Source organism: Ascidiella aspersa, chromosome 7 (genome assembly GCF_963924565.1).
Source record: "Ascidiella aspersa chromosome 7, kaAscAspe10.2, whole genome shotgun sequence".
In the NCBI taxonomy this organism is placed as follows: domain Eukaryota; kingdom Metazoa; phylum Chordata; class Ascidiacea; order Phlebobranchia; family Ascidiidae; genus Ascidiella; species Ascidiella aspersa.
In genome coordinates this window covers 21,854,049-21,998,227 of record NC_139453.1, presented here as the reverse complement: position 1 = coordinate 21,998,227, position 144,179 = coordinate 21,854,049, and the positions used below count along the sequence as shown (strand labels likewise).

The window sequence follows — 144,179 nt, the reverse complement described above, 5'->3', positions numbered from 1 at the left end:
TACGTTTGCGGAATACAAGTGTTAACGGTAAAATTCGTTTGCATTACCAAATCAGTAAACGACATTGAGTCTATCATTTTTCTGCCTACAAGGCTATTCTTAGATGCTAGACGAGTGAATCTTACAACTTACTTTGACATAAGTTTCAACAACGAGTTTCTTATCATCAGCCGTAAAACTTAAACATTGCACAGCAACATCTTTTTCTAAAAAAAGGTACAAGTAGCTTCGGACCTCCTTTTCGTCGTCAGCTGTCAAAATTCTAAAGTAGAAATCCTCCATCTTTAGAAACGGGTAAAACTATAGGAACCTGTCTAGAAGCAAAACATTGAGCTAAACAAACAAGATATTTTCGTAAAAGCTATATAGTGATACATAAACGTTAATGACAAAACAGCCTTTCTATACATGGCTTGTACTTTTTTAACATTGAAAAGAAATAGGAAAATATGTTTCACACCAACGTTAGCCCAGAGTGGCTTTTTTTCTAAATATGAGTCTATTTTTTTAGACTAATCGTAACATAAGTTAAAACCTAATAATGCTCTGGTTGGTGTAGCCATTCGTCGAGTGCATGTAACCTGCACTTAAATCTAACAAAAGCCTAAAATCAGATTGCATTGTTTAATGACAAATTGCATTATAATTCCTTTGACCTGATGAAAGACGTTTGAGCGAACGCTTGTCAAAATTCGAATACAATTTGTCGTTTGACAATGCGATCTGATTTCCAATGTTTGAATTGGATCTCAAACAACATGAACGCTGTAGCTGTACGGAAACGACAGTACGTCTTTAAACCGTTGAACCAGTACATATTCCAGTCACAATTCATATGAAAGGGTCGATGGAACCCCAGTTGCAAAGCCTACAGCATCAAAGGCTAAAATTAACAGAAGCAAAAACGCGTATTTCTATCAATAAAGTCGCTGATCAACTTTATTAAAAAATGAAGTAATACAATATCTGGATTTTCGGTTTTAACTGCTTCGTTTTCTTGTCACTTTTTTAAGTTTTTTCATTTTCTATGTGTTTGACTGTTATTGCGAAAGGTCATTGCGATCAGTGGGCGAACAAACTACAAACTACAATTTTTTTCGTTCTGCTTTGGCTAACCAAAGAGATTTAAACAAATTTATTTGAGTAAACAAGCCATATTTCATCGTACATTAGAAAAACTATGGACACACACTTTAAAACCGTGTTTAAATAATCAACTTGTAAAACTAAAACGTGCACATTGTGCGCATAATGTGGACTAGCGATATATATAACCTGTGTATTGTTCACTGCAGATGTATGTAATTTTTGCGGTTGAAAAGTGTACTGTTCGCGATTTATTTACAGTTTGAACTATTGTTGAGCAAACCTTGAATATTGTTGCCTTGCATTCCTCAAGAAAATATGTTTTCACAGATTTCTTCGTTGCCGCTGTTGGCTGTACGGTTACGGTTTTAAAACTGTTCGCGCTTCACTTAAATAAACCGATTCGTTAGCTTAGAAACAGAGGAAGCGTGTAACGCAACTAGAAACCTAACCACTTCCATAACAGACTACGTTGCATAAAGTAAATGTTGATGAAAAAAATATTGATCCGTGGTTTAATCCCGGTCCACATATTTTGACTTGGTTAGTCGGTGAAAAGGTTTTCACATCTGGTACACACGTTAGAATGGTTCTCTGAGCGAACCCCTGATTTAGCAGTGCGGGTAAGCCATAACTCATGTGAATTAGCTGTAAGTTTTGTCATCGAGGTATAGGCTTTACGACAAAAAAACTAATAAAATTACAACATTATCTGTATCACATATATTTACATTTCGATACGATACAAAAAAACAAACCAGCTATTTAAATGTAAGATTACAAACACACTATTTATCATGTAAAATCATTGAGTATTCTTTCGGCTGCAAGGTTATGCCAAACTGACCATCCATGCAAGGCAGTGTATGATCGGGATTTGGACTGACCGTAAATCTCCTTAAAATTGACACAACGAAAATGAACACTTCGGTCCGAGTCACCTTTTCTCCCATACAGCTGCGAGGTCCAATAGAAAAGTGGAGGATTTTTCCAGAATTCCGAAACACCCCCTTGCTGTCAAGGTGTCTTTCAGGATCGAAATTGTGCGGGTTGTTCCACACATTGGGATCGTGATGCGCGGCCCATATGTTGGCAAGAACTTGAGTTTTTTAGGGAATATATACTTCATGAATTTTACTTTTTCGCTCTTGCGTCGTGGAAGGCCCAGTGGCACAACTGGACGAACACGATATATTTCCTCTATAAATGCTCTTGTGTAATGGAGTTTAAGATTCGCGTTTATTTTGCCATCGGTGCCGATTTTTGATTCTATCTCGTTGTGCATCCTGTTCTGCATTTCAGGATTCAAAATTAGATTAACGGAATACCCAACTCAATGATGTGGTACTTGTTTCTGTGCCGGAAACAAGAAGATCATTTGTCGTTACACACAGTTGCGTTTTACTGAAGGCTGAGTTGCGCATCCTCCTTTTAACAATACACATGTAGATAAAATCCCTTGGGTGGTCGTAACCTAGTGTAGATTCGTGTGACTCTGTACTTTTAAGAAACATTGCGAAGTGTCGATTTCTGGTTTGTTCTATTTCTCGCCAAGCAGAGTTCACTGGAGGAATGAAGCGTTATTGTTTACCATGCCGAATAGGAAATCACGGTACTGTTTGATTTCTAACGATTCGTATTAGTCAGATAAAGCCATTTGACTACATTACAAGCAGATTTTCCAAACTCACTTTTTAGATCAGTCGGCTTACCGACAAGTTTCTTTAAGAAATCAACGAGATCTTCAGATTCATCTAAGATTCTCTGTTCAACGTTGTTAGCTAAAGCTCTCTGCGCAAACTTTCTTTGAGTTTTCCATTTCTCGCTGACGTCTGAAAATATTAGACCGTGCCCATTCCAAGACACAACTTGTTAAAAAATGAATGCGGCCGATTTAAAAACTGACCAACTTGAGCAACAAATGCCTGGTGTATAGCATCGTAACTGTTGAGTATGACGCATTTGTTCCATCCCAATTGAACACTGATAGCAGGCCCATACTTTTTGCCCAAACATTTAAAACTTTTTTCGGCATTTCTTTGAAGAAACGGAAGAATGCCTATTATGGGAAAGCCAATCGGTCCTGGTGGCAAATGAGAAAATAGCCGCTCAAGTATTTTGTGTAGAAGCCACAGCAATGTTAAGCAATAAAACGCTGTAAATATTGTAAAATTCAAAACAATTTCACGAAGTACAACGTTGAAAGTAGAGTTTGTTGTGCCATGGTAAGTTTCCATTGGATAATACGACGATTAAAAGTTTCATATAATCCGCCTGAAAAAAGTGAAAACATTTTTAATGTGTAGGATTTGCCACCAACATCGCACATGGAGTTTATTTAAATAATACAAATTAAAAAGAAAGAGAAGGTATTGAAAAATATTAGCGCAAGTTTTTGTTTCAAGTTATGCCAGTGATTCTCATTCTAGATGCCGCGGCTTTTTAGTAGGGATGTCAAATATAATGAGATCGTAGCCGATGCCCGATGCCAAATGGTTGTATCGGTACTCGGCCCAAACTATTAACAAAAGTTCTGCCCTTTAAACGTATTATTCTAAGTTAATGACTCTGTTTTTAAATAAAAATTTTTCGTATTTCACGAAAATTATGGGTAAGATGCTTTAAAGTAGGTTATATCTCCTACATTTCTTATTAGTATGAAAACCCGACAAAACGTTTTTTCTTATTTTTTTCTCGTTTTTTTAAATGAAATCCTGACATGCCTTATGCGCCATTGTTTCTGACCAAACGGAACTATTTAATTTTACCCCTACCTCGAATTACAGTTTCCTATGATGCTTGATGGAGGCTGTAACAGAAGTGACATAACATCGTAAAAGGATTGTTGTCGGTAACATGGCATCAAAACACACTGTCCCAAAACTGTTTTTTCTTTTTTTTTTTTAAATGAAATCCTGACATCCCTTATGCGCCAGTCGTTTCGGACCAAACGGAACTATTTAATTTTACCTCTACCTCCAATTACAGTTTCCTATGATGCTTGATGGAGGCTGTAACAGAAGTGACATAACATCGTAAAAGGATTGTTGTCGGTAACATGGCATCAAAACACACTGTCCCAAAACTGTTTTTTCTTTTTTTTTTTAAATGAAATCCTGACATCCCTTATGCGCCAGTCGTTTCGGACCAAACGGAACTATTTAATTTTACCTCTACCTCCAATTACAGTTTCCTATGATGCTTGATGGAGGCTGTAACAGAAGTGACATAACATCGTAAAAGGATTGTTGTCGGTAACATGGCATCAAAACACACTGTCCCACTGAAAACATTGTCGGACTATATATGTAACGCACTGACTCGGCAAGACAAACAATGGAAAATTACTTGCCTTTTCGAAAAATTACTTTGTCACACCAACTATAAGTTTATTGTTGTTTTTGTTGAATAAGATATCGATTATATCTATGTTTCGTGCCAAAAAAATGTGGTTGAAAATATGCCGAATATTTGCTTTGATTTTTTTTCAGAATTTTTTTTTGTTTTCCTCAAATATTGCAAAGTCTAATTTTATTAGGACCTCTGAATAACTTTCCAAAGCAGCTTTCATAACAAAAAGGAAACTTTTAACGGCGCTTTAAAAAAAAGGTGTTAAACAGAAGTTAGGAAACAATTTTGTGTTAGGCAATTGAAGCTTATTTCATTTGTTCTTTGTGCAACTTTTTGTATCTACTTCGATCCGATGTTATATTATCGATTTTTCCCAACGTTCATACAGTTATTAACGACCGGCTGCGATTTAATAGCACTTACCATCCTGCATATAAACATTTTTTGGTCAAAAGTATTTTTTAAATCGTTTTCATTCGAAAGATTATAGAAGAGCTGTTTAAACTCTTCATATGTCACGATATATAGGTCAATAAAATACCTTGGCATCTATTTTCGTATTTTAAAGTTTTACTTCGTTAAATGTTTCCTTTTGTAACAGGTTCCTTTCTAAATATGGAGGAATTCTGCTTTAGAGTTTTGACAGCTGACGACAAGAAAGAGGTTCGAAGCCTTTTGTACCTTTAGTTAGAAGCAGAGGTTTCTGTGCAATGTTTAAGTTTTACGCCAGGGGCAAAATACTTTTTTTGAAAACCATTGTCGAAGTTAGTTTTTGAAAATTAAGCAAAAGACTCGTTTACTGATTTCCCATTAGTTACCAAATTTGTTTCTATGATGACCCCAATAGAAATATTTATTGTGGCTCAATTTTACTCCAGAAATAATTGGTGACAGACAAGGGCTGATCCATGCCAGGTGCATAGATTGCTATTGGCAATTTGTTGTAAACGAGCGGTTTTAGAATTTGTTTTCTAATTGTTTGGTTTAAAATCGTTGGAGCCAACTTAAAGTTTTCTACATTTTTACAACAAATTAGTTAACTAAAAAAAATTATAAGTTGAACGCCTATAGTTGAAATATATTTTTTAAAGTGTAACAGTTAACTTCATACACAATTGTAACCTTTTATGAAACGATAGTGATTTTTATTGAGTATCTCAAATAATCTATATAAGAAAAATTAAACACAAAATTCTGAATCATTATATATATATATATATTTATACATATTAAGAATATTCAGAGTAGCCAGCTATTACATGATTTTAACAGTGCGCAAAGAAGGGGGGACTGGATAAATTTATAATCTACCCGTAGGTCCTGATGGGTTGTCATTTTCTTATGCACAACAGTTTCGTCTCATTGGAGCCTAGTATTATCTAACTTTTTTCTAAAATTATGTTTTAAATTATTGCGATGACAACTGTTTAACTAGCAAATTGTTAAATCGGTTATGCTACAACGTGGAAGATCCTGCGCGACAGAGCAAAGTTCACCTACTGTTTGCGGTAGCCAATTTCAATTCCTCGCTCAATATGTCTTTTAAGAAGGGCTTTGTTCCAGTGAAACAAATTTTGTATGCAGACTACAAAGTTCCTTTAACAGGAGAGTTGGTTTTTCACAATGTTGATCCGTTACCACATGCTGGCGCTGTGGTTGTTGTTAAATATATAGGTTGTTCGTTTAACTTGTAATGTCGACCAATAGGGTTACAAACGTATGTCCAAAAGTATGTGAGCAGCTCATCAAACAAAAGCGTTATGTTATTTTGCAGCAAATATCCTAAACTCCTTTTTTGTGTAATTGAAGTGAACCAAATTAATTGCTTTATCTCTTAACTTGCAAGCTTTGTAATTTAACGTTACAAAACATCGGGATTGACTCTGATCTTTCCCCAAAGGCTAAACCTCGTAATTTGCGTCAATAAAAGCCCAGATAAAGTTATTCAAAAGCAACTTGTCGTACTGTACGTTCTGTCTTTTTGGTATTTTGGTTGATATTTTGAGTATATGCGAAACTTCCTGATATGAATATGAGATTTTTGTGCTTAGGTAATACAAGTACTGACTTTTAAAAGATTGGCTGAGTAAATAGCCTTGTAAAAATACCGGGTAAAACATAGATATACCACCAACTATTGAAAAGCATTACAACCAGAAGTTGTATTGTGATATTTTCTCCTATGTAGTTATTTCTGCATCTTAGAATTTAAAATCAAATATCTAAACACAATGATGTGTATCTGACTGAGATTTATATGCGTTCAGCAGTTAACATAATCGAGAGCTGTTAAATGAATTGGAAAGCTTACATACATACTTTCTTTGGATTTTCGCCAAGCTTTTATATTAGCGCCTACTCTACGTATTATACGTCTTGTTGTATGTATATTTAATAGTTTTTGAAATTACAAGTTAGACGATCAACGTGTATCTTCAAAAATACAGCAAAGAGACAGATTATTGTCATCCAACACCTGGTTTAATGCAAAGGGATCTTTAATTCCGAATACAATATTTTTCACTGGAACAACAACTTTTTTTTCTCATTAGAAAGAATAAAAAGCATAATTAGGATATAACAGACCTGAAAAAGTTCAGGTTGCCAAGCAGTTTTGCTCGGCTCGAAAGTCACTATACAAAAACATTTTTTCAGTAAAAGATTTTCGCTTTACTTTTTCCTGTACTCTCACCAGCTTGAACGCATTGATTTTAGTGTTTTTTTCGTAAGACTTACTTTTTAGATTATGTGTATTTCAGATGCTATTTTTAACCCGACCTGTCAAACCGTTTTGTTGTCATGCGCTCGCTGTCAGAAATAATTGCCAGCACCCAAGAAATAAGTTTCGCAGTTTTCCTAAATATAGATGAACAGAAATAAGGCATCCGGCCAAGACCGATCGACTAGTATGATTTAAAAAGTAAATTCATTACAAGCACCAGCCGAAACAAAACTGTAATAGCCTTCTCCAAAACCCAATGAAACATATTTCCAGTTATTGTTTTATTAATAATAAAATTTAAGTTTCTTCTTGATCGTTTGCTTGTTGTGGTAAAACAGAGAGACATTAATATTTATGTGTCGTTCACTAAACTAATAATTTATTTCAAGCTTGTATGATATTGAAAGCCGCATCACAAATCAGCTTTTATAGCTATGTGTCTAGCTTGAGCGTGTAAAGCGATGTGGCAGTTTAAAGTAGGGGTTTAAACCTATTTGCGCCAAATTTATTGAAGATAAAATTCATCGCAATACTTAAAAACGCTGTTTTGTAGAAATTAATATAGAGCGGTTTTGAAATATTAGCTGGATAAATTTGTTTTAAAGTTACAAACCGCAGCAAGCGCAAATAAATATGTACAAAAACTGGTTTAGTCAGAAGTTTACGCTGGATTTAGAACACTGAATCGAAATATTGTAAATGTTACCCTGCTGGTAAGACATAACTCATGTGAATTTGCTGTAAGTTTTGTCATCCAGTTATAGGCTTTACGTTAAAAAAAAAAACACTTTAAAAATGAACCATTATATGAAATATCGTAATTATTTTGGTACGACGACATCAACCAAACCAGCTATTTGAGTTTGAGATTCACAAAGTGTCGTTATAGCTAGACGCCATAAAAAAATTATCCTAAAATCACCTGTTTTTTTAAGCTTATTTGTTCGCAAAATGTATTTGAAATGAAATTCAACCGTACTAAGCTAAAGAAAAATTGCGTTTATAAGGAGAAAATTGTTAGACAAGCTTCAAGTTTAAACGCTAGGTGATGGTATTAAGCACAGAACAGAAATACGCCTATCGTTTGAAATAGCATCACTTTTGTCGGGCTTAACAGAGTTTGCACTTTGTGAAGTTTATGGCCTTTAAGATGAATAAATGTCCCTAGGTGGAAAGTGCGTAGAATGGTCGATCGATTGGTGTTGTTCGTGTTGTAAAGGCGATTGTGGCAAGAAACGACGGTTGCCTAGTGTATGCTACAAAAATACTTGCCCTTACTAGCTTGCATTTATATACTGAGTCCCTTCACTCGGTTTATGTTGCTTATTGAGTATATTGACAGTTAAATCTTAACCCAGCTCCGTGATTTATACCGCTAGTAATAAACCTAATTAATTAGTTTAGCGAAAGGTACAACGAATCGCGAATAGCACAGATCAATCACTTACTTTGGGTGTTGGTCACGCCTCGAAGGAAACCGCTCAAGTGTATTAGAACGACATGTGGGAAGCGCACAGGGTATTAACAAATATACTACCTGCGAATGCCATACTCCTTTCACTTGAATATAAAAAAGAATAATGGAACGATCAACACAAAGGTATGTAGAGTGAATAACAAGACTGAAACGCATTAAAATACAAAATGATATTGGTCTAAGTTTATATTGAATAATCATGGTAAGGATTTTCTAATAGAAATTCGTCGGGTAGAAGTAGTCATGAACACAATATAATAATTTTGTGAACCTCTAACTATTTCTTATCAAAAAAATATATATATATTTCATATTTCATGCATAGCGCCTGCTTCATAATTTACTTTTATTGCGATTATTTTCTATAGTTGGTAGAAATTGTTACAATTACTAATAGCGTTGATGTGCCCAATAAATAATTAATTAACTTCGCAAGTTACATGCCAAAACAAACCTTCCGCGCAACTTGAACTAATACTGTAAACTCTGTTCTTCTACTGTATGTAAACATTGGTACAATCGAAGTTCTTGTACAGGAGTTTTTATCTTTTGCACAGCTCGCTAGGTTATATACGGGTAATTTCTTGTCTGTGAAAACGCCCCTGATAAGCCACCTTATAATCTTTGTTTTAACTAGTAGTTCACATACATAAGTAATAAAACAATTCTGTTATTTTTAGTAAGTGTAAATCCAGCATTTTAAAGCCTTTAACATAATATTAGGGGCGTTTGTTTGTTGGTATAGCACTGATCGTACTTCTTTAAACCTAACCGCTGTGATTTAAGACATCACCTTCTCAAAGTCAATTATAGATCAATTAACGTACAATCGTGTCAAATTACGAACTTGTAAGAAAACGAAATACCGATACTTAAAAAGATAGAAAATATATAGCACGATAAGTTGTTTTCTGAATATATTACTCAGGGATTCTATTAATACAAATTAGAAGAGTGTTTTACCTTCGTTGGGAGGACAAGGCTTTGCTAAATGGGTAATGTAACCTATACCTTTTTTTAATTATAAAGAAATGATTTTGCTGTTGAGCAGCGTTCAAAATGTTTTAGGAAACAATTCAAACAGTAGCTATATCCACTGAACATTTTGGCACGGGAATACTTAAAAAAATTTAAACATTTGGAATCGTTTACACCTTTATGAAATATACGCATATTTCGACCTTTAATATTTTGTACGTGCAAATGTTGAATAAATGCATTTGTATAAATCACCTTAGAACTTATTTGTGTTTTTCAAGGTTTCACTTCGAAACAGGTTCTTAGTTATACATTTCTAAATATGGATGAATTCTGCTTTAGAGTTTTGACAGCTGACGACAAGAAAGAGGTTCGAAGCCTTTTGTACCTTTATTTAGAAGAAGAGGTTTCTGTGCAATGTTTAAGTTTTACACCGGAGGACAAAGCACTTTTTGTGGAAACCTATGCCGTAAGTTTTTTGAAAATTAAGCAAATAATTTGTTTTCTGATATCCCGTTCTTATTTTTTATGATGACAGCAAATTTTGCCGCTTAATTTTGCTTTAAAAACAAAAATAACTATATTGGCAGGATATAGTTATTTAATTCCTGTTTTGTTCGACTGTGAGGCCCTTGAGTGTAGGCCAACTTAAAATATCTCGTTTTTATTTTACGCTTACACCCTGATGGTCCTCAAAATGTTGTAAGGTTGATTTCACTGGCATTTGGTTTGGTGTTTCAAGTCTTGCGTGAATATCTATATTGGAAGTCTAACCAGTTACCATATGTCCCGATTTAGGCTTGGCAGTGCCGATTTGTGCGAAACTTTATAGAAAAACTCAAATTGCATGAAGAAAACCCTAGATTTTGAACAATAAACCTATTGAAAGCCTATTTTTTATTGTATATTCTAAAGTTCTCACGTTTCACCTTCCGATATTGTGAACTAAAAAATGATTGGCCCTACATCAAGGGTCTCAAACACGCGGCCCGCGAGAACATTTTGTGCGCCCGTGTAGAAAATTTGGATTTCCAAGTATTTGACAATATTTAAGTGCCACATATCTTTTTTTATCAGATTTGAAAGTTAAAATTCACTCTAAAATTGCTTCAAAAAACTGAAACTATACTCACCAAACTTCACTGTCATTTCACTTTTAAACGCTACCATTTATGCGGTAAAAGATCTACTATTACGTCACATTGCCTATTCAACTCTGTACAGTTGTCACAATAAAGCTGGAAAGTGCGTCAGTCAGGTGTTCGTGTATTTGGTCATCTCATAATGCAGTGTTTCTTAACCTTTTTTACTTGGGGGCGCACCGAGAGACGTATGAAAACGTGGCGGCGCACCTTACGAGCGACGATTTTTGAAGTGTACTTATATTTGTCTTAAATGGCCTGTATTTTTTATTATATGGGTTTTATAGTTCCATATCTTTAAAGGGACTTCCAGCCTTTGAGACTAAAAACGTTATTTTGTCCATTAAAGTCTTATTCCGATTAGTTTTGGACTTATTTCGACATGGTTTTCCTTTTTCTCGCGGCGCACCTAGCAGCCTTCCATGGCGCACCGGTTGAGAAACGCTGTCATAATGTGTAAATTGATTGTCGAGTTGTAGGATTTGATTATTCTAGCCTAGTATTAAAATAAATTTCTATAGCTTAAAAAGCTAAATAACACTTGTCTTTTGTTTCAAAAATGAGAAAAATCACAGACGAAAGAAAAGTTTTTCAAGATAAGTGGGATGAGTTATAACATGTCACCGCGGTCATAGGTACTAGTATTTGCTGGCAGAAGATCGCTGTTATGATGAAGTATAACAAGGGTTTAAATAATATGCTTACTAGGGCAAAGTAAAAAAATAAAAAGTTAAACCAGCATTTTGCAAAAAAAGAAGTTTCTTAGGCAATATTAGGCAGTCCACATCTGCAAGCAACTCTAAGATTTGTTTCTGCTGACAATTTGAAGCCCAATATCGAGATCCTTGTCCTTGAAAAACGCTGCCAGTAAAGTAGCCAGAACAAATAACTATAGCCTAAAATCAGCCTACATGTGTTTATATTTTATTGTGTTCTTATTTATTGTGAATTGCGGCCCTTGGGCATTTTACACGTCCTCATTGGGCCCTCAGAGCAATTTGAGTTTGAGACCCAGCCCTACATCATTTATTCATTATCACTTGACACTATAGCTTCATACATACATAATTTATATTTATTCATAGCCCTGATAAGCCATAGTTTTAAGATTTCATCATCTAACCATTCACTTTTATATGATTGTAGTTGTATACAAATTATTCGTTAACTAAACGTGTTTACTGGTTTTGCGAAACTAATTTCGGCTCCTTGAAATACTTTCAATGCAGTTTGAACAGCACTATCTTTACTCCAAAAGTATAACACGTGAATATAAAGATAATAGTTGAACAACTAAAAAACTGAACTTATTATAAGTGACCCATTTTGATTCGCTTTAGCTTAAGACGACGCGTGAATTACATTAAAAAAACCCGCAGCTTCGGACGGTGAGTTAAACTCTGATAAAAAACGATAATGGCATTTACAAAAAAAAAGGAGGAGGGGCGGGGCGTGGATACGCCACTGCTTCTTGGTAACCCTGCAACTACCTTCAAAATATAACCATTGGGTGACGGGCTGCATTAATGTTCAGAACAGGGGTTGTTAAACTTTTCGGGTCGCGACCCCATGAGATAATTTATTGAAACTCGCGCTCTCGTATGCGAATAATATGTTCATAGTTGATCTTTCATTAGACAGGCGGTGTTTTTAGATAGGCTAAATTGAAACATAGCTTAGATCAGTGGTTCTCAACCAGTGGGCCATGACTCACTGGTGGGTCATAAGAACATTTGAGGTGGGCCACAGACCTATTTTAAAAGCTAGATTTAGTTTTATTTGGGTCATTATATTTAATTTTACAGGAGTAATGGCTTGGGGGAGGAATTAAAAAGAAATGTAAATTTGTTGTTCAGCCACAAGTATTTCACTAATGCACGGTTGAATTAATAATCTTTTTTTAAATATGTTCTGGTGTGATTTGTTCTAAACCTATTTTAAAGCATTTTCGTTCATAAAAATTCTATTGGGCCACAGAATTTTTTTGCAACGTAAATGGGTCACGAAAAAAAAAAAAGGTTGAGAACCACTGGCTTAGATAGTGATGGGTCACGAAAAAAAAAATACAAGCACGTCTTGCAGACTTGTACCAACATCGGATATTGTCGCCGACAACGAACAGCGAGGAACATCAGCTGCGCCTAACTCAACGTTTTTAGCAAGAAAAAACAAAAACCGCTTTATCTATTGTATTTAATTGTCAAACACACCGAACGAATAACGATTGAGAAAAAAATCCTGCGTTTACGGTCGACCACACAAGAAACGAAAAACGGCGTTTTACGTTTGATTTTAGTTTCGCATTATCTTGAGACGCGTGACCTAATTACATTAAAAACATTGCCGCTTAGGAAAGTGATTAAAACCCTGACAAAAACAACGAAAAACGATAATATCACTAACAAAAAGGGGGGTCCGGACACCTAACCCAACAAGACCACGTAAAAGTACCCGAGTCCCGAGTCCGATATGCGCATATGCACTTGCTCAGTACCAAATTTTAAAACTGATCTTGCCTCCAACTTTATCTTTTAAAGCAGGGGTTCCCAACCTTTTTAAGATCTCGTACCACTTGGACGCTCTCTACGGCCACGCGTACCACTTCTTGCAGAACAACTTATTTGATCGAATCATATTTTTAGCTTACAACTAGTATTATTCAACGCTAAAACAGTACATTATATTAATCAAGAGTAATCATTTGACATAATTAACGCCCAATGTACCACACAGCGTTGTGCGCTTTTCAAATCAACTGTGTTCCTTGTCGACAATTGACATGGCCTGTATTTTAAAGCAGTGCTGCGAAGTCGGTTTAAAAAAACCCGAGTCCGACTCCGGCCAAAAAAATAAACCCGAGTCCGACTCCCGAGTCCCGAGTCCGACTCCGCCAAATGTAAGATTTTGTCGAGTCCCGAGTCTAGCTCTGACTCTACAGTAGGCCTACCATATGTCCTCTTTTAGGAGGATTTGTCCTCTTTCCTCAAGAAAACTGAATGATCCTCCGAGGACGCTCAAAAATGTCCAAATGTCCGCTTTTTTCGCATTTCGAGTTAGTTGCTCATACTTTGTTTTTGCGCTAGCTCTAAGTTAATATTTAATTTTTGCAATGATTCCAATGGCTTCGCTGTGTTGTACAACACTTCTACAGCGCTGTACAAACTCTGTTTTAGCCAACTTAAATATTAAAACGGCAAAACAAATCTTTTCTACTTAGATGTAAACTTTTTTTAGCACAAAGTCTCTTTGAGTGCCATTGCATATTTTCATATCATTGAAGGTATAACGGCCCTATTTAAAATTTTGCTAATTATAGATAAACGATAAAATTCATCCACCGCTCGAACTATTTTTTATCCATGTTTTATTCAATTGGATAACAGGCTAGTAACAGGGGACTCAAAACTTTTTCGCGCGAATCGATAATGTTTTTGCAATATTGCTGCTGTTGTTGTGTGTTATCACATGAAACACGATAACGCAAAGTTTAATTTTTGCGCTTACATTTTTATTTGCGTTGACATCGGGGGGCGCAAGGCATGGGAAAATTACCAAGGGGGACACAACTGAAAAAGATTAAGAACCACTTGTCTATCGCAGGTGGTTCTCAGCAGAAGCTTTCTTTAAATTTAGACAGCAATAAAGCAAAATATAAGCTATACATGATAATGCTGAAAAATAAAACTCTGTTTACTGATGAGCTACGCCAGAGGTATAATTGGAAAAGGACAAGATGTTGGGACTAGTAATTTAATCTTACAACTTTAATATTGTCCTATTTCAGTTTATTACTCACCAACTATGGTCTGTTTTGCAAAAAATGTCTTGCTCACCAAGCGCGGGGCCCGTAGCAGCAGCTGTTAATCTGGCACTACCTATAGGGGAGGCGCGCCTTCCCGGTTAAGAACCACTGCTCTAAAGAACATAACTAGTTAGATACAAGAAGCTAACAGCGTGATTGCGTTGGATTTTGTTTATTAAATCTCACATTGTAAGTAACAATATGAAAATGCCATTACTTTTGCTGAGTTGGCTCTAGTTTTTGAGATATATCTTTTTCTTACATACCATGAAAAATGTATGCTAGTGAGTAACATGAGTTTATAAAAGCTAAAGCCATGTGAAGCAGCTATTTAATTTTGCCATAATGTTGAGATGTCTGGTACAAATGTTTCACTTGGGAGATAAAACAGGCCTTGGATTACCTTCTCTCTACCATAAAGCAGTATAACAAAAGTGAGCTTAAGAATCACCATGATGGTTGATATACCAGTTTTTGAGTTAAATATGTGGAAAAAATAGATTTATGTATAGCAGTACGAAAGCACCTAAATTCGGTAATATCTAAAAAACTAGAGCCAATTTGCAAAAACTAATGGCATTTTCGAGCTCAGCGCCCCTGAAACTCGGTCTTACCTGCCATGCCAATTTTTTTTGTTGGCCAGTGTAATAGATGAAATTGGTAAATAAATGTGTTTCGAGGAATGGCCTGGTGCAATTCCCCCTAACAACACTGTGCAGTGTCTATCTGTACTCTCTATAACAAGTATATTCTGTAATGTTCAGCGCACTAAACCTTAAACTACATCAAAATTTATTATTACTGAGAGGGCTGAGGGTAAAAGATTAAGTGATTCAAATAAAACAATGTGTGTTGGTCACGACTAAAAAATAGTACATAATCACAACTAAAAACTACGCCACCAGTTTAAGAACCCCTGGTTTAGAACGACATTTTTCGCCGTGAAAAGCAATTTTAACTCGAAAAATCAATACAAAGCTATTGTAAAACATTTATTTATTGCAAAATCTAAATTTTTATTGTTTACAAATAACTATAGAAACCTCTAGATCAGTGGTTCTTGAACTGGGGTCCATGGACCCCTTTGGGGTACGTTAAATAGTTTTATGGAGTACATGAAGGCTTAATTAAACTATTAGCGTATATTTAAGCAATCAATTTTTCAATGAAAAAAGTAGGATATATTAAAAATAAACACTTTTTGCACTGAATATATTTATAGACTTAATTTTATTTCACATTTTTAGGACAGAAAACAGCAAATTTCTAAAGTATGTTGGTATTATGACCAGGGCTGGGGAGGTACCGTAAAATAGCATTAGCTCCGGCTCCAGCTCCAGAGCCATCAGGCAATTATTAAATGGGTCCGACTCCAGATCCGGAGTCGTAAAACTCAATCCTTTAGCTCCGGCTCCAGCTCTGGAGCCATCAAACACACACCCAATGACTCCGGCTCCAGCTCCGGTGCCGCCAGCCACTTATTCAATGGCAAGTTTTAAAAATTGCGTTTGGCTAACTAACGTTGGAGATGAGACAAAATATAATTTCTTAGCTTTAGCACCACAAATTAAAAAATGGCTCCAGCTCAAAAAAAATAATAAAAATGGCTCCGGCTCCGGCTACACAAAAATAATAAAAATGGCACCGGCTCCGGCTCCGGCTCCGGCTCCGGCTCCGGCTCCGGCTCCGGCTCCGGCTCCGGCTTCAGCTCCACAAAAATAATAACAATGGCTCCGGCTCCAGAGAAAATGCTTAGCTCCAAAAAAAAAAATTTTAGGGGTCCGCGGTAAAAAAAGTTTAAGAACCGCTGCTCTAGATCAATGGTTCTGAACCTTTTATGGCTTACGGCACCCCTCAGAAATAATAAATAGATTGCGACACCCCTACAAAATTTTTCCCTAGGTAATTCTCTATAAAGTCACAATAAACGGAACTGGAACAACACACATTAATTCTATACAACGTAGGAAGTTATAATTGGATTTATTCCACTCTAATATAACACAAAAAGTTTTAAGGGTTGAGCAAAAATCAGATTCCTAAAAATTCTTAAATATTTCGCGGCACCCTTGAGTATTTCAAATGGCCCCCCACTTGAGAACCACTGCTCTAGATGAATAAAAAAATTAGTTCTAGATGTAAAACCCTAGGGCTGGTACCCCTTGGTTACCTGATTTAAAAATGAAAATAGTTTTATACTCATTGTGAGATAATAGATGATTCTGATGTAGATACTGTTGCTTTATATGGCTTGTTGTGTGTTTCCATAGCCTAGTTACTCTTAGTCTAGTTCTAGTAGGAGGTGATATTGTGTTTGGTAGTGTAGATTTAGTTAGGGTGACCGAGATATAGCCTAAGCGGTATATATATAAACAGTGTGCGAAAAAATAATATTAAGAAAGGATATTCGTTGTAAACCACCGGAAAGCAAGTAGTCTCATTTTTAATTGCACATTCGCTACGCCTTTTTTTGTGCCATGCGCCATGAGTACTATGTTCAACTCGTAATTAAATAAAACTTATTTTTTTAAATTACATTTTTTTAAATAACAAGTATAGACCAGCGTCTCTATCTACCGGTTTGACCATTACCGCTTACAGACCATAGCACGACCAGTAATCAACTTTGTTTTGTAGAATGTTCTTTATCAAGAAATGTCTGTGGGTGCATTTGAATGTTCAACTGGAAAAATGTGCGGATGCAATTTGGTTACTAACGGGCAGTCATCTGTTCTCCCAGAAACTTATGAAAAACACGGCACGGTTTCGGAAAGAATGTCAAAACTAATCAGGGTAACAGTCGTGCTGTTAGTATTTTTTTAAACCTGTTGTCAATTTTTTGTTAAAAAATCCTATCGATAAACTCTTCAAACTGACATTTTGTTATAAAACATTGACTGGTAGTTCGCATTTAAAATTACCACTCAACCCATTTCGTATGTTAAACTGTTTAAACTCTGAAATATAATATAATATAATCTGAAATATAATATAAATTTAGAACAAAAAAAAAACGGTTTCTTGTTCAGTTTGATGAAGTCATGGAAAATAGCATAGAAGAGATAGCGGCGGGTAGGACCTTTTGGCTAGTAGAGCTGGTGATTGTCGATACAAAGCATTTACGAAAAGGATTGGGATGTCGGCTTCTTCTCAGGTTAAAGCCTACCATTGATTTTAAAAGTTTAAATTATAGATATCACGTTTTGTCATGCATATAAATGTGATCAGTTCATTGAGTCACTAGTGCAAACAATTTTGGAACTGAAAAGCGGTTAAATAAAGGTATACAATAGTCAGCGTCAGCGACCACTTTTTTAATTTACCGGTGCAAAATCAACTTTTAAACTCTCTGCGGTACAAAATTTCCATTGACAATTTGTTGTTAAATATTTGGTCCAGAATTTTGTAATAAAAACTGATTAAATGGCAAACTGTTTGATTGGTTATGTTGCAGAATGGAAGATCTTGTACGACAGAGCAACGTTCACCTATTGTTTGCGGTAGCCAATTCCAATTCCTCGCTCAATATGTCTTTGAAGAACGGCTTTGTTCTAGTTAAACAAATTTTGTATGCAGACTACAAAGATCCCTTAACAGGAGAATTGGTTTTTCAAGGTGTTCCATTACCACATACTGGTTCAGTGCTGGTTTTTAAAGATATAAGTTGTTCGTCTAACTTGTAATTCAGACTTACAAAAATAAAAGTATACGTGCTTGTGCTTACGTATGTGCGAAGTTGATTCAATAAAGCAATTAAAACTGGTTATTATTTAATTTCAGTAAATGTCTTAATATCTTAAATCATCTCATTTACAGTATATTAACATTTTACCAATCTTAAGTTGGGGCCAACTATATATCACCATTATACCGATTATTTTTTACTTGGCTAAAAAACAAAAAAAATAGTTGTTAAAATTTACATGATAAGCCAAGTCGTATACGATTGCAAAAAGCACAAAAATCATTGACAAATATACCAAAAACTGCAGTGTGTTTTTGAAATTGTCTTCTAGTTAAAATATCTTTAAATTCCAGTTTTAATTACTCTAGACACTACAACGTCTATTGTATACTCTCCCCGGTCTATGCGCAGAACACTTTATGAGGCTAACTACTCGTAGTGAAACGCGTCTTCTATTTCAGCCACAAAACAATCACTCACAGTTTGAATTTTCAGCTTGTGGCCGTAATCGAAAAAAAGCAAAGATGTTGATACAGTACACGTAGAAGACTTTCTGCACAAAAGGCGATTTGTCAAATACAATTAACTGGTGGTACAATTAGAAATACTATGCTCACCAACTATTTGGGAAACCCGGATAATGTACGTCAGTTACATTTTTAACTCCTCAGTTAAACGATTAAACAAACAAGGCTTCTTTTGAGGCATGCCTCAATTGTGACGTCACAGCTATAAAACTTTTCTTCGTCCAGCTTGAATGTCCGTAGTACGTGTACTATACAAGTAGACTGGCAAACCTACAACTGGTACAGCAAAAACTTTTGATGTTTCATTTCATAAGGAACGGTAGGTCGGTAGCCTTTATGGTTTTGACCGGGGTGGATTATCCATCAGCTGTATACAACGTTCTAGAACAGGGTGGTCCAACTTCTTTTCATCGCGGGCCAAAAACAAGGTTTATTTTGTCTTGCGTGCCAATGTTTTAAAATTTCGATTCTTAGGCTTATTGCTGGAAAATTATACATAGACTATGGCATATATACTAATTTTATGGAATGTATACCTTTGTCCAGTTACGGTAGTTATGAAATAATTTCAACACAAAAAACTAAAAAAAAAAATTGAAGTGATATTGCCAGATTGAACCAAAGCTGACAATCATTTCGCGGGCTAAAAAACTGAACTCGCGGGCCTGCAGTTGGACCACGCTGTTCTAGAATCTAGACAACCAACATTTCTCGAGTAATCGCTAAAAATGTCCGCGTAAGCATTTGCAGCCGCTAACGCCTCTCCCTTCTGTTTCGCCGTCAACTCACTAAACTTGATAGATTGTAGTGCGTGAACTTGATAGATTGTAGTGCGTTATCATGGTTGTGTTATTTTCACTCTCAGCAACACAACCCTGGTGCTGGCGGACAAGTGATGTATTTTGATTGTCTGTGGTAGGCATATAACGACATACTTTTTAAGCATTTTTGTACGGAAACCCGCTTTTTTCCATTTACATCCAGAACATAGTACCACTCATGGGCCCTCGCACGGGGGGGGGGCAAGGGGGGGCATTGCCCCGCCCTGGAATTTCAAAATGCGATTATTAGTATTTTTGTAAGTGTAATATGTATTACTTATACACTATCCTTTGCCCCCCAGTAGTAGCGTATCCAGGGGGGGGTTCTTACCCCCCCCCCCTTTTTGTAAGTGATATTATCGTTTTTTGTTCGTTTTTGTCATGGTTTAACAAACTGTTCGAAGCGGCGTGCTTTCAAGTAATTGGGTCACGCGTATTAATCTGATGCGAAACCAAAATCGAGCGCAAAACGCCGTTTTTCGTCTTTTGTTTGGTCGACCGTAAACGCTGGATACTTTTTCTCTTTCGTTATTTGTTTAGGTTGTCGACTGATTAGCAAGTGTGTATTCGACAATTGACAACGCTAAGTCAAGCCTTCTTTCTTTTTTTCTCGCTAAAAAAGGTCGAATTATACGCATTATGTTCTACGCTGCTCGGTCTCTGCGCTAATACCCGATGTTGGTGTAACATCGACATTTGTTTAACTGAAGCAGATCCTTCTATGACGTCATACAATTACTGTTTTATGACGTCATAATTCATTAACGTCAGACGAAAAATAGGGAAATTCCCTAAGTTGAAAATTCAGGACCCCTTTTTTTGATTTTTAGTTACGCCCCTGATTGCCCCCCGTAGAAAATTTTCTGCGGGCGCCCCTGGTCACACTATCCTCGTTTCTCCACCACGACGAATTGGCCTTTCCACTGGAGAAGCAGCTTTTTGTGGTCGGTTGGTAGCAGCAGTAGCGCTTATCACCGACTTCATCTGTCGTGCTTTGGCCTTCTTATTATAATACCTCTTGTATCTCTCATGTGACTTCATTATCGGGCTCCTCTTTGGCCAGAGTCGGTAGTCCATATCCGTGTCTGCTAGTTTAGTCCACATTTCCTTTAGTATATGGTCATTGCGAAATTTTATACCTCTGGGCTCTAACAATTATTGGCGCTATGTCCGAATTGCTCGCAGCTCGAACGGAATTCGCGCACTTTACATTGACGCATGCCATGGGCTAACTCACAGTTGTGTGCCACCAGGAACTGCTCACACTGGTTGAAGAATCCAAGGACTTTGGTGCCTGCTCTTTTAAATAAGTCGACAATTCTTTATGACACGACTTCAGGTTTTACAATTAGCTGTTGGAAATGTAACTAAGACAAATTCTACGTGAAATACGTAGAACTTTTATTAGAAAAAGAAGTCATTAACTTGCATAATACGTTTAAAGGGCAGAACTTTTGGTAATAGTTTGAAGTGTTGAAGAAGATTAGATTTATAATAGCCTAATACGAAATTTTAATTATTAGGTAAAGTTTAATCTGAAAAAAAAGTACAAGCCATGTATAGAAAGGCTGTTTTGTCATTAAGGCTTATGTATCACTATATAGTTTTTACGAAAATATCTTGTTTGTCTAGCTCAATGTTTTGCTTCTAGACAGGTTCCTATAGTTTTACCCGTTTCTAAAGATGGAGGATTTCTACTTTAGAGTTTTGACAGCTGACGACGAAAAGGAGGTCCGAAGCTACTTGTACCTTTTTTTAGAAAAAGATGTTGCGGTGCAATGTTTGATTTTTACGGATGAGGATAAAAAACTTGTTGTTGAAACTTATGTCAAAGTAAGTTGTAAGACTCACTCGTCTAGCATCTGAGAATGGTCTTTGAGACAGAAAAATTATTGACACAATGTCGTTTACTGAATTGGTAATGCAAACGAATTTTACCGTTAACACTTGTATTCCGCAAACGTATAGGTATTCCAATTTAAACACACTAAACTTAATTAGGATTAGTTTAGTTCGTAGGACAATGTTAGCTTTATAGACGTTTATACTTGCATTTAACAACACCAGTAAAACATTTTAAAAAAAATTATGAAAATCGAAAAATTTTGGACCACTAGCCAACACTTCCCATCATATTATGGTAAATTCAGTTTTACAAATGAACCAAATAAATGCAATTAAAATGCCAAAACAATTTTTTTAATTTATCATGCATATGTTAGCTAAAGTTGGCTTTGTAATATACCAACAAATGTAGAGTATACCATTCTGTGTTTTTTGTTCCATGCGATTTGGCACAGTGGAAAACGTACTCCTCCGACTGCACTTGCAGTTAGTATAACACAATTTGCTTTCTGCAGGATGTTCTTTATGAAGAAATATCACTAGGTGTATTTGAACGACGACGGGTGAAATGTGCGTATGTCTTTTGGTAGAAGACGGACAGTTAACTGTTTACCGCAAAACCTACGCAAAACACGGAGTGGTTTCTGAACGCTTGGCCCAACTCATGAGGGTAGTCGTACCACCAATAAAAGTACTGTTTCATCATAGCTATTATACCTTGCAAACTGCGAAACAATAAGTATACTATTGATTTCGCTCATACGCAAAAAGTGCTTGAAACTCAGCAGTCCACAGTGTATTGGATTTCCGTTCAGGATTTTTTCCCAATGAACTTTCTCATGTAGTTTGAACAAGCTTCGGAAAAGGGTGTGGATGAGACAGTGGCATGCAGAGCGTTTTGGCTCTTATAAGTGATAATTGTCGGTTCCAAGCATTTGCGCAAAGGATTGGCGAGTTAGTTTGTTTCCAGGTAGTCATTATTTTCTTGACAACGTATGTTTTGTTAAACTGGGTTTATTCGTTTGTGTAAAACTATACGTTGATAGTTTCTTGATTTGATGGTATAACTGATTTTCGCCAAATATTATATTAGGTTAATTTATGGTGTATACTATAGCTGTTTACAACTAACCTGAATGCTTTACAACGGTAACAATGTTTTAATCATAGAAAAGACATAGAGTACCGCATGATAAACAACATCTTATATAAAAAAAAATATCTTTTAGTGCTAATTACCAAAATGCGCAAATAAAAAAAACACAATAAATGCCAAATTCAAAGTATTACAATAGGTCAAACCCACAGTTTTAGATCGCCTGACAAATTACACTTCTGCTTCACAGCAAAGGTATAGCCCAGAGGTCGGCAACCTTTTTTGCACTGCGGGCCGGTTTAAAACAAAATTTTTGTCGCGGACCGGACTTAAAAAAAAATTTCAGACAAGAAAATTTATTACAACTTTCAATGAGAACTTTATGCTTGTTTTGCCGCAAAGAGGTTATCCAATTAAGGAATTATTGAACTGACTAAAACCCGCGGGCGGCATCCGGCTTGCCAAACAATTTAGTTTAACCCAGCCCGTGTCTCATTTCAACAAAACTTTTAGGCATCCACGTTTTCTTCTAAAATTACACTTGTACACCATTATACCAATTCCTATATTCTTACCAGCTTATCAAAATAACGACATTTAAAGCATTCTTTCAAAAGAAGTCACACTTTTGTATAACAAATAATAATGTAAGATCCCATTTTTGACCAGGCCCTACAAGACACTTTCAATAGTTAGCCTATTGTAAAAACGAGAAAAAATGAATGGCAATATGAAAAAGCACGAACCACAGACCGACACCTGAAAAGTATAGGATAAACATACGTACAAGGCTTGCTAGAATACATTTTCTGGCACAAAAATCATTTTTTAACGTGGTTGATGTCACAAAAATCATAAGCTTTTTGATTTTTTTTGTCATTTTTATAGAGTCTAAAACAGTGGTTCTCAACCTGTGGTACGCGTACCACTAGTGGTACACGAACTCATTTTTAGTGGTACGCTGTACGCAGTATGTTTTTAAGTAAAATTACAGTTTTACCAAAAGGTTAAGCATTTTTTTTATTGTAATAAACTAAACATTCATCGTAATGATTGTATAGTTAAATATTTTATGCTTTTTTAACGATAAGAACTATAATCTTTCCGGAACATCTATGCAAACTTCTTTTATGACATCATAGCAAAACTACAAAGGATCACAAAACTTGACTCCCAGTATCTTGCAAGTTAAAACAGGGAAACATTTTTAAGAGTAGTGGGCCGCATTTGTTTTGAAATTTCCGGGCTAACTAATTAGCTAATCTACCCCTGTTAATAATCCTTTATACATTTTGAGTAAAGTTGAGTTTTTCGACATTTTGTTGGTACGCAACAAGATCATAGAAGCTCGAGGTGGTACGCAGTGAAAAAAAGGTTGAGAACCACTGGTCTAAAACTATCCAGCAGGGGCGGGCAACGTGCGGCCCGCGGGGGCTACACCGCTACACTAATGCAGTTGTTCAACTCTAATGGGAAGCATCTATCACAAAACAATCTTCATTCATAAAGTTTTACTTGCTTCACGTTGTTACGAGTAACGTTGTTACGATATAGAATTGTTTTGCAACAATTACACTTGTCTGCTACGACTTTTGCCGCCAATATTGACTGAGATGTTATGTTTAACAGCTGGTTTTGAACTATTGCTGTTAAATAGTTTGCGTCTATGCACATCTGGCCTGGAACCAAACATTGACAAGTTGGTTCAAAATATCCAACATCAGCCTTCTCCCTAACTTCTATTTGAACATCCACATGTGTGTCTGCTATGATATTTTATATTCGCTTGTAACTGTTTTTTTTCTAGTAAAAGCTGAAAATATCAATTAGTGTTTATTTGATGTACGGCCCTCCTGTAAGCATTAAATTTCCTAACTGGCCCTTGGGTTAAAAAGGTTGCCCGCCCCTGCTATAGAGGCTAAAACTAACTACTACAAATACGTTTTTTCGAAACCTTTCCTGCCTAAATATCAAAATAATACATTATGCGACATAGTGTATAGCAGGGGTATCCAACAAGCGGCACGCGTGCCAAATGTGGCACGCGACCTAATAAAAAAGGGCACGCAAGCCCTCCAAAAAACACTAAAATTGTTATTTAGCCAATTGCCAAAAAAGCTCAATTTGTTAATCAGCCAATTTTTGAAAAATACTAAGTTTGTTACAGCCAATTGCCATTGTTTGTTCACAATATGGCATTCTCATAATTATATAGCCTGGTGTAAAGAAACAAGCTCACCGAGAGACACTTTGATGCAGTGATGTGCATTTATAATAGACAGTTTTTTTTTCAAGTTTAAATAAACGTTCTTATTTTTGGAGAAAAAGCGCTTTTATGATTAAAAAGAATTGGTTCGGTTACGAAACTTTGGCACGGGAAGTTATAAAGAAGTTATAAGACAAAAATTGGCACGCCGTCATGTTTGAGTTGGACACCCCTGGTGTATAGACTCTGTTTGCATAAAATTCTATTGCACTTCAAGGTGAGAACGCTTAAAAATAAAACACAGGTTATTTTTGCCCGTTTGTCGATATGTTGTAAGTACTAGAAGTTCGATTTTTTAAATTATTTATTTAAAGAAATTATTTTAGAAGAAATGGATACAAATATTTATTGTTTTCCAATTTTTCATGTGGCCTTTTTATTAGTTTTATTTTTTGATTTTTTTGTAATAATCTTTGTTAGAAAACTATTTTAAGGCAAAAAAAGTTTCACTTAGTCATGCATCATAATCATTTTTAAAAAATAACATTTGTATATGCTTTGTTGGTTATGATTAAAGGCCGATCTCTTATTTTAAAATGTGCAGGCTTGGATTTATTTTTTCGCTATAATTTTTACCCTGTATTTCTATGAAATCTGCATACTCACTTTCCCCTCAATTTCTATCAAACTGTTCACGTTCTCGCAAAACTGCGTTACTTTGTCTAGTTGCAAACACACTCAGTTTATTATGCATTGATTGATCCGAAATCTTTCATTTTGACAAGGGGCTTTGTCAACAAAACTATATACCCTTTATTCTTTAGTTGGTATAAAAAATAGAGTAATAAAACTCATCAAGAATAGTTAAGAAAAACTCAAATCGAAGTTTATGTATCCACATCTGGCATACACACAAACAACACCAGACGCCTTACAAAGGGGCAATATTCATTACCAAAAAACACGTGGCCAGCAAACACTAAAGTATGCATGTCATAAAGTATGAGATACCATTCCTGAAAATAATTAAAAAATAAGCTTATAATTGCTTTCAAACGTTCGATAAAACAAACACTTTTAATTTTAAGGAAATACGCTACAACTAACCTGCGTTTCATGTATTATTGTATAAGCAAACACGTGACATTGTTTGTAAATATTTTTGTTGCACGTGGCTGTCGTGACTCTCTTCGGATTGACCGCTGCTTTCAGCAGAAAACGTTTTATTTGATGCACTTAAATCACATAAAAATTTGTTTCACTTACTATGTTTAGCGCTTTCCAAAATCACAGCAACATCCCGAAACGTCGATTATGTAATTTTTTGAGTTGAAGAATACAAAAAACATGACATAATTTGCGTAAAAGCGATATGTAATGTAATCTATAAAGTGGCGATGCCAGCCGAAAATTCTTTTTTTTTGGAGGGGGGGGCAAAGAGTTTGAACTTTTTTGTTGAGCTTTTGCCATTGTATTAACTGCCGTAACGAACACAAATAACAATGCTAGCAAACCGTTTCGAGCAGCAACTGACTTAGTGTTAACGCAATACTCAAAAACCATTCAAAGAGCAAAAACCGACCAAAAGTAGTAAGACTACATTAATGTATAATGACAAATACATCGTTTTTTATATTTTATATATTGTATTGTATATTTTATATTGTGTATTGTATATTTTTAATTTTTATTTATTTTTTTTTTTTTTTATTATATAGTTTACATTTTGTTTTTTATTGGCGGAGAATTTGGGGAATGATCGAAACATATGTTGCACCGATTATTTATCGTTTGTGTGTGTGGTGCTGTTTTTTCAGTTTTATCGTTTGTACGCGTGCTTTCGTTTTCCTCTTTCCTTCTCACTCACGTAAATGATATCGCTTTTTCATCTTTGCACCTCGCCTTTCACGCTTTATTTCTTATCTTGTCACGTTTTCCGTTGGCATCTAATAATTAGTTACATTTGACACACACACCATTTTTTCTCTAGTTGTTGTAGTTGGCATAAACGAAAACCAATGTCGTCGTGTTTTGGGGCTAGCTTGGTATCATTATAAAAACCCTGGGAACTGATGTTGCTGTCACCTTTTAAGACGTTGGCCGCTTTTCGTTGTTCTAGTGTTTTATTATTTTACTTGTCGCTGATTTTAGTGCAATTAAAAGACACGCATTGTAGCGCTTGGCAGTCGACAGGCCGTGAAGTAGAGTTCTGAAATAGTTTAACGTAACAAATTGGCGAGTACGCCAGAACTCCTAAGTCGAGGGGAGAAGTGCTATGCAGCATGCCTTTTACGTTGCCACCACCTTTTTATAGATCAGGCGACAATTTTAAATCGTTTTTACCAGTTTTTGAATCGTATTGTAAGAGCATGGCAGCCAATAAAGATGTTAAAAAACTTTTATTGTTGACATGTCTCGACCATGATTTTTTGTTTGATATAAGTGATAACTAGGGCCCGCAAAAGTCAATAAAGTTAAAATTTTTTAAGGACCTCGTCTGTCCACGAAACAAAGAATAAAGTTGTTTTCAGCACCTAGGGGACTGTTTCTAAGAAGTGTATAGGTCAAAATAAAGTTAAAATTTACAATAAAGTTAAAATTTATTAATAAAGTCAAAATTTGTCAAATTATGGCTTTTGACAAAGTTTTTGTGTTTCTTGAGAGTAGTTTATGTAAATATCGTCGTAGAAGCATTGTAAATCAGGAACTGCGACAAAATTAAACCATATTAACCCGTAAAAGCAGGCAAAATGTCAAAATGCCCACTTGGATCAGCAGTAGCTTTTATCGCAAATTGTCCATTTTTTTATTGGTTGTTGCAAAACACTTCCTCTTCATAAACGTGGTCTTTTCGAAGATCAACAGTTTGAATTTTAGGAATAGCCTACTGACATTCTGTAATACAAAAATGCCTAAGCAAGCCTAATCTATCGCCAAAAAAACGATGCACTTTTTAAAATCCATAATACACCTTGACTTTGCAACAAAATATCGCGTTTGGGTCTAAAATCGACAAAATATTATGTTTGGGCAACTGGCATCAATTCAAGGAAGAACTGTGGCCTCTACAAACAAGCAATTTCGTTAGGTTAAAATAAAGTTAAAATTTGATAAAAATAAAGTTAAATTTTTTTTTAGGTTAAAATAAAAATGGTATCGTCTAGCGCTATAATTGAACGGCGAAAATGTGGCGCTGATAAACGTGACCAGTTGCTAGAAAGGGGTCAAATTGTAACGAAAGCATAAGGGAATACGTTTATAGTCTGTAAACCCTTGACGAACAAGCTTATCCAGACTACGGCGACAAGCTTATAAAAAGTGAGGTTATGTATATGGCTATACTGCGCGGCTTGAGTGACAGAACACTAGCCACTGCAATTAGTAAGGACGCGTCAATAAAGCTCGACTTTACTAAAGCCGCGAAGATGGCTGTCCAGTGTCCACGCCAGCATTGCGTGCCAGCCCTCACAGGATGTAGGCCACATTAGCAGCAATGCTAAACGACGGAGAGTGTCGCTGCAGACCCCGTCTTTGCAGCTTTCCAAATGAAATTCCAACGCCAAATGGGGGATTTCGTGGGAACAATTGACCATCTACGACAAGAGGTAGCCGACCTACGCTCCGGCCAACACCAGCAACTGGACAGGGACGTCAGTAGGTTTGACCTCGGTGATTTAACTAAACAGCCTATCGTACAAATCGCATCTGGTCAAAGGCCCTATGCCTTCATAAATATTAGGACCGAAAACCTGCCAGTGTGCGCCCTTGTTGATACGGATTCAGCAGTTACCATCATTACGAGAAAAATACGGAACTGTTTAAAGGCTAAAGTTAAACGTAACTTGTCGAAGTGTCCCGAGACCCTGTCTTTTGCCAAAAACTAATTACGGATGGTTTACTTCCAGTGCAACTTACAGTAGTTGCTAAAGAATTACGTATGACAGTTTTCGTTTGTGACTCTATTTCATTCGATTGCATTTTCGAGATAAATTTCCGAGAAACGCAGGAGTGCGACAACAACAGCGTCCCTCTGTCGATATGTCATTCAAGCTGGGAAGCCGAGGGGCCTTTCTCGACGATAAAGTCGTGATCCCACCATCCACAGAAATTTGTGTTCCAGCTTATGTATTCACAATTCTGAACGTCGTCCAGTATACCTACCCATTATGTAATTATTGAAAGGAGACCCGAGATAATGAATAAATATGGTGCAATGATCGGGTCATACTTAGCGACAACAGAAGGCTGTTTAGTGCAGCGAATTGACCGACGACGCTATCGAGCTGCCTGAAGGCACTTGTTGCCACACTTTCACCCATTCTAATTTCCGGGGATGTCGCATGTATTCAAAGTGGTACTTGTGTTACAGTCGAGTCGTTAACACACCCATGTTATTGTACTGACCAGGGATGCGTGGACTTTACTTGCCCTACCCAACAAAGCGTCAGCTCCATATACCCAACTGAAGCAAACAGGGATTATACAGACTTGAAATTGTTGGCGGTCTTACAACAAGCGAGATCGGACGGGTACAGGCCTTACTGCAACAGTATCGCAGATCGTTCGCGACCCACTCAACAGAAATAGGACGAACTGATCTCGCCAAACATGTGACACCGGAAATGCTTGCCCAGTACAACCACCCTTTTTGTCGGTTGGCACCACCCGAAAAAAAGAAAGTGGAGGAAATCGTCCACGAGATGAAGATCCAGGGTCTTATACGCCCATCATCATTCCCATGGTCGAGCCCGATTGTACCGCTTAGGAAAAATTCAGGTGAAACTCGTTTTCGCATTGATTATCGTGGCCTTAATGTGATAACAAAGAAAAACAGCTACCCTATACCTCGAGTAGACCCTCGATATTTTGTCCAACTCAATCTATTTTATCACACTCTATTTCAAATCTAGGTATTGGCAAATTTCTATGTATAAGAGTTTCCGCGAAAAGATTTTCGCGACCCATATGGTTCTGTTCGAGTTCAATGTGATGCCAATGGGTCTTTGCAATTCCGCTTCTAGTTTCCAGCGACTAATGCGTATTGTTTTAAATGGTATAGAATGGCAAGGAGTTCTCGCATATTTGGATGACATTATTGTGTGTGGGTGCAACTTACGGGAGCATCTGGAGCGATTGTAGGGCGTGCTACAATGGCTTGCCGACGCGGGCCTGACACTCAAGCCCAAGAAGTGCACTCTTTTCAAGAAAGAAATAAAATTTTTAGGCCACATTGTTTCTGCCGAAGGTGTTTTGTGTGACCACGAAAAACTCGCCTCAGTAAAATCATGGCCGGCGCGGAAGAATACAAAGCAAGTGCGACAGTTCGTTGGTTTAACTTCCTATTACCGCAAGTTCATACGTGATTATGCCAAAATAGCTGCGCCGCTTTACCGTCAACAGAAAAGTCGAGGCCATTGACATGGTCGGACGAGTGTCAAACAAGACTCTGATTTTGCCATTGGATGCGTGTTAGCGCAATAGCACGAGGGAAAAGAACACGTTATAGCCTATGGCAGCAGGACTTTACCTAAAACAGAACGAAATTATTCCACCACTCGCAAAGAATTATTAGCGGTCGTTTATGTCACCAAGTTATTTTGCTTCCACCTCCTGGACCAAGCTTTTACTTTGCGCACTGACTACGCTTCTCTTAAGTGGCTATATCAGTCTAAGGACCTATATGGCCAGTGTGCCCGATGGGTCGAGCACCTTTCACAATACGATTTTAATCTAATACATCGTCCGGGAGTCAAATATAAAAATGCAGACGCTCTTAGTAGAATAGGCGAAGACAAGTCGACAGATGCGCCGAAGGTTGCCACTATCGATGTTCGTGCCCCGCGAGTGGTTTGACAATGGGTAAGGTCGCGCAAGCACAGGAGCAAGATCCAGAAATAGCTCCATCTTTACAATGGTTAAGGCAAGGACATCGACCCCCATATAACGCTGTATGAAAAACATCAGGCACCTATTGAGTTACTTTGGTCAATTGAAACTTAGAGGTTTCATTCATTTCTACGACCAGGATAAAATACTTTTAAGACATGTAACTCCGCGTGAACTAAGGCCCAAAATCCTTGATTTACTTGATGCCAAGCTTGGCGGTGGTCACCTGGGGATTCGCAAAACATACGCCAAGGTCGCTGAACGACACCTCTGGCCAGGCTGGCGCGAGGAGACTGAACGGTATTGCATGGAATGTCGTGAGTGTGAAATCAACAAGAAACCCTGGAAAATACCAAAAGCCCCCTTGGTACTATGTTGCGAAGAAGGTCCTTTAGATAGGCTTTAGTCGACATCATGGGGCCGCTACCTTCAACACGCCACGGGCACAGATATGTCCTTGTGGCTTGTGATGTCTTTACTAAATAAGTCCGAGCTTGGCCCCTGTGTACGCAAACAGCAACCGAAACGGCCGGCGTATTTTACAACGCTGGTTGACTGTTCACGAATTTCCGACATCATCCATTCAGATCGTGGCGGGAATTTTGAAAGCAAGATGTTTAAGGAGTTGCTTCAGCTGATGGATTGTGGTAAGTCACATATGAATAGTTATCATCCCGCCGGCAACGGAGGTTTTGAACGAAACAACAGGACAATAATTTCGATCATTCGAAATTACGTTCAAAAAGAAGAACGCTCCTGGGATGAAGCACTGTCTGCTGTTGTGGCGTCGTACAATGCGAGTACCCACGAAAGTACGGGATTTTCACCACAGGACTTGGTCGGAGCAGACTCAGAAGAGTTGCATTTCATAAACGATAATCAAGAGCCTTCACGACCAACTTGTTCGTGCCGAAGATGTTGTTCGGACTACACTCGTCAAGCAGCGCCAGCAAATGGAGGCGCATTTCAACAGAAACGGAGATGACACCGTATTTCACGTCGCCGACTCGGTTTTACTAAGGGATAACGTATATAGTCCTTGTAGGGAAAAACCGAAAATTTCATTTTCCCTATGCAGGCCCGTACAAGGTCATCCAAGTTCGACCACCGGTGAATTATTTAATAGAAGCAGCCAACGGACGACAACAGAACTTTCATTGAAACCGTTCGAAGCGCAGCCGTGGAACTACACGCAATATGATCAGACTGCAGACGAAGAAGACAACCCTGAAGAACAAACAACGAGCACCCAACCGACATCGGATTTGGCCTCACCATGACTACAACGCCACGTTCAATTGATGCACAACCACAACCAACCACTAAATGTCCCAACCATCAACTCGTGAGTGTTGTGTACCAGAACACAAGCCCCGGTCTGATGCCCGATGGCACCAGCGCTGCCACCAGACCAAGGCGTTCCAGAGAAACGACAGGGGGTTGCACCGATTTTAATTATTTATCGTTTGTGTGTGCGTTATTGTTTTTCAGATTTATCGTTTGTACGCGTTCTTTCGTTTTCCTCTTTCCTTCTCACTCACGTAAATTATATCGCTTTTTCATCTTTGCACCTCACCTTTCACGCTTTATTTCTTATATTATCACGTTTTTCCGTTGGCACCTAATACATTTGACACACACACCATTTTTTCTCTAGTTGTTGTAGTTGGCGTAAACGAAAACCAATGTCGGCCGTCGTGTTTTGGGGCTAGCTTGGTATCATTAAACCCTGGGAACTGATGTTGCTGTCACCTTTTAAGGCGTTTGTTTTATTATTTTACTGATTTTAATACAATTAAAATACACGCATTGTAGCACTTCGCAGGCCGTGAAGTAGATTTCTGGAATAGTTCAAAGTACCACATATATTTGATAAATAAAAATTTACATATAGTTAATGCTTTCGGCCATGTTATTACATTTTGGCCAGCTAATATGTTTAAAATGCCATGCAATATTATCATTCTCCTGAAGACTTAAAATGGTTGAACGCCTATGGTATGCTATACTTTGGCATACTTTTACTCGGTAAATTTTACCATGGCTTGGTCCGATCATTTACTGTCAAATCAGACTGTAAGTCTGTAGTTTCGAGCAATATGTAAAATACTTTTATGTGCCTAATATGCAACCTATTAAATCGAAAGTTTTAGTTGTTTAGGCCTGGTGTGTCCGAAAATAAATTGTCGGCCTTTTTAACTAGACGGGGTTGCGGTTGTTGTATCTTAGGAGGGGGCGGTAAATTTCTAAGGTATAGTATTTATTTTATTTTATTTTGAAATAAAATTTTGCGTTAGTCAGCCGTTATAATTAGCGATAAACCTACCACCAGGTTTACTTTTACATTGATTTCACTTTGGTTTGTGATTTAATATATTCAGTGAATGTTCTGTAGTTTCCTTAACTTCTTTCTAGAAGCAAAAACATATATAGAGACACTTAACTTATGGCTTAGATGCGAAACGTGATCAAATACGGCGAGGTATTTGGGGAATGATCAAAACATATATTTGATAAATAGACTTTACGTATAGATAATGCGTACATCCATGATTTAGATTTTGGCCAGCCAACATGCTTAAAAACCAAATATAATCAATCTCTTAAAATGGTGTAAAGCCTATAGTTTGCTATATTTTGGCAAACTTTTGCTCGATAAATTTTTGCTATGGTTTGGTCCGAGCAATCACTGTTTAAACAGACTTTAAATATTTTGTTTCGAGCAATATGCAAAACTCTTTTATGGGCCCAATACGCCCTCCTTTTAAAAAAATTGCAATTTTAAATTAAAAAACACAGTGTTCTTAAGATTTAAGGTGGCAGCCCACTGGACGCGTCTAGCGTCAAACTTCAAGAACTTGCGTTTCGCGTTACGCGTCAGGGGTGGCCCACATGAAAACAAACGCAAGACGCAAGCGATTTAGACGGTCTATAGCGTCAAGCGTTCGAGTTGGATTTGATTTAACTTTTACGCTAGACGCAAAGCACAATGCGCTGTTTTGGTATAGTATTTACCAAAGCTTACCAATAAACCGTATATAAAATACATATAAATGTTGTTTTTTGTGATTAGTAACCACATACTACTATAGCATTGTGGTTTGTTGTAGCCTAAATTATATAGAGCGTTAAGTGGAGAAGGTCGTGTTTTGTGAGTTAAATGTTAATATATGTAGGCTTTTTATAATTAAGAAATATTTTAAAAATCATGTCATTTAATGGGCTCCTCATTGAAAGTGTGCGCGAATGTCCGTGTTTGTACAATTCCAAACACGAGCATTACAAAAATGTTCTGGTGAAGAACAACAACTGGGCAGCAATAGCCCATCAACTCGGACAGCCAGGTATGATATTTCACTTTTAAATTCAAGTAGAAAACAAGCATAGTTATGGCAAATTAAATTCACTTAAATATATATTTTTTTCACTTCGGATTTTATACCAGAAAAAGCAAGTGTACTCTCAGTGTAGTTTAATTTTATAACAAGTTCACAAAGTAGCTATTTTCTGATTATACTACATACTTTTGGAAGGTTCCATTTACACAAAGTTGTGGGTTTAGCTGGGTTGAGGGTCAATCTGCTGAGGTCAGCTGAGCAAAAGTCATTTACAAAAAAACTTCAATCCAAGTATTTTACATGAAGTCCCAGTCAGTCATTCTTAAGTCAAGCCATTAGTGTTTTCAAGAAGTTTTAAGCAATAAATTTATAGCATTGCAAAATATATTTTATATAATGTTGAGCCAAACCTGCACTGAGCTATAAACCAGTCTAACCATAGCATCACTCTATGTAAACTTAAGTAAGTCACAGTCATGTAATTTGAAAATGCTGACCTGAATGCACGAGGTGTTATTTCAGCTTTGAACAACTAGTTAATGCAAAAAGTATTTGCCAGGAAAGCACATGTTTTGGTTGATAATAGTCAATAAATAGTGTATATATGCTATTTGATTTAGCATTCTAGTTAGTTCATATATTTAGGTTGGAGTAGTGGTGAAAAACAACACACAAAAAATCTATTAGACAAAAGTTATAATAAATAAACTTTCAGCTGAAGTCTGCTGCAAGCGCTGGCGCAGCCTCCGCGACAGATTTGGCAGAGAAAAAACAAGTTGGAAAACAAAACAAGTGGATCAGCTTCAAGTTTAGCCCCTGTGTGGGAACATTTTGAGGAACTGAGGTTTCTGGACCAACATCTTCGGCACAGAATGTACACTTTGTATAATACACACTCACACACATCATATATATATATATATATATATATCACAATAATTTGTGTGTATAGTTTTATACAATGATAAGATTGATATATAATATTATGAGGTTAAGGTGACAGTATTTTCTTACAAACCCAAACATGTTCTAAAAAAGCTGCTCAAAATATTCTAAAATTGTTTATTACTTGTCAGAACCATTTCCAATTTGGATTTAACCAACGATTGCAACGAAGAAGACAAAATGGATTTTGTGATTGAGAGTACGTAATTACATTTTGTCTATTGTTTCCTGACATATATTTATAAATATATTTTAATATAATCGCTTTTTATATATATAATTATATTTTACCAAAAATAAAATACTGTGTATTGTGTATTGCAATAAAAATAGTGGTTAAGGAGTGATTTATATATACACTTACCATCATCCCAAAATTATTTAGATTAACGCCGTTAAAATGCCTTTTCAAGCATTATTGCTATATAATTACAGCAACTTTAGATGGATCAATTGATACTGACGATCAGCCTGAAGTTAACACTTCAACTCCTAAACAACATACACACAGGCAAAGAAGCCAAAACTCTGATATCCAGGTAAACCTAATCATACACCATATTATTACTGTTAAGATCTGACATGGTGAAAACCTATTTTTTCTATTTGCATTATCAAAATTATTAAACCTAACGTAATTCTCAACTCATATAAATAGGTACTTTACTATACTTAGCCAAAGCTTATATGTAAATGTCAAATTCTAATAATAAGCTGCAGAATCAACAAGACAAGGTTTATTACAAAATTACTGAAGAAAGTAATATTTTTTGTATTTAGGAAAAACTGCTTAAGATGCTGGAGTCCAACTCCGAAGCCATTACCGCCGTGGTGGCCGGTGGCAGTACCAAGTCAGCATTTTCCTCCTTTGGTGAAATTGTGGCCAAGCGATTGGACGATATTGGTGGTCGAAAGGCTTATAGGACCATGTCCGAAATTTTATGTCTGTTAAATGATGCAGAAAGTGCATAAGTAAAACTCCCAAAAAACTTTACCTTCTGTTAACTGCGTTTACTTGCCAGGATAAGGAACCAATATCAGATAGAAAGTAATCTTTTAGCTGATCGCGTAAACTAGCGGCAGCCTGTGCATGCATATTTGACCCAATTCTTGTGATATCAGTAAGGTTGTCCGTAGGACCAACCTCCGATCGCCATCTGCCCGCTATTACATTCCCACTGTCGTCCTCAAAATCGACGTCAGAAAGAGTACGGTGTAATGATTTTTGTAGGAAATTATGGAGGCAGCATGTTGCTTTTACTATTGCAGCGGCTTTATTCGCGTCCGCAATGATAGGTCCTTTAAAAATGCGCCATCGCGCAACAAGAATCCCAAACGCATTTTCGATGACTCTCCTTGCTCTAGAGAGGCGATAGTTAAATATTTTTCTATCTTGTGGCAAATTTTTTCCGGGATAAGGACGCATTATTGTCGTCTTTAATGGAAATGCTGCATCTGCAACCATACAGAACGGGAATATTAGTTTAGTGCCAGAAAGATACTCGTCTGGGGGCAGATGAAGAGCATTTTGTGTTAACTTTTTTCCAAATTCGGAATGCGCAAATATGCCCCCGTCACTATGTCTTCCAGAGTCACCAACATCTATTACAGTGAAACAATAATCGGCATCACAAGCAGCCAACAAAACAATACTAAAAAAACCCTTGTAATTGTAAAACTCCGAGCCGGAGTGACTCGGAGCCTGAATCGAAACATGTTTGCCGTCTATAGCCCCGATGCAATGTGGAAAGTTCCACCGGCTTTCAAATTTCGAAGCTATAGAGCGCAATTCTGCAGCTGATGCAGGCATCTTCAAATATTCTGGCATCAGAACCGTCCATATTGCTTCGCAAGTCTCTGAAATAATGCGCCGTACCGTGGTCAATCCAATGCGGTAACTGTAGGACAGCGAGGTTTGCGAATTTCCAGATGCAAGGTATCTGAGTAAAAACGATTAAAATTTCGGCTTAACCTACGGTTTGACATGAATTAAATTCAATCCTATTATAAAGCCTATACCTTATTGTTACAACTAGCCGCTGAGATGCAGGGATAGATTTTCTCCAAGGCGTATCTTGTTTTGTAATAATTGGCCCCACTTTTGATAACAAAATATCAAAAGTGCCAATGTCCATGCGAAAGTAGTTAAAAAAACTCTCTGGGTCATTAATTCTCATCTGCTGCACCAGATTGTACTCCCCTTTTTGTGACCTACTTTGAAATATAGGGCGGACCCACCACCTTAAAATAGGTGAAATTAAAAAATAGTTAAATAGATGGAAAACCATTCTATTTGTACGATAAAACACATATTAGTATTACTCTATGCCACTAATTATAACAATGCAGCTATATTTATATATTCAGGGGTTCCTGTAATGTCTTCCCCACCTTTTGTATTATGCTCAGACCGTCTTACCTTCTTTTTTTTCCAAATCGATTAGGTTTATCAAATAAATCAAAATTTCTTCCCTTTCGAGCAATAGCAATAAAAGTAAGTCGTTCATAGCGAAATATTCCAGTTCTCAAAAAGCAGCAAGCTGTAAAAAAGTGTGACTGCGAGCTCAACCAGTTAGTTTTACGCATAACGCAGCACTACAATGGGTAGTCTGTTGCGTTTTACGTTTGGCGTAGCGTTTCACATAGCGTTAACGCAAGACGACAAACGTGAAGCGTATGACGCTAAACGCGACTAGTGGGCAGATACCTTTACGTTTTGGGCCTTTAATAGCTCTGAAAAAAGTTATTTGGGCCGCGACAAAAAGTTTACCGACTAATGCGTACTAGATATTACTGCGTAATTGGCTGTATTATGACGCTTATGACGTAATACTATGGTTTTATAGATTTTTTTGTTGCGTATTGTACGTTATTGTGTGAACACATAATGGGAATCGTAAGCGTAGGCTACAATCAACAGTGGTAACGCAGCAACCTGTAAAAACATCTTTCTTGCCAAAGCAACACTATATGACTTTACAATGCACAATTCAACTCAAAAACGTGGCAGGAATGCAATGAAATTGTAATATTAGTTCAAACCAGTGCCTAAAATAGGCACTGTTCAAACTGTAACGAAATCACGAATTTAACTAGGTCACTTATATCGTAACTAAGAATTAATAGAAAGGCAACATATTTTAGGAGTTAGTGATAGTTTCAGAAATTAACAGTTAGATATATTTGCCGTAAGTTACAAACCCCTGGTAATCACAATGCATCAGACTTGGATATCTAGAATTCTGAATCAGTAGTTCCCAAAAGGGAGCCACTGAAAAATTTGGGGGAGGAAATTTGTTCCAGGGAGGAATTGCGAAGGAAAAGTAGAAGAAAATGGCCCACTTTTTTATTCAAAATTTAAAGCATATAACTAACTGCACAATGTTTAAATAGGAACGTTACTTACTATACTTAGAGTAGCCTATATATGTGAAGACAATATGCTTCTTTAACTGTGTTAACCAATGTCATAATAAACTCTGTTTGGTTTACAATATCGATTGTTTCGTCACAGTGAGTGAAGTTTACTAGCACCAGGTGTCCATTTTATCCTGTTTGTTTGTTTTAGCATTGTTGTACGTAAAAGTAAAGTAGAGAAAGGGTAGGTATATCTTTTAAATTCTGCAAAATTCCAAAGCAAATGCTCAACAGCGACTTTTACCAATTTATTCATTTAAAAAGCGGCTAATGTGGTTGGATCCACAATTTTGAGCTAAGTATGACAAATTAACGGTACACTACTTCCATTTCCGACTACATATTTATTTGAATGAGGTTTTAGTGCCACTACACATATATTAACCAAAAAAAGGGAACACTTGACAACTGCAAACGCGGAGATCTTCAGGCCAAACTATGCTTTTCTCCTCAATTTTATTGTTTTGTTTAAATATGAAGCTCATAGTTCACATTAACAATGAATAACGCTTTGTAAATACCTTATGTATATTTCGTTCGGTAAAATCGTTCATGGCAATTTTGTATTGTTTTTTAATTATACCCTACTTTTGTAATGTTCACTGTGATCTCTAAGATAAATCATAAAAACGCTTACAATATCCAGTTTTGGCAATGTTCCTTTTGTAGATTTTTCGGGGAGGAATTAACATTGTTCGAGTCTTTAAGGGAGGAATACAAAAAACAAACTTTGAGAACCATAGTTCTAGATAAGTTTAGTTTTTTATTTCATTGAATTAGAGCAAAATGTGGCTAATTTTAATTCTAATATAATTTGTGAATTGCAGTCTAAAAAGCATAAAAAGGGATTGGCACACGCATATTTACCATTCACGTTTTTATAGGAATATATTGCGATTAAATCAAAATGATTGTAAATAATTAAATGTGATTCTTGTTCGATTTCTACTTGAATTTTTTTTTTTTTAAATTCGTTAATTCTAATAAAAATATAAAAGCCATAATATTTGATAAAAGCGACATTTCGCAATTTACAGACGTTTCAGCAATAACTCATGCCATCATCAGTGTAAAAATGAAGTGAAGATAAAAGCGATAAAACGTAAAAAGAAAGGAAAAAAGGACAAAAAATAGCAGCGAAAAAAAGGCGATGTATGGGTCAGTTCATACTGCTAGGTGTTAAAAAGATATAAAGGTGCCGAGGTTGTATCTATGTTGAGTTCTGGTTTATGATGTTGGATCATCAGCGATTCCAGCATAAAAAGGCGATATTTGTCATGCTGCGAACCCAATATTTCCGGTTTGTTGAAATTAACCTTATGTGTAGGATTCGTGAGCAAATGGGCACAAACTTCCGACTTAGGTGACGACTGGTGTTCTTTCGTAGGGGTCTTTAGGTTGCGTTGCGTTTGGCCGATGTATGTCTGGTTGCAGCTGCATCGCAGTCGGTATACCACGTTGGTTTTGTGGAGTAGCGATGGTGAATCTTTTAGGGCAAACCAGGAGGCCAGCTTTGACGTTTCGTGAACAAACCTTAACTTGGCCTTGCCGTGTGTGCTTCGTTGAATAAAACGTTGCAGTTCCCGTCTTATGTGCTGTGAAACAGGTCCGACAAACGGAAGTTTCATTACGCTAAAGGATCTTTCCGAATCCTTTTTGTGGTGGCGAATAATTCTCGTTAATTCTAATTCTAATCTAATTTGAGAAAACTCAAAATGATCTAGTTCTAATTCTAATCTAATTCGGAAAAACTAAAATGCTCTAATTTTAATTCTAATCCAATTTAAAAAAATCTAAAATAAATCTAGTTGTCCAAGTCTGCAATGCAGTTACTAGTAGAAACCGGATTTCGCCTAGTTAAAAAGTTCTTGCTGTTAGGAATATGCAATACATAATCCAATGCGGGCGCTTAAATGTTTGCGGGTTTAGATTTTAAATTGGTTTGGTTTGAATTGGTATACATACATTTAGGCCAACACGCTTTGGTAGGAAAGTAGGTTATGATTTTTTTTTTTTTTTTTTTTAAATATTTTATACGGTCGTTCTTAATTTTATATGTACATTAGTTATTTAAGTGGATTTTTTATAAATACGTATTCAAGTAAAAACCTTGCACGGCCGATGTGACGAACTGCTCATCAAAAACCTCAAAACGCTGTATGTGTAACGACAGTGGTTATTTTTAGATGTTTGATTAATCGTTTTAAGTAATACACGAATGACGAAAACGTGCGCCCTTCTTATTCCGTTGTCTATTTATCAAACCCTTTTTATTCTGTTGTCTATTTATCAAGAATGTCATAATGCATCCTTATCAAAAACATCCTGTTGTATATTTATCAAAAAAAATTGTAATAATGTATCTATTTATCAAAGAGCATTCTGCGTCTAAACTCGAAAATGTAATGTTTGACGAATCGTAAACTGTGTGCATACGGTTGAAATGACTTTGAACTTATATCAAAACTTTTTTTTTTGATAAAATGAAAGATAAATTTCAAAATAACCAAACGACCAATTTCAAAAAGCTGAGTTTAGTTTTTTTTAATTTTGTAAGCAATTTATGTGCAATTTTATTCGATTTTAACTTAAAAAAACTATTGACAAATTTTGACCTAACGTGTAAATTTTGACAAAATTTTCACTTTTTTTGACAAGTCAAAAAATATTCGACCTAGTGATCAGGCTATACAACAAAATCCCAATAACCAGAAACATTTTCAAACTTCTGTTTTTGCCACTTTAAACTACAAAGCAATACAATTTGTTGCGCTCTATACTCGTTGCAGACATTGGTAACACCGCAATTCTTTCTAAAATCCAATTTTTCAAATTAAATAATTTTTTCGCGCTTTGGCAAATCGAAAACAACTTTAGAGCTTTTTTATGTAAATTTTGTATTGTAAATAACAATTCTCCAACCTAAAATATACTGAATTAAACCTTGTAGGCCTATGTAATTTCTGTTTTATTGTTTACTGTTATTGATGTTTTTATTGTTATTTACTTTGAATGATTTGTTTGAAACGAAATTCAATTTCCAGACGCAAAAAAAATATTTGTACGTCGAATTATTTCAAATTGTTTCGTTTATTAGACCTTTGCGCACACTAACAAGTAGCTTCTTAATAAATGATTAACCTAGTAGAGCATTAAACAAATCAAACATGGGTGGCGACTTCGCTTAGTTGTTGGCTATTTCATCGCAGCTCTGTTAAGATATATATTGCTCTAACGAATCACTTTATTTAAGTGAAGCGCGAACAGTTTTAAAACCGCAGCCTAAATGTACAGCCGACAGCGGCAACGAAGCAAGCTGTGAAAACATAATTCTTGTTAACACAAAGCAACAGTATGACGTCACAATGCACAATTTGATTAAAAAAAACTGTGGCAGGAATGCAAGGCAACAATATTCAAGGTTTGCTCAACAATAGTTCAAACTGTAAATAAATCGCGAATTCAGTTTAATTAAGCCATTTATATGGTAACCAAGAATAAATAAAAAGGCAACATATCATAGCGTGTTACCGACAGTTACAGGCATTAACAGTTCGATAGATTTACAGTACACTACAAAAATTGCATACATCTGCAGTAAACAATACACAGGTTATATATATCGCTAGTCCACATTATGCGCACAATGTGCACGTTTTAGTTTTACAAGTTGATTATTTAAACACGGTTTTAAAGTGTGCGTCCATAGTTTTCTATTGTACGATGAAATATGGCTTTTTTACTCAAATAAATTTGTTTAAATCTCTCTGGTTAGCTAAAGCAGAACGAAAAAAATTGCGCAAATGATTTAAAAAAATGCGCAAATGAGTTTACTGATAAGCAATTTTTAAAGAACAATAAAAAAAAGTTTGTTCGCAAGTATAATAAGAATTAAAATACTATTTGAAATTATTAAAACACACCAAAGTAAAACAGTAGTGCTAAACGGAATGCTGCTATACCTATATAGAATACCTAGTGAGACCAAAAAAACGTTTAGCTTAAGAAATGTAGGTAAATGTACGAAGTGCAAAAAAGGTAGGTAAATGTACGAAGTGCAAAAATGTAGGTAAATGTACGAAGTGCAAATATTGTGCTTTGTATTGTTTTCCAAGTCGGATAGTGTTACCGTTGACGATTAAATGGCTCTTTGGAAATCTGTTATAGATTGGCGAAAACAGCAAAAAATGTGTCAACCGTATAGAATGTTTGGCAGGAGTTGCATTCTGTACGTGTGGCTAAATTCACACAGCCGCAGCGTTATTCTGTGAAAAAGCGTGACAATATTACGAAACGTGACACAATTTCCTGACGCCTTTGGGCTATAGGCCACATTGTGCCCTCAATCGTTCCACATCGCTTTCCCACACTGAACGTAGAACACCAAGACTAGCAGTTGGAGCCTGATATCTGACTGGCCTGCAATATAAACCCTGCGTGCCCTTAGAGCAGTTTTAAAAGTCAAGTGACAGCAGGTTGTGCACCATTGCTTTATAGAAGAAAAAACATTGAATCGCAACTGTTGTATTGTTAACTTCTGAGCCTCTTATTTATTTAACCTTGATGGTTTATTGACAATTTAATTGATTTCAGACGGCGAAAGCTGAATCATTTTAAAATCGGGTGACTGTTTGAAACGTTATCAAAATCGATTTACCTATAGTAAATAATTAACTTGGTGAAATATTGGCCAAACAAACTTTTCGCGCTAACTTGGCTTCTTAACATTGCGTATTGTGATGTATTAGTAATTCACGTTAGAACCAACGATTTACTTTTTAGCATGTTTTGTCAGGCGTACAGTTGTATACTTTGTACAGCTCTGCTATGATAATTGGTAGACTATTTGTGTTTGAAATGGCATAGTTTCTTGGACCATTGATCAATCTACTGTTTTAGATCTATCCTCAAATACATTATGCAGTAACAAACAAAGAATAAAAAATGTGAAACCGAATTTAAAAATACAAGAACACAATGCAGTTGATAGCTTAAATACAGATAAGTACTCCGATTTTTTTCTGAATTAGGTTTATCAGGGATTTTATTGATATAAATAAGCATTTTTTTACTTCTGTTGACTTTTGCCTCTGTTGCTGAAGGCTTTGCAACTGGGGTTCCATCGACCCCTTCATGTGTATTGTGACTGGATTTGCAATGGGCCAAAGTTTAAAAGAGTTCATGTTGTTAATGGGCCAATTATAACTTTCAGATCCTCTGTCAAACGACAAATCCGATACAATTTTGACAGGCTTTCGCCCAACCGTTTGCCTTAGGTCAAAGGAACCACAATGTTAAATAACGACATGTGATTTAATTAATTAAACAATGACGGTTATCAATAACAAAATTGACATTTCGCTCCTTGTTTGTCTGCCAAGCAGCATTTCTGGTGTGTTTTGCTTTTGTTATTAATTACTTATGAAGTGTTTAGAATTATGATTTTTACTCGTATCTTCCAAGGCTTAAAGAGTTGATTGGATTGGTTTGGCGATCAAGAACGAAACTTGGCGAGAGCCACTGCAGTGAAGAGAAAAAACAGTTCTAAAGTGTTATTTGCATTTAAGTGCAGGTACATACATTTGACAAATGACACCAGTAGGGGTATTATTAGGTTTTATATTGTGCTACGACTTGTCTAAAATAAAAAAATAGACTCACATTTTATACATGCATATTATGGCAGTTATGGCACGTAAACAAATTAAAACATAGTGCGCTTGTTAGAATGCATTTTTGAGCATATTGTTAAAACAAAAAGCCATGTTTGTGTAATTCAATGTTTTGCTTTCTAAAGATGGAGGATTTCAACTTTAGAGTTTTGACAGCTGACGACGAAAAGGAGGTCCGAAGCTACTTGTACCTTTTCTTAGAGAAAGATGTTGCAGTGCAATGTTTAAGTTTTACGGCTGATGATAAAAAACTCGTTGTTGAAACTTATGTCAAAGTAAGTTGTAAGCCTCAGTCGTTTAGCATTTGAGAATAGCCTTTTGTATAGGCAGCAAAATGATTAACATAATGTAGTTTACTCTCAATGGTAATGCAAACGAATTTTGTCGTAAACCCTTGCATTCCACAAACGTAAAAGTCTTCCTATTTAAACACACTGAACATAATTAGTTTTAATTACTTGCTTCCATAGACGTTTACACTTGCATTTGACAACACCAGTTTATTATTCGCCTAATTTTACAAAAGTTTTTTAAGAAAATCGTTTAAAAAAGTTTTTTAAAAGCCAACAATTAAGGCAACACCTTCAATCATAATATGGCAAGTTTTTCAATTATGACTGCAATTAAAGTGCCAAAACAATTGTTTGGATTTATCACGCAGATGTTAGCTAAAGTTAGCCCAATATTTACCAAGAAATGTCAAGTATATAGTTGTTTTATTGTTCCATGCGAATTGGCACAGCGAAAAACAAACTTGTACGACTGCAATTGCAGTTAGCAACAAAATTTGCTTGTTGCAGAATGTTCTTTATGAAGAAATATCTGTAGGTGTATTTGAACGTGCGACAGGTGAAATGTGCGGATGTCTTTTGGTAGAAGACGGACAGTCAACTGTTTTCCGCGAAACCTACACAAAACACGGAGTGGTTTCTGAACGCTTGGCAAAACTCATGAGGGTAGTTCTATCATAAATCAAAATATTGTTTCATCATAGCTATTACACCTTGTAAACTGTGACAAAATAAGTATAGTACTGGTTCCGCTCATACGCAAAAAGTGCTTGGAACTCAACAGTCGACAGTGTATTGGTTAAACTTTTTTTTTCTAATTGATTTTTTTTTATGTAGTTTGACCAAGCTTTGGAGAAAGGTGTTGACGAGACAGCGACCGGCAGAACTTTTTGGACACTAGAAGTGTTGATTGTCGGTTCCAAGCACTTACGAAAAGGATTGGCGAGTTGCCTTGTTTCAAGGTAGTCATTAGTATCTTAACAACGTATGTTTTGTTAAACTCAGTCATGTATGTAGATCTTTCATGCAAAACTATACTTTTTTTCTTGCTGTGATAGTATACCAGTGGCCGGCAAACTTTTTTTGTCGCGGCCCAAAATATCCTTTCATAAGCTATTAAAAAAATTTTGTTTGGTGGGACATTAAATTTGAAAATATTACGTCACATTGTTATGTCATATCGTGATGCCACAAAACCATTAACGTTTTTGGGCAAATATAGAACCTAAAGCCGCACGAAGCGCTAAAAATTGTGTTTATTGTTTTCAATTGACAAAAAATTCAAAAGCATTATAGACACCTAAAAAAATGGAATATTGCCCAAAATAACGCCATTTATGGTGATTTTTACCAGAAATTGTGCTTTGTTAAGTTTGTGATTCACACAGCATAACAGGCAGTACCATGCGAAAATATTCGTATACCTTAGTTACATTTAGCTAAAATGATAGTTTGGGAGGCCATGGCCTGGTGGCACTGTGATACAACATTAAGCCAAAGTAAAAACTCCTAGCAAAGTTAACTTACAGTACAATGATTATACGGCTACCAAGCGAACTACAATTACATGACAAACGACTACTGATTTACACTATTTTTACAGGGTTGAAGATCTAGCACTCAAACACAACATTGACCTTTTGTTTGGGGCAGCCACTTCCAATATCTCTCTTAGGGTTTTTTTGAAAAACAGATTTGTTCCTGTAAAAGAAATGTTGTATGCGGACTACAAAGATCCCCTAACAGAAGAGTGTATTTTTAAAGATGTGCAACCACCTCATACTGGATCGGTGCTTACATTTAAAGAAATGAGACAAATCGTTTAACTAATAGCAATGACTTCAAACAAACAAAGTTGAATTAGACCTTTGGATACCCAAACTCAAAAGTATAGTTGTAATATAGAGAGGGGCCGAAACCCCAGTTTTGAAAGCCATATTGTTTTTTTCACAAATATACGGTAGGCCTGGTATGGCTTCTACGTTTTTCTAATTGCTTATAACATTTTTGTGATAAAACATATGTGTGATTATTTTTGCTTTAGTAAATAGGCAATTCCTTTGTCTAAAAATAATAGGAATATGCGGTTTCTTTTAATATGAGATGTGTCAAAAACAACTGAACTGAAAATCACTCAAATATCCGATGTTACCCGGATACATCGGGGAACAACTTGCTTGCGACGTAAAACACTTCTGTTTGTCTACCAAAATACCAAATCAGAAACGAAATTTACAAATAGCCACTAATTTCAGACATGTACCGGTTGATTTATCTCACGTTGGGGTAGTCGAAAATGACAGGCGCTGTCCAGGCTATACAGGATGTTCACTAACCCATATATCTATCAATTAAATTAGACGTAATTTAATTCTCCTCAAATCGGACTTCTGGTTTATGCTTGGGTTGTAAAGTATGTTAACCGCTTTTAGCCATGAATTGCTTTATCGTAGTAATTGTTTTGTGAAAGGAAGTAATAGAATTGTTTGCAATTGTACGTTCGAGTAGTTTTTCTTAGTTAGGCCTATAGGCTAAATCTTATATTTTATGACGGAATAGGTTGGATTGTAACAAATTCGAAAGGAAGCTACATTTTACACGTTTTTAAACTAATTAAATATGATGGTGAAACATTTGATAACATTAAACCATGAGGGTATTTGGCTGTAAATTCCAATACGGCAATTACTACACAATTCATCATCTTCGATTGCGTGGTTTAATAAATGCTATCTTATTGCGCAGCGTGTTGTTTTGGAAAATTATTGGGACATCTCAATTGCAAAATAAAATAAACTGGCCAACCATAGAATCACATATTAAAATATTTTGAAAAATTTTCCAGATAATATTTTAAAGAAAATGTTCAAATATAGCCAATATATTTAACACCATTCGGCAATCTTAAATTTTAATGGTGTTTTGCCTGTACCGTACTGTTGAGTCATTCTGTCACGTCATTAGGTTTAACAATTTAGCGAAGTATTAATATATAATTTAATGTTAGATTAGGTCGGAAATCAAGAACGTTTTGAGGAAAGAATGATCTTTAAAATAGGAACAAATTATTTAAGACACAGAGATTTGTAGACATTGAACAAAACCTAGAAAAGATTACAACGGTGTTAAGATAAAATGTCCTATTTTACTCATTCGAACTGTTTTGGCATTTTATTGATATGCATCATTTTGGTCGCTTTTTTTGCGAAACACAAAAGCATAGCTGTGGTAAGCCTAGTGGATCGCATAAGAAACATAACACTTTGATACATATATTTGAAATTTAGGGTTATTTCTCTATGGAATATTTGGGTAAATAAATAAGATATTACATATAAGAAATATGAAAAAGTCGAAAAATAAATGAAGGGTGTATATTAAATCCAGGACACTTGAAAGTGTTTGTGATGATGTTACTAAAGGCTTGTTCGTTATATATGTATTTTTTCTAATTAAGCATTAGCAAAATGATATCGAAAAAGTTGCTGGGAGTAGGCAACCAAAGAAGATTTGGCAAAAGCTCTCCTGGTAACCATCACTAACATCGCTGGAGACATGGTCAGGGATTGTGTTTTGCGCGAGGCGAGTATACTTGTGGTTCGATTATTTCAGTTACTCCAATTTACCGTGTAGCGAGCTATGACAACTATTATTCTCATAAACTTCTACAACGTTTAATTATACCTATAATTTCGACAAATAACTTATGTTTGAATGGTTTGTTTTCAGCGCGTACGGACGGTTGTGTTTGTTGGAAGCTTTCTTCGTGGCAACCCAATATCAATGCGCCTGCTCGCCTGCAAAATGGACCAGTACGGCAGTAAGGCCGTTTTTATGGAACATCAGGGATATTTTGGCGCCTTAGGGGCACATGGTGGACTCCGTCTAATAGAAACAGAGATATTTAAACGCCACCACTAATGGATATATTGACCTTTCTGTTTAGTTCACTGGAAAGTTCATACGAACATTCGGATTTATTCAGGTATACTCGACTTGGCAAGTCACGACTATCACTAAGTATTTATTCCTGGAGAACCCGGAAAAGGATTTATCACCTTTCCCTGGCGCTTGTTTAACATAAATAAATCGGTCTAAACTTAAGTCGACATTTATTTCAGCATTTTCGTTTGGCTTGTTTATATTTTATTAAATTAAAGGACAAACCTTTTTGTATAATTTTTGCTTATCACTATATTGACTTACGTCTATTAGATGCACCTTTATTATAGGAATCAGTCGGCGCTGTCCAGGCTATACAGGATGTTCACTAACCCATATACCTATCAATTTAATTAGACGTAATTTAATTTTCCTTAAATCAGACTTCTGGTTTTTCCTTGCGTTGGAAAGTGTGATAACCGTTTTTATCTATGAATTGCTTTACCGTAGTAATTGTTTTGTGAAAGGAAGTAATAAAATTGTTTGCAATTGTTCGCTCGAGGAGTCTTTCTTATGTAGACTAGATCTTATATTGGCTAGATCTTATATTTTATGGCGGAATAGGTTGGATCGTAACAAATTCTAAATGAAGCAACTTTTCATACGTTTTCAAACTAATTGAAGATACAGGTGAAACATTTGATAACATTATACCAGAGGGTATTTGTCTGCAAATTTCAACAAGGCTATTACTACAATCCATAAATTTCAATTGCGTGGTTTAACAAATGCTATCTTATTGCGCAGCGTGTTGTTTTGGAAAATTATTGGGACATCCCAATTGCAAAATAAAATAAACTGGCCAACCATAGAATCACATATTAAAATATTTTGATAAATTTTGTAGATATTATTTTAAAGAAAATGATCAAATATAGCCAATATATTTAACACCATTCGGCAATCTTAAATTTAATTACCTACTTAATTGCCTGTACTGACTTAGCGAAGAATATGTATATATGTAATGTCATATTAAGTCGGGAAACAAGGACGCTTTGGGGAAGAACGACCCTACAAATAGTACTAAATTATGTAAGAAGACGATTATATGCAAGCTAAGCAAATACTAAGATCACGTTAATAGCGTTTTAGACTTTTGCAATGACAAGAATTTGTAAAGGATGCATACGGTGTGGCTATTTTAATTGGCAGCGATTTTACACCTATTAACCTATGTTGCGAACGCACCCCTCTACTGTCGTATTGTCCGTTCTGATTACGTCACTCGTTAGTACGTCATATTACGAAAACACATATAGCTTTTTAAGAAAAAAAAAAAACGAAAGACAAATAAGTAAAGCCCCCCTAACGGATCGGCAATGAGGCTTAATAAAGAATGTCAACGCCAAATAGGTCAAGTAAATTGGCACCATCTTGAAAAGAAGTTCCGATACGAACTTATATCATCATGAGGTAATGTGAATGAAATATATCCAAACTTCACTTGTAAAATGTGGAACACAATTATATTTTTCCGACACATTAGCTGACGATGATACAAGATTCCGTGAGAACTTTGTTTTGTTGCTTATCATCTTTTCCTGTTCTTGCAACATTAGCCTCTTTACCAGCACGAGGTCATGAAGTTTTTTGCTCTATGGCAGCATTATACAGAAAGAACCTCTGCTTGTAACAACTGGACAACCTTGCGGGACTCGTAGCGCAAATGGGCTGGGGGTGATGGTCCCCCTGGCCTGGGAAATCCCTTGACTGTCCCATAACTTGTGCACAAAAAACTTGCGCATGAATCTAACCACCTGACTGGACATTTAAGGTGGAGGTGGGCGGCATTTGTTAGACACATGGATTAAACAAAAAATTAAAAAAATGCTAGTTTATTCATTTCATTGAGATCGTACAATGGGCGTCGTAGACCGTGGATTTGTTCGAGAAGTAACAGTGTTCCTAACACTTATCGCTTGAAAGGACGTGGTTAGAAATGTTGCGATCTGGCAATAGCTGCACTCCTAATATATCCAAATAAGTAAACAAAACTTATCGAAATTTTATATTTATAACTCTTATTTACACCGTGTTCACTAAACAGGCACAAAGTTTTGAATGGAGGATGGTTAGTAACATTGGAAAACAGCCAATACTTAATAACAGTATAAACATTGGGAAAGTCCGATAACATCGAATTAAAGTCGATACCCGAAGTAAAAGTACCAGTATCTGCCAAGGTTAAGGTGGTATCGTGTCAAGCCAATACAAATGTATATTTGCGTTTTACAAATGGTCTGCGAATTCACGCTCGTAATATTTTTAGAAGTTGTACATAAAAAACAATTTTCCGGAAACCCAAGTCAATTTTCATTGTATTTCGGAGTCAGTGCATTACGAATAGTCCGACACTGTTGTCAGATGTAACCGTGCGTTTTTCATATCCTGTTAACGCCAGAAATCCTTTTACGGTGTTATGTCCCTTCTATTAGAACCTCAATCAAGCATCAATAATAGGAAACTGTAATTCCAAGTATAGGAGGTAAATTAAATAGTTCCGTTTGATCAGAAACGACTGGCGCCTGTGTGATGTAAATAGGAAATGTCAGGATTATATTTAAACAACATGTAAAAATATTTGTTGGGTTTTCATATTTATAAGAACTGTAGCAGATGTAACCTACTTTAGAGGACCTTACCCTTACAATTTTCCAAGTTAAAATTAGCTGTTGGAAATGTAACTAAACAAATTCTACGTGAAATACGTAGAACTTTTATTAGAAAAGAAGTCATTAACTTAGCATAATACGTTTAAAGGGAAGAACTTTTAGCAATAGTTTGAAGTGTTAAAGAAAATTATATTTATAATAGCCTAATACGAATTTTTAATTATTAAGCTAAGTTTAATCTGTTTTTATACTTTGTACTTTGTATACATCGCCCAAAAAGATAATGATGCATAGTCTATAATAGGGTTATAAACAATACCCCGTACTGCTTTTGCAAAGTGATAATATATATTTTAAAAAAACACAAATGTTTTTTCCAAAATTACAAAAAGTTTTCCGGCAAACTTGAGAATTTTTCTATACACTGCTAAGTAGGGATCTCCTTTTCTTGATATTTTATTCCGATATCGATACCCGATATTTTTAAGGAAAAGTATAGCGACCGATCCGGTGCTAATATCGATACCACTCTATAGTATCGGCCGAGTACCGATACAACCATTTGGAATCGGGCATCGGCTACGATCTGATTATATTGGAAATCCCTACTAAAAAGCCATGGCATCTAGAATGAGAATCACTGGCATAACTTGAAACAAAAACTTCCTCTAATATTTTTTAATACCTTATCTTTCTTTTTAATTTGTATTATTTAAATAAACTCCATGTGCGATGTTGGTGGCAAATCCTACACATTTAAAATGTTTTCACTTTTTTCAGGCGGATTATATGAAACTTTTAACCGTCGTATTATCCAATGGAAACTTACCATGGCACAACAAACTCTACTTTCAACGTTGTACTTCGTGAACTTGTTTTGAATTTTACAATATTAACAGCGTTTTATTGCTTAACATTGCTGTGGATTCTACAAAAAATACTTGAGCGGCTGTTTTTACAATTGCCACCAGGACCGATTGGCTTTCCCATAATAGGCATTCTTCCGTTTCTTCAAAGAAATGCCGAAAAAAGTTTTGAACGTTGGGGCAAAAAGTATGGGCCTGTTATCAGTGTTCAATTGGGATGGAACAAATGCGTCATACTCAACAGTTACGATGCTATACACCAGGCATTTGTTGCTCAAGGTGGTCAGTTTTTAAATCGGCCGCAGTCATTTTTTAACAAGTTTGTGTCTTGGAATGGGCACGGTATAATAATTTCAGACGTCGGCGAGAAATGGAAAACTCAAAGAAAGTTTGCGCAGAGAGCTTTAGCTAACAACATTGAACAGAGAATCTTAGATGAATCTGAAGATCTCGTTGATTTCTTAAAGAAACTTGTCGGTAAGCCGACTGATCTAAAAAGTGAGTTTGGAAAACCTGCTTTTAATGTAGTGCGTCAAATGGCTTTATATGACTAATACGAATCGTTAGAAATCAAACAGTATTGTGATTTCCTATTCGGCATGGTAAACAATAACGCTTCATTCCTCCAGTGAACTCTGCTTGGCGAGAAATAGAACAAACCAGAAATCGACACTTCGCAATGTTTCTTAAAAGTATAGAGTCACACGAATCGACACTAGATTACGACCACCCAAGGGATTTTATCGACATGTGTATTGTTAAAAGGAGGATGCGCAACTCGGCCTTCAGTAAAACGCAACTATGTAACGACAAATGATCTTCTAGTTTCCGGCACAGAAACAAGTACCACATCATTGACTTGGGTATTCCGATATCTAATTTTGAATCCTGAAATGCAGAACAGGATACACAACGAGATAGAATCACAAATCGGCACCGATGGCAAAATAAACGCGGATCTCAAACTCCACTACACAAGAGCATTTATAGAGGAAATATATCGTGTTCGTCCAGTTGTGCCACTGGGCCTTCCACGACGCACGAGCGGAAAAGTAAAATTCATGAAGTATAAAATCCCTAAAAAAACTCAAGTTCTTGCCAACATATGGGCCGCGCATCACGATCCCAATGTGTGGAACAACCCGCACAATTTCGATCCTGAAAGACACCTTGACAGCAACGGGGTGTTTCGGAAGTCTGGAAGAATCCTACACTTTTCTATTGGACCTCGTAACTGTATGGGCGAAAAGGTGGCTCGGACCGAAGTGTTCATTTTCGTTGTGTCAATTTTAAGGAGATTTACGGTCAGTCCAAATCCCGATCACACGTTGCCTTGCATGGATGGTCAGTTTGGCATAACCTTGGAGCCGAAAGAATACTCAATGATTTTACATGATAAATAGTGTATTTTAATCTTCGATTCAAATAGCTGGGTTTTTTTTTTCAGTGTATCTAAATATATGTGATAGGCTACTGATGATTGTGCAATTTTAATAGATTTTTGTAACGTAAAGCCTATACCTTGATGACAAAAAGTTATGGCTTACCCGCACTGCTAACTTTTGCAATATTTTAAATCAGGGGTTCGCTCAGAGAACCATTCTAACGTGTGTACCAGATGTGGAAAACCTTTTCACCGACTAACCAAGGCAGAATATGTAGCCGGGGTTAAACCACGGATCAATATTTGTTTCATCAACATTTACTTTATGCAACGTAGACTGTTATGGAAGTGGTTAGGTTTGTGCACGTTTTAGTTTTACAAGTTGATTTAAACACGGTTTTAAAGTGTGTGCCCATAGTTTTTCTATTGTACGATGAAATATGGATTGTTTACTCAAATAAATTTGTTTAAAACTCTTTGGTTAGCCAAAGCATAACGAAAAAAATTGTAGTTTGTAGTTTGTTCGACCACTGATCGCAATGACCTTTCGCAGTAACAGTCAAACACATAGAAAATTAAAAACTTAAAAAAGTGACGAGAAAACAAAGCAGTTAAAACCGAAAAAATTCATATGAAAGGGTCGATGAAACCCCAGTTGCAAAGCCTACAGCATCAAAGGCTAAAATTTACAGAAGCAAAAAACGCGTATTTCTATCAATAAAGTCGCTGATAAACTTTATTAAAAAATGAAGTAATACAATATCTGGATTTTCGGTTTTAACTGCTTCGTTTTCTTGTCACTTTTTTAAGTTTTTTCATTTTTTATGTTTGACTATGTGCCATTTCCAACACAAATAGTCTACGGATTAGTAGCGTTGTAAACATGTCGTTTCAAGTCATTTTAAAAAGTTCAAGTCAAGTATTTTGCAAAAACAACCTGCCTAGTCCCAGTCCAAGTCATCGGTTGCCAAGTCAAGTCATTATGAGAGTAAAAGTCATTTTCAAGTCATATTATTGACATAAAAGTAAACTGTTTTATTAAAATTGGTAAACTCGTTCGATTATAAGCGACATTTTAACTAAAATATAGCACAAACGCAATATGCAGCAATACAAGTGTTTAATGTGCAAAACTTGACATGAATTTTAACGAAAAACACTTTAATTATTCCCAAGTTATTTGACAAAATGACTTAAGTCAAAGTCAAGTCATTTGACCAAAACACGTCAGTATTCTGATTATCTGGCCTTATAAATATATTAATGTTAAGGAAATTGTTATTTTAGAAAAAACGCATTCAAATATTTATTGTCACCCAATTTTTTATGTGGACTTTTTTGATATTGATTTTTTTATATTTTTTAAATTTTGTTTAATATTCTTTGTTTGAAACCTATTTTAATGAAGCAAAAGACAGCAGTTAGTCATGCATCAATAAATAATTATAAAAATCAACTGTTTTGTATGTGCTTTTCATTGATGATGTGCAGGCTTAGATTTATTTTTTCGCTATTATTACTCTCTATTTCCATGAAAACTGTACACTCACTTCTACCCTCTATTTCTATAAAACTGTTCACCTTCTCTAAACTGCGTCACTTTGTCTAGTTGCACTCAAAACAGTTTATTTGCTAACAAAACTATATACCCTTTATCTCTGGGTTGGTATGCAAAATAGAGTAATAAAACTCATCACAAATAGTTCAGCAAAACTCGAATTAAATTGGCCAAGTTTATGTATTTGTTTAATTAATCCAAAGCTATTACCAGATATTTTTTTAACGTATTTTATTACCACATCTGACATGCACACACACCACCAGACGCCTTGCAAGTTGCAACGGGGCAATATTTACCAAAAATGTAAACGACACGTGGTCAGCAAACACTGAGGTATGCATGTAATAAACTATGGGATAGCATTCCTGAAATATTAAAAAATCAAACTTAATTGGTTTCAAACGTTGGATGAAACAAACACTTTAACGAAAATACGCTACTTGAAACCAGGGCTGCGGAGTCGGAGTCGGACTCGATACTCGGGACTCGACGAAGTCGGTTTGTTTTGCCGGAGTCGGACTCGGGACTCTGGACTCGAGTAAGACCACGTAAAACTACCCGAGTCCCGAGTCCGACGTGCGCATGAGCGGTATTAAATTTTAAAACTGTTAACGCGGCAAAATGTAAGTTGTAAAAGTGTAATAGCAAATGGTGAAATATTTTTAAACCATGTAATGCGCGCGGGTGGATCAATTATGACATCAATATGAGTGGAATGCAAAAAATCCACCTTAATTTAGTTGCGTAAATGGTTAAAATACAGTGTAGACTCAGAGCTGGACTTGGGACTCGACAAAATCTTACATTTGGCTGGAGTCGGACTCGGGACTCGGGAGTCGGACTCGGGTTTGTTTTTTTGGCCGGAGTCGGACTTATTTTTTTTTTAACCGACTCCGCAGCCCTGCTTGAAACTAACCTGTGTTTCATGTAATATTGTGTATGCAAACACGTGACATCGTTTGTTACCAACTTGATTGCACGAGGCTGTCTTTGGTCTCTTCGGATTGACAGCCGCTTTCAGCTCAACTGACCCTTTCCATCAGAAACTTAATATATTAAATTACCTGCCTGATTGCCTGAAACGTGTTTTCCTACCTTGTGACTATTTCGCTGTTGCGCATTGTGGTTTAGGTAATTCGTATAACGTTTGGTTGTTCATTGTTTCATTTTTCGCCAATTAAATCCCGATATTTAGTAAAATAAATCACACAACCGGCAATTTAATCACCAGGAAACTTTTTATTTGATGTACTTCAATCACATAAAAAATATTTCTACACTGCCTTGCAGTGTTCCCTCTAAGAAAATTTTCTACTGCGCAAATATTTTTTGAAGTGCGCAAGAATATTTTAAGGCTGCGTTGGCAGGGGCTCACGGCAGATCAATGTTTTTTGTATTGGGGCGAGGAGTAAAACTTTTAAAGATAACGTCACAAAGCGTGACGACATGAAACAAGGATATGGAAAACAATGCGATTGCGCGAAAAAAAAATCGAAAATTTGGGTTAAATTGACAAAATGTTTAATTTTACAAATATAATGCGTGATGCCTTTCGCGCACAATAAAAAATCATCAACTATCCGCTCATTTGCATTTATCAAGATGATTTTGTCACTTTGTGAAGGCGCCATTATTGACCCCGCAGCTGTATCTGCACCTAAATCGTGTAAAAACTGTAATTGTGGTAATAAATTTACTTCCTTAAAATAAATTTCGGTATCATGACCCCGAATTATCAAACACTCCACTGCTATGTTCGATCTCTCGATTTTCCTGAGTAGACATTTAATTCTACGTGAGATAAAAAAACATACACAGCATGGAAGATAAAACTGATTAGACAAAGTAATTTATTACGTCACAATCGTCAATGCGAATTTGAGTTATTTACTTTTCGCTACAAACATCAATGAAAAAATGGCCAATGCGAAATGCTCAAACTTTGTGGCAAAAAAGTGAAAATTTTGGGTTTTAGTTTGAGAATGATTTAAGTGCGCAAACGCAAATTTTACTGCGCAATTTGTCTGATGTGGCTGCGCAATTGCGCAGTTGCGCACCTTAGAGGAAACACTGCTGCCTTGTTAGCGCTTTCCAAAATCACAGCAACATCCCGAAACCCCGATTAAGTTAATTTTTTTTAGTTAAAGAACACCTAAAACATGAAACGGCTGGCTAGTGGTGTAGCCAGCCGAAAATTTTTGGGTGGGGGGGACAAAAAGTTTGAACTTTTTTGTTTAGCTTTTGTCATTGTATAAACTGCCGCAACGAATACAAATAACAATGCTAACAAACCGTTTTGAGCGGCAACTGACTTAGTGTTAACACAATACTCAAAAACCATTCAAAGAGTAAAAACTTTTGTAAAAGTAGTAAAACTACAATAATGTATAACAAACGTAGTAATAACTACGTCGTTTGTGACGTAACAGTGCATGACAATTGAAGGTGTGGCATGCCTGTAATCGTCTGTCGTGGTTATGTTCATAGATGCAGCAAAACAAATTACAAGGGCAATTATTGTTTTTTAAAACAGGGAAATTTTAAACTCGAAAAAATGCTTCAAGTCTTCCTGACCATTGTGACGTAATATTCCTATTGTGCTGTATCATCGTGCAACCAGTTGACCTGTAGCAATCTGTTGTTTTGACGTGACTTGGTGACAAGGCTTGGCGGCAGGTTGGCGAGTTTTTTCTACATAAACGACGTTAAACGAAACATTTAAAGTTTTCGCTGTACCAGCCGTAGTTTTGCTACCACATTTATGGATTGTAGTACTAGCCTTGTTGAAATTTGCAGACAAATACCCTCTGGTATAATGTTATCAAATGTTTCACCTGTATCTTCAATTAGTTTAAAAACGTATAAAAAGTTGCTTCATTTAGAATTTGTTACAATCCCACTTATTCCGCCATAAAATATAAGACTTAGCCTATAGGCCTACATAAGAAAGACTCCTCGAGCGAACAATTGCATACAATTTTATTACTTCCTTTCACAAAACAATTGCTACGGTAAAGCAATTCATAGATAAAAGCGGTCAACATACTTTACAACGCATGCAAAAACCAGAAGTCTGATTTAAGGAAAATTAAATTACAAAAAATTAAATTGATAGGTATATGGGTTAGTGAACATCCTGTATAGCCTGGACAGCGCCGACTGTTTCCTATAATAAAGGTGCATCTAATAGACGTAAGTCAATATAGTGATAAGCAAAAATTATACAAAAAGGTTTGTCCTTTAATTTAAAAAATATATAAACAAGCCAAACGAAAATGCTGAAATAAATGTCGACTTAAGTTTAGACCGATTTATTTATGTTAAACAAGCGCCAGGAAAGGTGATAAATCCTTTTCCGAGTTCTCCTTGAATAAATACGCGATAGTGATACTCGTGACTTACCAAGTCGAGTTATACCTGAAAAAATCCGAATGTTCTGGTGAACTTTAAAGTAAAATAAACAGAAATGTCAATATATACATTAGTGGTGGATTCTAAATATCACTGTTTCTATTAGACGGAGTCCACCATGTGCCCCTAAGGCGCCAAAATATCCCTGATGTTCCATAAAAACGGCCTTACTGCCGTACTGGTCCATTTTGCAGGCGAGCAGGCGCATTGATATTGGGTTACCACGAAGAAAGTTTCCAACAAACACAACCGTCCGTACGCACTAAAAACAAACCATTCAAACATAAGTTATTTGTCGAAATGATAGGTATAATTAAACGTTGTAGAAGTTTATGAGAATAATGGTTGTCATAGCTCGCTACACGGTAAACTGGAGTAACTAAAATAATCGAATCACAAGTATACTCGCCTCGCGCAAAACACAATCCCTGACCATGTCTCCAGTGATGTTAGTGATGGTTACCAGGAGAGCTTTTGCCAAATCTTCTTTGGTTGCCTGCTCCCGGCACTTTTCGATATCATTTTGCCGAAGCTTAATTACAAAAAAACACATACGAACAAGCCTTTAGCGACATCTCACAAACACACTTTGAAGTGTCCTGTGTTTTATGTACACCCTTCGTTGATGTGTCAACTTTGTCATTTTTAGTTAAAATATTATATTAAATTACCTAAATATATCATAGCGAGATACTCTAAATTTGTAATTGATGTACAAAAGTGTTATGATTGTTATGCATTAGAAGGCTTACCCAAGCTGTAGTTTGTGTTTTGAGAAAAACGACCGAAATAATGCATAGGCTACCTATGAAGTGCCAAAAAAATTAGAATCAGTGATAAACCTTAGTCACAAACTTGCCATTTAAACCAAAAAAACGCAAAAAATAATTGAAAAAAATTGACGCAGAGAGCGGTTAGGCTAACACCGAGTGGATATAGGAAAGATTGAAATTTCATTTGGGCATATTTTCAACCTATATATTTTAATCCAACTCAGATTTGAAAAAAATGTTCGAGGTAATCCCTTGAAAATGTCTTATTTATTACAGATGAACCGCATTCAACTGTTAAAGAATAGTTTCACTGACAGGAAACTGATAGAGCATTGTTTCTTAACCTTTTCTAGTTGGGGCGCACCTAGATAAGTATAAAAACATGGCGGCGCACCTTGTGAGCGCGAATTTTTTTAGGTTTACCGGTATTTCTCTTAAATTGCATGCAATTTGTTTTTATCATATAGGTTTTATAGTTGCATATCTTTAAAGGGACCCAGCCTTTAAGACTAAAAACGTTATTTTGTCCTTTTAAGTCTTATTCCGATTAATTTTGGACTTAAATTTCGACATGTTTAGGTCTTATCTAGACTATTTTAGATCTTATTCTGTCGTGGTTATTACTGCGAATTTGACGTTATTTTGTCGGTGGTCTTATAGGCCTACTATGGTAGCTTATTATAGATTAATTATCCGATATAAATATTGTTGCTTTGTAGGTCTCATTGTGTTTCTACTTGAAACGCTTGTGGAATTAATGAGCTAAGCCAAATAGGAAAGTAAAAATAGATATTTCATATAATAAGACCTACAATTTTTTCATTTGCTCGCGGCGCACCTGGCAGCCTTCTATGGCGCACCAGTTGAGAAACGCTGTAATAGAGTGTTACCAAAATTTTCATGGGCGACCGAAATGAGATTTGTTTTGGAATGTAATTAACAGAAGAATACAAAGAAAGCACTTTAACTGGCCATATATAACCTGTTTACCTGGACGCCACAACCCATCCGGGCACGCCTAATTGGGAATAACCAGCGAATCCGTAAATGTCTGACATGAGTTTATCGATTTTGCTGCTTTCTCCACGAGATGCCAACTCCATTGCTTCCTCAAAAGTCTCACATCCGACCAGAAGACAGCAGATGCCCAGAAAAGTTCCCCCACCGACACACGTTCCTTTTAAGACATATATAATATCATCAAGCCTATAGGTCTCCATTAGGGTCGTATAGGTCATTCACTGTTGAAATCCTTTGTATTTGGTTCTATTCAATGTCTAAAAATCTCTGTAATTACTTGCCTGAAATCAGTGACTGTTGATCGGGTGACTTCAAAAGCGAAATTGAAACACCACTGCCCATGTTAACAACAATATAAGGGTAAGGGTTTCTGAAATCGAAGGGCTCTTTGACGATTGGTGCATCCACCCGAAGGTTTTGTATCGAGAAAGCCTCACCATGGCCACTGACTTCGCTATTGTTTAAGAATTAAATACCTAAAGACATGCATGATTTAGGACTTAGGCCTATTTGCATAACAGATATTTTATACTTATTTTAGTAAGTTTTGACATACATTAGCTTTATAATTATGGTTCTGGCATATAACCAACTTTATTTGAACGCCTTTAAAATGTTTAAAACACTATGTAAAAGTCAAACGGTAATGAAAGGTGTATGTTTTGTATCTACCATGTAATAGACATTGCATTTCATCCAAATTATTAAACCCAATGTTGGCCTCTTCGAAGATCTCTTTGAATTTAAAGCCACTCCCTCCGGTTGCATTAATAGATTTTATAGTCTTCGTTTTTCCAGCGTCATTTGCCAACATTTCCATTCTTTCCAGCGAAAATTGAATAAAGTGCATGTTTCCGATATAATTGTTTATTTTGACGTTCTTTAAAAACAAAAAGGTAGAAGTGTGTCTAAATGTTTGCAAGGGTAGAAGTTTAAGACGGTATAGCATATTATTTTTTCAAAAAAAACAATAGTGCGAGCGAAATTTTGATATTGCAAACATATAAGCCCTAAAAAGTTAGTGCAACCCCAAATGCGCACAAATTTCATCAGGTTCTCCTTTTTGAGAAAATGCGTACACACAGCAAAATAGTGGATGAGAGTTTGCCGTTTTACACACAATTTTCTAAGATTTCGTTTTAGTTTTTTTTTTTTAGTTTTTTTGTGTTGCTTACTAATTTTGCGGTATCCTGTATGTAGAAGCTGCTTCATGCCTTAAAACCTATATGGCCCTGTGAAAATAGGTCGCAATTAACATCTTACCTTTAGTTCAAGGTGAGAATCTTTCACTCCAATTGATCCGACAGTTTTCTCCGAAGTTAAACTGTCCAGGATGGTTTTCAGCGAGTCATTTTCGACTTTCTCCTTGTCAGATGTTCCGTAGGCTCAAAATAAACGAGTTTTGCCAGACTACCGCCAATATCGATTCCAAGCCAAGGAAAGGAAAAACTCTTTTCAGTCCCTTTTGTTAAGCTCTTGTTGATAGGTAACGGATAAATACTACTTGGAACTTTAGTGATGGGCGCATCGTTTGAGCTTGGATTTGACATTGTTAATAGCGGTTATCTCAAAAAGTTAGGCTACTATTTTATAATTCAGCTTGTACAAATCTGTCGCGTTGGTAAAAAACGGAAGGTAGTTTAACAATAAAGGTAATGTCAACGCTTGCAAAACTAAACAACTTACATTTTTAATTTATTTGTTTTCTTGTTGACAAAAAACGCTAAGCAGACCAAATGCTCCTCGTAAACCTGGTTTCATTTTTGGTATTTGTATAAAAAAGTGAAATAATTCTCTGCCTTTAAATCTCGTTTTAGAATATCATTGAACCACAGTCAGCACAACTACATAACAATTTATTATCTTCCTAATTTGCTTTCTTATATAGATCAGACTGTCTTATCATCACTCAAAATATATTACAGTCGTAATTTGCTTGATCGAGACATGGTTTAAGGGTGGCACCTGTTTTTAGATATACTATGAACATATATAAACTGCTGCTACCATCGGTCATAGTAATATTGGTGAAGAATTACAATTACCGTAAGGAGCTGTTTTTTTTATTAATAATACTATGAACATGATCCTGTTTAATGTCTGATAGAACTAATGTATTTTTGATATATAAAAATTGTCTACCACGTTAGTATATCTTCAGTTTTCTTATTTTATTTGTTTCAACAGACACCACGCGGTCAGACCTCTTTAGTCCCGCATATAGGTGTCTTAATTAATTGTGCGGAACAAATCATCCAGCGCTTTTGAAGAATTTTGACTCCGGCTTTTTACGCAAGATTTCGACAAACCTTTGACACAAAAAAATCTCGTTGTCACTTTCTGCACGCATTTCTTGAAGTAATGTGCATCTCAGAAAATGATTGTATTTTGCATTATGACATTTGCAAAAATTACAAGAAGTATACAATTTATTTGAATAAACGCTTCTGTGAAACTGATTTGGGACTATTAGTGAAACAAAATTAAGGATCGAACCCAGCTTAAAAGATCCGTCGTGATAGTCAATTTTATATGAGATTAGAATTAACTAAAATATCTCATTAAATTAAAAACTAAGGTAAACAACTACCGCTCAGCGAGTTAATTAATGTTTTTATGTTAATCATGTTGGTATGTAGTACAAATACAATGACAGGCCCAAGTCTTGGGAATCGTGGCCGACGAAGTTAATTCTTACTTGCTTTGGCAAGCACTTACATTACCTCTGTTTTTTTTCTAATAATACATACGATGATGGAATTTCTTGTGTCGGGATATTACAATATTAGATTAACTGCCGCTGGAAACATTTTACATGTAAAAAAGATCCACCTTAAAATAGTAGCTTTTTTAAGTTTAAATTACAGTCGTAATTAGCTTGATCCGGACAAGAGATAAATGTGGCAGCTGTTTTTGAAAACATAGAAAAAAGATAATAAATCACGTTTCTTTACAAAACACAACTAAAAAAAAACTTTTCAAAGTGCATAACGACCCTATGTTTACTAAATAATGAGTGGTGTGCTGAATACGGTTAACTGCATTTAGGTTTTGTATCGCGAAGGCGTGAACCCCGTTGTTCAGCGATTTCTGCTCATTTAAATCTATGATTGGAGGTGAGCAAAGTTTTTTTACCAATCGAATCCCCCGCCAGACTTCTGTTGGTTGACAAACAGCTGGTCTGGACATAAACACGGCCGGCGTTCCGGCTCCGACCCGCCAAGCAATTTAATCCGTTCAGTGGCTTATTTTTCTTCAAACAGTTTTTTATTGGTATTGTCTACTACAAGTTGGCATCGCATCTTTAACTCGCATTTTACCAAAACACAATAAAATAGCCCGAGATGACGTCACAAAGTACCGTTAAAACGGACGCATGATCTTAGGATACCTGAAGTTCATCGTTCGACGTAGTGCACAATTATAAAACTAAAATCTTTCGTTAAATTCATATCTATGTTTGGGTGGCTTGGGGAAAAAATGGACATTATACCTGATAAAAAAAATAACAACAATTTATTATCAGTATGGCGTACCTGCAAAAAATCATTTCATCGGAACGTCGTTCCGGATTGTTTCAGCTTACTTTACCACTGTTGTGAAGTCAGTAAAGCCAAAATAAGCGCGACTTTCTAGATGTTTAGTTTAACATATTCATAGCCTATAATCTTACTAATGACTGATCCAAGCATGCCGCCCCAAACTCTATTTGTTGTCTCGCGAATCTCTTTTTTCTAGTAAGGTTTATTTCTAACCTTTTTCAAGTTCAGCTTTTATGACACATTTGTGCTCTCAACGTAATAACCTCAATCCAAACGTTATAATGTACGTTTACTAAAAACAGTTTCTTTAACCTTACTTGCTTTTTCGCGCCATAGTATGACGTCGGACTTCAGTCATAAGACAGAGATTAGAACAATACCAACGTCAGAATAAAACACAATTCGAAATTAGGTGAAAATAGGACTAATAATGGTATTCATACCGTCTAAATCAGAATAAGTCCTAGATCCGTCGGAATAAGACCTAAAACGTCAAAATCAGGGCTAAACAACACTTTAACTAACCCCAAACCCTACCACTAAGTACATCATTAATTCCCCTAATAATTTTAACACTAACCCATTTTCTAACCCCACTCACTACCCACCAATAACCCCCCAAAAATCCGGTACCAAAACAGCGGCGTCCTGACGGCGCCGGTCAGACTAGGGCGTCCAAACTTGGTCACCAAAACGGCCGATGCCAGACCGATGGCCCCCGATCGTCACATACCCTCTACCCACCGGTTCGGGCGTTATTTTGGCTATTTTTACCTTCTTCCGATCAATTTAGGCCTTATTCCGATGAATTTAGACCTTATTCCGACAAAGTTAGGTCTTATTCCGACAGATTTCGGACTTTTTTAGACGATCTTGATCTTATACTGTACTGGATATTACTGGTTACTGCGTATTTGGCTGCATTATGTCGTTGGTCTTAATAGTGTAGTTTTATAGATTTTCATGTTTAGGTTGTGTTGCTTTTTAGGTCTTGTTGTGTGTCCCTATGACGTCGTATTGTGTGTATATATAAGATTATATTTTTGACCCGGTACATTAAATATAAAACATCTTATGTTTCCCATGTGGCTAATTTTAAATAATTGCCCCCCCCCCCCCGCGCTGATTTTGGTAGCCCACGGTTAATATAATAAATTAATAATTTTTGCCGATACCATTACCCGACATGTTAGATAAGTTTCGCGAGTCGACACGATTTCAAATAATGTTAAACAAAGTAGGCCCAAAGTAAATGGACTTGAAACATTACACGGTAGTTTTTCAAGGTTATTAGGTCGAAATTTGCTTTAGCGTCCAGTTGTTGAACTAAAACAGTATTTTCCAACTTGGGATGCACCGCCACTTGTGGGCATTAAAGAGTTACAAGTGGCGAGTCTTTTCTTCAATAGAGGGTGCCTATCCCAGATTATCAAGGGCGTTTAAAAAAATAATTTCATTTTCCAAATTATACTATGTAATACACGTTATTGGCTATTTGTTTGTTTACTAAACGACACAAATATTTTATAAATTCTACTGTTTAAGCTTGTATAACGCGGTAGCCAACCAGTAAGACACCAAGAACTTTATTTCCCCATTAATTGTTTTTTTTTTTGCCAAGAACCATGATTAAGGCAAAGCTACATGTGGCTAGCGATTCACACTTGTCTAAGCCTGTAGCCCTGTGCAATATATTTTTCATGACTGATGCTCACTTATCTTAATATGTTGTTGCGTGGCCACTGCAATATCGTTTTATGAACTCGTAAAATTGCGCACTACAGCCCTTTTATATTAAAGTGTTGCTGTGTGCGGCATAGACAAGTAATTGAGGTGTGTGGTTACAAGTAAAATTTAGTATTTTTGTGCCACAAACAAAAGATCCGATCGTAAAATAGATAAATCAGAGAACCGTGTATTGATAATACTACACGCTGAAGTACTGTTACAGCTTTTTGTGTTACAATTGCATAAAAAGAGACAAAGCAATTATCAAAATACTTAGTACTAACTCCTTGCATTTCGGTTGCAAAAATGTCAAACTCTAGAAATTAACAATTAACAACAACTACAAAGGTGGCTATACGACTTAGGTATACTTGAACTTAAGACTTGTAAAACGTATACTTAAATTTCTACAGGATTCGTTTTAATTGCTGTAGTATTACCTTTAATTTTTTTACCTTGTTTTGTTAATTGAATTATAACCCATAATCATCATCAACACTAAATTACAGTCAAAATGTCCTAACACTTAAAAATAAGAATAACTTGTAAATCGTACTAAGATCTAAACCTGTCGGAATGAGACGTAAATAGCCAGAATAAGAACAACCTTACCCTGAACCCACCACTTACTTTATTACTAAGTGCCCTAATAATTTCAACCATAACCCAAGTTCTCACCCATTGCCCCCAACTCCAAGCAGGGACAAACAAGACAATGCCAAAATTAGGCGCCTAAATATTGATACTAATATGGCTAATGCCGACCGCTGGCGTCCAATCGTCCCATGCCCCTTCCTACGGTTTTAGGCGTTATTCATGTATTTTTAGATGTATTTCGATAATTTTAGGACTTAGTCCGACAGGTTTAGGTCGTATTCAGTCGGTATTAGATCTTGATCCGTCGTGGATGTTTTTGCGTATTTTGCTTTAGTATGTTGTTTTTATTAAGTTAATACAATATGGTAACATAGGTTATTCTGCTTGTCATATTGTTTGAATAACGTCACAAAGTTACAACATAACAGGACTTAAAACAACTAACCTTAAGAACCTGAGGTTATCGTTGTATGTCGTGTACAAATATGCAACCGAAATACTAGACTTAATACTTTTAAGAAGATGGTGGAACGCACTAGGAAAAAACAACATATTTTTAACGGAACGGCGTGCCTGCAAAAAATGTTTTACCGGTACACCGTTCCGGCTTGTTTTTGCCACTGGTTTAAACCATTTATCTTTTTATACTAATAACTTTGACTTGACATACTATAGCAATGACTTTGACATTTGGACTGGTACTTTCATTTAATAAGTGATGATTTCGACAGACGTGGGCTTTTTTTCTTGTTAAAAATGATTCGCTTTGGACATTTAGTAGTTTGTAAAGGACTTGATTGTGACCTGGGGACGAAAGTATTTAAATAGACTGGTTTAGAACACTGGAAAGTTCTGCATAAAAATAAACTAAGTTTTCAACCTATCAAAAATAGGACAGTTGTTTTAGGAATTCGGGGCTACTTAAAATAAACTTTTGGTTAGTGTTTACAACCATTTACAAACATGTGCGACATACGTTATGATATTATAGTTGTGTTTGCAATAATGATTTTCAACGTTATCAATTATTAAGTCCTAACGCTAGGATTAGACATTTTGAAAATAAGTCAATGTAGGCTGTCCTAATGAAATAAAGTTGTTAAAGTTTTACAGTATTTTAAAATAAGTCAATGCAGGCTGTCCTAATGAAATAAAGTAGGTAAACTTCTACACTATTTCTGCCTTTTAGTTTGCTTTGCAAATCCATGAAGGATTGCAGACTTCCGATATACGATCGTTTCTCCACACAATCGCGCCAGTCATGCTTTTTGCTGTAAACAAACGCCAGTGAAACAGGCCAATAAAAATCGTGTAAAACGAGCAGTTCCCTTTTGCACGCATCAGCGCTCACAGTCACGTGGCGCTCTCCAAATATGGTAAAGCGTGACAAATCCTTCAGTCACGTGGTTGCGTAGAAGAAAAAATGGCCAGCGCATTACGGCGACAACGACCTTCAGGACAGAGAACTCGCGTTGTCTAGCTTGATGGCGTGCTTGTAGTAAATAACATAAGCAGCAGTTGGCATTATTTGTAAACAAAGAAATGTGGTAACGAAGATTCGTTATATTGTGTCCTAGTGTACAATTTTTAGGTCAGCTGGCAGCTGTAACTAGTAAGTTTTAAGAGCTGTAAGATTGTAATTATTTATTGTCATGCACCTTTCATAGGGTGAATGTCCTGATACCCTACCCGCTCCGCGAAGTTTGTCGAAGTTTTTTTTCAAGTAGTTTAATAGGAAATAATAAATGAAAACTCATTTTAGGCTTTGTGATAATGTGAAGTAATTTACCCAAAACTGCATAGGAAGGTTAGACTGTGCTGTCAGCTACTAGCAGATTGCCTTGATACTTTCAACCGGCGGAATGGACCTGCATACACTTTTGGCTGCGGCAAACTTTATCGAATACGAAAACAAGGATCTGGACAGCGCCCTAAAGGCTAACATTTCCGAACCTGTTGGGGCAACTGCACATATCAAGTCAGATAAAATCAACAATAATGGCCTCAATGTTGACGAGACAACTTATTTAGCCGAGAGGCACAACAACCAACATAGTTTCTCGGATAACACAGGTTCGTCTTTATGTACCCTCTTCGTTTGAGAAACCAAAAATTGTATAAAATGTAGTTGGAACGACCATACAATACTTTACTGATATACTACTTTTAATAACTAATATTTTTTTGTCTGTTTGTAATGGATTTTAAAACTAAATTGTCATTTTCAATTACAAAACAGATTTCGTATTGTAATATTTATTCGTGTTGACGAGCCCTAGTCGTAAAGAACTGCGACACTGTACGTGATTGAAAAGGCGTCAAAAAACATCTTCAACGGACCGAGATTTCTCCATAACGTGGCAAGTCGAAATCGGCCATTTGCGCGTGCGAGAGGAAAAAGTGTGTGCGTGCGATATGCGTACGCGCGCGCACGTGTGTGTACTTTGGTGTTAGTGGACGACATTACGACACTCTCAACCAGGGCAACTTTCCAACTGCGCTGGGAAAAAGAAAAAGAAACGGGGGGAAAAGAGAGCAGGGCGCGCGGGCTCTCCCAAAAAATCAACGCTACTTGACATCTCCCGTTCACAAATAACCGAACGTAACCCGAAGGCAATGCGAGCGGACTGAGCTCACTGCGATGGCGCCCGCCTACTGGCGAAATGACTCGACGTAGCGGGTGCGACAACCACGTGACCAGCGGCCGCGCGCGCTGCACGTGTTTGCCTGTACACGTGCAGCGTTACGCGTGTAGCCGACCGTCCCCGTCGCACGGCCGTTTGTTTGCGTTCTCTCCTCGCTCGCGCGTGCTGTTTTGGGTGTGCGAACTGTTGTCTGTGGCGCTGGCTCGCCGAGCGCAGCGATTGGTCGGATTTGCTTGGTCGGCTACGCATTTCGACTAGATGGTACGACTATCTGTGTGCTGTTTATAGCGTTTGTCACTTGCGTTGCGTAATATCGCATCATCGGTACATACATTTAAATAGGTGAGGCTACTGTCTTTGCTCGAGCGCTTGGCGGCCACGAAGTATTTTCATAACCGTCTGTGGACATTTTATTGCTTTTCTCAGCAGACAACATGTACGATAACGATTAAGCCTTTAAAGGTCGGCAATTTAGCCCAGTCGTTTTCGATCCAACTGTATATTCTCTTGAAGTTAATTTTGTAATTCGATGTGTATGACCTTTTGTTTTTCAAAAAAACAAACGAAACGATTAATTTGGTGATCAGGAGCATTTTAATTGTTAGTCGTTTCTTCTATCATTAAGCCATTGTTAGAAAGCCCCTTTCGCTAACTTTTCTACAAATAAACGAAACTTAAATGAAATAATTTATAGGAATCATTCGATTCTGTAATTCTAGAGCTAGTAAACAAAGCAAAGATATTCATTTGTCCTCCTTTGAAGTTAGCAATGTACTTGCCTGCGTGTTGTTCATCCGAGTTTATTTTACTGTTCCCAAAACTACCTTGTGTTGTTTAACATTGCAGTGTTTAGTAGTTCACGCCTTTTGTGTGGTAATCGTAAAAAGCCCGTGCCGCTTTGTGTGGTGCTCTTTCAGGGAAAACTCGTAAAAAATTCAAACCGCTCGATTGCCCAGTTAACCGTTAAAAGACAACCCGACAATCCCAGTGCTTTCCATAAGTTGCGAAACCCTCCCGAGCTTTTTACAGACTGCAAATGTGTTGCGCTTTCGATAGTGCAAGTTTCGATTGAGCTAAAAGTCTCTTCTCTCCGTGCACAGTTTAAAAGTAATGCTGGCTTCACTGTTTTTTTGGTGTTGTTACTAGGGATGTCCGATGCCCGATGCCAAGTGGTAGTATCTTCACTCGTCTGATACTGGGGTGGTGTCGGTGTCAACCTGTTGTAGCATATTAATTACGTCATTGGTATCATTTCGGGTCACGATTCTTTTTGTGTAAAATATCTGGTATTTGTATCGGATTAAAATGTCAAGTAGAGTTGTAACGATATTCTGGGCTGTAAACGCTCGTTCTGGATTGAATGCAATGTTCGCGAAACAACAACCTTTCACATAAGTCGTAAAATCACTTGTATTTACACCGGGGTAACCATGTTCGTAGTTAAATTGTTAAGGTTGGTTACCAAAGCTAATTCTTGACATACATAAAGTGTTATTGAAAAAGGAGATAAATCGAATATTACCACTAGGGTATTTTTACATTTTTTTTCTTGGCTGAAATGTAATTAGGCGCGGCGCCGAAAAAATATTATGGCTTCTGATTATTTGCAGTTTCGGGATGCAATATTGTAGGATTAGAAGTGTGATAAACCACGCATGTACAGGGAGCTTATTATTTAATTAAGAGAAACGCGGACTCGCACAAATAATAAAACCTCTTGTTTGCTGTTCCCTAATGTTTACTTGCAAAACCGAAAAACTAAAACTGGATTTTCTGACAAATTTTAGACAACGCAGTGTCTCAATTATTTGCAATTTCTAATACTCCAGTTGGTAAACGTCGTTTTGTTATTTGTTTGTTCAAGATTTTGCGAGTCGCACTTAAAAGATTAGTGGTATATGCAGCATTAGGTGAAAACACCACGTTCCGCGATCAAACCGTGTTCCCACCAATTTCTATCTCTCGGATGTAGCAACCTTTCTGCGCTATGCGAACTCACAGTGGTGCGCGAACGGCTTCAGAAGTCTGTGGTCGTATTTTGACACCGCTCAAACCTCTTTCCAAGGGTGTTCGCAACGGGCCTGTTTTCTGCAATTCTGCATATATGGGCCAAACTGGCTTCGTTCAATAAACCCGAACTGCTGGTGACAGGTAAAGTTTGGTTTAAAATCTCTTTAAACGTGTTTGGAATCTAGTTGTCGAATGGTCGATGTTAGATGTAAAGCAACTTAAATAATGGTTCTACCTCTATACACAAGCTAAATTTCGATAAAAATAACAATATTTGTTGCCAAATTATTCGATATCCTCTAAAAGCCACTGATGACTAATACATCACGGCAAGTTATTGGATAGTTTTCGGTCTAGAAACGCGGCCAGTAATTGTAGCCCTATCTTTCTCGAATTAATTACGACCCTAGATTTTAATTACCTTTCTCAACTATGCCTGAAATTTGAATTTCCTCTGCGAAAATGCGCTTGCTTGACGCACGCCCTCGAATTCGACCGATGGAAACCATTCCAGTTTGTTTATACGACTCGTAAAACCTCCAACCAATTGTGCTCCAATGATTTTTTTTAGTTCTGTTGTTTTATTCATTGTTTTTGTTGTAGCTTTTCGTGAAATTCACTTCTACCATATCCCTTTAAAACAGGGGTTCTTAAACTGGGTCCATGGACCCCTTGGGGGTACGTGAACTAGTTTTAGGGGGTCCATGAAGAACTCATTGAAATATTTGTGTATATTTGGAAAAGTAATCAATTTTTCAAAGAAAATAATTTAATTAAAAATAAAACGTTTTCGCCCTGAATGTATTTCTGATTTGATTCACTTTGGATTGGAAAATGCAGATTTCTGACGTCTATTGGTAGTGTGACGTCGATTTATGACGTAATCTCTAAAATGTCTTGCTTAAAAAAATTGGTGGGGATCTGCGGTAATAAAAGTTTAAGAACCACTGCTTTAAAACATCTTCAACTTTATCTTGCCTTCTAACAATTGTTTACAAATATCTAGACGTTTCACAAATTGGAAGCTGTCCGGAAAGTATCTTGTATTGTCGCCAGTTTGAAATCTTAACCAAATACTGACAGGATTATTCCATACACTAGTTGCGTTTGAAGTTTAAAATCTACTTCCAAGCAGGTTATCGAATTCCTAGCACGTTTCCCATCTTAAAGTCGACCAGTAAAGGTGTTTGTGTGGAATGAGGTATGCGATCTACGCTTTAGCCAGTTTCCCTGTCTATTGATAAAAAGTGTTTGTGTGGCATGAGGTAGACTTGAAGGTCACCCCACCTAGACTCAAAGGTCACCACCCCATTGATACAGGGCCACCACTAAGCCGAGTGTATTCGCTACACACTGTAAAGCTCTACGCCACGGCGATGTTTATTGAATTGGATTTGCGCACGTGACGCATTGCACTTTCCAGGGCTCGGTTGTTGGTTGTGACGTCACAACATTCTTCGTTGTTGTTACGAACTCCGGCCACGTTGCTAATCGCATTGACTTTGGCATAGTGAAGGCTATACGTCAAATCTCGTTCGATATGTCAATTCGGAGCTTCGTTTCTGTTATGGAAGAAACGTCAATAAAATTGTCGAATATTATGATTACAATTTCTGACAGTTTTACCGCACAAATCGAAATATGGAACCGATCAGTTATTGTCTACCAATCTTACTGCATGTTTGGTTTTGTCATATAATTTTCTCGTTTTCTGCACCATATGCTTATTCGCCACTTTGAGACTATTTTTTTCCTATAAACATTTTTGGGTTGCTCATCGACACCGTTACGCCATTCAAGCAATTCCAATAACAATTGTTGGTAACAATTTAGTAAGTGATTAAACTTTTGCCCTGCCACAATAGTAATCTCGCTTTTACCATGTCTAACGTTTTAAAACCACAGTCCATTGAAAAAACTTTATGGCACGATTCTACGTAATTGGCATCCTGAGAGTACGATCAATAGCACACCAAGTCAACTACAAGGTTCGTTAGACAGCATCGATTTTTTTTCTTAATTTTGATGTTTTGTGGAAACCGATCGTTTAAAGCGGGGCTGCGGAGTCGGAGTCGGAGTCGGGACTCTGGACTCCAGTAAGACCACGTGAAACTGCCCGAGTCCGACATGCGCATGCACATGCACAGTACCAAATTTTAAAACTGATATGGCCGCCAACTGGAAATTGTGAAGGCGGGATAGCATATGGTGGTATTTTCCAAGCTTGTACTGTGATTAAATGAATTATATGACCCCTATAAGTGAATTGCTGAATATCCACGTTATTTTAGTTACGTAAATTGGCGGACTCGGGTTATTTTTAACCAATACCGCAGCCCTGGTTTAACGTGAACAGGCCGCGAAAAAGCAAAAAGACCGGTCAAAGCAGCTACGAACAAACTTTCGTTAGGTGAAGACCCTCGCGAACTGCGCCCCGAGGCTTAACACGTGTTCGCTAAAAGCCGAGCCGGGCTGCGGTTTCGCCTGACGTCTAATTACGCACCGTCGAGCGTCGCGCGAATCTCCCGGGCGCATTAATTCATATGCGCGATGCCGTTTCGCCTTTGAGCCAGAGCCAGTGGCATTTAGACAACCGGCGATCATCGCAGAGGCGAACGCCACACGCCGATTGAACGCACTTAACCGTAGCTAATGTGTTTTGCTGCACCGTCGTGCGTCGAATGTTGTTTTCTGCCAGTGAGCGTATACTATACGTGTTTGAATACAAAAACATCACTGAACAGTTTCTGAACAATTACTATCCGTATTTTAACAACGTTTTTTTTTCTTACTGCTGTCCATCTTCGAATGAAAAATTACAAATTGAGCAATTCTCAGTAACGCATTTTTTATTCAAAATGACATGGTCAAATGTTTAAATCTCTATATTTCTTTGCCATTACACAAAGGTATTGCATGTTCTGTATGTGAGCTTTTTAAACTTTTTTGCTTACGGCTATTTAGATTTAGAAATTTAAAAAATATATATTTGAAAATAAGTTTTATGTTTCTGAAAAAACAACTAAAGCCGCCAAACAGAGTGTTTGAAAGATAAAAATTCCTGAACGGCTCGCTAAAGAATTCCACATTTAAGATGGAAGTGCAAAATGTTGACTATACTTTAAAACGGAACCCCGTTTTTGTCTGACGTAGATCACTCGGCGTGGGCAAATAAGGCGGGCAAATAACTTTCCCTTAAACAAATGAATTACCTTTAACAACCCAGTACCACGCAGATTTGTGCAAACAGAGGACCGTTTTAATTTTTTAACATAGAGAGTGTGCCGCTGGTGCACCTCTAAAGTAAAGGTGCAACTTTATTTAACTTTGTGGCCGGTATTTTGAAGTTATGTTTAGAATGCAAAAGGTGCCTTGTCTCTCTCTTTCATATCAAGTGTTTAATTTCCTACAGATATGATACATCATACGCACTGTCGCACTGCTTTAGGAATATGTGAGGTTTTTGGCGCTGTGTTAACTCGTAACCGTGCCGTAGTTCACAAGTGACAAATGGATGTTGGTATGTTAGTCACTCCTTGCTAGAATAGACCGATGGTGCTAGGACTTGGGTTCACATACCGCTTCCCATAGTGTACTGCAAGCGTATCGCACAAGTAACTCCAGCACAAGTGTCGCCTGTTCGCCAGACATGTCTTTCGTATTAATTTGGTGTGTCAAGTCTGCAAACTTTCTAAAGGGCATATCTGTGATGCGGCTAGGGTAACCAATGTAATGTTTTGCTTGCAAGCGTTTAACGCACAAAGTCTGCCAAATGAAAAGTAAAAAATCATTTTTTTATTGTAAAATGTTAAACATTTTTTTCAACTTTGTTATATTATACCCTTCATTGAGTAAGAAAATTGTAAAGTTTGTTTTCTCAAAAGTTGTAGGTCAAATAAACTAAACACCCAATCTAGTATCTCTGCTTAAGACTTTGGTAGTGCACAGGGGCCACAGCTCATCAGAGATTTTGTACAATGTTCTGCACACAATAATAATTTTATTCCGGCCTAACTGCTGATAAATTTATTTCTGCCTAGTGGTTAACGTTCAGCAAAGATTTATCGAAAGTCTAATCTAGTCTCTTTCCCCCTTTAGGACACCCCGAGTTTCAAGTCTCCTCTCACGGAATGAGAAGTGGCTTGGGCGGTACGCCTTCGAAAAAACCACAAGAAAGCGAAAGCAACGCGTACAGCAGCCTGCCTACTGTGAGCGTCACGTCTGCCGAAAGCTTGCCTGCTCAGCAATACGTAAGGGGATTGTTTGTATGTACGAGATCCTTTTGCAAAACGAACGGCGCACGATTTTTAAAACCGCGAGCATGTCTAGTTTTTGTCCATATTTCTACTTGGCGCACGTGCGTTACTCTACTTTCGTCACGTACTATTTTAAATCACTTCACACCCGTGCTGTGACAACTCTCCCACTTATCAGAAATTGACGTTACTATTCTATTAATTTATTCACTCAGTATTATTTTTACAGCAGTTTTCAAATTACAAATTTCCATGTGTTTTCTTATTAAGGTCAGCCGCGTTACGACTTCCGAAAGCAGTGCGAGTTACGACGACTATCCCGACTCCCCAAAACCGCTGCAAATTGTTGACGTTACTGCCCCTAGCATGGACGTGCTTGTTGCCAGGGCCAGAATGGCCATCGTTTCCACCACAGTCGACTCTGGTGGGTGTTTGTTTGTTGGTTTTCATTTGGCACAGGGAGCTTTTGGATACAACTTTCAAATGGGTGCTAAAGATAAAATTTGACCTTACTTTTTACTTGCAAAACAGAAAAACACTGCACAGAAGGAATTTTTTTTCACTTCATGCAACAATACATTGTTCAAAATCAATGTATTCCTAACAGGTCAAAATTTTTAAACAAGTTTTATTTTTGGGTCAAACGTTCTCATTTTTTAGGTCAAAAATTAATAATCGCCGTAGTAATAATATATGGATATACTATTTTAACATTTGTTTATAAGGCAATATTTAAGATTAACAACAAACAAGAAGATTGCTTACAGTTAAATACTAAAGTTCTACAACACAGTACACATCGCGCATTAAATCAATTCAGTCTCCAAGTCGGCAGGTGGCCCGATCTTAAACACCTTTTTTGCGGCAAACTTATCAATCGAATAACCACAACTTACTAAGCTTTTAAAATCCTTTCGATTAAATTAATTCTAAATTTTGTGTGACATAACAATAGATGAAACATTGTTTTTTCAATGTAGCGTGAAGTAACTTTTTTCCCCCGATTGGATTAGCTACGCATAATATTGTCCTGTTTGAACAGTTGTAACTTTCAAGCTTCAAGCGTATTTTAATTTTTCGCCATTTGCTAAACCTCTTAACTAACTAAATGATGATTAATGTAAGCAAAGGAAATTGTTAATTATTGGGCTGGCCGCCGCTGATGTAAGCTGTGTATCCTGCTCATTGAAATATTTATTAACAGCATTACAATCCGGTAATATTGCCAATAGCCGAACTATAGTAATATAAACCGTCGGTATGACCTGTTGGGGATACGCGATTTCGATTAATTACCTTTATTATTGCATATAATAAGATTCGAAACTGGTGTGAAATGACGTAAAAACAGACTTTTATAAATTCAGTAACGACAAATACAAAATATAAAATAACTGTTGAACACATCATATTCGTAAGGCCAGCTATAATTTGTAATTCACCATATAGCTTAAGGATAATTTTGTTAGAGTAAAACATGGTGAAAAGTTTTTGGCAACTTTTTCAATAAACCTTAAAATCTCGTTTAAACTAAAGCCAACGATTTTTACAACAATTTTTTTATCCCAGACCAAACCCGAAATTCACCATCGGCCACCAATCGCTACACACCCACCAAAGACAACGCTCGATCGGATGTTGTCCAGTCCACGGTAAACACCGAGCAAGCACGAAAGTCTCCCCAGGGCGTGGGTCGGCGTGTTCGGGAAACGGGGGCGCATTCGACCCCGGTGAACCCGTTGACCCCTTTGAACCCGAGCGGCAAAAAGGAGAATGGCCAGAACGTCAATACACTATTGCCTTCGTTGATCCAGACCAGCGAAGATGAGAAAGTGTACGCCGCCTTACAGTTCAAGTAAGCGCGTGCAAATAACATAATACCATTGATGTATATTGGAAAGGTGTTATTTCCAATTTTGTGACACCGCAGAAAGACTTAATTTACTTGATGTATTTAAACAAGACATCTCCTCCTTCTTGCAAGTGACTGACAGTTGTTTACTGCAACTTCCGAGGGGCTAGATCACAGATGTTATTAAACACATATGTTTGTGTGTGTCTTTCATTGTTTACTCTTATGTTGGAATAAAAGTCAGTCATTTTATAAAAAGTAAACATAAATATGTTAATGACTGCCTTTGATTACGACTTAAAATTTTAAACTATACAGGACCATTTATAAAACAGCAATTATAACTTACATTTCTCTGAGTAGAATTAAAAAATATTTAGTTCCCACTGAAAGTAAAAAAATAATTTTATTTTTATTTTTAGGCAAATGAAAAGGAATGTCACGTTGACGCACAACCAGCTAGAAAAAAATAGGTATGAATTTTGTGCTTGTTCGCAGTTTGTTAATTTTATTTCTAAAGAAGAAAAACAATAATAAAATTCGCAAACAAGGCAAACGTAATTCAAATTTTTATTAAAATTTTCCAAATTCCGCTCATTCTTTGACTTCCAAAAATTCAAACGTCCAATTACCCAAGTGTTGACAATAGCTTTAGATTAAATGTATCGACAAGCAAGGACACAAAAAGTTATTCTAACCTCCCTCAGGAACCCCTTTAAAAATTTATGAAGCATTCCGAAAAAGTGGAGCAGTGGTAACGTAACGACTGGGTTTTAGAAATTTAAAAACTTTAGAATTTAAAAATAAAAAAACTTTAGAATTTAAAATATTTTTATTAAACGCCCTGTTGATTAAAGTATCCTAAATAACCAAGTTATGCAATAATGTGGTTTAGATACAAATGCGAATTACATACTTCGCTTGGTTTGCTAAGAAAAAAATACGTTTTAGTGCACGTCAATCCCTAAAACGAACTCCGTATAACTAAGAAACCAATTAACCGAACGTTGCTTTCTAAAAAATCGCAAACCAAAAACTTTAAAACAAACAGTAAATATAGTGCCAAAATAGTATCATTCCACGGTTTAATTTGTTACAGCAAAATCGAAAATCGTGTCGAACGTGCCAAGATATCCCGAAATCTGATTGCAGTAAATAACAACCTGGTTGTTTTTGCGCAACTTGCGACAAACAATACGTGCAAAGTTGCACTATCTCATTAATAATGCACTCGGCGGCGGCGTCTAAACAAGGAATTAAAAATGCATGCTCTCCCTCGCCTCGCTAATCAGTCGACGGGATTTTCTTCGTCTCGGCTAAACCTGTCGCCAGTAAAAGTGTTTGCGACTGAGTAGCCAGGCCACTCTGGTCGCAGTCCACCTTTCCGGCTTTAGAGCGGCTGAAATATCCCTTTCGCACTAGCTTTGTCGCAAAGTGAGTGACCCTAGGCGAAGTTAAGTTTAGCTCAAAAACAGTCGGGTGAAAAGAGTATGTCGGCCGAAGTATGGAAACGGCCGAGGTAGAGCTTAAAGAGCTGGGTGCGATGGTTAGGTTTGTTGCTGGAGTCGGTCGATGCCAAGGCCAGCTGATGATCGAAGACTCGGCCAAGAGTTTTATGCTGCTGTGGTTTGTAGTGGCGAGAGTATTCCGTTGTGTTAAGTGGACGCTAAATAGTAAAACAAACGGCAGTCATTTTCGAGTATGAGATTATGCCCTTGTTTTTGTTGTTAATGAAAAAGGGAATATTTTTATTAAGTGTTCATGTACACTTAAAAAGAAACCGTAAATTAATTTGTCAGCTTAACAGTTAGAAATCAGTATTAAAGTTTTTTTGTGTTTTTGAATGGCTCTACCGGCCCGCAAAAAACACTTTATTGAGATTGGCGGCCGCTGTTTTTATAAAAACATGCTAAATTCTGAGAAAATCTATATACTAACAAAAAAGTCCGTAAAAAATTGCTTATTTCGCCAAATCCAAAATATTGATCTGTCATTGCCAAAACGCTTTGAGCTAACCGTACAACGTTATATACACGTGACTGTCGAATGGTTCCCAAACCAAACTTGGACAACTAAATAATTATAGTACAAAGAGAGTGGCCCGAATAATAGATAAAAGATTCATTCTTTTATTAGCAAACGTTTCGGCAATTTCTTTTGCCATCATCAGTGCAGTAACAACAGATCCGTGTTTAGTGTTCCTAAATAATTATAGTTTTCCAAGTAAATAAATCAAAGCAAACTTCGGCCATTTCCAATCTAGTTTGTGAATTGCCTGTATGATCTAATCCTACTTCTAATCTAATTCGGATTTTACAAAACGTTATAATTTGTCCAACGGCATTTTTACTCTCTCAGTCGAAACAAAGAGTTTGAATGACTTTTTCAATCAGAAAAGAATGGGCTATGCTAAAACAAATTAGCACACAAATATTTACCATTCACGTTTTTTATAAGAATAAATTGCGATTTAAATTAGGTTGATGGGAATAATTAAATGTAGTTGCAGTTCTCTTTTAAATCTTGGTTTTGTAGAATTTGGCAATTCTAATTCTAATATAATTCGAGAAATCGAAAATGATCTATATCCAATTTGGAAAATCCCAAATGCTCTAATTCTAATCTAATTTTAAAAAGCGAAAATTAATCTAGTTGCCAAAGTCTGCCCCAAAGAAACAAGCCGGGACTGAAAGAAAGATAAGGTCGCAGGACAAAGTATAGTGTTTACGAGCGAACGCGTCCAATGTCCAATTGCGCGTGCATATGTTATTGTGGGATTTACGACAGGCGTCCGGTTGTTGTTCTTGTCACAAGCCGAACGGCCATGCGAAGCGGTTGTTTTTTGTGCAGGCGAGCTCACCTCAAGGAGAGATTCGAGGCGCTCAAGTCCTGCATTCCACGCCTGGGGATGCGACGCTCCTCCAATCTCACCATCCTGAAAGCAGCTCTACGTCACATCGAGGTAATTGTCAACCGCAAACTATCAATGCGGTTTTCTTGATAAGCAACGTTTGCAGCAAAGGTACTAAAAGAGCAGTAGGCGTACTTAAAAAAAAATTCTGTCGGCAATCACTTGTTTTACGCGGATACTCACTGTCACACAATTCATGCAAAACTTTATCGCTGTTGTTGGCAGCTGGTGGGTGATTGCGTAAAACTTTTTACTAGGTCACTTACTTCTTTGTTTTGATTTTAGTTAAGACGAAGCAATTGTCATTCACTTATAACGAACCACGTATCACGCTCTGCGCAGCGTGCTTTTCGATTAGGTGGATTTTCGGACGTGCGTACTTCTTTTCAAACCAGCTAAAACAGCATATGGGTCGCGTGGCGTTTGTTCCCGCAATTGTAAGGTGAAAAATGTGCACACTGTTAATATGCGAGGTCTTTACTTTGGCGTGTACCTTGTTAAACTGTTGGCTTGAATAGGATATCAAATTGCCTATTTATGTCATGCTACATATAACAACAAACAAACACTAATCTAAACTGATACCCATGTTCACCTACCAAAGTTGTTACATTTGCTTTTGTATCATCAGTAGTTATTTTTCTTGTTTTTTCGATTACAAAAGAACTGTTCTAATTTAAAATAACACACCAAGGTTTAATCCGTGTCAATTATGGGTTTGCCACGCAATTATTTCATGCTAACTGGGTCGTGTTGCGTAACTGCGCCAAAATAGGCCTTTCGGTTTCGCCCTTGCAGCTCTCGCTAACATTTCGAGAAGCATTAGGGTGAAAATGTGTCACGAGTTTGTGTCATTTTTTATCTTATTAGGTTTGTAGTTTTGGGCTTGTGCACATAGCACGTCAAAAAATCACAACGGCATATTTGCATTCATTGGAAAATATTGCAAACCTCAAGCATACAACCTTTTTTCAATGGTATGATAAATATTAATGTAAAGTTGCTAATTAACACTTTTAACGATTAAAAACTAAGAACGATAAAATTACTTGACAAAAACAAGACGCTTGTCATAGTTTTACAATATTCGCAGCAAACAGCATTAACAACATTAGCGGTATCAGCATCAGCAGAACGGCAGCAGTCGTCGATTTGTTGTGTTTTACGCGCCACCGTATCCCCGGCCCATTCACGATTATCGCTGGCATCCTGTCACGTTACCATAGTGTTCCGGGACGGCAGGCACGCGGTTACCGCTGTTCCATAACAAACCGTCGCGGCAGTTATTAAAAATCGCCCGCAAAGCGTGGTTTTAAAGGGCCGCTGCATACTAGCCGGCTCCAGTTATTGTCTTTGCGGTTTGAGCCATCCGTGCGCCCGCCGTGGTGGTGAAAAACAGTAATACTGTGTGTTTTGAGCAACTGTGTTAACAGACTTGGATTATTATGTTTTCAATCTTTACCAAACCTATTAAAATCAAATCCCACACAGAAGTTTTTAGTTAATATTTTAAACGTTTCGGATTTATCACTAATATGTTAATAATGTTATTAACCATGTTATTGCTGAAAATGAGTAAAGCGATATTCGAAACGTTTAAAATGCTACATACTTCTGTATGGGCCTTTTATATTCTTGTTACGTCTTAGTACAACATTCAACTATTATGTTCCAAACATTAAAATTCAATTTGGAGTTTTCTGAAATAAGTTGGGATTAGAATGAACTCGCGGAAGCTAAAATATAAACCAGAATCCTATTTAAAACCAGTGTATAACAATAGTTTATATAAAATCTCAATTTTAGAACTTTATAGTGTTAATCAAAAGTACGTATGATAAGATAACATATTTCAGTCTGTAGAACTAGCCTGCAGACTTGTTCATTCTGAGAGACTAAAAAAAAAAAAAACAATATATTTCGTTTTCGATGAAATCAAGAAAAAAAATGTAGGTAGTAATATTTGAACAGTTTGATAATAGTTTAAAAGTAGAATTAGCAGCATATCGCACCAACTCGTCAAATTCGACAACTGGAATTATATTATAAGTCTGTGTGAAAGCTACTCAGTATATGGGTGGAAACAGGCACAGGGGTTGTTTAAAATCGAGGCCCGAAGATTTTGCGACAGTGGTCGTGTAAATTGGCGGAACACGCGCAAACATCAGCTATCGGCTGCCGGGAATTCTTATATGCGAAAGCGGGGCGTTTTACAGGCGCCCTTGGTTCCAATTGGCCCGAGCCTCGACCTTTCGGGCCTCCCACCCCCTCGACCGTCTCGCAAATTCTTCGAAACCGGACGAAAACGGAAGCTTGGCCATACGCTTTATTTCCCACCTGCCTCGATTGTTTTCAAAGCGTCCGTGAATCAAACGACTCCCATGCAATCATTTCTGCTTAAAAACGTTTACCTGTAAACAAGGGACCGGGCCTTTTTCACTTTAAAACTTTAATCCATATTGCCGGCGAAAGCACCGCTTTCGCCATTGTATGTTTTTTGTGGATTGTGTTAAACCGAAAGAGTTGAAGGATTCGCTTTGTCCATCTGGACAGTCCCGTTTACGTTACCAAAGAAATGCCTTGTCAGCTTGATGTAAAAACGCTAGAACGCTTTTCTGCTTTGCGCCATTTCGCAACATTAAAGTAACGACATTCTAAAGTAACGATATAGCTCGTACGAAAACATTCTTTCGAACGCCTATGGGTGAACTGTGTGTACAGTTATTAAGTTAGGATTTTCGATAATAGCGAATGATGGCCGAATTCTGGTTCTAAGAAATCGAATCGATGCTTATTCGACTGGTATTGGTGCCGATCCAATGACAAATTGGTTTGCGCATTTCGTCAACAGTTTACGATCCGATTGACCGATTGCTACCTATAATAGAAAACAACATAGAAAATAGTTAATTACAAGTCGAACGTCACCTATGGACTTTTAACGTCAAGGCAAATTTTCATGAACGAGAAAAATCTCTTTACGTGTTCAAAATTTTCAGGCGTAGCACATATTTATTGTCGCATTTTCTTCAGCCCTAATGATCTCTCAAAATGACCTGGTTAAAGTCAGGATTTTGCGAATATTAAGTGGTCCCAGGCCGACGCCATCGATGCAATGTCGACTGTGTTATTTTTCGCTTTGGCAAATCGATGAAGACGCGAAGTACAAATGAATAATTGATCACGGTGAATTGCCAAATCCAACTTTTCGTCGTCGATAGTTTTTGGCAATGGTTAAGACGCTTGACTATTCTATGCACGTGACGGGGTGAAACAAACCAGTCACGAACACCCGATGCATGATCATAAGTGTGTTGAAAGTTTTAATGTGATTCTAAATACCATTTTAAAATCTACCGACAGGCCTAATAAAACTTTTGCTGTGATCACGGAAAGTTATTCAAAACTTTTTTTTAATTGAATGTGGTTGAATTTTCATTAAAAAATGTAATCACACAGCAACATATTTTATTTAATTTAAACTTGGATCCGGATTTTCTGATTAATTTAAAATCAATTTTCGCTGCACTATTTAAAAAAAACTTTTTATAACGATTCGCTAGCAACCAATACTAATGTACGCCAAGCTTTTTTAAGAGAATAGCAAATCCATCAAGACAAACGTCAAAGCCAGCGACGCCGAAGGCGCTTTACAACGCCAACGGGCACAGTGCCAAGTCATACCACCACAATGACCGCGATGAGCTAGCATTGCAGCGTTGCACAACTGGCTGTTCGTCTGCAAAACGGCGTTGTCTCCATTGTCACATTCCACTTTAGGTCACGTGCCCTCTTTTTCTCTCTCGTTCTGTGTGTCACGTGACAATAGCAGCTCCGGCACGAAAAAAAGAGAAGAGTTGTTCTCTCTCCGTCTTTTTCTCTTCGCGTTTTCTCTCTGCCTTCTCTCGCCCCTCGATTGCCCAACCTTTGCTTTCTTCTTTTTGAGCGCGTGTTCTGTGCGTTGTAATGCCACCAGAGCGCCGCTCGTATTCATCCGCCAGCCAGACGAAAAGGGCGTCTGCGGTGCGTTTTCCCTGCGCCCACGCGATTGTGGCCACGCACGAGTGACTGCTGGGCGTCTCTTGCGCAATAATAAATTGTCACACCGAAAAGGGGCGCCGCAGCGCCGCTGGCGGAAAAAATGTCTGAATGAATTGCGCAACCTTGTTTACAACGCGAGTGTGGTTCCGCTTTACGTATTGTGTGCTCTAAAGCGGGCCGCGTGCAGATTTGCTTTTTGAGCAAATACGGATTGCGATATACTTCTTCCTTGTATGAAATCTCCACAGAGCCCCCATGTAGGAATAGTTTGTTACACTGTGTATGCGACAGTGTTGACTGAAAAATCATTTAAGATTTTTGTTTTAGGGATTGCTTGGCGTACTGTTTTCCGAGTGTCTTTAACGGGCCAGTTTCTCTTTCGTTCTGACTTGCCACTACATGACTAACCAACTTTTGGACGCATGTAAAGCTGCCCCAAATTCCAAGAAATGTTTATCGCCTATTTCTTTGGACTGACAAACAACACTTTTTATGCGTGGTCCACACAAAGCGATGTCACGCTTCCGTGACCAGTTAGGAAAGCAAAACCTTACTTTTTAACAATTTGTTCGCTCACTTGTTTGCTCAATCCATTTACGCAGGGATTACCGAAACTTACCACAAAATTTACGATCAAGCGTGTTGAACTAAAATGTTCTATTGTATTTCGTGGCACCACCTAAAACTTTTCGCACAATTGAGTTACTAATTACCAACAATGAGTTTTGTTGAACCCCCTTTGTTAGCAGCAATAAACTTACATTGGTTTATTTGATCAGTTTAATGCAGCCCCTTAGAGCTTAGGCTGTACATAGAAATTGTCGAGTAGCACGGATTTGATAAAGGTTTCTAACGACTCCTGGGGGCTTTTGGCAGGCTTTCAACTATTCGCACGCTTAAAAGTTGTTGTGACGCGAATTTCCCCTGATCGGCCGGCCGCGAACTTCATTGATCTCTTAAGTGACTGTGACGTATTTGTCGCAAACAAGAAGGCGTTCTCGGGGTTACTCCGGTTCACCTGAGGATGTTATAGTATCGCCAAGTTATGTGTGCGCGACAAGTTTCTACATGGCTATTATTTTGCTGAGTGATGCTTAACTAAGTGGTTCACGTTGTAACTATCTCGGTTCAATCTTATTTTTTTATTTGTATTACGTTTATATTCTTCAGATATTTTAACTGTGTTTTATATTAAGTAGTTCTGAAGCTTTTTCGCACCCTGAAGAAATAGTAAAATATCGTGGTTCACTTCAAGTTGTTTTCAAAATTTATTTTGTATTTGCAAAGTTTAATGCGCGTGTTTGTGGCCATAAATATGCTTAAAACGACTTTCCGTCGTTGGCGAGCATAACGGCAGTTTGTCGCCAATATGAAGGAGTTATTGGATTTTTTACAGAGCCATCGAAGATGCAAATAAAAAGCTCCTGTTGATGTTTTCGACACCGATTGTTGAATATGATATCGAAGCATAGTGTGCATTAAAGTCTCGTGTGGACGATTATTATTTTATGAATAAATGTTTTTAAAAATACTAAAATTCTGCGGCCCATTTAAGAATCGATAACACTTAAATAAACAGTTTGAAATCCCGTGCGTAGAACTTTTCACGTTTGTTTTAGATCAAGTCATAACTATAATACCTCTCTTCAATCGTTGAACACGTAGGCGTTCTTAAGGTTCAGTGCGATCACTCGCTTTTACGCGCTTAAACCTTCGACCTACAAAAGCTTCCGGATCTCTACTGTTACATTCATCATTCGCTGGCGTCAACCTTGTTCTCGTGTTTTGCAGACGCTCAAGAAAAAGGCCAGCGAGCACCAGCAATCGCTCGAGGCGCTGAAAAGCGAAAAGCAAGAAAAGTTTGACCGCCTGGTGGCGCTGAAGAACGAGCTGCTTGAACAGGCCAGCAGCAAAATCATCGACAGCTATCTGGAAGAATCTTTGAGCAACGGTAGTTTTATTTTGGCCTGATCTTGTGTAGTGTTGCAATGAAGTAGAGATATATATTTATGCTTTATTTTGCTATGGTTTCTAAAGCGACATCATGTCATTAAAACAAATCTAAACTCTAGTAAAACCAAAAATATAATGATTGGTGTAATACTATATGCCTCTCTTTTTGGTCTTAACTGACTGTTTTGTTTTATTTGAGAGGTTTTTTTTTAATTGAGAAGTGTGCAATGTTAAACTGTGTCAGCCAATATAGTTACGTCCAGAGTGTAATTCTTTGCTGTTTACGGAAAACAATAAAATTCAAATGAGATCATACCTTTTTAAATGTTTGTGTTTTTTCGCATGGACTTTGTTAAATCGATACATTTTTTCGTTCAGGTGGTGGCGATTGTACAGAAGACACGGCTTCTATCGCTTCAGTGCAGACCGCTGGGGAATTAGAAGACGATCAGCAGTCGACCTCCACTGCGTCAGGTATACGCCTCCGTCAGTTTGATTTTTAAATGGTAAAAAAATTCTTTGCAGATAAAGTTGTCCGCACACGTCATTAGTCGAAATACGACTAGCGTTTCCCAGTTTTATTTTTGTGCCGAGTGGAAACAAAAAAATCTAATATCGCTTTTATGAAATTTTAACGTAAATCAGTGGTTCTCAACCGGGGTGCCGGGGCACTTTATTGTGCCATTTTAAACGTTTAGGAGTGCCAAAAGGTATTTTAAATTCTTTAGGATTTCATTTTTTCCTTAATTCGTAAGTTCTTGACACAACTTTTTTGTGTACGATAAAAGTGCCAGTAATAATTTAGAAAGATTTTTTCAACCTTGTTGCACAGTTAATGTGCTGTTTTAATCTCGTTTATTTTAACGTTCAGTTAACCACTTAGCAAGATACGAGCAAGGGTGCCGCGAACTATTTATAATTTCCTTTGGGGTTACTCAAGCCCCCCAAAAAATTGCAAAACATTGATATACATTATATCAAATCATATCTTATGGAGGTGGTAGAAACTATTGCATCAACCGCCAACCAGAACCTGACAATCACTGGTCGTCGTTTTTATTTTAATTCTTCAATTTTTACTACCTCCTTCATAAGATATGATTTAATTTAATTTAGGTCGGTGTTTCGCAACGTTTTTTGGCTTACGGCATAAATTTTGTTAACTCTTAAATTTTCCCGCATGCAGAAGCGGAAGAAGAAGAAATAAAAGCGGCCGCCAATCGCGGTCGCGCTCACCAGTTCCGCTCCCCCGACTTCTCTCGCGACATCGTCATCTACCCACCTCCCACCCATGCCGGCCGACCCCAGCCCCAACCGGCCCCCGTGATGCGCCCGCCCTCCGCCAGCTCCAACCCCGCCATCAAGCAACAGCAGCATCAGTTTCAGCAAGACAAGCCGCAGCCGCCGCCATACACCGAAGCCAAGCGCGTTTACGTAAACGGCTCGCAAAAGTCGCCGGTGAAATTGTACGGGACCCCGTCTGGCCGCTCGGCCACCCCCTCGCCCCCTTCCAACTGCGTGTCGTTCTTTCCGCGCTTCAACATCGGCAGCGGCGGCAGCCCGCCCCTGCACTCGTCCAACGACATTCTGTCCGGCGCCAAGCCCCCGCAACCGACCGTCTTCGCTTCGCAGAAGTTCGCGTCCGTTCGGAAGGGCTCGGAACCTCAAGCAGCACCAGCGGTCGCTCCAGTCACTGCTGGCGTGCTGAACCCGGTATATCAGGTGCTGAGCAGCTACGCTATGGCTCAACCTGGCGTTGCGGCAAAAGCAAACATGAACACGAAAACCGACACCGAAGTTATCCCCACCAAATTAGTGCCAGCTACTGACACCCATCAGGTTTGTGAGGAGAAGCAAGCGGCCACGCCCACATCATGCCCCACTGCCAGCAGCACCACTGTGGTTGTGGGCGCCGACGGCCGGGTGGTTTCCCTTCCCACCTTCTCGGGTTATCAGGTCAAGGTCAAGTACGTGACCCCCTCCATAATGGTGGCGTCGCAGTCGCCTACGAGCAGCGGCTCCGGCACCACAAGCACAAGCCAAGCGCACATCCCGATGAAAAAACGTCACTATGACGTCAGCACTTTCGCGACGCCCAGCAGTAAGCCCAAGGCAAAAGCGCTGAGCGACAGCGTGCCCAAGATGACGTCACTCTACGTGGGGGCGTCGGCCGCTGTTCTAGGCCTGTCTAATTCCGAGTCGGGCCTCTCGACGTCGGACACCGAGAGCGAACGCGATTCTCCGATGTTTCCTGAACACGCGCGAACGGGCGCAAAGTTGCGCCACCATCACCAATGGAGACGGAGCACCGCAAAGGAGTGGACAGAGTACCGGGGAAGAGGCCCAGAAGCCGCTAAGCGGAACAACTTCATCAGCTACGATCCACCCAAACCTTCTCCTTGCTCATCAACCGCCTCTTCTTCTCTGTCGTCTGCACAAAACCCCAAGCAATCCGGCGAATCACGACCCAAAGCCACCTTTAGCTTGTGGGATCGAAAGCACCACGCAAGTAGGCGCTTCTGCAGTTGGATTTCGTTTTCTTTTTGATAAAATCTTTCGGAAACTCTACTAAAATGTAACTATTAAAAAGTAAAAATATATATTACTTTTTCAATGTTACTCTTTTAACTTTAGATTAGGGGTTCTTAAACTTTTTTACCGTAGACCCAAAAAAATTTTGTTTTGCGTGGACCAGTGTAGGCAAGGAATTTTAGAGATGACGTCATAAATTGATGTCACAATACAAATAGACTTCAAAAATCTGATATTTCAATTAGGGTTTCATGGACCCCTAAAACTAGTTTACTTACTCCAAGGGGTTCATGTACACCCCAATTTACGAATCCCTTATCTAGGTAAACTGTTAACTACTTTTCCAACGTGTTGAACTTCGATAATTTTCCATTATACATCAAGTTTTTAACATTCCATAACTGCTATTGATAACGCATTACAAATAAATTCAACCATATGTATCTCCATTCTTACTGAGGAACGATAATAATCAGAATAATAAATAATTATGCTGGCGAACGAATAGAGCTTTAATTGTCGTCATCCTTTGTTGCAGTTACCATGACGACGGCCACGAACTGGCGCGGCAAGCAGCAGCAGCAACTTCTGACGTCAAAAAGCAAGAGCAGCCCCCCTTCGCCCCAGATGTCGAACCCCACCTCACAGCAACCATCCTCGACTCAGGTGATTGCGATGTTTTGTTGAACAAAACGAGATTTTCGAAGCGCTTTGGATTGCTGTTAGCCAGCTGCGATTTTCGTTTTTACTCCTTCGATTTTGATCTGCATTGTAAATAAAACAATGTATTGCCTGAACTGTTTTAATTCAAAAATAATCGTAAAAACTTTGTGTATCAATTGTAAAATTGCTCTTCCGGCAAAATTTTATTAAAGTGCCAACGTTTCGATGACCTATTCTTTCAAGGGCACTACAATTGCAACTATATGTTTATTTTTCCTATAGTTGCAAATTTTATTGCCCTGAAAAAGATTGCCTGAGTAGGTAGTCGAAACGTTGGCACTTTAACAAAATATTGCCTAAGGCACAATTTTACAATTGAAACAAAGCCTGGCAGCAGTAGCATATTCAACTTTGTGTATGCCTTATCGTAATTTTAAAAGAGTTAATCCATTTATAAAATATTTACCCCATCCAAATCAGAAAACCTTCATTCTAACCAGGTTTTACGGCCTTCAGCGTGTTTTTGATATGTAGAGGTATTTGAAAACTTACTCCGGTGTGTTTGTGCAGGTGTGCTACACAACCCTGCGAGAGCCATCCAAGCCGACCGTGCCGACCACCCTAGTGGTTGGAAGCCAGGCGTCGCAGTCGCCGCAAGCTGTCGCCACGGAGTACCAACTTGCCACCTCGTCTCCCTACGAATTTGCCGCGAAGGGTAAGCTCTAAACTCTACCACGAACGGGATACGTGCTTCCCTCTAACTCAGCGGTTGTTAAACTGGGGTCCATGGACCCTTGTGGGTACGAGAACAAGTTTATGGGGTCCATGAAGGCCTGACTGTAATATTGGTGTATATTTGAAGAGTAATAAGTTTGTCAAAGAAAATAGTTTAATTAAAATTAAAAGGTTTTTGCCCTGAATGTTTTTATACTCTGTTTCACTTTCACATTTTTTGCCTGGAAACCGCAGATTTCTGACGTCTATTTGCAATGTAACATTAATTTATGACGTCATCTCTAAAATTTCAAGCCTACCCTGGTCCACGCGAAGCAATAAAATACTTTTAGGAGTACGCAGTTATACTATACTAACTTGTTTTTCGTTGTTTTTTCTCAGCTACGACTCCGCAACCCGCTAAAATTCACCAAAGCCAAGTCGAAATCGGCACGGTCATCCGTCCAGCTGACCCGCCGCGTTCATCAGTCGCACTTCAGCAACTCGCCCAGCTGACCGCCTCGAGAAACGTGACGACCAGGACGCACTTCGTACAATCAGCAGCGAAAGTTCATGTCACCGCTGCCACCGCGACCTTTCCGTCGGTGCCTGGAAGTTTTCCCCAAGGCCAAGCCGCGCTACAAGCCGTCCCTGTCTCGCTGCCCAGCAACCACGTCGCCTACCAGATCGTGCCGCCCAACTTCATGACGCAGGGCGTTGTGATATCGGACAGCGGGTCTAGGCAGCACGCACCCCCTGGCGTTAACGCCCATGCGATGGGCTACTTGCTGCCCGCCCAGCCACATCAAGAACAGAAAGCACTGTCGCAGTCACACTCCACCGGCGACCGCGCGACTTCAGCCAACATTGTGGCGGCGCCAGCGGGCAATATGCCATTCATGATCCCGGTCGGCTACGTGATGTACCCCGGTAACATGCCCGTGGCCCAGCACGGCGTACAGCTGGCCAGCATCCAGCCTCCCAGCGCCAAGGTGCTGACCGCCGCGCAGCCAGAGCTCATGCCCGTGTCCTGCGCGCAGATCGTCTACCAAACGATGCCCTCGGGCGCCGTCAAGCGCTCGGCCACGCCCGTGCTTGTCACCGAGCGGGGGCGCACGAGAGTCGGCTCGGCGGACAGCGCCGGCAGCTCGACGATCTCGGCCGATTCCATCGACACTGACAAACGCGAAGCGCCCAAGCGACAGAGAATGAGTCCCAAGGACCAACCGACGCTGCCCGTCGCCCCTGCCCTTCCGCCCGGCCAACTTCTGGCGCCCTCTCACGGCGGCGCCCAGCTCATGTTCCCGGGAAATCCCCGTTTCGTTGTGGCCAACAACGGCGCGGCGATTCCGATCAACTTGCTCGGCTATCCGTTCGCCTCGCACCACTACGAAAGCGGTTCCATGCAAACTGTGCAGATGGCATCCGCGGCACAAGGCGCTTCCGGGCAGGTGAGATACGATTGCTTTGTTTCTTCTCTTTTTTGAAAAAGGTTCCATATTTTACATTTGTCATGTCTACCGTCTGTCAAGGTTTCTTCCAATATAAATTAGCTTAATGTACTCAAACTGCAAAACATTTGCATTTCTTCTGTTGTCTGTCGAGTTTTGTTTGCAATTTCGACAGCACCTGTTGAAACATACTAGCTTGACTTACTCTAATTTTCAGCAGCTAACCCAGATACAATCTATGTTCGCTTCTCTGTTGGAAAAACACAACAGGAAAAAGAGTTTAAAACCTGTCGATTCTTCCGATGTTTACATCATCAACCCTGTACTGTAAAGAAGGGCTGGTCAATTCTTTTCAACAGCTGGTCGCATGTAAAGCACAAAATAGTGTGGCGGACCGGATCAAAACACGATCTCCAATACACCCAAAATGACGTCCTAATTTGACGCTATAAAACAAATCAGCTTAAGAAAGGCGTTTTTACGCTAGGAGTGGTTCGCTGATATGCAAGTAAAAGCGAATAAAAAGAAAAAGTGCACGTGAAACGCGAACGATTTGAGGCTAGTCGGTTCCAAATGCATATTTTCGCAAAATCGTAAAATAAAATCATAAAAGGATTTAAAAACTGGCAAAAATAGAGTTTGAGGCGGCATGTCTGTGTGACCGAGGAATACTTAGGAGTGTCGCAAAAAGTAAATTTTAATAAGTAACCTAATCCATTACAAATAGGCATGTAGGAAAGCAAGCAAAACCTGAATGTACACCACAGCACTCGTTATGTAGTTAATTTACCATATCATGATATTTACCTCTTGTCTTATAGTAAGGGTGTTTGTAATATATTAAGGTTGTTTGTAAAGTTATAACTGTATTGAATGAAATAGTATATGACGCGATTTTATTTTTATTACTTAGTGTTCGACAAGCTGGAAAGTTTAGGGTCTACTGCTGTTTATAGGCGTCAGTATAGTTTATACCTGACTTACTCTAAACCCTTGAGTTACTCTAATTTTCAGCAGCTAACCAAGATACAAGTATAGTTTAAACCTAAAGGGTACAACATTCTATTAAATACTGCAATATCGCAGTGACTCAACATTAAATACTAATTAGCTTGTTTTTCTATTCTGATCTGTTTTTATACTTCTGTTTGTTCAGCCTTTACAACAAGTTTCAAAATTTACATGCGTTAAGCGTTGTCTCTAGTATTTTTTAAACGTAACGTACAAAACGTTAACATTGTATTCTCATGTTATTCTATTTCGAATGTTCCAAATTCCAATAAATAATCGATATTGGCTCGACACATTTCATTCCAATTTTCAGACGTCAAAAAAAATTAAAATCCTATTTTTCTTTATCTAAGGTTTGGTCGATCAATCAGGGCATGGGGTTCCAGCTGGCCCCGGCCGCCGGCCACACGCAACAGTCCATGACGTCACCCGTCACGCTTCAGTTGATGCCAACCGCTCAGCCGGCAAAGACGAGCTAGCGACGGATTGCCACCAGTTACGCCACTGCATCTTGTGAAAAATACTGCTGAAGAAATTTGCAACATTGCCAATTGCCACTCAAACCCATCCCTCTTATATAAGTTTTATAGAATGGAGTTTCTTTTTGAAATCCGACACCATTGAAAGTACGTCTCTGCTTGTCGATAACTGCTCCGTTGACGCATATATAAACAAGTAAAACTCAAAGTTATGAAACCTGAATGCAATAGAGCAGTGGTTCTCAGCCGCCGGTCCGCGTCAACTCTCCTGCCGGTCCGCCAAATGTATTACAATTTTAAATCTAAATTGCAAAACTCAAGATGTTGAAGGCTTATCCATCAAATTAAGAAGTTCGCTAGCTCCGTAATTTGCAGCATTGTCACGTAACTTATATGAGTTAAAACTGTTAAAGGTCTACTTTGGACTTCATTGTATCGTCACAATGCTGCAAGTGTTTTGGCCAACTGTTTAAAAGTAGGCTACAACTCGTTAAAGTCTTTAACTTTAAGACCAGTTGTATGTGAAAGTAAAAAAAGTGTTTTAGTAAAAAAATTTGGGTTGATTTTTATTTTTGAAGGTCCACCGGTCCGCAAAACTGGTTTTGAAACTTTACCGGTCCCGTAAGCTAAAAAGGTTGATAACCACTGCAATAGAGGGCCAAACATTTGTTTTAGGAATATACATTTGCCTCGCGGAGTTTAATTCTTATTCAAGTAGAATCCCATCTGTAAACCAAGCGTCTAATCCTGGACATTACTCAAGTTTTAAACGAGTATTATTTGCTTCTTTAAATTGTCATTTCCTGTGTTTCCCAAAGGCATTAAGTGTCATGCCCCCAGTCTGCCGCGAGGTTTAGCGAAGTCCATTCGATCCAGACCTTTCGCCACCTGTGCGTTTTCGGTTCGAAATATTTCAACACGAATCAATACGCGGTTTAGTATGACCTTTGTTTATCTATGGTGGATCGTATTCGCTGCCTTGCCGACCCGTTGCGTTACCGCAGCTTTTATGCATTTTACTGTTGTCGTAAAGATATTTTACCGTTTGATTTTAGAAGAAAAAATGTTTTATTAATCAAATTTTTTTCTACAGCTAACCCGTTATTTTGCGCTAATCAAATTCACATTTTTTTCACGACTTAAGTCTGAGTAAACAAGTTGTGAAAGTTATTTAAAATTTAACGCTAATAACTGTTCTTCACGCTACCTGGGAAGCTTTCCTCTATATAACCCACGTTTTGCTTTCTCCGTCTTATCGTTTTTGTTTGTATTTAACTGCAGTACCTGCTATACATCGGAAGCTATTAAAATTTACCACATCAGTTCCTGAAGTTATATGCGGTCGATTTATTTTCCGGTGCTTGTTTTTTTTGCGTTTGCCCATCGCACCTGCCTCAAAGCGACGCCTAGTATTATACCAGCGAATATGTGTAGTTTTGTTCAACCTCAAAAAGCCTATTTTTATATTTTCGCTTTTTCCCGTGCTTATTTTATTCCAAACTTTCACGATGCCCGTAAAATAAAAGCATATAACTGACATGTGGTTTTTATTTTAACCATGGCGGGGTTTTATAACTAAAATTTTGTTAACCGATTTTTTTATCTGTTAATGAAATACAGTTCAATCGGAACAGCCTCTGCTTTAGAGGTCCAATTTAAATTGCCATATGGAAATAAGTGACCCCTGAAATGTGTATGTTGCAACTTGAGCTGTTCGACATCTGTTGTATCATAAATAGATAAACGATTGTCAGTAACCCAATACTTTCTACATATGCAGATTACGGAAAACTAAACTAACTCTGCAAATCGCTGACAGTTAAAAGGTCGTGGTATAGGAAAGTGTTTACACTTCGTACTAAATAGATCGCGCAAAAGAGCAATAGGGAGACAAAGACAAAGTTTTCAACAATGTATAAAAACGTTTGATTACCCAGTTCAATTATGCGTTTTTTAAGTACTGCCACTACTACAAGAGAAGTTTTGTGATAGAATGGAGTTGATCATAGGATAACATCCATCTCTTTACTTCAGGTATAATAAGAACAGAGAAGGGCAATGAAAAAGTAAACAAACAAACAAAAAAAAATGTCAAAGTAGGCTTTAAAAAAATTAGGCAATGTCTATTCTCGTGTATCTAAGGGAATAATTGTCTTTAAGGTAAAACGAGTTGACTAGGTTGACAGAAACACTTGCGATTAACATTAGACAAACGTATTATATATAGGTATATGTGGACAATTGGTTGTAATGGTTTGCGTTTTCCCTAATCTTTACAGCCTTAGCTTTCATCTTTACAGCCTTAACATGGTTTGTTACAAAGGAATGATTGCCAACAGCGTTTTCGCGATCCTGACAATGACGCAACTCGTGTGTGGAATGCATTACGCCGTGTTGCACAGAGCAACCAGGATAGATTACCTGCAGTTAATGACTTCGTTTCTATCACTGCTGATGCAAGCTTGGACAGTGCTTTTTGCGTTTTGGGATGAAGTAACCTCTTACTACTGCAATATATTCGGCATAGTGTGGCAGCTTTACACGCATTTGTTGCCGCTCGTGACTTTTTTAACGCTCTGGGGCCACTTCGACTGTCGATTAAAAAAAATAGGAATGAAAATGAAAGAGCGGATCATCATTTCCCTGCTGTCGCGGATCTTTTGCATCGCAAGCGTGTGGCTGAGGATCGGTTTCGCAATTTACTACAGCTTGAGAGCGCGAACGTTCTCCCACGAAAGTCCCTGCTACCAAATTAAGGACTTTAACCAGTGGGTCGTGAACGTGGCGGTCGTCGGAATCTATTTCACTTCGTTTTCCCTGCTGGCACTCGCGTGTCACGTGGCTTATTTTGCGCATCGCCCCTTTATGAGCTTTGTCCAGGTGGAAGCGCTGCAGCAAGTCAGGAGATTGCGCATTTTCGTGGCGCTTTTTCTCTTGCTGGACACTTTCATGAACTGCTGGCCACTGAATGCCGCGCCAATGCACTTTATGCGCAATGTCACCTTGCTAAACGGTGGTCTGTTGGCGCTTCTTTGCATTATGATTGGTTCAGCGACCAATTGGCGAGGACACTTTTGGTGTTAGATCAATGGAATGGATTAAGACGATTAACATGAGACGCTGAGAAATTTATTTTACGTAAAAAATAAACACAAATTTAGTTTATTGTATTGCACACGTACAACAAGGCGTTATACTGAAAAGCTGTATACAGTATATACAATTTTTAGAATTTAGAAGTAAAATCTTTCCAAAAAAATACTAGATAGAGTTGGCCTTTGTAGATTATTTAGACTTTTTGGTTTTCTAACCCAACTGACCAACTCCGCTTGCCTATAAAAGCAAAATTTGATAATAAAGTGTTTTTTTCTTCTATTTCTGTTGCTTTGTTAATATTTTTTTTGCAACTTCAACATTTTTGTCGCGTATACAACATTATGTTACACAACTGATAAATGTATAATGAAAATATAGGTATCTTGCTAAAAATGACGTTCAACCGAAAATAAACGTTGGTACTGTTAAATTGCGGTAACCTAACGATGCTTACGGCGACAGAAAATGGACTGGAATGATTCCCCAGAAATGAAATAAAACATAAGTAGGCTTATATTTAAAAAAAGTTGCATCACACATAAAAAACTTCAACACCAATTTTTTTACTAATGTAGGGAAACATCGGTTCGCGCAAAGCACAATAAAACATATAAAGTGCGTTTGCCGCAGAATTTAAATTTTTCTCGAAGCCTCAAGCTGTTCGATGAAAAACTCAATATGGACAATTCTTCAACTTGGTTGTGAAACACACTAAAGAGTAAAAAGTCAGAAAATTTAATATTAAAATAGCAGGTGTTGTAAACAGGTCATTTGTGAAATAACTCAACGCCAAATCAAGTCATTTAAAATAAATGACAAGTCAAGTCTGAGTCCAATTTATCAGTTGCCCAAGTCAATCCTATTCAGAGCAAGTGAACTCCAAGACCTTGTCTACAAATAAAACGTCAAATCAACTCGTCGGATTATGAGCATTAATTGAATAACAAAAACGCAACATATAGCAAGAAAATGGATTTACAAATATTGAGATAAATACCCCGATTTTAATGAAAATTGCGAATTGAAAGTCGCTTATTTTGACCCAAGTCATTTGTTAAAAAAACTTGAGTTAAGTCAATGCATCACAACACTGGGTATTACTATATTCCACAGATCTTTCCCCAGATTGGTTTATGCGTTTATATCCCCTCACTCCAGACGTAAGTGGGGTATAGGTTAATGATTAAAAATTGTAACGTTAGCCTACCTTCAATCGCAAAAAGTTTTATTTCGGAAATATATTTAAAACAAATCCAGCTCCCAGGCCATTGGCGCGTCTCAACTATACCGATACAGCAATATTTTCCCATATTTTGTACGAAAGCGGATCCGTGAAACATTATCCATAAGCCTACGATTACTATGTAAAATAATAAGCATATTAGTAATGAAATATTTTTATCTTGATAAGTGCTGCATAAATTTATGTTTTTCGGTGTTTCTAATTCAATTTGAACTTTAAAATACAAAATAGTACATTGTTTAAGTGAAATTTCATTCTCAAAATAAGTATGTGGCCCGCGATGTGCTTTGGTTTTTGGCCGCACCATTAAACATTCAGAACTTTAACTCTATGTAAACGCAAATTTTTCGCGCTTCGCGCGTATATTCTTTTTAATATAATGTTTTATATTATAGCATGGCAGTGTTTTGGCCATTAAGCGCCGTAAAATATTTCACCTTAAAACCAAATATCCCCCTGAATCCGCCACTGTTTTCGTAGTGGTTTTACGCAGTGGGCCTTTAGGTACTAGCTCTGAAAAGACTACTTTGGGCGGCAACAAAAGTTTGCCGACCAGTGCACTAATAGGTAGACGACGAGATATGCAAGTGGCCCGTGGTCTAAATCCGTTACGCAATTATGCTAAGGGTCAACCAACCGAAACAGCTGCCAAGACTTTGAGCAGCTTGTTTCAGGACATTAGGGCCCAAGATTGGAAGAGAAGGAAAATGATGGGCCCACATTAAAATTTTGCGCTTTCGGCGAATATTAACAGTCACGTTCGCCATCGGCTGCGCAGGATATTATATCCTGTATTTATCGTCATTTTAGATATATTTGTGTAGGGGTGGGTGCTGCCGAGGAATATAAACCATGTTGGTTTGCCGCACGTAGCAAAAGGTTGAGGATCAACACTGATCAAGTCCCAGACCAGTCAAAGTCATCAGTTGCGCAAGTTATGTCCCAGTCAAGCATAATTATATTCGTTCACATGCATACCACACCTTTAAATGTCATGCAGTGTTATGTAGTTATTATTACGTTTGCTATAGGCCTACTTATTTAATTGTTACTTTTTAGTCATTTTGTTTTTGTTCTTTGAATGTTTTTCGCGGTGAGTTACTGCTCGAAACGGTTTGCTAGCATATTTATTTGTGTTTCACCAGTTAATACAAAGTCGATTTGTTCTGTGAGGTAGCAGCTTCAGTGGCGATTTATTGAATTATAGTTGGCCTACTCAGCGTGTCTTGTCTCTTTCTGCATCGATAGTCGGTGTCCCAAACCAAGTATTCTCACTCCCAAAAGTCCGTATTTTTTGTAAAAAGTCCTGGCCTATATATTAAGAGTGGCCTAGTTTACTAATTCCTATTTCACTCAAACCAACGACATAGAAACAATTTTTTTTTTATATGTCGTTGCTCAAACTGAGCATTGATCAAATATACGAAAACTCATAAAATCACTTAGAATTGCTGTGACGTCATAGATAATATCGAATCGCATGACGTCATATTTGTGTCGCATGTCGCTGTAATAATAAATATTGGCGAACAAAACTAATGTTAAAGACAAGCAAAAGAAAATAAACCTTACACCTCCTGTACATTATATTATAGAGTTTTATAGCATACTTATGAAATGTGTATTAAATACACAAATATACATAACAGAATTTATGCATTCCAATGTACATTGTTGTCAGAAGTATAACATTTTAATCAGGGAGTCGACCCGGAACCGAACCGGAACTTTATGAACCGGTTTTGGGTTAATTCTTTCCGAACCGTAACCGAACCTGAACCGGTTTTTATAAGATTTTAAGGAGCCGAACCGGAACTGAACCGAATAATTTGAAAGTATCTGAACCTTAAGGCCCGTTTACACTACAGCTGTACTGAGCTGAGCAAAGCGTAAGTTGCATTAAATTCTATTGTGGCGAGCGTTTCACGCTTTGCTAAACTCAAGCCCCGTGCAGCTGGAAAAAAATACGCTTTGGAGCGATTTTCACGCTTTGCTAAACTCAAGCCCAGTGCAGCTATAGAAAAACATTAGCTGTAGTGTAAACGGGCCTTAACCGAACCCGAACCTGTAAACAAAAGCGGTTCGCTCCAGCATGACGTCACAACTTCTATTTTACAGAGTCAAGTTACGCCATGTTCGAAATTTTATGAAAAAATATGAATATTGAATAAAAATATCGTTCATTTTTTATTTTTTATTATTTGGATATTTCAATATTGAGTTGCTGTTTTTTAATAAGTCACGGAACTTAGATTAAATGACTTACAATTCAAAGATTATTCTCTACATTTATGGACCCATATTTTTAGATTTAACGCAAACATATTGAACCGGAACGTTATGAACCGGTTTTGAAATAACGATGGTCGAACCGGAGCTGAACCGGAACTTTTAAATTGCTCAAAACCGAAACCGGAACTGAACCGAATTCCGAAAAAATCCTCGAACCCGAACCGAACCTGAACCGGAAAATTCAAACGGTTCGACTCCCTGATTTTAATGCATTTGGTTCGTTGCAATATCATCTTAATCATCGTTTTTGTGCGTTATAAATTTATAGCGATCCAGCAACAGAAGTCAGTAATAAGCAAAAGAGAAATACGTGTTTATAGCAGGGAGTCGAACCTGAACCGAAGCGGAAATTTATGAACTTGTTTTGGGTCAATTTTATCCGAACCGAAACCGAACCTGAACCGTTTTTTTTGTAAGATTTTAAGGAGCCGAACCGGAACTGAACCGAATAAGTTGAAAGAACATAAACCGAGCGGGGCGAACCGGAACCTAACCGGGACTTTATGAACTGGTTTTGGGCTAAATTTTTCCGAACTGTAACCGAACCTGAACCGCTTTCTGTAAGATTTTAAGGAGCCGAACCGGAACTGAATGGGATATTTTAAAGAACCTGAACCTTAACCGAACCCGAACCTGTCAAGAAAAGCGGTTCACTCCAGCATTACATCGTAACTTGTATTTTGCAAAGTAAAGTTATGCCATGTTCGAAGTGTTATGCAAAAAATGAATATTGATTAAATAAAACGTTGATATTTTACTTTTTAGATATTTCAATTATCACCTGCTCGTTTTTTAATACGTCACATAACTTAAATTTAATACGAGTTGCAATTCAATATTATTCCTTACATTTGTTGACCCACATTCTTAGATTTAACGCAACCAATATTGTATCCAAACCGGAACTTTATAAACCGGTTTTGAAAATAAATTTAATCGAACCGAAGCTGAACGGAACTTTAAAATTGCTTCGAACAGAAACCGGAACTGAATCAAATTCCAAAAAAATCCATGAACCCAAACCGTTAAAATAATTTTGTCAAATTTAATCGCCCTAGTTATTATATGTCGATGTGAACTACCTTGGTGTCCAGGTAAATAACCTCTCCGTTTTAAAGCATCAATCCCATGACATGAGTATGATGTGTTTAAAAAACATAATATATGTGACTGATAGTTAACATATATACATATATTTAGGGGACTTGAAACTATTAAAATTAGTTTATTAGATTTTGACATGTGCAGAAACAACATGCGTTTCTTCTATTTGCATAAAACTATATTTCGTTGTTGGGTCTGTAATACCGGCAGCCCAGGGACCCAAAGGTTGACAGAATTTAATAAATTTAAACAGTTTAAAGTTCATCGAAAAATCTCCTTTAGAGGTGTTACATTAATGAGGTACGAGAGTTTGAAAGTTGTCTAACGATTCAAGGGCACCTATTTAAAATTAGTAGCGTGTGCCTAAATGGTAAATACTTGTAATTGTAACTGTGAAAAATTGTTTAGTAATGTTATGGTTGGCCTACTATAAGATAATATAAGGAAAAATTCAGGATTTATATTTATTTACAATTGTACATGCCAGTTAGGCAAGTGGGGTTAATCACCACTCACCCAGAGTAAATAATGTGCAAGTGCAAAAAGCCTTGCTTCATAAATTAAAGCATTATTAGTAAATTACTTATTTTTTGGTAAATGTTCAAAACAAAGCATTTATTCTAAGCATGAGTGACGCAGAAGATAAAAAAGTTGCACAAAGTGGGGACCTGACATTAAAAAAAACTAAAAGCAGGAAAAAGAAGAAGAAAAGTAATACCCTAACTTAAAAAATAAATACATTATGACTATTCAATTGAAATTAAATGCAAACTTTACTAACCTATTGTGTACAGTACATTTAATAGAACCAAATGTATTGTATTAAAACGCAATGTATATTTTAAAGTTTATTTTTTGTATAGGTGTGTTTATTTTTAGAAGGGGCAAACTTACCACCGGATGTTGAAAATATCAAGTCTTTGGAAGTATCAAGAAAATCTATAAGGCCAAACTATTTTATTGGTGCTAGATTTACTAATCCGGAAATATTAGGTTGGAAGTATTACTAGTTACTAATATTATTTTTATCCTTTAATTTATTATAGTTGGTACACCTATATTAAATCTAACAGTTTTTGTTTTAAAAAGAAACATGTTTTTTGAAAAGAAACATGGTTAGTAAAATCAATTATTCATAGCAACAGCGAAAAAACTAAATTATATGTTCCATTCAACTCTGTTTGTTGATCAGGAAAAATCCTTGCTGTTCAGGAGTCAATAAAAGAGACTGAGCCCAGGCTTGCAAAAGCATGTGTTCCAATAAAAACAACCCACATTACACTGGGAGTAATGTACCTTGAAGATGAGAACGCTGTACACAGGTTACTGAATAAAACTTCTAACCATAGTCTATTCATATGCATTTAATTATATTCTGTTTAATATAGGCACTTAAAGTTTCAGCCTTGATTGCAACCTCTTCATAGCACACTACAATTTTAACTTTTCTTCTGGCAGAGCTTGTGATATTTTACAACAAAATTCTGGGAAATTAAGTGATGCTTTAAGTGGTAAAGAAGGTGATGAACTCAACTTGTCTGTACAAGGAATTGGTCATTTTCGGAATGATGTTGTGTTTGCAAAACTTGTGGATGACGAGAACACTGTCAAGTTGAAATCAACGTCGGGTAATTAATGTTGAATGGTGTTTTTTAAAGCTGAAAAAGTTGTTAATGTTTAATTTTGTGTGGCCTGTTAGATATTCTTCATGACATTTTTCATGAATTTATTGGAGGCCAAAAGGACTTCAAACCACATTTAACAATAATGAAGCTTTCAAAATTAAACCATCAAAGAAAAATGAAGGTATAATTTTATGATGTTAACAGTTTACATTGCTATTCAAGCTACATTGGTTAACAGTAAAATGACATTCAATAAAGTTATTAAGATTTACCAAAATTAAATGAACCAGATTTTTTTTTCATTAATGAATAGAATCTAAAATAGTGAATTTTCAAAAGTTGCTATCTGTAAGGCTAAAATGCGAGGCAAACACACAAATTAATTAAGGAAAGAAACTTGAAATGGTTTTTGAAAAAAGGGACAATAGCAGTTGTTTCATGACCCAGATTTCTACATTGTGGCCCATTATTAGGACATCCCTGCACCTATCACTAATATGGGTGTCTAATATTCTCGGATTTGAGCCGATACTCAATGCCAATTGCCAAGTGTTGGTATCGCTACTCATTTGATCCCAAATGAAAATGAGAATTTCAGCCATAATTTGCCATTCAACATAGTGATTGAAAATTAAATTTGTTAAAATATTGTTGAATAACAAGAAATGCACTTAGAAAACAAAATTTACAGTTTTCAACATACCTAATTACTAATATATATCATGTAAAAGTTATAAAAATACTCTGTGTTTTTTTAGGTGAAAAAGATAAAACCAGGTCTTTACCAACCTTTTATAAACCTAAACTTTGGAAAACAAGCAATTTTTGAAATTGAACTACTCTCAATGTTGAAACAAAAGAATGAGGATGGCTACTACTTTAGCGAAACAGCAATTCATATAGGCAAGTCAGGTATTTGAAACCAAAATTTTGTATCACATTTGAACGTTTTATCCTTGATTAGTTTGCAACTTTTATAAACAAGGTTTTTGTAGGCCTAGACATGTATATTGCAATCATTGTAAACCTATTATTTTGTTTTCAGGAGAAACCCAGGGTAGTGACTACAATTTCCTTGAGGCTTGGCCTGAATGTCTTGCTATCTCATGCATTACCAGAGCTCTCACAGAATGCCACTTACAGGAAAACGTAGATGAATATGCTGGAAGATTGGCCCAAAATATTATTGAAAACTGCCTAAAGAGATCTTTAAGTAAACATTGTAACTTGTTTGCTACATTAAAGGACATATTAGAAACACATTTTATTATGTTATATGACAGTGTTTCCCAACCTATGGGTTGCAACCGAAAATGGGCCGCTGTTTACCTTGTTTGGGTGGCCGAATGTATTAGTTTTATGTGGTTAAAATTATGGAGATTGATTCGTAGAAAAATTTCTCCACTGGTTGATGACCCTTTATAAATTGATTCAAACTTTAATTATGTTACTGTTTTATTTGTGTGTTGACCACTCTAATCTTACAAACAGTTCAGTCATGAAAATTGGGTTGCTGAATGCTGAAACTTATCTGTTATAGCTAGGCTAAGAATTTAGGTCAAAAAGTTGGGAAACACTGTTATATGCAAATAACACTTTGTATGTACAATGTATGTTGTATGTAGAATCGGCACAGTCTATTGTCCAAAACTATATTACAAGGTGTGCCTTGTTTGGATATATTTTACAATTTATTAATGTGTTGATATTTATTGAGTATATTTGTTGTTGTTTTGGTTTTACCCGATTAAAACGTCATTTAGATTTTTACAAAAATTTTCGCTGTAAGTTTTTTTTATCTTTCGTCAAAACCCTAAATTGCTTCGCCCTATAAAAGGTTACAAAGAACTCTAGGTAAAGTTTCATCTTGCATTTATGCACTCTCAGAAAAGGTTGAAAATCAACATTAATAGCAATTGTGTGACAAAACATATTTGTGTTTTATAGGCACAAAAGATCTGGACGAACGGCTGAAAAAGTTCAAAGGGGCAATGAACAACAGTGAAACGGTCTTACGAATACGCAAAGAACTAGCGGTGCCTAGCAGTAAAGGCCTTGTCACACCCTAGAAATTAGCAATCGTCATGAGATGAAAAGTCATTAGCTAGTTGCTTAATTGCTGTGTGGGCTGGTGCTGTGATACCCAGAAGAGCTGGATTAGGTTGTTTCTCTGAGCGAAGCAAAATTGGCTAACGCGGTGTCATACCAAGGCGTCGATTTGGGGACTTGTACCAATTCCGGTGGAGTGATCATCACTTGTGTATGCCAGATGATTGTCGGTGTCGATCCGAACTGAATATGCATTCGAATCCTTTATTTAAACTAAACGTTTTCTTATTGCAAAAAATAAATCGGAGCTCCTTGTGATGTTTAGACTGTACACAGCGGCAGATGTACACAGGGATAATTAGGACGTTCCTTTTGACAGAAAAAAGAATTGGTATTCCAAAAGTCAAATAAAAAAAACAAAGGTAAAGATGATTGAACAAATGCCCATATACTAGTGTCACTTTGCGTCAATTACGTGGAAATTATTCTGTTTTGTGGAAGCCGCCAACACTTTGTTTCGAATCGTACGTGCATCGCAAGTTTTCGGGCCGTCACGCTATTTTTTGTTTCAACTTAGTTAATTAGAAGCTTTGTGTATCCATTATCTAACCTAGTCCCTGGTAGTCTTTTTATTGTTGTAGCTATATACAACTGCGATACAGATTAGTGGTGCTTGTACATTTTGTACTTCACATACATTTGCTTTCCCCGAATAAAACTTCTATTTCAGAAGTGGTATAGTCTCGTTTCACATTGAACGATTTTTGTCGTAGAGAGAATAAATAAATATGGTTTGTATGTTAATTAAAAATAACAATTACGGGATCCGTTTTTCTGTAAAAACTAAATCCGTTTTTCTGTTAAAAAAGGTTTTGTGGTTTAATATTCAGGGCAAAATATAAAATGTTAGCTATAAAACATGTCGATTTCGTAAAAGTGTTGTAGCCTATTATACTTTATCTGTCAGCAATATTGTTAACAAAATAAAGCCTAAAACTGTTTTGAAATTTGTTTTGGTAGTATCAGTACTCGTCCGATATACTTATGGGTGATATCAGATCATCCGCTGTTAAATTGTTGCGGAAATTTTCAGCATAACTTGTTTAGCAAATGGGAATTATAGTTACGGGTAAATAGACGCTTGCTCTTAAGACGAACGCCGATGGCTGTTTCACTCGCTTAAACGTTTCTTATAGGTATCTGACTCCAAAAGAGCAGGCCACCAAAATACCTGTCCTTAACTTCTTAGAGTTAGACTCTGTACAGAGTCACTTCACTCAGTTGATATTGCTCGTTGAGTAACCTATATATTCACAAATCTCAGTACACGCGATAAAAGAACGCAGGGATTCTAGCCGCTATATTCAATAAGACCCATAAAGTGGAATGAATTGCCAAACGCCAATAATGCTGTTCGGCTATTGCTCACGAGTCGGTAGACGCGGTCACGCATAGTGACGTCAAATTGAGTAAAGCAGAGTAATGATGGCTACATTGGCCCCACAAGTTGGAAAAATCTGCATTTTATCTAGTTTAATAATATAAATGACACCATTGGGATCTAAACGCCATACTTTATATAGGCCTATCCGGTATCGGAATAAAATGTCAAGCATCGAACATCCCTATTATGACTACGTAAGTTGACACTTCTCTAACTGGTATATAGTTATTTTATAACATATTTGCACCTGTGTGAACTTAACTTTGTTAAGACAGTGCAAGTCGCTTAATAATTGAGAAAAGGTTAAAACGTACCGCGAAAAATCTGTAAAGAGTTTGTTGTAAGTTTAGTATTTACACGCTATATGTTGTGGGTGTTTGCACCACAAGTAACTTGTATTTGAATTAGCTTTGACCGAACACACGTAAACCCATAGAATGTAAAAGACATCAACAAACAACGTTTGTTGAAAAGCTAAGTGATATACATGGTTCTAAAACCTAAGGTGAGAATGAGTAGGCTTTCACGGTCAATCGAAAACCCATGTTTTCACTTGACTTTTTGGGAGAATCTCTCTTGCTCGCCCTATTTACCGTTTGCTCAGTGCGTTGGTTATGTTTGCGTTTGGCCGAATTCATATGAATGACGCATTGATTTAACTTCGTTCATGTAAGCAAACAAGTAAAGCAATACAGTTTTACTCTTGCTGGTATATAGTCAAGCGACTTTGAGCAGTCAAACTGTAATTTTGCTATACCTATGGCCTAAAGAGAAACCTAACTGATTGTGAACTAAAAAAAAGCTTCTATAGTAGCAATACAATTAATCTGTAATAATGAGCCGCTATGAGGAACAAGTTTTAGTTGAGAAACTGCTTAAAACGGACATTAACAACCGTAAGTAGAAGTAATGAACTTCTTGGTATTTTGTTTCGAATCAATCCCTAAATAAATCTATAGCCTAGCCCTAAAAGGTATACATTAAACTGGATATAGTTAATTGAGATTAAAGGATTGTTAATACATTAGGCACATGCGTTTGTCAAAACATCGTTTTTTTTCGTTAAGGATATGTATATGTTTAAGTTATACTTTACAGTAAAAAGTTTTTGATTCTACTTCTAGGTCTGTTAAAATATTTGTTTAAAGGGGCTTTTTAATCTTGCATACTTGTTTGTCATACAGAGATGTACACCTGGAATGCAGTGCTGTCGGCAGTAGCCTTGCTCCTGTTTGTCGTCGGAATCGTGTTTACAATGTAAGTGAGAAAATGACAAGAGTTTGACCAATATAGATGTTTTCTGGCAATATGTTGTTTGGACGTCGGTGGCAACTATCTTTTAACAACATAAAGTATAAACCAATTTAAAGAAACTATTGAAAAAAAAACAAAAACTTATATTGTTTGTAGAGTATATGAGAAAATGTATCGACGACCGAAAGACAAAAAGGCAGATCTCTCCGAATATTCTGACAGCACATCCAATTCCGAAGAATCCATCGCGTAGAACAGGGCTCGGCATCCTACGAACCGCGGGCTGATCTACCGATGTAATTCTTCCGGCCCGCCGCCTCTTTGACAAATTAGAGTCTATATTTGACATACTTTTTGACTATTTTAACTACGTAATTGCGAAAAAAATTCGCGCTTCGCTTGAATGTTCGTTAAACGTCCGGTTTGTTTACGTAGTGATGGTGCCTTTTCAACTAGATCAGCGATTCTTTACCGTTGCGCCGTGGAAGGCTGCCGAGTAAGTGCGTTTCGCAAAATGGGAAAAAGTATTAAAAAATATTGGATATATATTTTTTAACATTTTTCTATTTTCGGCAATGTAATAAAAACTTGCAAAAAATTTACAAGAAATACTACCAGTAAACCAAAAAAAAAATCCGCTCGCTTCGCTCGCCAGGTGCGCCTTGACTTGAAACAGTTCACAAACACTGAGATAGATTAACTTTAAATGTTATCGCGTCCCTCAAAATAGTTTTATTACACTTTTCATCCGCTTTGCGTCAACACATTGTTGCCTCTGTAAATGAAATTAAACACGTTTTAAGTGCAAAAAATATCCTAGGCCTGCCTGATTCACAATACTTCTAACATTTTAATAACACAATTCTTAGTTATCATTTTGTGCGGCCCGCAGAGACCTTTTTAAGTTTGGTTTTGGCCCGCGACTAGAAAAAGGTTGCCGACCCCTGGCGTAGAACGTCAATCTACCTTAATTTGGGTTATTTTTGCACCCTATATTAGTTTTGAATAAAAGCTATGACATTGATAGACTACCTTAACCTTTGTTACGTTTCTAGGCGTTATTGAATGTTTTTTTTACGTTTATTTGTTGTTACTCATTGTCAAGAGTTATTTAGTCTTAATATTAGTAATTTAATAGTCATATACCTGCATTTCTATGAATATTACTAATTACTTGGTTGTTCGCATTCTTAAATTTTCTTCTAATTTATTTTTGTTAGCTATATTGCAATATGTCTTGTCCAAAATAAAACAAAATAAAAACAAGTGTGCGTCTGGTGAGAATGAATAGTGGGCCACTTATTAGGAATTTCGTTATGAGGTACGTGACATCTTTTCAATTGGCCTGACAAATTTGACTGACGATTAAATATTTTGATTTGTTGCTGTTTTACTTAGCCTTATGTAACTTTATTGTGGGTTTTCGCATCTTAATTGTATATAAATGGGAATAAGTTATTAATTCAACGGAATACGCCCTAAATGGCCAAAATAACGCTTGAAACTGCAAGGAGAGGGTATATGTGACAATCGGGGGGAATTGGTCTGGCATCGGCCGTTGTTTTGGCACCGGATTATCTGGCTATGTTTGAGTTTAGTGGTGGGTAAATGTAGTGGATAAAAAATGGAATAGGGTTGAAATTTCTAGGGGAGTTAGGTTTGGGTTTGGGGTTAGGTAAAATGTTGCGTAGGCGTGATTCTGGCCTTAACGTGTTATTCCGGAGTATTTAGGACTTATTCCGATTTATATCCTACGTTATATGACCATAAGGCAGTGATTCTCAACCTTTTTTAGAGCAAGAGCCGCATTTCAAACCTAATGTGTGCAAGGAGCCGCATAAAAAACAACAGTAGGCATATAATTAAAAAATATTAAGAAAGCAACAAGAAAACATGAAATGTACATTACGCTAGCCAGGCTAACTAATTAACACTGTTTGCCATAGCTTGTCGATCAGGACTAAATATATTGTGACGTAACAAATCACAAAATTATTTTAAAGAGCCGGATGGAAGTACCCGGTAACATTAGTACTTCGTACTCGGTATCCTTGCTGATACAATTCATTAATTCTTCATTTCTCTTACTTACTTTGTTGCAATTCTGCTACTTCTAACTAATTTTTCACTCGGTTAGAGAGCCGCAAAATGTACAGTTGAGAGCCGCATGCGGCTCTGAGAGCCGCGGTTGAGAATCACTGCTATAAGGTGTTAGTCCTTTTTCGCAAATGAACGGTAAACGTAGCAATCAGATTGTCGGATAGTTGGTTTTAGGATTAGAACAGTATTGAAATTCGGACTTTTTAGGCCTAATCATAACTAAAACATGTCCTTAGTGCGTGGCAAATAGAAAGCAATCGGTTTATTATTTACAGCAGGGTTTCCCAAACATTTTTGGACCACGGACCACTATTTGTAAATCAGTTTTTTCGCGGACCGCTATACAAAGCAAAAGCTAAATAAAGCTAAATTTTATATATTTACAAAACTGACAACATCAATGGGAAGGATGGAATTGCTTCCCTCTGCTTAAATCATCAATTCACCATAAATTCGAGAAAAAGGACTCGTGTCTAGTTTGTCAAAAAGGCTGCGGGTCGGATAAATTACATTCGCAGGCCGGATCCGGCCCGCGGGCCGTAGTTTGTCGACCCCTGCGGTACAAAGTATATGTGTAACTTTTTCTTGTCATATCGCCACGGACCACCTGTGCAGTCGTCCGCGGACCACCAATGGTCCGCGGACCACAGTTTGGGAAACCCTGATTTACAGTATAGTGCAATGATAATTGAGTAAAACAATTCACTGGCGCGATTTTAGGCAACCATTTCACGCCAATCATCTTTGGCGGAAATGCACTAGAAAGCAAGTCGGGACATGTAGAGTTTTCGGCAATTGGTATATGTTCTTAGGCTAGCCTACTTATGAGGACAAAACATAGTTTCCGCAAAGCATCTCTTGGTCGCGTGTTGCATCAAGCTGTTAAAATACCGCACAAGGTGTTTGATTGAATTGCTTCGTTCGCAGAATTTCCTGCCCGTATTCTTAGTCTTCCGTTGTCAAAGCGTATCGCAACGAATGAATAATCTATATCTGTTTCCTATTGTACACCTATGAGGCTGAATCCCCACCGGTTAGACAAAAACGCTTTAAAGCAGCACTCGTGTTGCCATATAAACCGCTTGTTACGTTTCCAAATCCATATTTCTCCCAAAGTTTCCACTTCATTTGCCTCCACCATGACTACTACTGAATTATATCGCCTAGCTTTGACCAGTTCAAGTTTCGCGCGCTTTGTCGACGCTTTCACACAGGACGCGACAAGTCAGACATGTTTCGTCGCGTCGTGTCTGAAGTCCGGTGGGGATTCAGCCTAAGCTTGCGCATCTATATATATATTTCGAATTAGGTGTTATATTTGCACTATTTGGCATTTTCACAGTATAACAAATTCGTCTACAGAGCAAAGAAATAAAAATCAATATGTTTTCCGTTTCCCGGCAGTGGCGTAGCCAGCCGAAAATTTTTTTTGGGGGGTGGGCCAAAAAGTTGGAATTTTTTTAGTTTAGCTTTTGTCATTGTATTAATAACTGCCGTAACGAACACAAATAACAATGCTAGCAAACCATTTACGTATCTCAATTAAGGTGGATTTTCAACAATCCCCTCATAGGGGTGTCATATATCTCATCCAACCACAATACATTGCTGGAAAATATCCACCATATGTTATTTCGCCTTTTTAATTTGCATTTGGCGGGATTATTAGTTTTAAAATTGGTACTGCGCACGTCAGACTCGGGACTCCATTAGTCCGATTTCAGCAAAATAAATCGATTACGGTACGCCGAGTCTCAAATATGACTCCCGGCTCCACAGACCTGCTATAAAATACGATGTGCTCAATAGGACATGCCTAAAGAAAATAAATGAAATAGGCCTTTCATGTTGTAAATTATGAAAACACACGGTATGTTAGTTAAAGTTTGACGGAAACACAGAATAAGCCCCAAGAGCAACAACATCTAACTCGGAATAAATCAAAAATGTAACGGAAAAAAACCTAAATGGACAAAATTACGCCCAAAATTGTAAAAAAACATGGTATGGGACGATTAAAGGACATATTCTTGGCATCGGCCTTTTGGTGTCGTCGTTTGGGTGCCATAGTGTTTTGGCACAGGATTGTTTGCCTCTGGGGTTAGGCGCGAGTAATGGGTAGAATTAGAATTTGGGTTATGGTAAAAATTATTAGGGGAGTTTGTGTTGAAGTTATGGGTGGGGTTTGGGGTTAAGTAAAAGGTAGCAAAGGCCTTATTCTTGCCATTTAGACCTTCTTCGGACGAATTTTGGTCTTATTTTGATTTAAACGCTATTACGAATATTAGGTATTAGTCCTATTTTGGTCTTAATCCGAACTGTTTTTTATGCCGGAGTTGCTGTTGTTTTAATTGTGGTCTTATGGCGGAAGCCCCACTAGATTGCAATAGTTCCTCTTTCTTTGTTAGCGAAGAGCCAACATCAACCATTGGGACTTCAATCAGGGCTACGAATCCAGTCATATTGCTCAGTGTTTATTCACAGAAAATAGTGACTAGAGTTTATTCTAAAATTATTCGCAAATTCTACAAATAGGCCTAATACAGAATTTTTGTAACATTTTGTCCCCATTTTCTCGCGGTGCACCTGGCCACCTTTCACGGCGCACCAGTGCGCCGCGGCGCACCCGTTGAGAAACGCTGCACTAATGTATATTAAATGTTATATTAACTAAATCGTTTGTGACGTAACAAGGCATGACAATTTAAGGTGTGGCATGCCTGTGATCAAATGTTGTGGTACTGCTCATAAATGCTACAAAACAAATTATTAAGAGTAAAATATTTATAATTTTGGGGGTCCATGGCCCCTCAGGCCCCTCAGGCCCCCCTGGCTACGCCTATGTTTCCCGGCCTACCTTTTGGCCAATGGGAAGAAGAAGCCAATACACCTTCACCAAAAAAAATGAAAGAAAAAAAGCTATCAATATATTTCAACCAAAGTCAAGAAAAAAAGTCACCTGCCAGGATTAAACTAAAAACAAGTAAAAAAGGGATGAAATCGCTCTTGTTAAAAACTATTTTGACACTGGGTGGCAGAAAATAACACACAAACATTTAGACTAGTTTCGTAATTTCAATTTATGAACGGTGATAAATGCGCACGGGATCATCTTTTACCGAGTGTGCAGCAAACGCAATGTCTCGTGACTGTTAATTCGTTGCCGACTTGGATACACTCGTAGAAATCGTTTTTAAAACTAGATTAGCAATATCGGCGCAGCGGCGTTGGTCTCCTATCACAACGCACATTGTTTGGGTTAGGGTGGGATGGTTTATGCCAGAGATGGCGACCCACTGTTTTTTAATAACCCACTTGTATCTCTAGAAATACCGAAATGGTATTAATCATTGCCATAAAAGAAGAAATGTCAAAAAAAACATTTCTTCGTTAGATAGCAGTTTGCACTATACTGTATAAATCAGGGATGCCCAATCTGTGGGTCATGCAAAAGTGTTTTGGGGGTGACAAGTAGGCCTACTTAGATGTAACCTACTTCAAATGCGAACAGAAAGGCAGACAACTAAAAGCATTTTGTTCATGGCTGTAAAACGTAAAGGGTGGCGATTTTTTTTAAGAAAATTAAGAGTTCACAACGCACAGACTAAAAATTCTGAAAACCCTGGTTAAACCATACTGAAAAGCTTTTTACTGAGCTCCCATAATCCCATAAAAAAATGCTGCAACATTTGTTAACTATTTAGCTTCCTAATTTAAGCCAGACAATGACACTTGAAACCATGCAGCAGCAAAATTTGGCGCTCTTTCACTTATGTACGTGAAAAGTCATGCAAAAAACAAAACAAAATAATACAGCATACCACAACGCATTGTTTGGGTTAGGGTGCGGGTTAGCGTTTGGGTGAGGGTGGGTCAAGTAATATTATGTTTATTATTAATAATAACTTGACCCACCCTCAACCAAATGCTAACCCTAACCCAAACAATATGCGTTGTGGTATGCGGTATTTGAAGAAAGTTTTTTTTTTATTAATTTTTACGTACAATAGTGAAAGAGCGCCCAAAATTTAGCATATAATTAATATATGACCCATGTGCATTTTGTACGGATTAAGGTTGTGTTTGTGACCCGCGCAATGAAAGGGTTCGCCATCCCTATTCCCTGGGTTATGCAGTACTATTAAATAATGTAATAAAAAAATCAATAATACAAGACCCACCCATCCCAAAACGCTAACTCTCACCCTAACCCAGATATTGTGTGTTGATTCAATAACTGTGGTGGGATTCTAGACGGCGCCTGATTGCTTATTTATATAATACAGCTTTTTGTATTTTTTTACTTTATTAATGTGGTTTTGATGAATGTCTTCCGTATGGCTAACTGCTCTCCTCAACAATTAAGTTTTTGGATAGTTTTCTATAACATTCTATAGATTGTATGTTTTTTAAAACAAAACTTGTTTTCATGTAGTCATATTTTGTTTTAATATTTGTCTTTCGTCATTAGGGTAATCCTAAATAATTTTCTTGATAATGACTAATTAATTTATTTTCGGATATTTTGGTGATTTTATGGCATTTTTGTTTTTTGTTTATATATTCTTTGAAAACCCCAACAGGTTATAAATACTTTTTACTTAATCTTTTTTTACAAAAATATCATTTTAAAAACATTTATGTTTTGCAGACATCCTAATCACAGTGTTTTTAGCCCGAGTAGATTGGCGGGATTTAAAACGACTAACATGCCGAGGGTAGTTGCTGACCAACGCTCCACATACGAATCAAACGAATTGTTCCGTCGACTTAGCCGTGAAACAGAAATCAAATATACAGGATACAGAGATCGTAATGCAGAGGAGCGACAACTTCATTTCCAGAACAGCTGCCGCAGTGGAAGAGCCGAAATCGCTTTTGTGAGTTCTGGAACTAATTTAACCTTGCAGTTTTATCCGTGGAACGTAGACAACATTCAGGGCATCAGTCCACCCAAGGACTATGTCAACTTCGACCGTGAGCCGGGAAAGGTGTTCTTAAAGGCCCCCTTTATCTTAAATGGAGTTTGTGTATGCTGGAAAGGCTGGATGAATCTGCATCGTCTCGACGGAATGGGTTTCATTGAATATGATGAGGCCCGTGCTCAAATCGAAGCACAGCAAAGTGGCAACATACAGCCATCGATGCAAGGTGTTTCTGGACAGAAACAACTTAAACATTCTTCGTCGGGTGGTGGCAGTAGAAGCCCCATGGATAAGCGACCCAGACTGCATTAGAAAGACAGCACAACCACATTTGCTTTGGATCGCTGTGACCACTGGTGCTCACTAATTCCATGCTTGCATTGTTGCTGTTCAATGTAACACAAATCAAAAAAGGTGCTTGCCGAATTTTAAGCTGTATAGTTATCTTCCTGTTTCCTAAAAAGTTTTCACTTGAATCAAGACCATGTTGGTACTCAAAGCTGTGCATTTTTTATCTATCTAAGAACCTTACAAGTTCCAAATCTGTAGCAATGCTCTACCATCTGTTTCTGTTTTTACCTACTTTTATGGTTTGCCTTTCAAATTCTTCAGACTTAATTTGTAATTTGTTCAGATTATATATCACATTATGTAGGTTGGGTTTACTTTAGTTAGTAAATACCAGCAATGTCATATTAAGGTATTGTATCTTACAGATATGTTTGTAATAATACCTATATCAGTCTAGGTGTATATCATAAAATATATATCACTTTTGAAGTTTGTAGACATTTTAACAGTGTGGTAAATTCATAATAAATTCAACGGTTAGATTAATAAATGTGTCTATAAATTCTGATTAACAACAACCAAATTTTTTAGTTGCTTTATTTAACATCTTCATGTTGTGGGCATTTAAAAAATAAACGCTTTGATACCTTACTAACATATTTAATTAATACATGTAATTCTAAATCTGCAATATTATCAGTATGCCACTGCTTAAGGTGTTATGTTATCTCTCTTTTCTATAGTTTTCTTTGTTAATCATAATTTTTTCGGTTATTCATAGTCTGTTCTTTATTAATGTTTTATCTGGCTACAAATCCAAACAAACAGTTGTTCTGTTTTATCAATTTGTATCATGGCGTCTGTATGCGGATTTAATGTGTCTTGTTTATCAATGTTTATACGTATTTTTGACTGGTGCCATTCTGGATTTTTTTATGTACTGTGTAACAGTAATCATGCTTTGCTTGCTTAAACAGAATATGTTTAGGACTAGGATGTATTAAGGGCCAAGTATCATGTCCATAGCTAACAATTCTGTTGAGCCTGCTACAAGGCTTCGAAACCTTTTCGAAATGGGCCAGATTGATGTAAACAGAAGTGTTCCAATCAGAAGGTACTATCGATCATGTCAAGAAATAATGAGAATGGTTGGTATGAATCCACTTTTTTTCATTTATCTAAACTTTTGTATTTATGTTTACTTATTATTAACAATTTTCCCCAGTATAATCACATGTTTTGTAAAACTATGATAAACTATTAGTCCAAGGAAAAATGTTGTAACTTTTAAAATGAAGAAAATTTCAAATCCATAATAATGTACAACAGCAAATTGTTGAATTAGTAATTTTTATAGATATAGAGGGATATATCGAGTTTTTAACTGATATTTTTACTGTTAAGTTTTTTGCTAAAAACTAAAGTTTTCTATTTTTTAACCTGCAAATTTCTCGTAGCTTTGTACTTTATGTAATTTAGTTTGCAGCAGTTATAGCATCATGCAAAGTTAATATGCAAAACTGGATTTGCGTTGGATTTTATTTTAAATAAATTATTACCATATCCTAGGTATTTATAGAAAAACATTGATATAGGTCAGGGGTAAGCAACCTTTTGTTCGTAGTGTTCCAGTTTATGAATAATGTTAAAATATTAACGACTTGCATGCCAAACATTTTTCTGTGATTTGTTTGGCACTGGCAACCAGGACTGTGGAGTTGGTAAAAAACAAAAAAACAACCCGAGTCCCGAGTCCGGCCAAATGTTCAATCCCGACTCTACAGCCTGTATGTTATCCATTTACGTAACCAAAATATGATGAATATTAAGTAATCCACTCATAGGCATGATGGAAAATATGCCACTATATACTATTCCACGTAAACAATTTACAGTTTGCTGCCTTATCAGTTTCAAAATTTGCATGCGCTCTTCGGGTGGTTTTACCTAGTATTACTCAAATTCTGAGTCCCACTCCGCAGCCCGACTATGATCTGCTAATTTACGGAAGTTCTGACCATAGGCATAGCCAGGGGGCCACACGGGCCATGCCCCTCCAAATTGGTAAATATTGTACTCCTACCAGGGGTTGCCGACCCCTGATATAGGTTATGGATTTGAAAAAACTTAAAAAGATGGGTATTGGCATCAGCTGCATTGAATATTCCAATGTAGCTTACGGCTTAAAATTGTGCTTTCAACCAAAAAAATATGCGTGTTAGTGACAGTAGGCTAACCTTCATTTATACTTTTCCAGGCTGGTATCTATCTTGATGAAAAGAGTTATGAAAACTCCTATGTTCTTTACGCAAAATTTATTATGTAAGTACGTATTGTTTATTATTATAACCTTTCATATGCTTGCATTAGAACATATTCATTTGTTTTTTTTCAACTTAGGGAATTTCCCGTTTTTTCCGTCTGATACATAAAATAGTGATTGTAATGATGTCATAACCGTCATTAACGTCCAGCCAAAGCGAAACTTTAGATGCAAATCGCACACGTGCGTCGTCGACAATCCTGCCAGGCGCCAGCTGCGAAACAGCGTGCAGTTGTTAACTTTAGGCGAGAAACTAAACCAAGGCCGTGAAATATGTGTGATTGATTTTGTATGGGAGTTCGCTAAATTAAAAGCACGTCTCTCGCCAACTGCAATACCAAACAAAGATCATTTTCCCCGGTTTTATTCGATTAGAGCAGGGGTGTCCAACTTCTTCCGTGCCAAAGTTTGTTAAATTTTTTTTCTAATATTAAAAGGTTTATTAGCACATGAAAGCAATATTTACAGAGCGATTGAAGACCCACTACGTAAAACTGAGAAAACAGTATCGGAATCAAGATATTTGTTTTTAAGGTGAAGTATTAAACGGCGCCTTGATGGCCATAACACTGCCATAGCATGATGTAACACAAACTATAAAACGAAGCATATACGCGGGAAACACGAAAAAATTTGCGTATACATATAGTTTAAGTTGGCAAAAAATATAGTTTGACGGGTAGGCTGCTCAGGTCCACATTTGGCATGTGGGTCTGAACCACGCTGAGACTCCCCCCCTAGATACGCCACTGCATTGACTATTTATAAACGACTTCTGTTAAACAATCCCCCAAAAATCGTTGTTTTCTTATGTGCATGGTAGTAAAGTTTGTCAGATGAAAATACAAAAATAGGTACATTCCTCTTGTGGAACACATAATGGCACACGTTAAGCATTAGCATAAAAACTAATTTCTTCCCTCAGCAGATTTCTGTAATGACCCCAAGATATAGTTACTAATACTTGCTTAGCAAAATTTTGTAGTTTGCAAGACTAAGCTAAATTCTGTTGAAATTTTCAACTAAACAACAATTTTAGTAAGCTTAGATTTTATATTTTCTTTGTTTATTTCATTAAGTCAAACAAGGTAAACAAAATTTTATGTCCACCCTGCAATCTCCAATTTTCACAGTTATCTGGCCTGTGTCAGTTTGTCCTTTAGTCGGCATGTTATGAAAAAAGTTTGGTGATCTGTAGTGTATAATCCAAGAAAATGTATTTCAGTTAGACCAGTTGTCGGCAAAGTTTTTTGTTGTGTCCCAAAGCACTCTTTTCAGAGCTGTTGAAGGCCCACTACGAAAACAGTGGCAGATTCAGGATATTTGATTTTGAGATAAAATATTAAATGGCGCCTTGAAAACTTACTATAAAAGTATATAGCGAAAAATTTTGTGTTTAATTTAAGTTGGCAAAAATATAGTTTGACAGGCTCTCAGGACCACATTTGGCATGTGGGTCTAAACCAGTGTTTCTTAAACAGGTGAAGGGTTCACCCCAGGGTGAATAAAATTTGGCAGGGTGAACCAACCAAAAGGGGTGAATAAGGGTGAACCGTCAGAAATGGATGATAGCTTGCGAACAGGGCGGATATTCCGGGTGCTGTTATATATAGACCAGATAGTTTTATCATACCATAAGACAACAGGTTGAATGAAATCTGGAGATAGATGCTAGGGGTGAGCCAAACTAAAAAAGTTTAAGAAAGGCTGGTCTTAACCATGCTGAGACAATATAAAAATCCTTAGCCACACAAACTTTTAAAATAAAGTGCAATAAATGTACAGCCATAACACGGCCCACAACTACATGATAAAACTAAGCTATTCAAAAGTCAGTCGCAGCCAACTTAAAATGGCTCTTTGGGCCACAGTTTGCTGACCACTGAGTTAGACCACAGTTTGCCCTGCCAGCCTCCACAGCTGTAGCTAAAATGCAACTCTTTTTAAAACTGACTGACAATTTATTGCATCGTGCAAGCATATTGATTGCAAAATTTTTTTTATTAGAATATTCTAATACCCATGGGCCATGGTTTGTGTGCAATAGAAGCAATTTTTATGCTTAATCACAGCTTGAATCTTTTTGCACAGCTGTGGTGCTGATGTTTTTAAAGGCATAACAATGTCCAGAAAAAATCTTTGCTTTTATGTCAGGTGGAGAAAGGCGTGTTTGTAATTTGGTTAACCATAAAAAGCAATACAGATGGACCAAAATAAATATCACACTGTTTCTTCCTCACATATAAACATTGTATTTACCTCTGTTGAGCTAGGTTCATTATATGTATATGCTAACATTATTGGGTGTAGGTTCTATTAGATTGTATTATTCCAATGCAGGACTCAAACAAATGCCATCAAACTGTCAAAGTTTCTAAAAAGTGTTGACTTGGCCTTACAAAAATAAATAGAGTATGATCAAGGTTGAATCCCGTAATTTTGTTTGATTGGGCATGGCAAAATGTAAAGGCATTAAAAAGTCTTCAAGCATAAAACATTTTAGGGTAGGATGACAAAAGCCTTGCCCCTTAGACATTATTGAACTGTTTTGAGACGCAGCATTGCATGTTTACGTTGACAAGATTTGTCAAAATGGGAATTTCAGATATTACAAGAGGTTTTATGGCGAGGCGCGCAATTAATTAAAAGAGGAAAGACATTAAACACACGACAATAGGCACTTGACATCCTAAAAAAATCAAAAACAGTTTAAATTTAAAGCCACATAAAATTGTTGTGTCCACATAAAAAAATGCCTGCGGTTTGTGAGCCGTAGTTTGGCCACCTATGCAAAAGACAAAAACTCAGAGCAAGTGTAAACACTTTGAAATATATATTATTTTTACTATAATGATTATTTTTAGATTGTCACTTGAAAAGTTAAAGACGCATCCCCAGTTCAGCAGTGTGCCTGCGGGGGAGAAATCTGCAAACAAAAAAGCTCTTAAAATTGCTTTCAAGCAGGCTGAGCACCTAAAAAAAGTACTAAGAGAAAGATACGAGCAAGAATACAAGTTGTATCAGCAAGAACAGGTACAATACATGATTTATAGATAGACTAATTGATGGAATAGCAATACTAACAGCCAACATTTCAGTGTAACCTATTTGTATGTATATTAGTATCCATAGATGAGCGGTGAGCCAATATATATATATTTGATGTTATTTTCTAGAAAATTATTAAAGTTCTTTCTTAAAAACAAATAGCTTTTTCTAAAACTTTGAAAGTTTTTAAACTTGCTAATATGTCATTTGCTTTTATTTTTGTCTCTTGCTGATTTAATACAGTATTTTGTTTGTTATCTTCAGCATCATGCAAAGCACGCAAAATATGATTTGCATTATTAAGTAGGTTTATTTTTTAATTGATAATTATCAGTTTCGGTAAACAAGTTATGTAGGTTAATCTGAAGTCATAATGCCACATTTGAAAACTGTAGTTTTTTTCTTATGTCTGTTTTGTATGCATCCAATTGTACCAGCATTAAAATATAACAGAGAATGTAAAGTTACAGTAGGGCCTTAAAGGGCCAACCGATAGTCCTTATCAAAGTCTTGACCTGTCTGCATGTTATTGTTGGTTGTTCCTGTGTAACCCTATCTGTTTCTGCAGGAGAAGATTGCAGAGCTAGCAAGACAAGAGGAAGAAAAACGTAAACTTGAAGAAGAAAGGAGGAGAAAAGAACTCAAAGATGCTCAGAAGCTCCTCGAGAAACAACAGATGGATGCCTTTGAGAGGGAGCAGAGGAAAAAGGAGTTAGAAGAAGAACGACTTGCAATCGAAGCACAGTGGGTCATCAGTTATTATTGTGAACACACATATATATAAATCGCATACTAATTTAACTGCATCAATTTTTATGTGTGAGGTTAAAATGATTGCAATATTTTTATTTAAAAACATGAACATTAATGAATTATGACAAGAAGCTTAAACCAGAATTATTGGATTGCTTAGATATGAATCCCCTTAAAATTCCTATAAAAGTAATTGGACATTACTCTGTCATTTCCATGATAAAATGTGCAAGTTTTACTCAACATTATTTTGGATTAAGATTTGCTGAGAAAGTAAAGATATCAGACAGCGGCGGACCTTTGATCCCTACTGATTTTGCACCACCCCCTGTTGCACCCCCTCAACATGACCCTTATTCGCTACCAACGAACTACACCTCTCAGACAACCGTTTTACCAACAGCTCCATCAGTTCCATGTATGTTTAAATATTTTATATTTCTAACATTTGCAAATTTTACCTGGAACAGAGTTGCAAATTTGTAAAGAAGATAGTTATGTGAAATTAATAACGAAGTGTTTTATTAGAAATCCCCAACCTATTTTTAGTTTCTAAATGCATGGATTTGTAAGTTACAGAGCATAAATAGTTTCAAAAAACAGAAAGCTTGAAATAGGTAAAAGTTTGATATAAATGTTTTACATGTCATGTGTGTTACGTTGAAAATATCAATATTAACATTTCCAACTTGATGGAATAATCTAATTTTCCGCTAAATATGTAGGGCAGTGGTTCTCAAACTGGGCTTGTTGGACACCTTTTTTTGATATCTAGTATTTTTATTGATGGAGAAGTTATATCCACCTTTTCATTGAATTTTATTTATTAAAAATCACTTAAATGCTTGTGTATATTAAATAAAAGGTTTACACGACGGGTGAAAAACTTTAAAAAACCCTGGTTTAAAATTTATTGGTTAAAATACTAAATCATATTTATCTGCGGTTATTATGATTTTCTTTGGTCTACAGGTTTTTTTGCCAAACCGGGGCTGAAATATTTAGTAACTAAAATAATTTTCAAGTTTTTTATTCTATTGGTGTATACGAAATATTTTGTTAATGAGGTGTTTTAACGTTATTGATAGTAACCTTGTATAATTCAAAATTCTTATATGTGTAAATTGACTTTTAAACGCTGTTTGTTTTTAACAATTCAGCTCAACCATCATTCGACCGGTCTCTAAAGCCAGTCACCCTTGGATCTCAAGTGACGAATGGCCCAAATAGTATTCCAAGTCAGGTGCAAGACAACAACGACCCCTCGGCACATGCCTTTGCTGCGTAAGTCCCTTTACTTTACACTTTGACCTGTTAAATACGCTTTCCAAGCCCGTCTTTTTGTTGTGCACATAAATTAAATTAGTCATAAGCCGTCGACAGACATAACACACTTCGGGCTACACATATTACATGCTCCAAAATCCCAAACAGATGGCATTTAAGTTAAAACGCTTTTTTATTTTGCTTTTTAAAAAACTTCCAGTCCAAAACTAGATATTATAATTAAAAATTATGAACAAAAATAATGCACTTTGATAGCATAACATTTGGATTTCTATTATGGCAATTTAAGTTCACTTTGGCTATTGTAATGTAAGAAGTATGTTTTAAAGATGTATCGTTCTTTCGCTTTCTTCAATTTGCTAACAATATATTAATTGGTTAAGAATTACTTGTAAATGCGTGTGGCAATATTTTCGTACCAACTTTTCTTACCAGGATATTTAGAACAAATATTTTACTATCACCCGGCGACAACACCAAAATATATATTCAGATTTTTGGAAAGTAAAACGTGGCGCCTGTCGCTCGTTATTTTCGTATACATTTTACCCCGCGCCTTTGAATCTATGGTAAATCAAAATACTGTATTACACATAAATGACCATAAGCCCTTCATTGCATCTACAGATAACCGTCTGCTCGTATATTGTATTCATTGAAGTGAGCGTGAAGACTAAATTGGAAATATTCAGTTTCGCTTATATGCCGATAAGTGGGTTGGTAAAAGCTAGGGATGCTTAAAGCGGGATAAAAGGCTATTCTCGAATCTAGATATCACAATCCTATAGTATCTTTTTTATTAACAATTATTTAACCTTGATATTTTGATGTAGAGGACTAACCTATAACAACAAACCCTTTAGTGACAGAAATTAATCACCAAAACAATTGGCTGACGTATTATGTTTATTCTAATCAAAAAATTGACTTATGAATGGTTAAAATTATAAACCACGGTAATTTTAAGCAGTTGTTTAAACAGTGATTTACTACAGAAAAAACGTGATAAAAAAACAAGGTTGTTGCAAACACGTAATTTTTCCCATATTTTGAGAGCGGGATTCGAATCCCAAAGATCTGATATTCTTCTATGAACATACCCACGTTTATACTTCAAGTGCTATTTTGTATATCGTGACTATGGATGTCCAAAGTAGAATATCGAATCCTTAGTTTCGAATCCAAATTGGATTCCTATCCAATTTTACCGCTTATGTCGGGTAATTCGAACAGGTAATAATTTTTCAAATTACTGTGAAGGGTTGCGCCAAAATGCTCTATGGGGTTACTCGAGGACAACCTTAGGCCAATATTGACCTTTTTAAGGCCAACTTTAGGCCAATACCTGCTTCAAATGACAGTTGTTAAGAATGTTAAGCATTATGAAGGTTATTGTTTTGTTCAATAATACATATGTAAGCAAAGTGTTTTCCATTAGATTGCAGTGTATATTATAAACTCCCGATTTTACGTTGCCAGCTCGCTGACGCACACCAAGAACAAGTACGGCCTGCGCACGATTTTGTCGCCCGCTAACCTGCCCAGGGACTTCATGAAATATGCAAAGGCAAACACCGACCGCAACGTGGAGACCTGCGGCGTGTTGTTTGGCAAGCTGGTGAGTATGTTGATGCGACGCACATTAAGCCGAGTGTTCGTACTCAAGAGATACACTACTCGCATGCGTTATACAGGATGAAAGTCACTGTAATTGTTAGGTTGCGTCTAAAAACCCCATAAACCAAATCTGAGCACGCTTGGTTCAGTATTAACCGTGCTACGTCAATTTGAAAATTCAGATTTGGGCTAAAATTAAAAAATAAAATAAATTATCCTCCCCCTAAAAAAAAAATTTTTCTTCTTTTTTTGCATTGCTTCGCAATTGAATAGCCATAAACCTGTTTTGCAGTAAAAAAGTGAGTAGTCATGGTACAAATGTCACATTTTAACAACATTTGTGTTTTTGTACGAAAAATGGCTTAAATTTTAAAAATAAAGTACATGCAGCACACATGACATCAAATCAATAAAATAGTGCATTTAGTCTTCACACGATTATATCAATTACTTATCTAAAGTTACTTATCTAGCCTTGAAAATAATGAGTCATAATTTAAATTAGAATTAAAATTAGCTACTCTTTTTTCATGCAGAAATGGAAGCCCACTGTATTGTAGCGGTGCTAAGACTACAAAAAAATCAGCTAAAATAGGAAACTTACTTATGGTGTTATCGATTTTATTTGTGATCGTAAAAAATCAAAAAAAATCAAAAGCTGCTTAAAAATTCCGTAACGACTCATGGCAATGCTTTACATTAAATAATAAATGCCCAATATTTGCAAAAATCGATTTTTAGATTGTTCTGTCCCAAAAAACCTATAAAACCTCAATATATTTTTACTTAAAACTTTATTGCTGCACAACTGCGTTCACATTACGAAGACATGAAAAAACGAACGACAAACACTTTACAGTACGGCAACAATTTCCCAAAACGTTGCATTAAATAGCTTATTTTAGCCCTTTGTAGCTTTTATTGGTTATCCGACGTCTTGTCGATTTTCGCAGGCGAACGAGGTTTTCGTCATCACGCACGTGCTGCTTCCCCACCAGACGGGGGCGCCAGATAGCTGCGACACGACGAGGGAGGAAGACATGTGGGACTTCCAGGACCAATACGACGGCATCTGCCTCGGCTGGATTCACGTAAGCAACAGCTCGAAACCTCTTACGAACAGAAAGAGGATGTTGCCACTTGCCAGTAAAACACTTTAAGAGAAAGCCCTGCGCTACCTTTATCATTAGCTTCACGCGTTCAGCTAAAAGTCGTACGCCGGGTTCGTTGCGACTTTAAATCAACTTACAATATAAAAGGGTTTGTCCTTTGAAGCTAGTTGGCTTAGAATTTCGGGGTACGTTGTTTGTTTATTCAACATTGTTGTTGGGTTGTTAAAAAATACCAGTTTTAACTGACTAACAAGGTGACTCAAACAACAGGATTGAAAGTTTGCCAATTGGGAAGTTGTATCTATACGCTCTAAAATGGTTTACTTCTTAGTCAATCTTCTGTTTTCTACTCAATTGTTGGAATAAAAAAAACATTTCTGTGTACATTAGTTACAAGCACAAGAAACTAAATTCCCATACACGAGTAGCAATTCTTTAGCGCTTGACTCTTATAGTGTTGCCCAGTGTTGTAAACAAGTCATTTTAAAACGACTTGATAAGTATTTGTCAAAAAATCACCTCAAGTTAAGTCCCCCTCAATTCATAATTGTAGTAAGTCAATTCGTCGAAGCTCTCGTCATAAAAAGTAAATGATAAATTACTATAATTGGTAAACTAGCTCGATCACGAACAATAACTCAACTAAATAATAACAAGGAACGCAACCTATAGCAAGCAAATTGTTTTATTTCAAAAAATAAGATATATAATCGAATTTTATAAAAAAAAAAAAAAAAAAAATGCCTAATGAAACACCTCGTTTTAACCAAAGTCATTTGTTCGAAAGACTTAAGTCAAGTCAAATCAATTCACTTGCCCAATGGCTTAAGATAAGTCAAGTCGTTTTGTCCAAAAGACTTAAGTCAACTTTAGTCATTTGAAAACAGTGACTTACGTTAAGTGCACTTAACTCAGTCATTGACGTAAGTCATGACAACACAGGACCAACGGTGTTTCCTATAGTATAGGTTTCCAAAATTCCTGTATTTTTTTTAATCCCGGGCTCTCTAAGACCTATTTTTAGGCACAGGAGGTTGCTAATTGTTTTCACGTGCAGACGCACCCGAGCCAAACGGCGTTTCTGTCGAGCGTCGACCTTCACACGCACTACCCCTACCAGTGCCTCATGTCCGAATCCGTCGCCATCGTCTGCTCGGGCAAATTCAACGAGGTGAATAGACCTGTGTTTTAGGTTTTGTAATGCTGTAAAAAAATGCGTTTGTTTCCTTTGCATGTTATACACTGATATATCACAGTTGGAGAGTTGTGGGTTGTTATTCAACAATTAAATTAAACGACGTTCAATATAAACTTAAGGGCAATTTATACTTCATTCGTCTTACAATAAATAAACAAAGTAATCGGACACAAAAATTTATATTCGGCCATCACTGTGAACCCTCATTGTTATCCGACAAATTGAATAAAACAGTTGGGTGACAATTGTTGGAAAGTAATAATGATCCGTTTTTTTCAAGTGCTTATTGCAACTTGACTAAAATTTTTAGCAGCGCTACTTATCGTGTCCAATGGAACAAACATGCAAGTATCATATGAACTAAAAATCAGCTTTTTTGGATTGACGTTCACAGATTGGCTATTTTATGCTCACGCCCAACCACGGAATGGACGTAATCGGAAAATGCAGTCAGCCTGGATTTCACCCCCATAACAAAAATCCGCCGCTTTTTGAGGTAAAAAGTCTTCAAGTCGTTTAAAGTCAATAAAATCCTGCTTGAATTGTCTGAAACTATATTTGCTACCTCGTTAATTTTCTCAACTGGTGTCGCCTTTTTTTCAGAGTTGTGATCATGTGAAGACAACCACCAGCAGTGCGGCACAAATCATTGATTGGAGAAACAAATAGCTTCCTCGACATGTGTGAAGCAAATGGTGGAAAAGGCGGATTGCACGACCCGAAAGTGCAATATTTTTTCTTCAGCTTTTTTTTTATCACAGTCCAAATGCAGTGCTAGCGACGTGCTACCGGGACTTAACAGCTCACGAAACGACAGTTTAAAGCTGAGGAAATCTCCGCCATCTACCTTTTCCAAAACATTCAATTGACACGCGCGCAAGGGGTAGAAGGTATTGGTGCTTGCTCCTCTTAGAATCCTATTTTTTCGTCCCCGTTTAAACGAATTTTCTTGACGGAAACTTATGGAATTCTCCATACAATAACCTTTTTCCACAACTGTATTACAACAATTAAAAGCCGGAGAAGTTTATTGACATGTTTTGAAAGACCTCATTACCCAAATAGTTGAAATTATGTTTAAGTGTTTTTAGTTATTCTGCATGCTAAAATATCTTTATTTTGTGTTTAAGTAAATTGTACATTGTATATCTTCAAACTGCTTTTCGTGACGTTTCCGTAATGTGATTTACTTGACACCTACTCGCACTTACACATCGCGCGTATTGTTGTTTGGTATTGCGCATGTCGTACTCGGGAATCGGGTAGTTTAACGTCGTCTTTCTCGAGTCCCGAGTACGACTCCGCAGCTCCGACTTATTTTGGGGCTTTTGTGTGTAAAATGTCCCGCAACACTATTAAACAATAAAAGTTCAAATAAATATTTCTTGTATTTTCGAATAAATATTTCTTTGTATACTTGTATTGCATATTAAGGAGGGATTCTGGTGTTTTTCGAGATAGCAATTGAACCGTACACCTTAGTTCAGAAATCTGGGCCTCTACGGCATTCAATAACTTGTCCAAAATAACTGTTTAATAGGCTATTTTGCAGTAATTATATTCCTAACCCGGTAAGGTTTTTGATTTAAATATTTTTTTAATTGGGTCCTCTATGGAAGGTATTAAAAACTGTACATTGTGAAGTATTTATAAACGTTAGCAGTAGTATTTATAAACGGTAGTAGCAAGAATTATTTATTATCTAATTATATGGTTAGTGTCGACTGTAAGAATGTGTGTTTAAATTATAATAAAAACTATGAAAAATCTATATATTGCTTCCTAACTGTCGATAGAAACCCGATATTGTCGATATTAATAGTTAAAACAAGAATTTTTTTTTTAATTTCGAAAAGAATATTTTTAGAAAGAAAATTCAGAAGAATATTCTGAAATTTTCATGGTTTTGTTAACGCACTAAAACCCCAATTATGGGCCGAATGATTCAAAGTTGAATCATGCTATGTTCCGAAACATTCATGACCATGCACTCATAGTTTCGTATCAGTAGCGTCAAAGAAAGTCCCGTTTGAAAATTCATTCTGAACTTTTCGGTATAGATCCTTTGCCATGGCAACGTTAAAAAATTGAGTTTATTTGATATTTAAATAAGTTATAAAAACCCACCTTTCGAATTTGACTCTTTTATTTCATACCCAAAAAACGGCCTAAATGTTTCTTGCTTGCACAATTTAATGTTTCATACACTACCAACCTATGTGGTCAGCGCCATGCATCAGATGCAACTGTACATAAACTTGACAATAATGATTTTTTATATCCTAATGGAACGAGGTTATTTTCCCGTGCGTCAACAGGATTAAAAACGCCGGTCTAAAAGTTATTTTCTATTTCTAAATGCTATAAATAATTGATATAAAAAAGTGTTTAAACTATATCGCCATTCGTCATAATAATTATTTTAACCCTAAATTGTTAAAAAATATTGTTTTTAGGCAGGTACAACTATATGTTAAAACGTTTGTGATTGTAAGGCTCCAATAGTTTTTAGCAAGGCTGCGGCATTGGAATCGGGACTCGAGTAAGATTACGTAACACTAAGGCCGCAAACTGTAAATTGTAAGTTTAAATAACAAATTAGTTAAATACTTTCGTACTGTGTATTGCGGGCGGTGACTGCATCGCGGGCCACAATATTTCTTGCACATTCTTTGCGGGCCACATAACGTATATGCGCGATTTTCGTTTGGTCGGTGCATGAAATGTTTGAGCAGACGACACAAGGCATCGTCAAAGACATATAAGCTTCAGAAACTTGCGGCTATCGTCCAACTTGTGCGCATTAGGAATCGAGTGTTATAAGACTGGTGAAACTAGTGCGCGCGAAGCGCGTAAAATTTGCGTGTTAGACAAAACCTTTAATTTGGAAGACCCGCATTTTATAAGCGTAGAATGTTCGCGGAAACCGTGCACGTATCTTACCAAAATTTTAAGAGAGATGTTACATAGGCCTACTATACACAATCGCTAAATTACAAAGACGTTATAGTTTCCCGCAAAAATGTTTTGTTAATCAGATCAATTTGGCAGAAATTGCATCTTGAAAAGGGCCTGGACGTTTAGGCTAAAGTCACAGTGAAAAACAATCCTTTCAAGCATCACGATATATTTTATCGTACATTTACTGTAAAACGCAAATATAACTCATAAGTTCGCAAACCAGCATTTTAGAAAGTTCCTAGGGCGCACTGTGGCTTCTCTCAAACCGGTCTAACACATACCAAAATCAGGCGTTCTTTGGCCACCTCCTGAATCCGAATTCGGTGATCGATAGGAAACTGGTTTATTTCATGGTATAACCGGAAAAATGTAATCTTAACCAAGCAATTGCAGTACGCTTACTGTTCGTTGGTCACTAAGATTTATTTGATTAAACGCTCAACTTTACGAATTGCAATAATTCAACAGTGCTTCGCGGGCCACGAACAATGATGTGGCGGGCCTGGGTTTGGACCACCCTGAGTTATATAATACCTCCATGCAGTGCCGGATTAACTAAGTGCAGGGCCTGTAGCAGATTGATTTTATGTACAAATAATGATCGGAAAGTAGGCTCATAGTTTTTAATCAACTTCAATTTTGATAATGATCTTGCCATCATACTGTAGATAGACAAATCCGTAACAAAATGTCCATGTTAAGAAACGTGGACTAACCGTTCGTATTGCGTTACAATGCCTCAAAAATGGCGTGATGTTGTAACTATTTTAGTTTAGCAACTCAAGATGTGCGATAACACAGCAATAGGTATAAGATATATGTAGTCCAGCCATTGACAGATTTAGACAAACACGTCGTTAACATGCACCAGTTGTTAAACCTCTGGAAGATGTTTTCCGCTTCGGATTCCGCCCAAAATGGTAACTGCAGCATAAATCGGAATAATAGAGCGTTCGATAGAAAAAAGTTGCGAGGTCAACACGAGTGTTTTTGTCGTGCGACTGGGAAACCAAGCTGAAACCGAAACTAATAGTTATCACTTCTGGGTATACAGGCTGAAAAGCGTCGAAGTATTTCCAAAGTAGCGGGCACATAATTGTGCTTGCGACAGCACTCGATCAAGCCAGTAGCCTCCAGCGGAAACTAATATTTTTTTAAGTTTACAATAATATTAGAAGGGACAAGATGTCGGGACTAGTAACTTAATCTTACACCCATAAGATTCTCATATGCCATTCCGGTTTGCAAGCCAAAAAATACTAACCAACTATGTTGCAAAAAAATGTTTTGCTGACCCAGCGCGGGGTCCGTAGCAGCTGCTTCATCTGCTACTACGTTAATCCGGCCCTGCTTCCATGAATGGATTGCTTTATGTCAAACTTGTTTTAGTTGTACGTGTTCGGGTGAAATGCAGGCTATAGAGTCCGAGCATCGGAACTCGACGGAATTGAAAAATTGGCGGAAGTCGGACCAAGTTCATTGTTTGTTTATTTGTCCGACTCAGGTTGTTTTTAACCGACTATACGCGGCCCTGGTTGTAAATAGCTTTTTTTAAGGCTATTTGATTAAAGTTAGAAAATGGTAAATTGGTTATTAAAGAACCCTATTTAATTGGAAATAGCGTTCGGACGTATTACAGAAAAAACAAATATGACTACCGGTACCCTATTCATCGCTAACCCAAAATATCCCTTGTTTAACAGATTAGTATGCTGCTTTGCTAAAAAATATTTTGATAATATTAGCCTCATTTAGCATGTATTTAGTTTAGTAGGACAGGTTAAAACTTAAGTTACGGGCTCTGTTCTCCGCAGAATTTTTTGCAGTTTTTGAAATTGTTCATTGTTTGCTAAATAAAACAGGCACTTACTTGTTATACGACAAAAGCACTTGTACTGACTATCAATCCTGTTAGGACAGGCGCGTATCACACCAATATAAACATTTAACTGGATGCAAATACCAACAACTGATGACATGTAATTAAAGTCGGGGGAAATCAAAGTTGATGTAATAATTAATTAACTTATCCAATCTGATTTGCATATCACCTAAACACGCAACCTAATTATTAGTTGAAGCTAACAGACATCTAATCGAGCGCAGGCTTCAGATCGACACGTCTAACAGATAGTCAACTTGACGAAAATAACAGACTTTAATGAACGCTACTAATGGAAAACTTAAATAGCTTCGCAGTAGTGATGGTGATTCTATTTGTAAACGCAGCTCCCATTTTGCCATTTAAAAAGAATGATTATACCTATTTAAATTGTCGTGTAGTGTACAAGCTTGGTAATGCAAACCATGTAGCTGATAAGGCTCTCCTAATGGGCAGAGTTGACAAAACATCGCATTCCTGCAACCAGGAATCTTTATGTCCCTTATTAGTTTTTTCGTCTGTATTTTGCATCGGGCATACAAGTGACTTTTATTGCAAAATTGTAAAACCGGATATTATTTTTTGTACGTCATGTTATTACGCAAAAATGCTAACGAGTCACTTACTTATGGCGTCTATGTCGTGTTCTTACGGACTTTTCAATAACCTCGATGTTTAGTGTACTTCCTGTGACGTTTGACTCAGTCACGCAACGCGCAAGCAACGGCCCGACAAGCAATTTAATCAGGCCAGCGTCTTATTTTCCATAAAACAATGGAAAATATGCTTTTAAGTTTTTTATCGTACATTTTATATATGGCATTCAATAAATTACTATAAGGCAACCCACTTTCTCCTTCACACACCAGCTTATGAAAATGCAAAATATTTATTGGATTGCTGTCGGCGTTTATGGCAAAATATTATTTTCGATTCAATTAGAATTATGAAACGCTAATCCATTTATCTAATGTATAAAATCATCCTATAACAAGTGGATTCAAGAGGCAGAGGTACGCTTGATAACAAGGGCGTCTTGGAAAAAATTATATAAAAAATTCAAATTCAAATTGTTACTTATTGATTACTTAACTGTGGAACCACAATAAAAATCAACATTTTTTAACCTATAGTATTTCAGCGCTTTGTATCTTGACTTATTATGTGGCTATACAACTATATTCTCGTTAAACGCTATATATCCTCTTTATCATTTTGTTGAAAATATTTTTTATTTTTCGTCACTAATATCGTTCTAGGTTTTCTTAAAATTTTGTTTCGTAGTTCGCCTTAACTTTTTAGTTTACCAAAATCTGTTCTGAAAAAGCCTAGTTTCCGCAACGGAACGTGTGTTGCGTCGACCGAACAAAAGGTTATTAGGCACATCGCGCAAAAAGTGAAATGACTCCAGTTTCAGAGTGAAGACGCTAAACGCAAAATCACGAGACAATGAAACCCGGTAATGAGTCTGACAGGCAAGGCTACTGAGGTAACAAACTTTATATTCGTTGGTCGGCTGAAATAAATCTAGTTTACATATTTTTGGTTTGCTAGGGGTTTTCAATATTTCAAGGGCTCGGGTATAAAAATGGTTAGCTGAGAGTTTTTGATTTTTATTTCAATATACTTCGCGTAAATTTTTGTCGATTTTAATTTAGCTTGCTGGGCGAGAAATATTGATTGTTATTAGGACACAATTTGAGGACACAAGTATTTTAAATGTAATTTTTTTGTAATAATAAATATAAGCAAGATTTGAAACAAAAAAATTAAAAAGGCTGCCCTGCAGGCTTGATATATAAATCAACAAAAATTTAAGCGAAGTATAATGAAATCAAAATCAAAAACTCTCAGCTAACCATTTTATACCCGAGCCCTCGAAACTTTGCATTACAGGCTTGATATATAAAAATTATTGAAATATAACTTAAAAAGCCTAACGATTTGACACAATGAATATGTTTGTATCTGTATAGCTATATATACAATTGTTTGATTTAGAATTTATGCATCTTTATCAACTTTGCTGATTGCAAATCTTATCGTAACTTTAGTCAGCTGTGCACACCCTAGAGACAAAAATGGCGTTTCGTGGAATCCTCCAGTTTTGCCTGCTCTTGGCAGCAACGGTTCTCCCAGCTCTGGCTGTCAGGTGTCACGTCGGCTACACAATACAGTCGCAAATCGATCAAGAAGGCTGGGAAGTCAAAGATTGCTCGGCGGGAGAAAGATGCGCTCGACTGCACACTACCGGCAAGTTGTTAGTGTATTCGTTCACAGTCGATGCCACGTTGCAGGTGGGAAGCTGTGAAACGGCGACCAGTTGCTACACGTCCTGTACTGTTTTGGCGCGACGCATGATCGCCAACTACCAGAGTGTGTTGGACGACAAGAAAGCTAAAGTAAAGAGCATGGAGTAAGGACTTTTTTTCCTACTAATGTCTGTATAGTTTTGCACATTTGTAAAATTCCAAACAGATCTGATGATACCCGTGACCGGGGGATCTTGTAGCCTAAAGTAATGTACGTTACGTAACAATACTGCAAAAAAAGCAACACTAAATAACATGTAACAATTTTGTTTAGAGCTGTACGGTCTTGCCTTATCGGTACAAAGATTTTATATGTTGGCCCTGTTAAAGTTTTATCAAAACAGGTGTGGTTATATTAAAAAGTAACAAAAGGTTGTTTAGGATTTTTCATGTTGCAAATGACGCTACATTTCATAAACAATTGTTTAGAGGCACGCAAACTATTGTGCCCTCAGTGATGTATACAACTCAATTTAAAACTACTTAAGTCCAAGTCAATCATTTTCAAAATACCTCACGTTCAAATAGTTTTCAATAAATAGCAAGATCCAGTCCACACAAATATAGTTAACCAAGTCAAGCTCGAATCCAAAACATTTAAATAGCAAACAGGGTCGTATCTTATATGAGGGGACACGTGGACCCTACAAACTGCCTATTTAAAAACCTATAAGGATAAAAAAAACTAACGCTTTGTGCTAATCACAATTATGTTTTTCCAATGTTGAGCCTGTTTTGAAAATATTTTTAGCCCAAATGCGTCGTAAGTATCATCGACCATTTGATAAAATGAAGGTTTTGTAAACTTAAATTATATAGGTAAAGGCGTTTTTTAGGTTTGTGCGAATCAATAACATCTTTGTTGTTGGATATCTGTAACAACACCTCCCAACCTTAAACTGTAACAAAACGAACGAACTTGTAGTTTTTTTTTCTTTTTGTGACGTCACGTTTAGATGTAACTTTGTGACGTCACATTATAAAGCAACTTTGTGAAATAATCCCTAAAAAAGTCATGGTTTTGCCAAAACAACAATCCTAAATGAGTGCTTTCGGATGAGGTTATTAACAAAAAAAATGGCAGCCATACAATCTATTTAAGCTCGTGCCAGAAGAGTTGCTGCGACTGGGATGGCTGCAACTCAGCCTTACCGATACCCACTACAACTACAACAACTACAACAACACCAACAACTACAACAAGAACAACCACCACACCAACTACGACACCAACAACAACAACTGCTCCCACAACCACACCCACAACAACTCCTAAACCAACAACAACGACTAAAGCGACTACAACAATCCCGACGACCGCCACAACTACAACAACAAGAAGACCAGGAGTCAATCGCTGCTCAGTCGGATACTCGATTTCTTCATCGGTGTTGAGGCACCAACAGCAAGACTGGAAAGAAGTGAATTGTCGCCTGGCCGAAACGTGCCTCCGTGGAGAGGGAAATGGAATGCTAGTCGGAGGAACAACTAGCAAAGGTGAGAAGTCGGGATGTACGATAATATCAGACTGTTGCCGATAACCGATGACAAGTGGCAGTGTCGGTCCTCGTCCAACATCCGGGTCGTATCGGTGCCAATCCTATACCAAACTAATATTCGAATTTCATCCATGATTTGCGACTCCACGACGCAATTTCTTCCCAGACCCCAGAAAGATAAAATATCAAAAATTATAATTTAACAACCGAAGGTAACTTAGCCAATAACCTGAAAAAATGCCTTTAAACGCAATTTCCCAAAGCCACAAATTAATTTTCGTGCCGCGCGTCTATAATAGCACGAGAGTCGGAATACAGGAAAAGATTATATTTTTGAAATCTTTGAACATTCACAACAGGGGTAACCTCCTGAACATCAAACCGTTTTAAGTCTCATAGTTTTGTTTTGCAAAGATCATGATGCAACAAATCAAAACAGACGATGAATGATTGATTCGTTGTACAAGATGCCTTTTCGTAGAGTTTGTAAGCGTCTGCACAGAAACCCTCAACAAACCAAAAACACTATATTCGTTTTAACATGTAAATATTTGTGTAACGCCCAGATGTAAAAAAAAATTCTGTAGCTTTGTTAACTTTATTGGTTCTTAATATTTCGTGCGGATCCTAATTTTTGCAAACTTGAATCTTTGAATCGTCTCAATGAACCTAATTGATTCGACAAAGGTTAATATTAATTACAGAGAAATTCAGCAAGTTTGGCATTGACATTAACATGAAGTTTAATGTATGGCCCATGCTTTCATTTTTGTGGATAACAGTCTCGTCCGTGACCCAGTACGGTATGCAAAAGTTTCGCTATCTCTGGTATATACGTATCACCAATTTTTTATAAGAACAAAGTAATACATTTTAAGCCTAGCATGGTTTCGCAGTTCAACCGAATATTCATGTTTTTCTCGGTTATTTCAGCTACTGTTGTAATCGGGATGTGCGCCAGCAGCAGGAAGTGCGCTTCTCATCCCTGCGCAGTCATGTCACAACAGGTTTTGCGTTTGAGGGGCAGCAAGCTCAGCAGCTTGGGAGTTACTAGCTTTCAATTGAAGTAAGTGTTGTTGGGTACAATTATGCCTGTAATTAAACGCCTGTAATAGATTACTAATAGGCTTTAAAAAATAAATTAGGTTGCAATTTAAGCCTTAAGGTTGGTTCACACTAGACGCGTCTGGCGTTAACGTAAATCGTTTTTTTGAAAAACGCTTTTGGTTGTGGAAAGTTGAAATATTTACTTTGACGCTTTCGGTTTAGTTAAAATAAAATCAATTTGCCGTTAACGCTGGAAACGCGTTGTGTGTGAACTGGACGACGCTAGAGCTTGACGCCAGACGCTAACACCAGAAGCAAAACGCGTCTAGTGTGAAACAACCTTTACAGTTATATATATATATATATACATATATATATATATATACCAAATTACTTTTCTGTATGCCCGTCCAACGAGATTTTCCTAAAAAACAAAGTGATTGAGCATGATGTAATTGTTTCGCCATCAGTCTTAAAAGAATATAATATCGATAATTTATATTGTAACTTTTCAGGTCGTGTAAAACGCATTGCTGCGCAAACGGAGATCTGTGTAATAACCAACCGATACCCACGACTACTTCAACAACAACAACAACAACTACAGCAACTACAACAATAAAAACGACAACTTTGTCTACAACAAAAACCACAAAGCCCGTACCTACAACGAGATCCTCAAAACCTACTCTAACGCCGACAGCAGCAAAAGCTGTGACAATCGTAACGCCTGAAAGCACAGCAATTCCAGCACGTCGGGAGACAAGAGTACCAAAAACTATAACAATTACACCCTTTTCATATTCTGCAACAGGCAGTTCAGCTCACCAGCTTTCACAATCTACGTTGCCAAGAAGCGAAAAACCGGCAGAAACCCAATCAAGTCAAACACCAACTTCCCCAATGCGATTCGCGGTTGAAACCAGTCCAGACCTACTCACAAAAAGCGACCAGGGTCAGGAAAATCAAACTTCAAGCAATAGCGACTCAGGAAAGCGTGTGAGCAAACCACCTGGCGGAGGGAACAACGCTGTATCCGTACGTTGCCACGTTGTGTGGCAATTTGTTATTTGTGCTGCAGTAATTTTTATACTGTAGCGAAAAAATGTAAATTCCTGGCTCACAATTACTGCATTTTATTTGTATACTAGTACTGCACTTGCTTGAATCCATCCTAATCCGCATATTTGAGACTAAAAAAATCCTGATTAAATGGCTCAAAATGTATTTTTTTACATGTATATTATTAGTGGAACTTTTGTTTTCAAAACCCCTTTCTATTAAATTAATACGTGTGTTAACGATCTATACCTATAACTGCATTTGTGTTACGGTATCAAGTGTATTTTGCAATAAACTTCGTGTCATATTGCTGAACTAAATATAGTTATTTGGTTATATGACAATGTATACTGTACTATTTTACATAAAAACAAATCAAACTGCAAAGTAGCTTTAATTTCTAGCTGTTTTGCGAAAGACTTTTGGCTGCTCACCAAGAACAGTTACCTTTATTGATTACCTTTAGGTTCATGCTAAATATTATTTGACCTAAAATGTCAATCTCTGGCAAACCTGGCTCAACCCGTAACTTTAGCTTGTTGTGCATAGCACATTTTAACCAAATTTTGATACAATCCTAAACTAGATTTTTTTTTTTTTTTTTTTCCATTTTTAAATGAGTTTTTTATTTACTCAGGTTTATTTATCATACACTATAATTGGGGGTCGCGCAAGTTATCGAAAACTTAAAGGGGATCGCGAGAACAAAAAGGTTGAAAAACACTGACGTAACAACACAAGTAGCTCAGTCTTGTGATCCGGCTTGGTCTTGTCGATTGCCTTCTGCATCACTTATCATGACGTCTGCCATCATCGGGGCTATGGTAGAGCCCATTGCTACACCATCTATTTATTTGTAAAACTCACCATTGAACTGGAATGTGGTGTTTTTAGAGACTCACATTAACTGAAGATGATACAAACTGGTATCAAAACGTCTTTATAATTAAGATGATGTCGATCCACTCGACATTTTTGGCTTTGCAATTTATTATCGGGCTTCATTATAAACCAATGATCTAAAAACAGGATAATAAATAGTTTTTAACGCGTCAATTGCGAATTTTGTGTTCAAACAATATGGCATAGGAGGAAACGAGATACACGCATAGAAAACCCACATATGTTGCGCGGTTTTTCTTTCCTGATGAGTTCTTGTTGCGTATTTCGTCTTTCTAATTATTTTAAGTTATGTCACAGCATTGCGCGACTAAAGAACATGACAAATCCACCTATCACGCATATGTGCGTGACTGTAATTTATTTTAGATGTCGAAAGATACCTTAAAATGCCAAGAAAGACGAGGCTAAACTCATTGCTTTTTATGTTGTTTAGGTGTTTTCCGTAAACTACCGAGATTTATTTTGTTTTAAACAAGATGAAACCTACGTAAATCAAAAATGTCCCTCGGAAATAACATTTCAACGTTTGGACTGCAAAATAAGCAGACTGACGATAACATATGTGGGCTTGTTTGAAGTAATGATTCCGAACAAACAAGCTAAAAACAGTCCATACGCAGAAGGAACGTAGGAATGTGAGGGCGTTTAAACAACTATATAACTAGCTAAACATCGCTACTCGGGCTCGTATTTCTTTACGGTTCAATACGAGGCAGGGTTTATTTGAAACAAAAAGAAAAGCAATAGACAAGAGTTCAACAGACATTTACAACACGGTGGAAATGCGGTGAAGTAAAAAATGCGCCGGGTTCTACTTTTCTTGGTGGTCTGCCAGTTTGCATGTGGCGGTAAGACTTTCTTTTCTTTATCTATTACCTCATTGTTTCTTTCAGGACTCGAACTGTTTGACGATTCCGGTTTAAGTTCGGTTGGGGTTTAAGGATTTTTTCGAAATCCGGTTCAGTTTCGGTTTCGGTTCGAAGCAAGTCAAAAGTTCCGATTAAAACCGATTTATAAGTTCCAGTTCGTATACAATTGTTGAGTGTACAAATGTAGAGAATAACTATAGAATTATCACTCGTATTTAATGTATTTTTTGTGATTTATTATGAAGACATGCCGAAGTGAACCGCCTTTTGAAAGGTTCGGGTTCGGTTAAGGTTGATGTTCTTTCAAAATATTTAGTTTAGTTCCGGTTCAGCTCCTTAAAATCGTAAGAAAAACGGTAACGGTTCGGAGAAAACTCAAAACCGGTACATAAAGTTTCGGTTCCACACCCTATGGTTTATTTATACTCCTAAAAAGCGGATATTTTCGTTATTCTACGTATATTCTTTTCTCCTGAACAGCAGACGCCACAGTATGCAAGGGGAACTACTTCGTCCTCTCAAAAAGCATATCACCAAACCAAGCACTTGCCAAGACCGCTTGTAAGCAAAGTGGCGGAGTCTTGGCAAGTGTCCCCAATAGTATAACGCAATACCAAATCGCCAGTCAAGTAGCATCTAAGTTGGGTAACGGATGGACGGCCGATTACCCAGTTTGTAAGTACATATAGTTAGACAAACTTTTATATCTCTCGGCAACGAATGGGATTCATAAATATGGTCATCGTGTTTTTTCAAGATGCCTATATCGGCGGCGAACGTGTCGGGGATTCATTTCAGTGGCAAGATGGATTAACATTTTCGACTTTGTCAGGTAAGGCAAAAAAATGAGAGAAAAGAAAGTTTGATGGTGAAGTTTGGTTGTTGTTCTCATTGTTTTAAAAATACATTTACAATTTAATTTTTTTGTTAAAATAACTGCATTTTTAGTTTTTTTTTACAAAATTTATATAGTTTTATGTTTTTATATTGTTGATTTTCCTAATTACACAATATACGATTAACCAAGTCAAAGCTATATTACTTGTTCATATGAGTACTAAATCTAAGAAAAATCCAATAATTTAAAAAAAATACAACTGGCTTTCTGGTTGATGGTTGTTTTATAATTTAAATTTTTTTGACTAACCAACAAAAAAGTTAAAAAAAATTAAAAAGTACAACAAACATGCTGATTTTTTGGGCTTGAATTAAAGTGTTTTTTTTTTCTGAGAAAAAAAAAGTTATGAGAATACAATGGTTTTCAGAGGCCTGAAATGAATAATTTAATATGATAGCACATTTCATGAGGGGCTTTAGTGTGAACTGTGAAGCGTGGTAGATGTTAAATTAATTATGGGGAATAAATAATTATGGGGAAGAAAGACAGGATGGTATGTGGAGGGTGAAACACTGATTTTCAAGCCTTTAGGTTGAATAAACACTTCTTTTCTTTCTTCGCGATGAAAAGCATGGACTAGCTAGGTGTAGAAGTAGTTAACCACATAAGAGCATTAATTTCGACCGTTACGATTTACAGTGTGGTTCTTAACCCTCGGGCCGCGATCATTTTTTTTTTAGTTTTATGGTTTTAATGAAGTTGGCGAATTTTTTTTATCCTAAAATTTAGCAAATTTCTGGATCAATTTGTCATCCCACTTAAAAATACTGCTTCAACTATGGTGTCTCGCATTACGATTATGCTAATATATTTATTTATCCTAAAATGTCTGGATTCCATACTAACGTTTCTAAATTGCCTACAGTATCTCTGTTTAACACTATACTTAGTTCAGGAGTTGTTCATTAATGACTTGCCACAACTTTGCTTTTAGCAATTAGGTTTTGTACAATGTTGGCTAGTATAGAGGGTCTTTCATATAATTAATGAGGCTCCATATTATTGATGAGCGGCTAATGCTATGCTCATGACAGGATTTTTTTCAACTGAGACAGCGGAGCCCTTTGGGACACGAAAACTACTTTCAAGGGTTTATAAGTTTACGGGCAATACCTAAGCATTTTATTTCGGCATTTCAGTTTAAATACGAAACAAAACTATTGTGCCACGCCCACGCTCTTTTTCAAAACCACCAAAAAGCGCATTGCGGCGCATTGCGGCGCATTTAAATTACTGCGGATTTTCCAGGTGGTAGTTGGTCGACCCCAGGCTACAATGGCTGGGCATCTGGACGCGGACCGTCGGGGTCAGGGACGTGTTTGGTGCTTAGTGGCTCTCGCTCCGCATCCAAACCGTACACTTACACTTGGAAGTGGCAAGACGCCCTCTGTTCTGGAAACTTCCACTACGTTTGTCAACATCAAGGTACAACTGAGTGTTTAAGGTTTTTCTCGCGGTATATGGCTGTGTATTTTGTTTAGAGACATTTCACTTTGTAAATATAAGTGACTTAAGTGCACTTGAGCTAATTTACCTCTAACCACCAACCTAACTCCGCAATTTACAGTTATGTTCCTTAATTTACCTCCAACCACTAACCTAGCTTGGCCATTTACACTTATTTACGTTAATTAATTTCCCAAGGTTTGTAAACAAGTCATTTTAAAATAACTTAAGTCCAAGTTAAGTCTTTCGCTAAAATTAAAGGTCAAGTCCCAGTCCAAGTCTCCAGATGCCCAAGTCAAGTCATTTTGTGAGCAAGACATCTTCTAGTCATGTCATAATAAATTAAACGCTTAACTATTAAAATTAGCAGGCTAAAGTCGATTATAAGCAATAACTCGACTAAAATTTACAAAAAACGCAATAAACAGCTAGCAAATTGTTTTATGTGCAAAAATTGAGATAAATATACCAACTTTATAGAAAAAAAATGTATTGAAAACGTTGACCAACAGCCGAGTAAAGCATCTAATCTTAGAGTAACTAATTAGGCTACTTTTGCTTGCAGCTGACCGAGTTCTGACGTTTGTAAATCCTGTGAAAGCAGTAAGGGTTGAAAGCAGCGTGTCATTCACCGGGGCAATCTCCCAGGTTTTCCAGGAGCCTCTTAACGTCGCCGTGATTGGCAATAACTTTGCCAAAACGCTATTGAGCGGCTTCACGGGATCGACTATTACGTACCGGATTGACGCAGCCAAAGCTTTCCATAACGGCATGTACAAGTTCAAGGCTACGAACGTTGCAGGAACTTGCTCAGTTGAAGCTAGCGTGCAACTTACGGTCGGTAAGCCGGTTTGATTTTTTTCGGCAAATGTTTACAACGAATAGGCTGTAGCTGAGGCATCGTTTTAATTGCTAAATTGTTCATCCGGACAATATTTTTTATTAAATGTACCACATTTCGACAACGTATACAGGAAATCTTATTCTGGGCCATTTTTGTTTCATTTTGTTGCTTTTTTGTTGCGAAAAGCGGTCAACGTTTCATTTGTTGCCTTTTTTTAATTTCTCGAGCATAATGATTGGTGGTTAGTAGAACGTATCAAGAATTCCAAACCCCATACATAAGTAAGTAGCATGTTGAACCTTTCTAATAACTCAACAAAATGAATAAAGAATTATTCAAAACGTACAAATAATACCAACTTCTGCATGGGCTTTGAAATTCCTGTGAAGTTTTCCTTTTGAACTAAATTTAGCATTATGTTAGTGAAAAACATTTTACTCTATGTTTAAATTATCTCCAGAAGTTGATTTAATGATTGGAAGCAACGAAACACTTTTTTATACTTTCGCCTATTTTCTAACATGCGGATGAACCAAATTCAGAATAATCAACCAATAGATGTTTCTCCTAATATATTTTACATATTTTACTCTTATTTTGCAGTACAACCGTGAATAGAATGTTCCTTTACAAGTTTACTTTTTATCATCTAGCAGTTTATCTATAACGGTCAATGGAAACCTTCGGTTGAACTTGACGTTAAAATAACTTCTTATATACTGTTAAACAAATCTTAAAAATCATATTAAATAATTTTCAAATATTTCGTGCTTGTGTCCAATCAAATCCCTAGTTATAAACCCACGATATGGCTCGTTATAGGTTTGCCTACTTTTATGTTTTGTAGTATGTTTAAACCCGACCATCAGTAAAACGTTACGTTTGTTTTACAATTATTTTCTACTTTTCAGTTCAACCAAATCTGATATTATCCAGCAGTGAAATCATCGCGAAATATCGGGCATCGACAAGCGTTACTTGCACCAGCCACACAATTCCAAAAAGTCAAAACGTTAATTGGAAAAGGTTCGTAAAACGATAAAGATATATTGTAAAAATAACAAACTCAGTTGTTGACATGTTTGCGCCGTTTTTGATGCACTTTTAGTGTTCTTGTAATCGCCAACTATAACTCCTGTGTTTTGCTGAGGAACTAGAATGAAAACTATCTGTAGATGACGTAACACAAGATTGTATGGCAAGGATAAGCATACTTTTGCATAATCACCCGAACGTCAGGTAGATTTTTTAAATTATTGCCGGTAGTGCTGTTGTAATTGTTCACATGGCCGTTACATCGCTGTATAGTCTTTAAACAGTTAAATTTAAACCACGTACCGGTACAAGATTCTACTTAACCTGGACAAAGCCAGGTGTTCGTCTGTTTAACCAAAGCCAGTAGACTAGTTTTAATCAAGTACAAAAATGTAGGCGAAGCAAATATATTAAAACGTTATGTTGTTTACTTATAAATAACAAAACCAGAATAGTGTGCTACAATTCTTAGGTAAAGTATTTATAATAGCGATTTTAATTTTGTGTCACGACAGTGTGCCGCGAAAGTTGTTTTTAATTTTGGAAAATAACTTTTTCGTGTAATAAATGGGGCATGTAGATTTGCATACGTGAGTTGAATGCTTACCTTTATTATATAACTGACCTAATAATAAGCTAGTATTTACAAACCACTTTTCGTGCATTAAGGGCGATTGCCAAGCTATGATATTGTAGTTTGTTGAAAGCGTGCCACGACTACTTTTTAATTTTTGGTGTGTGCTAAAAATTTAGTAAAAAAAATGGGTTCGAGAACTGCTAATTTAACGCTACATTTCAACACTGTATCTTTTGTTTTGTTCAAACGTAAAACAAAATATTCATTAAGAATATCTAAAAACGTAAAGAAAAAACCCAAAGGCCTGCAAATGTTTGTAAGTTCTTAATTAAGAATATATTAAAAACTTATGTCATTGATGTGCAGAGCCGGCGGCGCAATTACAAGCAACTTGGTACTCCGCTACTATCAAGTTCATTCCTTTAGTGCCACGAAAATGCCCGAAGCAACGCTTTACTTTAAAAACGTCGACGTTATTTTGTCAGGGAAGTATTATTGTGAAGAAAATTACCTCGGAATTATAACGTCTAAGGAATTCACATTGCAAGGTGCCTATGATATTTATTTTGTATAGGGCTGAAAAAAAAGAGACATTTGGTCAGTATTTGGAAAACCCAAGAAATATAGTTTCGAAGTCAAAGTAACACATAAAATAATGTAGTTTCAAATGTGTTTTATTAACAGTTAATATCATTTGGTAATTATTGCTGCAATTCAAAATGTGTAGCACAACTCCAGAATTTTATATTTATTTAAATATATCAGTATATAGAAAACTTTAGTTTACCACCTAGCGTTTACAGTTATACTTATAGTATAGTTTGTGTAAAGTTTGCATCTAAATAATTATTATTATGTTCAATTGTCAGTTACTGCCAATATTTCCTTGTCACCAACGCAGTGGAAAGTGCCAACGTTTCCCGAAAAATTCTCTGTGAACTGTCTGTCATACGGATGGCCTACCCCTACAGCAAGTTGGACTAAGTACTTACACCTTTAGATCCTTTTTTACATGTAACCACTCGTGGAACAGAGATTTAGTGTTGAATACTTTCTGGAATAACCTCATTGAGATTTAAAAGAAAAATTTTAAAAGTTAAACGATACATAACTCTTAGACTTGTACTGACTTGCTTACAAGGAACACATAATTTTTTTTAGAAGCGACAAAACTTCCTTTGTATTCAGAAGTATAATATGTCAAATGATCGAAAGGGGTATCGATATAGTCACTTGGCATACGGTATGGGTTCTAAATCATCTTTACTGATTTATGCACAACAAGTGCGTTTTAGTGTAAGTTGTCTAAGACTGGTGTGCATTTGTTGCTTAATCGCGTCAATTCACTTCCGTTGTGATGGCTCACGCAACCTGCTCAGCGCTCTATCCCAGGGAACCTTGCCTATTTTATCCAGGAACTCAATTTCCGTTGGAACGTCGACTACTGACGCCGTTTACCAAGTGAGTTCGTTGGACGGACACTTTCGTAGAAAGGCCACTCTACACATTGACGCGAAAGGTCTCGACCAGCTGGGAGATTATACATGCACAGCAAGCAGCATCCAGCCTATTTACACCGTTCACTCCACATTTCGAGTGCAAGGTTGTACATATAAAAGAATACTTTAAGTGGCTTGGTTTATTAAATGGAATCACGTAGCGGTAGATTTCGATTTGGGTTTAGGTTTAGGTTATTATAGTTCGACTTACATACGGATGTTGTCTTTAAAAGTTCTATTATAATGTGTTTTTAGGTAGAGGTAAACTTTTGGCGTTAGGCTGAGGTTAGTTTATTGGTTGTGATATGGTTAAGAAAAAAGGTGGGCTCACTTTATGCTAT

At 37.1% G+C, this 144,179-nt stretch overlaps 7 protein-coding genes and 1 pseudogene across 8 annotated transcripts; 7 read left to right on the top strand and 1 right to left on the bottom strand.

Moving 5' to 3' along the window:
- The first annotated feature begins 9,936 nt into the window (after nucleotides 1-9,936).
- Nucleotides 9,937-18,241, top strand: LOC146138325 (uncharacterized). The gene is made up of 4 exons (XM_083394569.1): nucleotides 9,937-10,083; nucleotides 17,196-17,351; nucleotides 17,588-17,712; nucleotides 18,013-18,241. Exons 1-4 carry the CDS (start codon nucleotides 9,937-9,939, stop codon nucleotides 18,239-18,241), a joined length of 657 nt encoding a protein of 218 aa, XP_083250695.1.
- A 15,284-nt stretch (nucleotides 18,242-33,525) lies between these two features.
- LOC146138324 (uncharacterized) lies at nucleotides 33,526-36,316 on the top strand. The gene is made up of 4 exons (XM_083394141.1): nucleotides 33,526-33,968; nucleotides 35,039-35,106; nucleotides 35,343-35,446; nucleotides 35,688-36,316. Exons 1-4 carry the CDS (start codon nucleotides 33,871-33,873, stop codon nucleotides 35,877-35,879), a joined length of 462 nt encoding a protein of 153 aa, XP_083250267.1. The 5' UTR covers nucleotides 33,526-33,870; the 3' UTR covers nucleotides 35,880-36,316.
- Nucleotides 36,317-58,135: 21,819 nt separating this feature from the next.
- LOC146138323 (pantothenate kinase 3-like) lies at nucleotides 58,136-61,408 on the bottom strand (annotated as a pseudogene).
- A 6,179-nt stretch (nucleotides 61,409-67,587) lies between these two features.
- Nucleotides 67,588-93,724, top strand: LOC146138322 (uncharacterized). Its single transcript, XM_083394568.1, has 13 exons — nucleotides 67,588-67,798; nucleotides 74,479-74,630; nucleotides 74,907-75,060; nucleotides 76,206-76,491; nucleotides 76,911-76,961; nucleotides 79,339-79,450; nucleotides 85,232-85,385; nucleotides 85,772-85,867; nucleotides 86,580-87,902; nucleotides 88,464-88,591; nucleotides 89,159-89,303; nucleotides 89,705-90,753; nucleotides 92,118-93,724. Exons 1-13 carry the CDS (start codon nucleotides 67,588-67,590, stop codon nucleotides 92,241-92,243), a joined length of 3,987 nt encoding a protein of 1,328 aa, XP_083250694.1. The 3' UTR covers nucleotides 92,244-93,724.
- Nucleotides 93,725-98,588: 4,864 nt separating this feature from the next.
- Nucleotides 98,589-104,063, top strand: LOC146138321 (A-kinase anchor protein 7-like). 2 transcript variants are annotated; one of them, XM_083393700.1, is made up of 8 exons: nucleotides 98,589-100,689; nucleotides 100,858-100,971; nucleotides 101,171-101,300; nucleotides 101,437-101,606; nucleotides 101,678-101,784; nucleotides 102,362-102,506; nucleotides 102,649-102,816; nucleotides 103,551-104,063. In XM_083393700.1, the coding sequence occupies exons 1-8, from the start codon at nucleotides 100,605-100,607 to the stop codon at nucleotides 103,670-103,672; spliced, it is 1,041 nt and encodes a 346-aa protein (XP_083249826.1). In that variant the 5' UTR covers nucleotides 98,589-100,604; the 3' UTR covers nucleotides 103,673-104,063. The 2 variants fall into 2 exon arrangements, with proteins under 2 accessions (XP_083249826.1, XP_083249825.1); XM_083393699.1 differs by having other exon boundaries at nucleotides 102,362-102,515.
- A 9,043-nt stretch (nucleotides 104,064-113,106) lies between these two features.
- On the top strand, nucleotides 113,107-114,654 carry LOC146138320 (core-binding factor subunit beta-like). The gene has a single exon (XM_083393231.1). The coding sequence runs from the start codon at nucleotides 113,160-113,162 to the stop codon at nucleotides 113,685-113,687; it is 528 nt and encodes a 175-aa protein (XP_083249357.1). The 5' UTR covers nucleotides 113,107-113,159; the 3' UTR covers nucleotides 113,688-114,654.
- An 11-nt stretch (nucleotides 114,655-114,665) lies between these two features.
- On the top strand, nucleotides 114,666-126,373 carry LOC146138319 (STAM-binding protein-like A). The gene is made up of 11 exons (XM_083393230.1): nucleotides 114,666-114,814; nucleotides 115,924-115,988; nucleotides 118,854-119,022; nucleotides 119,606-119,781; nucleotides 120,051-120,208; nucleotides 120,951-121,074; nucleotides 122,557-122,695; nucleotides 123,648-123,785; nucleotides 124,864-124,977; nucleotides 125,399-125,500; nucleotides 125,608-126,373. The coding sequence occupies exons 1-11, from the start codon at nucleotides 114,683-114,685 to the stop codon at nucleotides 125,671-125,673; spliced, it is 1,383 nt and encodes a 460-aa protein (XP_083249356.1). The 5' UTR covers nucleotides 114,666-114,682; the 3' UTR covers nucleotides 125,674-126,373.
- Nucleotides 126,374-133,435: 7,062 nt separating this feature from the next.
- Nucleotides 133,436-135,973, top strand: LOC146138318 (uncharacterized). Its single transcript, XM_083394296.1, has 3 exons — nucleotides 133,436-133,656; nucleotides 134,592-134,724; nucleotides 135,221-135,973. The coding sequence occupies exons 1-3, from the start codon at nucleotides 133,629-133,631 to the stop codon at nucleotides 135,801-135,803; spliced, it is 744 nt and encodes a 247-aa protein (XP_083250422.1). The 5' UTR covers nucleotides 133,436-133,628; the 3' UTR covers nucleotides 135,804-135,973.
- Nucleotides 135,974-144,179: the final 8,206 nt, after the last annotated feature.

Coding starts and splice junctions, on each gene's coding strand:
- LOC146138325 (XM_083394569.1), top strand. CDS start 9,937: ATGGATGAATTCTGCTTTAGAGTTTTGACAGCTGACGACAAGAAAGAG. Junction 17,352..17,587: donor GAATGTCAAAACTAATCAGG/GTAACAGTCGTG, acceptor TTTCTTGTTCAG/TTTGATGAAGTCATGGAAAA. Junction 17,713..18,012: donor GGATGTCGGCTTCTTCTCAG/GTTAAAGCCTAC, acceptor GTTATGTTGCAG/AATGGAAGATCTTGTACGAC.
- LOC146138324 (XM_083394141.1), top strand. CDS start 33,871: ATGTCCGTGTTTGTACAATTCCAAACACGAGCATTACAAAAATGTTCT. Junction 35,107..35,342: donor AATGGATTTTGTGATTGAGA/GTACGTAATTAC, acceptor ATATAATTACAG/CAACTTTAGATGGATCAATT. Junction 35,447..35,687: donor GCCAAAACTCTGATATCCAG/GTAAACCTAATC, acceptor TTTTGTATTTAG/GAAAAACTGCTTAAGATGCT.
- LOC146138322 (XM_083394568.1), top strand. CDS start 67,588: ATGGACCTGCATACACTTTTGGCTGCGGCAAACTTTATCGAATACGAA. Junction 75,061..76,205: donor TTCCACCACAGTCGACTCTG/GTGGGTGTTTGT, acceptor TTTTTATCCCAG/ACCAAACCCGAAATTCACCA. Junction 90,754..92,117: donor CACAAGGCGCTTCCGGGCAG/GTGAGATACGAT, acceptor TCTTTATCTAAG/GTTTGGTCGATCAATCAGGG.
- LOC146138321 (XM_083393699.1), top strand. CDS start 100,605: ATGAGTGACGCAGAAGATAAAAAAGTTGCACAAAGTGGGGACCTGACA. Junction 100,972..101,170: donor TACTAATCCGGAAATATTAG/GTTGGAAGTATT, acceptor TTTGTTGATCAG/GAAAAATCCTTGCTGTTCAG. Junction 101,301..101,436: donor GATGAGAACGCTGTACACAG/GTTACTGAATAA, acceptor TTCTTCTGGCAG/AGCTTGTGATATTTTACAAC.
- LOC146138320 (XM_083393231.1), top strand. CDS start 113,160: ATGCCGAGGGTAGTTGCTGACCAACGCTCCACATACGAATCAAACGAA.
- LOC146138319 (XM_083393230.1), top strand. CDS start 114,683: ATGTCCATAGCTAACAATTCTGTTGAGCCTGCTACAAGGCTTCGAAAC. Junction 121,075..122,556: donor TCGGCACATGCCTTTGCTGC/GTAAGTCCCTTT, acceptor TTACGTTGCCAG/CTCGCTGACGCACACCAAGA. Junction 125,501..125,607: donor AAAATCCGCCGCTTTTTGAG/GTAAAAAGTCTT, acceptor CCTTTTTTTCAG/AGTTGTGATCATGTGAAGAC.
- LOC146138318 (XM_083394296.1), top strand. CDS start 133,629: ATGCTAGTCGGAGGAACAACTAGCAAAG. Junction 133,657..134,591: donor CGGAGGAACAACTAGCAAAG/GTGAGAAGTCGG, acceptor CGGTTATTTCAG/CTACTGTTGTAATCGGGATG. Junction 134,725..135,220: donor GTTACTAGCTTTCAATTGAA/GTAAGTGTTGTT, acceptor GTAACTTTTCAG/GTCGTGTAAAACGCATTGCT.